Source organism: Rissa tridactyla, chromosome 19 (genome assembly GCF_028500815.1).
Source record: "Rissa tridactyla isolate bRisTri1 chromosome 19, bRisTri1.patW.cur.20221130, whole genome shotgun sequence".
Lineage (NCBI taxonomy): Eukaryota > Metazoa > Chordata > Aves > Charadriiformes > Laridae > Rissa > Rissa tridactyla.
The window spans coordinates 640,294-784,472 of NC_071484.1; the positions used below are offsets into that span (position 1 = coordinate 640,294).

At 44.2% G+C, this 144,179-nt stretch overlaps 7 protein-coding genes, 1 pseudogene and 1 gene segment (V, D, J or C); 5 read left to right on the forward strand and 4 right to left on the reverse strand.

The window, feature by feature from the left end:
- The first annotated feature begins 2,435 nt into the window (after positions 1 to 2,435).
- On the forward strand, positions 2,436 to 3,371 carry LOC128919447 (olfactory receptor 13G1-like). The gene has a single exon (XM_054224773.1). It carries the CDS (start codon positions 2,436 to 2,438, stop codon positions 3,369 to 3,371), a length of 936 nt encoding a protein of 311 aa, XP_054080748.1.
- Positions 3,372 to 4,432: 1,061 nt separating this feature from the next.
- On the forward strand, positions 4,433 to 11,110 carry LOC128919448 (cathepsin G-like; annotated as a pseudogene).
- Positions 11,111 to 21,909: 10,799 nt separating this feature from the next.
- LOC128919449 (olfactory receptor 1052-like) lies at positions 21,910 to 22,872 on the reverse strand. The gene has a single exon (XM_054224775.1). It carries the CDS (start codon positions 22,870 to 22,872, stop codon positions 21,910 to 21,912), a length of 963 nt encoding a protein of 320 aa, XP_054080750.1.
- A 4,734-nt stretch (positions 22,873 to 27,606) lies between these two features.
- LOC128919302 (von Willebrand factor A domain-containing protein 5A-like) lies at positions 27,607 to 36,255 on the forward strand. The gene is made up of 17 exons (XM_054224531.1): positions 27,607 to 27,655; positions 27,997 to 28,244; positions 28,350 to 28,572; positions 28,929 to 29,071; positions 29,226 to 29,340; positions 29,771 to 29,898; positions 30,171 to 30,259; positions 30,699 to 30,843; positions 31,168 to 31,247; positions 32,347 to 32,458; positions 32,792 to 32,956; positions 33,081 to 33,184; positions 33,539 to 33,720; positions 33,900 to 34,103; positions 34,610 to 34,833; positions 35,042 to 35,168; positions 35,373 to 36,255. The coding sequence occupies exons 1-17, from the start codon at positions 27,607 to 27,609 to the stop codon at positions 35,450 to 35,452; spliced, it is 2,418 nt and encodes an 805-aa protein (XP_054080506.1). The 3' UTR covers positions 35,453 to 36,255.
- A 16,596-nt stretch (positions 36,256 to 52,851) lies between these two features.
- On the reverse strand, positions 52,852 to 53,805 carry LOC128919450 (olfactory receptor 49-like). Its single transcript, XM_054224776.1, is given in 1 exon segment — positions 52,852 to 53,805. A coding segment is annotated over 1 exon segment (954 nt).
- Positions 53,806 to 61,368: 7,563 nt separating this feature from the next.
- LOC128919451 (olfactory receptor 6M1-like) lies at positions 61,369 to 62,354 on the forward strand. Its single transcript, XM_054224777.1, is given in 2 exon segments — positions 61,369 to 61,711; positions 61,714 to 62,354. Coding segments are annotated over 2 exon segments (984 nt in total).
- A 6,839-nt stretch (positions 62,355 to 69,193) lies between these two features.
- On the reverse strand, positions 69,194 to 71,516 carry LOC128919452 (olfactory receptor 49-like). Its single transcript, XM_054224778.1, has 2 exons — positions 71,453 to 71,516; positions 69,194 to 70,178 (listed from the first exon to the last, which is right to left on the reverse strand). Exon 2 carries the CDS (start codon positions 70,166 to 70,168, stop codon positions 69,194 to 69,196), a length of 975 nt encoding a protein of 324 aa, XP_054080753.1. The 5' UTR covers positions 70,169 to 70,178; positions 71,453 to 71,516.
- Positions 71,517 to 76,922: 5,406 nt separating this feature from the next.
- Positions 76,923 to 79,070, forward strand: DAD1 (defender against cell death 1). The gene is made up of 3 exons (XM_054224707.1): positions 76,923 to 77,224; positions 78,147 to 78,298; positions 78,854 to 79,070. The coding sequence occupies exons 1-2, from the start codon at positions 76,984 to 76,986 to the stop codon at positions 78,275 to 78,277; spliced, it is 372 nt and encodes a 123-aa protein (XP_054080682.1). The 5' UTR covers positions 76,923 to 76,983; the 3' UTR covers positions 78,278 to 78,298; positions 78,854 to 79,070.
- A 4,238-nt stretch (positions 79,071 to 83,308) lies between these two features.
- Positions 83,309 to 100,334, reverse strand: LOC128919277 (M1-specific T cell receptor alpha chain-like). The segment is given in 5 exon segments: positions 83,309 to 84,296; positions 84,781 to 84,886; positions 86,079 to 86,126; positions 86,572 to 86,835; positions 100,247 to 100,334. Coding segments are annotated over 5 exon segments (522 nt in total).
- Between the last annotated feature and the right edge of the window lie 43,845 nt (positions 100,335 to 144,179).

The window sequence follows — 144,179 nt, forward strand, 5'->3', positions numbered from 1 at the left end:
ACAGCTGGGCTGAGATACTCAGTCTACCCAGTAACTGACCTGGGACCTCCACCAACAGCTTCCCTGTTCCCATCCCATTGCGAATAAAGTTCTGTGTTTCATTCATGGTTAAAGGAATCATTCTGAAACCTCTTTTCCTCTCTTCCTGTTTAATATGAATACAGGCTTTACAGAAGCCTGCATAGTTTGCAACCTTAACAGCTCCTCAGGATAGGGGCGATGTGTATGAAAATATGAGAAAAACCATGAACTAATCCTTCTTTAGGCTATTTTTTACAGGAACCCCTCCTTTTCCCCTTGGGAATTATTAAGCTGTCATAAGGTCCCACTAAGCCTTCTGTTTTCCAGGAACAAGAAACTCAGTTCCCTGAGTCTCATCAAATACAGTGTGTTCTTCCAGCACCTTGGCCATCTTACTTATCTCCACCGGACTCACCCAAGCTTATGAACATCTTTCTGATACAGGAGGACCCCATACTGGATGTGCTATTCTAGATTCTGTCTAACCAGTGCTGGGTAAAAGGGAATAAACACTTCCCTCCATAGCCTGCTGGCTGTCCTCCTCATGATACAGCCCAGTACACTGTTAGTTTTCAAGCCCAAGAATCATAACCAGCAAGTTTGAGTAGAAATCAGCTTTACTAATACCAGGGTTGTCAAGGAGGGAAAATGAAGAGAAACTTCTCCCCTAGAGACAAATTAGGTAACAAACCTGTCTGGGTCTCACTCCACGGGGCATTTGGTTATTGCAGGTCATGACTTCAGTGCTGAACTGAGTTAGAAGTACTTGCCTTCTCCTCTTGGGGCATGCTTTTGAGCTCATTCTAGCCTCCATTCATGAGGGAGGAGAAACCTCCAGCAGAAATTACCTTGATAGATGGGGTGCATTTTAAGATACTATTTCAGAAAGGCTTGTGAAGACTATTTGTGCTTCTGATGAAAGGTGAGAATATTAATCCTTTGCTGCTGGGTCCTTTTCTATTTTCTTTGCTGTTTTCTCTTTCGTACATTCTTCACTGGGTCTAATAATGCAACAATGAATTATATTCCTTGTTCTATATTTGTCTGACTCTTTCAATGTTATAGGTAAACAGAACTAACTATTACAGTCTTAAATTAATACTTTAGTGTCAGGAACTCCATATCTCCACCTTCAATATCTCCATCTTCAATTCAATGGGAAATGGGCAGAGACTTGCTCCACACTTTCCATTCCAGTAATGCCTTAATATTGTATGAAAAATATGATCATTGGAGATTCATTCAACCCCAAGTTAGTCACCTAATTCTGAGCTAAGTTTTAATCAACACAGGGGAGAAAATGCTGGTGCCTCTGCACGGTGATTCGGGTAAACCATCTTAGACTTGTGTCTTCATCAAGAGATGAGTGTGCTATAGATGAGTCAGTCTCTCTCAGTTGACACCAGTGAAAGGGGAAATCTCCATCAGACTCTGTTTCCAGGTCGCCTGGAAGTGCAGGGAGATGAGTTGAATTCCACTGAAGAGCTAATTTTGTACCATTGCACTACAAGGCAGAAATTATAACTCTGTTTCTTGTACCTGAGTATGAGAACCTCTGCTTGGTCATTTGGAATGGAATTCCAGGCACAATTTTAGATTGTCAAAATGGGATGAACCAGATGGAACTATGTAAAATCTACTAGTAATGACCATATTTGGGAAGATCTCCAGTTGCAGCTAGCAGCACTCTAGTTTGGTGAAATGCAAGACCAGAGACAGCTTCAACCTTACACTGCTGAGTAAATCCTCATGCAGACAGTCTCTGATCTCTCCATTATCAGCCAGATTCCTGGAGGACAATCACCAAAGATGGTCAGAAACGTCAACCTTTTCCGCTTGCAATTAATAGGCATGTACCTTCAGTAGCTGAGATCCCTTCATAGCCCTGATCGGTCATAATTAAAGTATGTAGGGTGCATGATACACAGCTGCTAAACAAGTTTCTCTGTTCCTCAGGGAACACTGAAATTCTTTTTAAAAAGTAATTATTTACATTACATATTTATTTATAAATTAGTAAATCAATATTGCTGTTCTCTTCTGTCTATCTGTTACTCTGTGGTACAATGACACAATATTCCCTATTCCTCTCCTTGCTTTCACTTCTGAAAGGTCTTGCTTTTAGCCCAATGCAGACTTATTTTGCACCCAAACAGCACTGGAAGAAATTAGGTTTCAGCATCTAAGTTTGGGGATTCGTGTGTAGAAGTCTAAGTCCATACCACAGTCAGGGAAGATCCACTATGCAATGTGATTGCTTTAAAATGTCTCTGATACTATTTCAGGAGAAAAAGAAAAGAAGAGAAAGGAAAAAAAAAGGAAAAACCCCAAAAGTCCTGTTAGCGTTGAATATGTTCTGGCCATGATGCAGTAATGTCTTTATTTTTGTTCCTACGTAGGGGACCCCAAGGCAAATGCACCCACAGAATCTCACCAAGGTCTCTGAATTCATCCTTGAGAGTGTTTTTGACAACCCTCACCTCCAAGGTCTCTATATTGCAATATCTTTGTGCGTCTACCTCACTGCTATCCTCAGCAACTCATTTGTCATTATAGCTACCATTGTCCACCCACGGCTTCACAACCCTATGTACTTTTTCATCTCCAACCTGGCCATCCTTGACCTGGTAATTATCTCCTCAGTGCTGCCCAAGATGTTGGAGAACCTGATCCTGGGCAAGAACACCATCTCATTTGAGGGTTGTGTAGCACAGCTCTACATCTTCACTTTCTCAGGCTCAACAGAGCTTATACTGTTAACAGTCATGTCCTATGACCGGTACCTGGCCATCTGCCGGCCTCTTCACTATGTAAGCATGATGAGCAAGGGGACTTGCATCACTTTAATGGCTGGTGTCTGGGGAATTGGTACTGTCAATTCCCTCATAAACACCCTTCTTGTGGCACAGTTGGACTTTTGTGGGCCAAATTTAGTCCAAAATTTCTTATGTGAGATACCCCCCGTCCTTGCCCTGTCCTGCAGCTCAACCTATCTCAGTGAAATCATGGTTTACATGGCAGACATCATCTTAGGCATGGGAAACTTCCTGCTGGTCATCCTCTCCTATTGCCTTATCATTATCACCATCCTGAAGATGCAGGGCTCTGAAGGGAAGTGGAAAGCCTTCTCCACCTGCTCCTCACACCTTGCTGTTGTTGGCTTGTTCTACTCCAGCATCATCTACACCTATATCCAGCCAACTAGCGCTCTATTAGAAAAGAAAAACAAACCAGTGAGCATTATGTATGCTCTGGTGACTCCCACTGTGAACCCTATGATCTACAGCTTGCGAAACAAAGTCATCAAAGCGGCATTCTGTGAATTTGTACCATTTCTCAGGAAAAATTAATACACATAGCCACATCCCCATCCTTGTCGGCCCTGTTCTGCATGGTCCACACTCATGGGTAGTCGCAGTGTTGTGTCAACCTTTGCTGCTAATAAGGGTGATGTTGTTTTCAGTGAAGTTCATATGGCTGCAACAATGGTAGTTCTTAAGAAGAAATAATCTGAACTGAGGATACTCAGAGCAGGCTGAGGTGAAGTGTACCTTAGAAGTGTTTGTTGCTTTGAATCCAGTGATCTCTTGAGTCAATCTCTAGTTTTGGTCAGCAGAGAGGAAAAGGCGCTTTAAAGAGGTAATGCCTCTGAATTTTCCAGACCTCCTTCTGCTTCTGAGATTCTCCCTTAAAGGTCTGTTTCTCCCTATTGTAAAGTAGAATGCCCTCCTACCATTACCTCAGCCCACCTATTGATAAACTATCCAACATTTATGTTTCTAATGTTTTTTATATAGAAAAGCAGATCTTTGCTTAAGAACATAAAAATCATTAATCAAATCATCATTTAATATTATGAGAAACAAATCTCCATGATTATCTGCTCAATCTCAGGCTATTGGTCATGATTTTCCCTCATTCTTCTCCAGATTTACTTTTGTTAAGACACTGCAAAGGAAAACAATAAAAAGAAACAGCCTAAGTAGATAACAATAGAAATACATTATTTTTAAGATATGCTTCTACAACTATTTGTGTGCCCTTGGATTTTTAGATGGTGTGTAAAATCCTGTGTGTACTTGTCTTCTGAAGGATATACTGTATGCCTCAGAATACACTCCTGTCCTCATGGGGTGCAGATATTTGTCCACCAGAGATGGACTTCTAAATCCTCATCACAGTTAGTGGAACTCCATCTTGTTGAACAAAGTGAAAAAAATGTTAACAAAATTACTTTACTTAACACTTTGGGGAAGAAATTTTAGGGGATGTAGGCTCACTTTCAGTAAACCGATGATTACTTTCACTGTTTTCTTGGTTGCTTTACCTTTTATTGCCATAATAGAAGGAAAGAAGGAGGAAAGGAAAGACTGAGGAACTTAACCATGGACTTTTCTAGCTCGTGTTCACAATGAGGTAAAGACCTTTACTTGCTTCTGAATGCTTCTGCTACTGCTTCTGAATGAATGCCCAAAAAATGCCCTGGAAAACATATCAGGTTTATAGACAGAACTATATAAATTTGTAGAAGAGGATAGTTTTCCTCCTTGTATCTGTCTGTTGAGATCAGTTCTAACAATGCAGAGATTAAACAGGAACTGTCCACATGTTCCTCTTGGAAGCCATATTCACCAGGACCCTGACGCCACAGTGGTGCTCTAATTTTCCTCATCGGTATCAGCCGGGATCTCCACCATCCTCTGTCCATAGGTCGACCGGCTCCAAATAAGCTCAGGCTCCCTGCCACACACACACACTTGCCTGCGCAGTGTCACAGGAAAGCCTACGCTCAGGGACAAGCCTGTCCCCTGGCTTGTTTCAAGGCCTCCTGAAAGGAGGAAGCTGATGACAGCAATCATGCGATCACCTCATTATACGTTATAATATCCACTGAAATAGCTCTATCACTAGAAAAGCTATCCAACAAAGTTTCTACATAAATATTCATTGCAATTTGAGTATGTCCTTTCTCCTCTTCATAGAAAGTTTGTAAAAATTCAGTTCAGTATATATAATCAAAGAGCATCATATCTTGAGTAAATTTGGATTAATCTTTCTAGCCTTGCTTTTAAGACCAAAAAGAACTTACACACTCAAATGCATTTATTTTGATAGAAATAATTAAGGAATTACATATTTCTTTCTATCCACTGTGGGGAAAATTTATAGGAGCTAGTGATATGCTGGTGGCAAAGCCATTAATGTTGATGAAAGCACACTTGGTGAAGAGGTTTTCTGAAAGACATTTCTTACATTGTAAAAAGGTTTATTGCCTTTCTGGACAACAAGATAATTTCCTTGCAATTCTCTCATAAAACTAGTTCTTTTTCCACCAGAAATGGAGAATTGTGTCATATGCAGCAGAGAAGTTTAAGTCTTTCAGATGGCTTCTGGTGGTGGTATTTGGCTTCCAAAGTTAATACATTTACTACTGTATCTCTTAGTTTACAAAGGTAGCAGGTTCTCAGCTCTCGCTTGGTAGCACCATCTTTCCATGGCTTGTCTATTCCTGAATGTCCTCAGGAACAAAGTTTTCAAATAAGCATTTACTGCTTAACTCCATCAAAGTCTTACTTGTTCAGGAATATGTGTGTCTTCATGGTAATATTAAGTGTATTCTGAGAAATAATACTGACTGTAGTTCACACTCTTGACCTTCATTTAACACAGAAATGAATTTAGGCAACATTTTCCATGAAGTTTCACTTGTTCACTCTTTTTTGTTTGGTTAAGATTGTAATAAGTAATAAACAAATGAAAGCATAAATAGTGGGTGAAAGTTTCTAGTATTTCCAATGTGCTGTACTACACAGGAAAATTGTCTTTTAGAAGTAGCCCATAGGTCCTGCATCTCTGACATTTCCGTGCCACAGCTAGCAAGGAAGAGATATTTTTTCCATCGAAGCACATGCCTAGGGGGTCTGCACAGTTCTGTTCTTGGGCTGAGACTGCTAGGGACCTTGTTGACCTAGGAAATAGGTTTGACTTTCTATGGATGGCCTCACATTGACTGGAGAAGGTCTGAAAGTTAGCTGAAGTGCAAGACCAAACTACGCCTTCAGGCTGGCCACAAAGACCAATGTCAATAGAAACACTCTGCAAATGCTGATGGCACCAGCAGCCTCATCCTGTTTACCTCTGGCTGATCAGGATGAGGGTCTGTCAGTGGGGCATACATACATGTGTAAATATACATACATATACACATACAAAACAGATCTCCAAGTGATTGCCTTAGATACTCAATGTGTGCAGTGCCTGCCCTTGGATCCTCGGTTTCTGGCACATGGGCATGCGAGCCCTGAGGTCCAGCACCACTGTGACAGCTGGTACAGACCCTCTTGGTTCACCCACACCAACCCACCACCCTCATAGTTGCTGACACCTGTGCAGGCAAGCCTGAGGCCCCCAGCGCCACTCCAGCTGCTGGGACACAGACCTACTTGCACACACAAACACATGCACAGACTTGTATGTGTGATGTATGCCCCCAGTAATGAGCCTTAGACACTCAGCCTACACAGTAGCTGGCCCTTGGATCCATCTCCATGTACCTTTCGCACACAGACAGACACACGCAAAAGGCTCTCTCAGGTGATGTCCAGAGCTCATGCTCTCTGCAGTATTTGGCTTGGTGATGCTGGTCCCTCCAGTAGCCAGCTCTTAGACCCTGGAGTATGTCTGCTACCCAGCCCAAACTTGTGGCTACTCCAATACCTGGTTTACAAGTCTCTTACCCTGCTCAGACAGGCTGGATGGCCTCTCCAGTTCCTGGCACACAAGCCAGGTGGGGTCTGGTGACTCATTTTCCACACTCCGGTTGCTGGCACTCAGACAAGACTTTAACCTTTAACCAACCTTCCACCTCTGAGCAGCCAGGTTTTCCTGTAGGGTTTCAATGATTAAAGCACACCATGCTGCAGCCAGGAGAGGGTAAAAAGGCACTGGCAAAGCAAACAACTTCATGTGAAAGGCTTGATCTTAAAGACAAGGCAGGTATTTCTATTCTCACTCTAAGCCTCATGCCACATCTGGAGGAGCTGTCAGGTTTTTGAATTTTTCACTAGGAAATTAAGTTGTCAACCAACCCTTGTGTCATTCTTGGAAGGAGTCCTAGATTGTACGAAGAGTGACAGAAGTCCAAAATTAGGGGAAAGGAGTTTTTTCCACCCTCTGCAGGTTGATACAGCCCTCCCATGTCTTTCAACCTTCAACCTTTTCAACCTTTCCCTATCCTTTCAACCTTCTTTTGGTTGCAGAGATTGCATCAGTAGATTCTTCCCCTTGTGCCCTGTAGGAAGGATCATGATCCAGACACTGAATTTGTGCCTCCTTGGTTTCACACCCAGGCAGAAAACACACAAACTTTAAAATCAACATAGAAAGTGATCTCTCTGAGTACAAACACCAATGGAATGTGAAAAGCTGTGGAAATCATTGTAAATGCTGAAAGGAAAAGGCTGACATTCTTCCACAAACAGTAACTATGTCTGAGGTAAGGATGGTGCTGTATGAATGAGCCTTGCAGTCTAGTGCTGGGGGAGGGAGGGGTGGAAGCAAGTCTTGTGCAGCATGTGTGTGTGGTCTGTCAGTTCCCACAGTGCTGCAACAAAGGCATGGTTCCTGCTCTTCTCATGGGCTTGGTGCTTCAAGAAGTCATTCTTAAAATCATTATAGAGATGGAGTTTCATGAAAAGGCAAGATGAGATCAGGCAAAGCGCATGGTTAGACATGACAAGTCCACGGACAGGCCACTTGTTTATACTCGACCAGCTGCTTTTATCCCCTCATTTCCCCGTTCCCATGCACATTTCTCCTCAGACCACCTTGATCCTGCTTTTTTCCCACCTTTAATCTTTGCTTTAAACATCCCATAGTATCTTTTGTACAATCCCAAAATGCTGCTCCTGGCATCCTGTAATAAGTCCCCTCAGCTTGCAGACAATAAAGTTCCTCAGCCTGCAAGGGGCCAAAATCAAAGACAAAGTAATGTGAGATAAACTACAGGTAATAGCTGTCTTCTCAGTTTAGTTGTGTTGCTGTTGAAAGACTGTCTCTGCTTCTTGGACAAAGCCCAAAGCCAGGCACAGAGACATGGTGGAAGGACTCTTCTCTCTCCTCCATGTATCCCCAATCCTAACAGTTAATGATGCACTAGCATGATTCTGTGCTCCTAGAGCACAGAAATCTGGGAGGCCACCTGGCTGAACTCTCACATTTGAGAGAGAATGAGGGAGAGAGAGAAGGAATAGGACACGTCCTAATTTTCTGTCTCCTGTGATTTCTTTCAATGAAGGTATCACTCTGCAACTTTCAATCTTGAATTCAATGTTTCGGTGAGGGGCTTGTTGTGGGCACAGCTGGATGCACACCCTCTGCCCGAGTAGGGAAGCCAGACCACTTGCAGGCCCTGGGAAGGCAGAGGCCTGGAGAATTTAGAAGTGTGAAGAAACTGCTAGGGTTTCAATGATTAAAGGCACTGTGCTGCAGCCAGTGAAAGGTAAAAATATATGTGAAGAGCAGAAGCTTCTTGTGAAAGACCTATGCCCAGATGACAAGGTTAGGCTTTATCTTAAAGAAGAAGGAGGTATTTCTGTTCTCATTGTAAGTCTTAGGTTGTGTCTGGATGAGTTCTTAGGTTTTACATTTTTTTTCACCAGAAAAAGAAGTTGCAGAACAACCCTGTTTTCTGTCTCAGAAGCAGCAGATTTCCCATCAGCTGGGGAAAGGAGCAGGAGGACACTCATCCAAGAGCAGCAGGACCCAGACTCCCATTTGGAGCTCTGTCTTCTTAGTGTCTCACCTCCATCTTTTGACAAAACTATTGACTGCTTTGCCACTCACAGGCATTAGGAGTGAAACTTTCCCTTCTGATCACAATCAGGGAAGGTCTGTGCCCCTGCTGTGTATCAGCTGCACTCCCTCAACTCTTTCAAAGTGTCCTGTGCTCAGTCAGGACTTCTAATGACCACTTGCCTTTCAATTCACTTGCAGCAGTGGAAGGATGTGCCTGGATTCACCTTGCTGAAGCTCAGTCTTCGAAAAGCCATCTACCTCTGGGACACTCTACTCCACTCATGGCAAGGGACAGATGATGTGTCTTCATTTTCACGAAAATTAACCTCCATGTCATGCTCAGGTTCTGGTCCTCTGAGCATTCACAAACCATGGGTGCATGCTCAGCTTGTGCTTTATGGCAAATAAACCAGGTACCTCCAAGCTGAGATTTCCCTGTGAATCTCAGAGCAGTCAGTTCCAAGGATGCCTTCAGTTTCTTGGTGTTAATGGGATGGCTCAGGTTTGTGTCTCTCTGCTTTTCTCAGTCCTTTGTGATTGCCTGAGTGGGTCTTGAGGTCACAATCACCTCCCATATGCCTCCTGACACATTCCAAGAGAGGCAGCACACTTTCTCAGTGGTCAGCTTTGAAAACATTGCCCTGGTAAGCAGCAACACAAGAAAGTCCACTCTGACCCTTCCGCTATTTTGAACAGAACAATACATGGGTGCACAGAGGAATAATTCCATAATGGCACCACCAAGCAGGGCCCAGACATGCCCTAGCCCATGTGCTCAGTAGTGCGGTTGCACAGGCCTGTTCAAGAGGTCACAAGCCTTGCATAGTATCTTCTGGCTTGGGATGTTCGATTTTATCGTCAGTGATATTAAAGGCTGTGCACCTCATGCACCACCCTGGGGTTTTCCTCATACTCCCTTATCTTAAAGTTCTGTTTGTCACTGTTTGTCTCCAAACCTTTGTGTTGTTAATTTCTCACCAGAGTTCGATATTCTCCCAAACAGCTAGAGAAGGGGAACTTGGGGTTGTGATTTCAGGGCTGTGGTCAGTGTAGCTGGAACATTTTGGTGTTTCCTGGCAGGAAAGTGAATATCATTTTGACCCTAGGAGCCCACAATGTAAATAGGAAAGAGCTGAGCCAGAAGACATTCAATGTTGGACACTGGCTCATCCATCCCAACTATTCAGGAGATACCCTTGTAAATGACATCGTGCTACTGAAGGTATATTCCCATACACCCTTGCCGTCTGAGGGAACTCCCCCTGCTCACTTCCCCATCCCCATGAACTTGTTCCCATTCCCTACGTTCTCTCTGCTTGGCAGATGCAGCCCAACCCCAAGCTGAATAAGAAAGTGAATTTTATCCCCTTGCCCTATCATTATGAGGATGTGCAACCAGGAACTATATGCAAAATGGCTGGCTGGGGTAAAACATCAATAACAAGGAAAACACTAGTGTGCTGATGGAGATGGAACTGAAGGTTCAGCATGAGGAAACGTGTGAGATGCCTTTCAAACACTATAGGCCTGCACCCATGATCTGCACTGGTGATGAGAATGGCAAAAAAACAACTTTCCATGTAAGCATTGTTTTGGGCTCCAAGTTGGGATAAGGTTGTGACTAGACAGTCAGGTTCTCAGGCAGGGGACGAAGATTCATCAGGATGATGTGCAGAGGTTCCTCTCAGGAGGTCTGAAGCTGATATGCTCCCTGAACCAGGGTGCAGTTGCCCAGCTGTCAACATCATGTTCCTTTTTACAGGCCTGGGGGTATTCTATCCAGCCTAGGCACTGCCCCAGCAAGCTGCAGAGCTCATGTATATCCTTTGTCATATGCCCCTGACACAGTGGGATGGCTCAGATATTTCCACATGTCTAAAGAAGGACTAGATTCTTTTTTTCAGGGATATGAAGGCAGTTTTTGAATCTCAGATGGCCTTCAGGCCTGAATTGCTTCACAAATTGACTTAGAGGAGCAGTAAGGCATCTACAGGCCCTGTAGAGCTGGGTCTGGAGGGAGGTGGTCAAAAGAGGAGGTTCTTCACATGGAGGGAGGCTAGAGGGCCAGTTTCTTCCTTAGGGCAGGGGGAGCTGTGCTCTGAGATATCTAGCCCCTCCCACTCCTTTTACCTCACAGGGTGATTCTGGTAGCCCATTAGTCTGCAATGGGAAGGTTCACGGCATTGTTTCTTGTAGACACTGACATTGCATCTTCCTGGAAGTGTTTACCAGAGTCTCCTATTTTGAGCCCTGGACACGTGAAGAGCTGAGGAAGTTTAGAATCATAGAATAGTTTGGGTTGGAAGGGGCCTTTAAAGACATCTAGTTCAACCCACCTACAATGAGCAATGACATCTTCAACCAGATGAGATTACTCAGATCCCTGTCCAGCCTGACCTTGAATGTTTCCAGGGGTGGGACATCTACCATCTCTGGGCAACCTGTTCCAGTGTTTCCACCATCCTCATCGTAAAATAATTCTTCCTTATATCTAGTCTAAATTTACGCTCTTTTAGTTTAAAACCATTACCCCATGTCCTGTCACAACAGGCTTACTAAAAAGTTTGTCCCCATTGTTCCTCTAGGCCCACTTTAAATACTGGAAGGCTGCAATAAGGTCTCCCTGGAGCCTTCTCTTCTCCAGGCTCAATAACCCCAACTCTCTCAGCCTGTCATCATAGGAGAGGTGCTCCATGCCTCTGATCATTTTTGTGTCCCTCCTCTAATCATGCTTTAGGATGTCCATGTCTTTCCTGTGCTGAACAATCCAGAGCTGGACGCAGTAGTCTAGGTGCAGTCTCACCAGAGCAGAGTAGAGGGTCAGAATCACCTCTCTTGACCTGCTGGCTATGCTTCTTTTGATGCAGCCTATGATACAGTTGGCCTTCTGGTCTGCGAGTGCACATTGTTGTCCCATGTCCAGCTTTTTATCCACCAGTATCCGCAAGTCCTTCTCCTCAGGGCTGCTCTCAACCCTTGCAGCATGTATTGAGTTGCCCTGACCCAGGTGCAGGACCCTGCACTTGGCCTTATTTAACTTCATGAGGTTCACGCAGGCCCACTTCTTGAGCTTGTCCAGGTCCCTCTGGATGGCATCCTGTCCCTCAGGCACATCAACTACACCACTCAGCTTGATGTCATCTGCAAAGGTGCTGAGCGTCCACTCAATCCCACTATGTCATTGATGAAGATACTAAACAGTACTGGTCCTGGTATGGAACCCTGGAGGACATGACTTGTCACCAATCTCCATCTGGACATTGAACCACCCTCTGGATGCGACCATCTAACCAATTCCTCATCCACTGAACAGTCCACCCATATCTCTCCAATTTAGAGAGAAAGATGTTGTGTGGGACTGTGTCAAAGGCCTTATAGAAGTCCAGATAGATGACATCTTGTAGCTCTTCCCTTGTCCACTGATATAGCCGCTCCATCATAGGAGGCCACTAGGTTAGTCAGGCAGACTAACACTAGTTAGTCTGTGTGTTTATTGGCTTCTTGCACACCAGGTTAAAAGAACCCAGATTTGGGACAACACCCTAAGTAAAACAGAAAAATTGCAGATACTCCAATCTAGGAAGGAATTACAACAGCTCATGGGAACTTTAGGGAACTGGAGGAAACATATGCCTAGATTTTCTATCATTGCTCGTCCACTGTATACACTTTTACAAAAGGGAAAGCCATGGAAATGGGGCCTGGAACATGAAGAGGCAGTCAAAACTTTAATATAGGAATTAAAAACATATCAATCAGTGGGGCCATTTCACCCACATGATCCTATTACAGCAGAACGGGGCTTTACAGAACATGGTGCTTATTGCAATCTATTTCAAACTGTCCTTAATGGACAAAGACACCTCTATTATTCAGCTCGACTGTGTTTAAACAGACGGAACAGAGATACTCTGAATGGGAAAGGGGACTTTTTTCTTTAGTCCAAGCAGTTAAACAAGTTGAGAAAATACACCAGGGACAACCTGTTCAGACTACAGGGCCATTTAATTTGCTAGAAACAGTTCTAAAAGGAATGTCTCCTGCAGAAGGAATTGCCTACAGAGCCACTAGGAAATGGTACGCCTACCTGGTGGGAGTAGCAGATGAAATGCAAATATCTGAAGGACATACAAAAATTTCCAAATTACAAGACCCCATAAATACTGACCCAAAAGCACTAAAACAGCCATTCAAACGTTCACCAATTCCAGATGTACCCTCCCTCACTGAGAAGACACCAATTGATGGTATTTGGTTTACCAATGCCTCAGCAAAAAGAATAAATGGTAAATGTCAATATAAGGCTGCTGCATTAGAAACTAACACCAGTAAACAAATAACAGAAGGTGGCGAAGGTAGTGCAGAAATAGGAGAATTAAGGGCAATTGTTCCAGCAGCACAAAATGGAGCAAGAATGATCTCTGACAACTCCTATGCTGTATGGACAGATGCCACCCAATAGCTTTGTCAATGGGAAGCCCAAAATTGGAGTCCAAAGTTTGGAGTTTGGAGAACCGAGGATTTACAACTATTACTAAACATAGCCAGAGAAACACCAATCAAGATGGAATGGGTGAAAGCTCACGCCAAAGACAATAAACCAGCCACAAACTGGAACTAACATGTAGATGAATTAGCCAGAATTAGGTAAATAATATCAGGAGATATATTAGATTTTGAATGGTGCTGACTAGGGGAATGCTTACATCAAAAATTATGACACACAGGCCAAGACGCACTTTATTTGGCGGCCCAAAGCTAAGGTTGGTCTCTGAACAGAAAAACCTGTTAAGCCACCCTTACAGAATACCCCCAATGTAAACTGAAATTTTAAACAGACCAACCTGCTAAAGCACCACCATTACATATCAAAGAAGGGAAAACTTTGTAGTCCACATGGAAAATTGATTACATCAGGCCATTCAAACCCTTTGGGGATATCTATATATCCTCGCTGGAGTAGAAATAGTCTTGCTTATGGCGACTAAGTGCCAGAATACAATAAATGGATGCAATACAGTATGAGGGCTATTGTCCTGGTTCTCAAATCTACCTACCCCTGATGTCATCCAAAATGATAATTGCTCACATTTCTCATGTAGAACACCCTCTATAATCCTCAATCAAAGGGGATGGCAGAAAGAGCTGTCTCCTACAGGGGACAGTCCTCCATGAACTTCTCTGATGTGAGTTCTTCCCACAGGCTACAATTCTTCATGAATTGCTCCAGAGTGGGTCCTTTCCACAGGGTGTAGTTCTTCAGGAAATAATTCTCCAGCATGGGTCCACCACAGGGTCACAAGTTCTGCCAGGAGCCTGCTCCAGCATGGGTGTCCCATGGGGTCACAGCCTCCTTTGAGCACCCACCTGCTCTGTTGTGTGGTGTCCTCCATGGGCTGCAGGGTGGATATCTGCTTCACATTGGACCTCCATGGGCTGCAGGGTGACAGCCTGCCTCACTACGGTCTCCACCACAGACTGCAGGGGAATCTCTGCTCTGGCACCAGGAGCGCCTCCTCCCCCTCCTTCTTCATTGATCTTGGCATCTGCCAAGTTGTTGCTCTCACATATTCTCACTCCTCTCTTCCAGCTGCTGCTGCACAGGTTTCACCCCCCGCCATTCTTGAATGTTTTCACAGAGGTGCTACCACTGTCGCTGATTGGTTCGTCCTTGGCAAATGGCAGGTCTGTTTTGCAGCTGGCTGACATTGGCTCTATCAGATGAGGGTGAAGCTTCTAGAAGCTTCCCACAGAAGACACTCCTATAGCCCTCCTGCTACCAAAACCTTGCCATGCAAACCCAATACAAGAGTATCAATCAGTAGTACAGCAGCACTAAATAATAGCAGCAAGCAATCACATAGCAAAAAATCAATATAATAGCAATAACCAATAACAGCAACAGCCAAGTGGATATTGTACTGTTACAAGTTACTACAACTTATCATTAGTGAAGTAACTTATCAACAATATAACAACATATATAACACATTACTTATATGGATGTATATTGGTCTCAAGTGAAATACACAGATCTCAGAAGGACCCAAACTATGCCAAACAGAAGGACAAACCAACCCCAGAAGGGGACCCAACCACCCTATAGGTGGGAAGACACAAAACTCGGCCCAAAGTGAGATCAATAAAATAACAGAGCCTCACTTCAAAGATGACATACATCACAGAGTCTGGAGTAAGCCAGTGGTCCCTGGTGAGAGTCCCAAGATCCCACAGAACGTTCATGTGGAGAATTCAACCCGGTTAGGAAAGGAAAAGTATATGCAGCTTGCAGACTTCTCAGTGAGAGAGACTCCATTTTGGATAAAAGTTAAGTGCTTTTTATATCAGAGACATAAGACAGCATAGGACACCTTGACTTCAAGCAGCCAACAGATGCTGTTAATTTCTATTTTTCACCTGTAACAGTCAATAGGTGATGACGTTTTGTTCTTGCAGACCAATTTTACTTTCACAGTCTGTTTCAACTTTTTAAGACAGTAAGTGTCTGTTAGTTTTTTGGGTTTTCATAGAATCATAGAATGGTTTAGGTTGGAAGGGACATTAAAGATCATCTAGTTCCAACCCCCTGCCCTGGACAGGGTCACCTCCCACTAGAGCAGGTTACTCAAAGCCCCGTCCAACCTGGCCTTGAACACCTCCAGGGATGGGACATCCACAACTTTCCTGGGTATCCCTCTATTTCAGCTGAGTCCATTCTTCACATTTGAAATGTCTTTGTTGTAACTTCCCGTGTTCCCGTCATGGAAATGTTGAAAAATGGTGTTAACTTTGGAGAAGAAAAGCCATCCTAAGAGAATGCTCCTGTCCATAGCTCTACCTCACTAACGCTGTAATTCCTGAAGCAGTCAATCAAGTCGATACTCAGTTGTCCTGTCCATCTGCTAAATTATCTGGCAAGCCAATGGCATTCTCTTCTGCATAAGCATGCAGTTTTCCTGAATTTATTCCTGTTCATCCCATTGTTTAAACATTCCGTAGTCTAATTGCCCCTGAAAAACTGGAGGTCAGTGGGACCAGAGTAAAAGATATCACTTTCTTTAATAGAGATTTTTTTCTTTCTTTCATCAAAAAAGACCTTGAAATTGTTTTGCAGTGGTGACGAACATTCCTCCTGTTTCTGTGCATAGTTAGTACCAGGTAAAGACAGTGCTAATTAGAGCAGGCAAAGGCTTTGCAAGGAAAGCCTTTGACCCTGCTGTGGGCTGCGGTGACAAGAGAATAGACTGTAATAAGAACTATCTTATTCCCAGCACATGAATCAAAGTTTGACTATGGCCACTTGTTGCTTGGCGACAAAGATACTTTTCCTCTCTCTGCCTTATTCCCTCCAGGATATAAGCGGGGCTAATTTCCTTTCAAAACACCTTCATTTCTATTCTTCTTGTCATACATAATTAAAACAAATGACAAATGAAAATTATACTGTACTTATTCATTGAAACACATCTGAGAGGTCCCTGATCAGCTACAGGATGCTTGTAACTCTATGGGGAGTGGCAGAAAACCACACGCAGAGCTCATTATGTCTGTCAGCATTTTAATGAGCCCCGTGAGGAATGTGGTGCTGCCTCCCTGTTACTTTGTAGCTGTGGCAAAATCTGGCAAGCTGCCTTGAAGAAATGACAGGCAGAAGCAGAAGGAAAAGTTACTTGGAGTTTAATGGAGCCCAGTGTGAGATGCGAGACCAGAAACGTAATTGGACAATGTGCTCCCACCAGGACTCGTCAGAGCAGAAACTCACAGACTTTGATTACAGGCAGCACAGAAAGCCATAGACATCTCCTGTATCAAACTTCCCTTACAGAAGTCAAATGGCAATCCCCAGGTGCCGGGAAGGTGGTCCTCTCAGTCAGCAATCTCCACACACGGCACGTGGAAAGGAAATGGCCGTGGACCCACCTCTCCAAACCTGCCCTTCTGAAACACTGGCAGATGCAGGGGTTCTGCTCCCCAGGCTTCCGTTATAACGATCAACCAAGACACTGTGACTGCAACACACACTGCTGACACATTCATGAACCACAAGCCACCCTAACTCACAGCTCCCTCCTTCCTCCTCGATCTGAGCCATCTCTGGATTCAAACACCTGCAGTCTTAAATGTTGCACCGCAGCCCCCATCCTCTGTTACATTTGACCTTGAACACCTCTTTCTCTGCTCTGTGAGATCAAAACCATGGGCTTAATGGCTTTTCTTGATGTCATGTATCCCACTACCTCTTGCCAGAGCTCTGATAATGCTCCAAGTAAGGACCTACAACAGTCTACTTTATGATGTAAGAACAAATTCCAGCAATGTTCATTACCTCCTTGTTACAATGGAGATAAAAGAGACTGACCAAATGATCCTTTGGTATTGCCCTCTGCTTCCCAAGTTTTGCTCCCTGCAACTCACGGAGAACACTCATGCTGTCACCATCACTGAATGAGCACTTGTTCACTTCTTTGGAGTGAAACCTCAAGTCTACATCACAACAAAGGCAGAATATGGGCTTGCAAATAGTTTGAGATTCCCTGGAGTACCCCACCTGGCGTCCAACTGCATACTCAGAAGAGTGTGCTTTTCTTATAGTTTCTACATCATATTTAGTGGCCTGATGAGAATGTCCAGGTACCCCAGGGCACCTCAAATGTTTGGACAGCTGAACTGACCTCTGTACAGCTGTATTTGGCAACCCAAAGATGGGCATAAATTCCAGAAGCCAAAAAGAGTTCATTCCATCTTGGCTGCTGTAATAGTCACAGCTAGACCACAAGAACTGGCCCAAGAACTATGTTTTCGATCTATAGTACAACAAAGATGATATATCAAGTCTGAAGTAGTCATGTTTGCTCTAGCTGGAGTCCTGGAGAGAGAGGAACACCTCCAGAAGACAACTCTTTCCACATGTCCTGGAGACATCCCTTGCCACTATACTCATCAGGCACCTTTTTCTCCGCGACATGTCTAGATTTGCAGCATTATTATTTTTCACCTGTACTGTGACTGACAGAGTCCCTCTAGATGCACAGGGTGCAACCAGGGTGTGAATCACATAAGTTTTCACTCCATTCCTGAATTCCAAGTTCCAACCGTCCACAAGAAGGCAAACTTCATTCACTCTTGGGCTAATCCACAAATTCCCTCTGTGTTGTGGTGAGACTCTCCAGCTTGCTTGTTTCAGGGACTATAACCACAGACAATAGGAACAAAATCTCATTATTTGGCTCCCTCTACAGTTCTCCATTAGTAACGCAGGAAGTCTTGCAAACCCAGACACTGCTGGTTGCCTTTACACGTCATAACTGTTGAAACAGTTTCCTGCATGTTCCTTGTTCATCCTTTTACAACTAATGTAGCAATAGAAGTTCTTCTTGCGCCCTTGACATCTCTTACAAAGCTGGCTTTCCTAACACCGCTCCTATATGCCTTTGCAAAGTTTCTAAATGTTATTTTACAGTCTGTGTGACACCTTTTTGCATTGGAGCTCTGTCATGAGCTCCCTGCATAGACAAGACAATTTCCTGGCGGGCCTACTTGTTTTCCAGGGTATCAGGATGCACGGTTCTTGCACTGGGGAGGATGCTATTCTCAAAGACCTGACAGGTTTCCTGAGCTCCACCAGCACGATCTACCCGTTAGGTATCAGAATGTGCATATGTCTAGCTGGACTAGCTGCCTGGAAAGACACTGGAGGCTCATATTTCTCCCCAATTTAGACAGTGAGTTCAGGTGAGACATTCAGGGAACTATTCAGGTGTCAAAACTTTTAAGTGTCTAGTATAGATTTAGACAGTCTAAGGTGTCTCAAGTATGGGTATGGGGCTTTTAGTTATGATGCAAGGCCTCCAGAAGTCAGTTTCTGGACAAGTGGCTGGAGGTCAGGTAGGGAGGACCTGCACTGGTCCACCTGCACTGATGTGCCACTAAGGCACACAATACAAAGGTACTGAGCACTCAAGTCCTGTTTAGCGTGCAAATGAGATTCTTCATAAATAAACTCAGTGTGATGGATTTGAAACATTCGTGTACTTAGAGCACCTGATCACACAACAAGTACAAGTAACTTATTTATGGAATTAATGAATTTGTTATGGTAAATATGCCACACATTCCTCCAACATATGGATAACCAATGCTGATGATAAATTTGTCTTTATTTTTCATTCTGTGAGGTGATTAATAAACACTCACATCTTATGTTATGTTCTTTGATTAATGCTTCCAGGAGTTGTGTTGGAAGCAACACAGAATGACACAAACCATCTGAAAAGGTGCTAAGGAGACAATCAGTTTCTGAAACACAGATGCCTAGTATCATCAGCCTGAGGCAGTTGATTTGGATACCCCAGGGTATCTGCAAAGGCAGTAGTTGTTTATGTTCAGACAGTTAATTTGCACACTAGGTGATTTTGGTTATGCTTGTGGATTGTTCCTTCAATGTCTAAAAGAGGTCAGCTGAGCCATGTGAACCATGTTTTTCTCCTCACGAGCTCAAAGGGGAATCTCAGGGTGACTAGCTTCAGTGCAGGCTATATTGGCCATTTTCTCTTGTCCTATTGTCTGTTCCTTGGGAATAGAGACCGACCCCCCCCTCACTACAACTTCCTTTCAGGTAGTTGTAGAGAGCAATAAGGTCTCCCCTCAGCCTCCTTTTCTCCGAATAAACAATCCCAGTTCCATCAGCTGCTCCTCTTAAGATTTATTGTCTAGACCCCTCACCAGCTTTGTTGCCCTTCTCTGGACATGCTCCAGAATCTCAATGTCTTCCCTGTAGTGAGGGGCCCAAAACTGAACACAGTATTCGAGGTGTGGCCACACCAGTGCCAAGTACAAGGGGATAATCACTTCCCTAGTCCTACTGGCCACACTATTCCTGATACAGGCCAGGATGCTGTTGGCCTTCTTGGCCACCTGGGCACACTGCTGGCTCATACTCAGCCAGCTGTCAACCAACACCCCCAGGTCCTTTTCTGCCAGGCAGCTCTCCAGCCACTCTTCCTTAGGCATGCAGCACTGCATGGGGTTGTTGTTGTGCCCCAAGTGCAGCACTTGGCCTTGTTGAAGCTCATACACCTGGCCTTGGCCCATCAATCCAACCTGTCCAGATTCCTCTGCAAAGCTTTCTACCCTCAAGCATGTCAACCTAATTTACCTAATTTAGTGTTGTCTGCAAACTTGCTGAGGCTGCACTCGATCCCCTCATCCAGATTAATGATAAACATATTCAAGAGAATTGGCCCCAATGCCGAGTCCTGGGGAACACCACTCGTGACTGGCCACCAACAGGATTTAACTCCATTCACCACCACTCTCTGGGCCTGGACATACAGCCAGTTTTTGACCCAGTGAAGAGTACTCCCATCCAAGACATGAGCAGCCAGTTTCTTCAGAAGGATGCTGTGGGAAACGGTGTTGAAGGCTTTACTAAAGTCCAGGTAAACAACATACCCAGCTTTTCCCTCATCCACTAGATGCTTAGATAAGTCCTAGTCCCCAGGCAAAAAAAGCTTTAAGAAGACTGTCCTGAGCCTTATGGGGTTTAAATATGAATTCCAAGCCCGTATTGTGGCAAAGTGGAAGTTTTGACGTCTTCAGAAATGTCAGTTTTGGAGAATCAGCAAGGATCTTGTTACATAGAAAGAATGACTTCCCCACAGAACTCTGTAGAATCCTATGGTCATATTTTTCAATGCATCATGAAATATATGAGGGGAGTTACCCTAGCAATTCATCCTCCTTAAACACCTAAAGAAAATTGCTGCAGCAAATTTCTTTAAATAGTGATCTCAGAAGGATGAGTCAGTCCATCCTGCAATGATCTTCCATGAAAGGGCAAAGAAATCACCAATTTCTTTAAATTTCTCTCCAGGGACTCTTGAAGACTTCTAGGGTGACAAACTGTGGCTTAGGCATCTAAATCATGGACATAAAATGTCAGAGGAGTGTTAAAATCTCAGGCTAAGTGCTGAAAAGCATTTGTAATTACCCACATGAAAAGGTAGGGGTGTCTTTCTGAGAAAAAAAGTTTAAGACAGTTCTCTTTCTTCAACCATCTTCGCATCCCAAGCTATTAATGAAAAACTGACTCCATGGTTGTGGTTCACCGCTCAGACTTTGATATCAACAAAGTAGGCACTTTCTCCTGAGTTGTTTGTGTTAATTCAGATGGCTATTATGTTGCACAATGCCCCAAATCATGCAACAGCCTAAGATAGTCGATTATCAAGTCAACCTAGACAATTGTCTCAGAGGTTGATAATTGCATGCAGTGTCTACAGCTAGATGAGATGAATCCCAGCCAAAATTTACATTTCACCTTTCAAGGTATTTTTAATTGTTTCTGTGTCCTTGATGGCAGCAATGTCTTTTATTTGCTTCCTTACAAAATCACCTTGTAAGAGGACATTGAGTAAGGCACCTCTGTAGAACTCATGTTCATATTTGCCATCAGTGTTGAGTCTAGAAGAGAAAAATTATGAAGTCAATTCACATAAATGGCTGAAAACAGCTGAGATGACAATTACAAAAAAATGTGAATATGAAATGTCTAAAAATATATAACCAGTTAAGAGTTTCTTACAGCTATGCAATCAACTGTGTAGCATTCACATTCACTGAGACAATTATAGTCATGCTGGTATAGTTACCCTAAACCAGAGATTAAGTTACTCTCTCTGAATTAGATACATTCCTCTGACCTACCTTTAGCTGCCTAAAAATATTACTCTTTAAATCTGAATTATTCATCTAAGAATCGGCTGTCCTCAACAACTCTTTTAAAGTGAAATGGGCCACTCTTCAGAGGAATGGGATTGTAATCAGCTGATTTGGAGAATCACTAGTTAGATGTTGAAATCTGAACTAGTCACCCAAACAACTGGTAAAATTCGAAAAGAGACATGACCCGTTTCCAGAGAAAAATGTCTCATCCTCACTTGGGCAGTTAAGGTAAGTCAGATTAACTGTTTTGATAGTGAAAAGTCTAGGGTAATCAGCACAGGCTCCAAGTACTAAAAATTACATGAGGAGAATCTTCCCTCAAATATCGTAAGTTATTTTCTTTCATTGTCTTCTAGGGGAAGAAAATGGTTAAAACTTTCTAACCTTTAGGAAATATTCACATTTCTTGATGACTTTACTCAGGGCATCCTTCACCTCTCTATTTCTCAGACTGTAGATGAGTGGGTTGAGCAGCGGAGTCACAAGAGTGTAGAAAACTGAGAAGAATTTATTTAGTGCTTTCAGAGTCCTAGTTTTTGGCAGGATATAAACAATTATTAAGCTTCCATAAAAAACTGTAATAACCATGAGGTGGGAAAAGCAGGTGGAAAAAGCTTTCTGCGTCCCAGTGGTGGAAGACATTCTCAGGACAGTGGTAATGATATACATGTAGGACACCAGGGTTAGTAGGAAAGGGGGTAGTGCACATACTGATGAGAGGATGAACACCAACATTTCGGTTAGGCTGGTGTCACAACAGGCGAGTTTTATCATTGCAGTGAAATCACAAAAGAAATGATCGATAAACTTGGGACCACAAAAGGCATGTTGTGAAATCAGGAAACAGCTTATGGACATAACAAGGAAACCACCTATCCAAGACCACGCTACAAGCTGCAGACAATATGTGCTATTCATGACAACTCCGTAATGAAAGGGCTTGCATACTGCTAAATACCTATCATAGGACATCACTGATAAGAGAAAGCTTTCAGTGACTGCAAGGGAACCAAAGAAATAAAATTGTGTGATGCAGCTGCCAACAGAAATGCTCTTGTCCCCAGTTAGAAAGTTGGACAACATCCTGGGCAGGATGGTAGAGCTGTAGCAGGTCTCCAAGCAAGACAAGCTGCACAGGAAGAAGTACATGGGTTTGTGGAGGTGCCAATCAGCCACCACCAAAACAAAAATGAGGATGTTGCAAATCACAGTCACAACATAGATCACCAAGAAAAGGAGGAAGAGAAAAGATTGCATTTCTGGGATATTCCCAAATTCCAGGAGCAGAAATGTTGTGACGACTGTTTTATTTCCACATTCCTCATGTGCCATGTATCAATTCAAGAGGAAATGGCATCACAGCCTGGAATAAAGCATCAAGAACTACATTTAATTATTGATCCATCATCACCAAGTAATTACAGAAGAAAGATGCTATTGTTAACATTGTGTGGTTGTATTGTTTATTTCCTTTTAAGCAGTGCTTGAACATTCTCCAGATAATAATCTACAAGAGACATTATTGTATATTAATTTTCTCTTATGCAAAGTTTTTAACAAAATTGTTTCCTTGTATTTGGAAAGCATCATATGGAACGGCAGCAGGATTTTTTTGATGATTTAGACTATGCCAGTCCAATGCAATCAGTAGAAAACTGTAATACGCGTTTTCTAAGAACCAGACAGATTGATGAGTGTTTGTGGATACTGAACTTCATAAGAAAGTGAAATATCCAGAAAAATGTTAAGGAAAATGTTGAAAGATATGGCTTATCTCACTTGACAACTTTTTTTTTAAACCTGAAGGGTCAGAAAGCGATATTCGAGGCAACAGAAACAAGCTATGATTTAGAAATCTTCAGCCAACAGAAGAAAGAAAAAGAGAGGAATTCTTGAACGGGTGACCATTTCATCACCCAAGATGACAAGTACCATACCTAGGAAATATAACAGATACTGAAGGAAATCATGAGGAGAAATGTATTTTTTATTTTAGTGCACTGTTAGTTATTAAACCTATCAAACCTATCAATTCCTGTTCTTTCTCTCCCTCTCTTCTCTCCTCTCTCCTTTTTTTTTTTTATTTCTTTTCCTTTTTAGAGGTTGGCAGGTTTTTATTCATTTTTTGTTTCGTTGGTTTTGTGTGTGTGTGTGTGCATGTTTTTTTTTTTTCTGTTAAAGAGTTCCTTCAGCAGCTAAAAGAACACAAGGCTGAGGAAGAAGAAAGTGATCTGCCAGGGGCCTGGTGTTACTTGTTAAATTAAATATTGTTGCACACACAATTAGCCTCAGTGTACACACATATCTGAACATATTAATCCCACAGTCAGTGTCCAAAGTAATTGAGATGAGCTATACCGTAACGAGGATTTTTCTCTCTATTGACCACAGGCTACTGTCTTAGTTCTGGACTGTCACATTGAAATATCTTTATTTCATTTAGATGAAATATTCAAAAGAGTAACACTTCAAAATAGAATACAAAATATTCCTGTTTCGCAAACCGTATTTCAATAGAAAAGATCATGGGAAATTTCCCCACCTACCTTGCTGCAGGACACTTTGCAGCTGTAATTCTTACAGGCAGACTGCTAAGGCTACCAGTAGAATTTCTGCCCTTCTTAGCCCAAAATATACTGTATGAATAGAAACTAAAAAAATGCCTAAGGAAATTCGGTATTCAGTTACACTATGATGAATATCTAACAGATTGACAGCATGTTTATCTGTCTATTCATTCTTCCTGCTGTATTTTAATTCATATCCTGTGCATTAATGTCCATCCTTATATTTTCATCCTGGATCAATATTAGAGGATAGAAGAGAGTTATAAAATAATATTTTCTGATTTAATAAAAATTAATCTGACTTACCTCTTAGAAATGTGATTTCAGCCTAGTTTGATACGACTCTAGCTGAATCAGGTCTTCAGATGGCTGCAGCTCTGCTCTGCCTGCCTGTGTACTGCTAAAAGATGAGCCTCCATCTGGAACTGATATAAGACGGGTCAGTTATCCCATTGCTTCTTTTTCCTGCTGGAATAACAAGTGTCCCTAGCCATTATTGCATTTGGGAATTTGCTATTAACAACCCACAATACCTCATATGTTTTGCAGATTTTTCAGACTATGACACCAGTGGAACAGGGTGAAAACAGAATTTTCTGTCTGAAATAAGATCTTTACAAAGTACTTTTCCTAGTTGTCTTTATCGTTTGTTTTCTCTGTTACTTTATTTCCCATTATCAGTCGACATTGCAAGAAACTGCTTATTTCTGTGGGACTACTATTTACATTAAAATGATTTATTTTTCCTAAACTGTGTTCTACAGATGTTGTGTTGGGTCTGGCTGGGACGGAGTTAACTTTCCCCACAGCAGCCCTCACAATGCTGTGCTTTGTAGCTAGAACTGTGTTGATAACACACCAGTGTTCTGGCTACTGCTGAGCAGTGCTCGCACAGCATCAAGGCTGAATGTCCCACGCCCTACCCCTCCGTCCCCAAAGGCCAGTAGGCTGGGGGTGGGTTGGGAGAGGACATTAGCCAGGACAGCTGACCCAGTCTGACCAAAGAGATATTCTATGCTGTATGACATCATGCTAAGCAATCAAACCTAAGACAAAGGAGGAGGAAAGGGGCGCATTCGTTATGAAGTTGTTTGTCTTCCGAAGAAACCAGTATGTGTACTGAGCTCCTGCTTCCCAGGAAGGGGCTGGACATCGCCTGCTGATAGGAAGGAGAGAATAAATATTTTTTTCCTTTCTTTTCCTTTGCTTCTGTGTACAACCTTTCCTTTTGCTTTATTAAACTGTCTTTATCTCAACCCACGAGTTTTTCATCTTACTGCTCTCTCCCAGTGAGAGACAGCCAGGATGTGCTCTGGGAGCAACACATCTGAAGTCCAGTGCAATTTGGCCCCTTGAGTGTCTTGGTGCCCCGATGAGGTGGGTTGTCTCAACCAGGGGCTGGCTGCCAGGGAGGCATGTGCATGGGGCTGGCTCCTGCACGGAGAACGGAGATGGAGCTTCCCAATACAGCAGATGAGAGGACACACCCATGTCAAAAGTAGGTATATAAGCCTGAGCTGGTGTGCAAACTCTCCCCATTCCTCAGCTGGCCAGTATGTTGGGTTTGCTTCTTTGCAATCGACCGCCCAATTAACGGCCTAGCATTATTCAGCGTATGGCCCTGAGCCCAGTCTCCAAATCTGCAGTCGGTGCTGCAGGCCTGGCAAGGGGACAGGTTCCTGGTGGGACGAGTGCCACCTCCTCAGCCACCCAGAAGACACCGCCCTGGTTGCAGAGCCCCCTTGGCAGCTGCGGCCTATTGCACCGGGTGTGAGGGCAGAGCGGAAGGGCTGGGCAGAGCCCCTTTGGCCAGGAGCAGGCCTGCAGGGGCCTCTGCAGCCCCTTCCTCGGCTGTGCCCGGAGCATCCTGCGCTCGGGCGCGGGTGCTCCCGCAGCTGCAGCAGCTCTTGCCGCGCTCCCGCCCACTCGCCACTTTGGCTTCCGAGGCAGAGTGAGGGGTCCAGGGACCTCGGTCAGATTCCCTCCACCGGGGCTGTCCCCTCTCCATCCCACAGCCTTCCGGCGGTGTCCGCTGCCCCCACAGCCCCCAAGGGAACCAGTCGCCCCGGTGCCGGGGAGGAGGTTTGCAGCGATCTCAGTGCCGATCCCAGTGTCTCCGCCCCCCTGCCCCTGCCTCCCCGCCTTCCCGGACGTCTGTCTGTCCGCCTGCCCCTCCGCCTCTCTCTCCATCGCAGCCATCCCTCCTCCTTGCGTAGCCCTGCATCTTCCTGCCAGACCGAGCATCTCTCTCTGTCTCTGCAGCCCTCCCCCCTCTGTTCCCATATCTCGTTCGTCTGCCCCTTACCCTCTCTCCCCCTTCCTCTTCCATCTCTCCCTCCATCCGTCTGATCGTCAGTCCGTCCCTGCTGACTCTGGCCTTGATTCTGGTGAGTGTCTGCTTGTTTGTGCTTCGTTTTGTTATTCTGGCCTTATTCTCTGTTCATTGTCCCTGTGCGCCAAGGAGAGCTCGCTCCTATTCAATCCATCCCTCTCTCCATCCCTCACCCCTACTCCCCCAAGGACGTACACCCTAGTTGCTCTGTCTGACCACCCTGTCAGCACAATGGTGGGGTGGGGATTTTTCTGGTGCTCCCCACCCTGTCACCCCAGAGTGAGAAGGGGGGAAACTGAGGCAAATGTGTCTGAACCAGAGAGATCTATGTGGATGGGTCTGGAGTGGAGGGTGGTCCCTTTCACCTCCTGGCACTTGGCTGGAAGACAGCCAGATATGACTTGAACTACACCCTCCGCCTCATGCCTTTCTGGGATTTGCTCTGCAATCATGTCCTGGCCTCATTTCTCTCTCCATCATGTTCCTCTTATTACCTAGACTTTCAACCTGCCCTCACAAGCTACTCCATCAACATATCCTCATGTGTGCGGTCTCCTGTGCAGCTACATTGACACAATACTGTTAGTGATGGGTACCTGCTCATCTCTTCTGAAACGGACCCCTCTGCCTCTCCATCTATCCATTTCAACAAAAATTCTGATGTCTCTCTGCCCATCCATCTTTCCCAAAATGGACCTTGTCTGCCAGTCTGTCCATCTAGCCATGGATGGAGAGCCATGTATTGTTCATCCCAATTCAGTCCCTCCCTCCCTCCCTCCCTCCCTTCCTTCCTTCCTTCCTTCCTTCCTTCCTTCCTTCCTTCCTTCCTTCCTTCCTTCCCTCCTTCCTTCCATCCATCCACTCTTGCTTTCACACCTTCTTCCCTCTGTCTTCCCTTGCTATTCCTTAGTTCTCTTCAAGATTCTCCCATGCTGGGGGTGGAGTCCAGACCTCTTCAATGCAGAGATACTCCTGGTGACAACCCAGTGCTCATGAACAGGGATTCTGGACCCCTGGGTTTGCTTTGGCTATACATGGTGGGTTGGGGCTTCCAGCTACGTGTGTAGGACAGGAAATGACAAGGAATCTTCACCAATGAGGGGCTGACATGGTTTCTGTGGATCTCTCCTCTTACAGAAGAACCTTCTTGTCTGCAGGTCTCCAGAAATGTGGCATCAGAGCTTTGGACTTCTAGGAAAATCCTACGCCCATGACAGTGAGCTGGGGATCAGACAGCTGAGGGACATTTTGGTGATGGGAATGCTCCCAAGGGGGGACGAAAAAAGGAGGACTGTAGGCAGCTATAGGATGAAACAAGGATGAGAATGGTCAAGAACTCTACAGGAAATGGGTGGGGACCAGAGATATGGGGAAAAAGGGAAAAAGGGGAGTGGAGGGCAGACACTGTTTGCTGGTAGGCTCACAATAGACCCTCAGTAATGTTGGTCACCTAGTCTTGGTTTTCAGAGTGGGAACAGCCACATAGTTGAAGCAGCCCCAATCACCTCCTTGTGTCATTCATGTGTGCTGATGGACAGGTTGCATCTCTCCCAACAGCAACAGGATCCTTTTTCCTGGGGAAGTGGCTCCGCATACCCCTGTACCCAGTATCTCTGTGCAGTGCTGTTGTAGATGTTGCTATCCAGGATTATGTGGCTGATGTGGCTGCCGAACTTATCTACCAGAATAAGAGTCAGACCTCCACGGAAGTCCTCTTCGTCTTTCCCCTGGGCCCTCACATGGCCATCTACTCCTTCCAGGCTCGCAGTGAGGATGCCAAGGTCCACGCTGTGCTGCAAGATGAGGTACCAGCATCCAGGGATGAATGGGCGAACCACCACAGGGGCATGGGATGAGCAGCCCATGGCCTGCCTGGTGATCAGCTTTCTGTCCCTCCCTGTCCCTCCCAGGTCCAGCAGCTGCACGAGGCTACAGGGGGCTGGGAGAATCTGGAATACCTTCGGGATCAGTCTGAGTATCCAGGCGAGGCATTTGCCTGCTTCCTGGGCACCCTGTCCCCTGGCAGGGAGGTGGTCATGACCTTGCGCTACGTCCAAGAGCTGCCACGGGAGCCAGATGGAGCAGCCCGTTTTGTGCTGTCACCCACACTGCATCCCTACAGAACACACTATGGTGAGTGACCCCACAAGGAACCTGCCCTCCCAGTCACACACCCCACAGAAGGATCACAGGGTCCCCATGTACTTTATGAACAGACTTGATGCAACTTCCCTTGGCACCCACAGGGGGACCCACATTGTTTCCCCATGCAGCCCCTGAACAAATTCACATATTCTTCCTTGTGCCCCATGTGGGGATCCACACCTTCCACACACATTTCCCATAAACAGACTCTTGGACCCCTCCATACGCCTTATTGACAGCCCCCAATTCTCTCCACATGTCCTAAATAGGGGTGCAAAATCCTGCTGCGCGCACCCGCACAGGGAGAGCCTTTGTGCTACCCAGGGCCATGTTTCTCCTTGCAGTCTGGAATTGTCGCACTAGCAAGCTGCACTACAGCCTGCTGCTCACCGCTAGCCTACAGTCACCCCGTGGAGTGGTCAATGTCCAGGCCAACTTTGCCCTCACCCCTTTGATCTACACTGCCCAGGACCACAGCACTGCACAGGTATGTCCTCCTGCGTGCCAGGATCCCAGGGGGAGCTGGGGAAGGGTGTCTTCACTGAGAAAAAGGGGATGCACTGGTATCAGGGCCTGTGCTCCCGGCCAAATGCTGGCTCTGGTCCCCTCCTCCTGTGTATTACCAGGCACCCCTTCTCCAGGTCTCACTGGCTGGCAGCCCCCAATGTCATCATGATTTGGAGCTGCTGGTGTATTATGGAGACCCCACTGCAGTCAGTGCTGTGGTGGAGAAGGGAGACCCTGAGGCCCCTCCAGGTGAGTACAGCTGGGGAGGAAACATGGAGGCACCTCTGGGTTGCAGCAGGCACTGGGGCACAGGGTGACAGTAGGAGGCGAGGTATCATTGGACACTGGGATGGGAATAGTAGGCATTCAGACGGCATAGTTTGGGTCCTGGTGCTCCAGGGTGGGGTGTTGGGGACACTGTGGTGAGCTATCAGCTATAGCAGGATGCACATGTGAAGTTCTATGTTAGGTCTCACTGGGTAGCTGTATTGGAGACACTGGATTGGAATACATGGGGCACTGGGCTGCAATTGGTGGACAGTGCAGTAGGGTATTGAGGTACCAGTGTAGGGCACCACAGGCTCTGGGATGGTGGAAGCCCAAAGCACAATGAGAATCAGTACCAGAAGGAGGAGGGAGGTCCTTATCTGGCCTTCATCCCACCCCATGCCTCCTCCAGGCTCCCTCCTTGGTGACCCCATGGTGTTGGTGACGCTGGCACCCAGCATCCCTGAGGCAGTGCCTGGGCAGCGCCAGTCTGGAGAGTTCATCTTCCTCCTGAACACCACATTCCTCGAGCATGCACAGGTACCTCCTCAGAGCAGGGACCAGGATGGGGTGGAGGAGCAGGCTGAGGGGGAGCGGGCCAGGGCAGGTGTTTATGCAGGGACAGAGGCATGAGGGGGGATTGGTGGGGCCTGAAAACGGCCTGAAATAACTTGTGTGACCAGCAGAGTTCAGGGCACTGGCTTGGGTCACCCAGGAGAGACCAGAGGCTTTAAGAGGACGAGGCTATGGGCCAAGGCACCTGTACTCCTTACAAGTGCCTCCCAAGACCTGCCTACTGTGTCTTTCCACAGGACTCCCTGCTCTTCCTTCTCAAAAGCCTGCCCCTGGGCTGCTACTTCAACATCTACTGCTATGAAGAAACCTCTGTGGGCATCTACTCGTAAGCAAACATGGCACAGGCTGGGTGCTATGGTGCTGGATTGGGTGCTGTGGGTAGGGCTGGATACTGTGGGGCATGGTCAGGTGCTGGAATGGGTGCTATGAGGAAGGGTTAGATGCTGGAGGGCAGGGGTGCATGTTCTGATGCTGGATGGTATAAGGCAAGGCTGGGTGCAGGAGGGCTCGACTAGCTGCGGGAGGGCAGGGCTGGATTCTGGGGTTGTCCTCTTTGTGGCATTATGGGACAGCACCTCTTGGGCTTCTGCTGAGAAGAGACTTGTAGGAACTACGAAGCCAGGTCTCTGGAAGAACTACTACGGGGCGGGGACTTGCAGAGGACCTTAGGGCATAGCTGTGGGAAGTGCTATGGGACAGGGTCTCAGGAGCACTAGGGCCAGCACAGAGCAATGTGCTCTCCAAACATGCTCTGTCCCCTGCAGGCAAAGTGTCGAATATACTCAGGACAACCTGACCGAGGCCATGCGGCGCATCCCCTCCACCGGCTCCAGTCTGGGTGACTCCAATCTGCTGGAAACCCTCCGCTCAGTCTACAATACCCCTCGTCCCCACCGCCATCCACGACAGGTCTGGGTACAGGGGCATGGAGGGGTGGAGGGACAGGTGTCCAAGGGGAGAGAGCGGGGACACAGGAGTGTGGGTGGAAGGAACCACCCAAAGTACACGGTGGTCACAAGGGAACAAGGATGGTACTGTGGGTCGGGGAGGGGGGAATGGAGAGGTGGGTCTGTATCTTTGGGGGTTTCTGCCCCTGAGTGGATATCTCTCCCTAGGGTACTCTCTCTACAGAGGGTCTCTCTGCTGGACCCCTCTCTCCATTTCAGGGGCCTGCTCTCCCCATTTGGGGGTCACTGTGCCAGACCCCCACCACTCATGTCCCCTGTCTCTCAGCTCTTCATCTTTATGGCTGGGCTACCCCCTGATGTGGAAACCATTGCAGCTGAGGTCTGCCGTCACCGCAACAGCCACCGGTAATGGAGACTCGCTCCCCAGTCCTCCAGTCATCCTTTGCTTGCCCAGTCATTTCCATCCCTTCCACGCTTCGTGACCAGCAGAAGTAGGGAGGTGATTGTCCCCCTGTACTCAGCATTGGTGAGGCCACACGTTGAGTAATGTGTCCGGTTCTGGGCACCTCAATATGAGAGAGATATCGAGGTGCTGGAGCGAGTGCAGAGGAGGGCAACGAAGCTGGTGAAGGGTCTGGAGAATAAATCTAATGAGGAGAGATTGAAGGAGCTGGGACTGTTTAGTTTGAGGAAGAGGAGGCTGAGGGGAGACCTCATCGCTCTCTACAACTACTTGAAAGGACATTGTCGAGAGGTTAGTGCTGGTCTCTTCTCACAGGTAATTAGCGATAGAACAAGAGAGAATGGCTTCAAGCTGCAACAGGGTAGGTTTAGACTGGACATTAGGAAAAAATTCTTCACAGAGAGAGTGGTCAGACATTGGAATAGGCTGCCCAGGGAGGTGGTGGAGTCACCGTCCCTGGATGTGTTTAAGACTCGTTTAGATGTGGTGTTAAGGGATATGGTGTAAGGGAGAACTTTGTAGAGTGGAGTTGATGGTTGGACTCGATGATCCCAAGGGTCTTTTCCAACCTAAATGATTCTATGATCCCTGATGAGGGTCCCTGTTCACTAGTGCCTGTCCCAGTCCTTGGGTGCCTCCAGTGTCCCAAAGACCTTTCCCACCCAGCACAGCTCTCCAGTGCCAAGCTCCCATGTGGCAGTCTTTGCGTACTACTCCCACAACCAAGGCACCTTTCACAGAGTGAGCAGGGAGACTGAGGCACAGGGCTTGTACACCCTGATGTGTCCCTAAGCTCTCTCTCAGCCCCACTAGACTCACCCCAGCTCTGCCCCAAGTCCCAGCTCTCCTCTGCCAGCTCCCTGTCTAACCCCAGCTCCAACCCCTGTCCCTCACTCCCTGCTCTTCCTCCTGCCCCCTTGTTCTGCAACCCAACTTTGTTCTTCCAGCTTTAACTCCAGCCTGTGTCCTCCAGCTCTACTCCACATCCTTGCGCCCACCTCTGGCTCTCATTTCTGACACCTTTCCCTGCTTCCCCCATAGGTGTTTCTCCTTCTGCTTCTCTGAGGACAGCGCTGCCCTGGCTATGGCCCTGGCCAAGGAAACAGGGGGTGAAGCTGCCTACGTCTCCTCTGACAGCAGTATGAGCCTTGTGGTAGGAACCCAGGAGTCCTGGCAGGTCCCCCTCTATTCCACAGGCACACTGACTTCCAAGTACCCCAGCACCTGCACTGCCCACACACAGTAGTCGAGACCCAGCTGCCCCAGGACCCCAGGCACTCACTTTCCCTGACTCTACCCACACTGAGAACCCAGGTGCCCAGGCTTCTACCCCACTACAACCCACAGACATCACTGCACCCAGGGAACCCAGCTGGCACAGGTTACCCCACACATTCCACCGTCCCCCCGAGACCCCCAGCATCGGGGGACATGGGCTGAACCCTGGTGGAGCTGCCAACTGTGGTGTCCTGCCCTCTGTCGCCAGGTGCTGAAGTGCCTGAAGCAGGCCCTCAAGCCAGCAGCTGAGGGAGTCTCTCTGAGCTGGACCCTGCCCCGCGGCCTGGAGGTTGAGGTGCTGGGGGGCACTCCTCAGTCCATCTTCCAGGGTCAACACAACCTCCTCTATGCCCAGATCCATGGACAGGCACAGGTGAGAGCTGGGCCTACAGTTACCTTCCAGTAGCCTCCCAGTAATCTTTCAGTAACTTTCCAATATCCCCCAGTAACCATCTTGTGTCCCCAGTAACCTCCAGTAGCTTCCCATGTGTTCACAGGATACAACAGTGGCCAAAGGGATCATGACCTTGCAGTACAGCCTGGATGGCCAAGATGTCACTTACACCACTGAATTCCCCCTGTGCCCACAGGGAGATGGCCGGTGAGAGCCCGTCCTAAGGGAAGATGCATGCATCCCCCTCATTGCTAACATTGACTCCAGCTGAGAAGGGGCCCAGATAGATTACGCATTCCCACCTTCCACACACAATCCCAAACTGGCAGAGAACCCAGGTGTCCAAGCATGCCTCCCTTCCCTGATTTGACCCCACAGTGGTAGGACCCAGAAACCTGGGCATCACTTTCAGACAGACAAGGACCCAGGCGTCCAGGTTTCCCCTCTGTCCATCCTCACCCCTGAAGGGAAAGAATTCAGGTGTCCAGGCTCTCTCTCTGTCCACCTTCTCCTAACATGAAGATAAGCCAGGTGGTCAGGCTCACCCCATTCTGTCCCCAGGCTGGCTGGGCATCGTCTGGCTGCGAGGTGCTTGATGAAGAGGTTGTTGCCAGAGTCTGTGAGTGGGTCAGGGGAGGAACCAAGACATCGCGCAGTTGAGATCAGCCTCACTTCGGGGATCATCTGCCCCTTTACCAGCTATGTGGGGGTTTGCACACCACAGAGGGTCACCTGGTACCAAAGTAAGGAAAGACATTTCTGGGAAAGAGCTGGTGGGGCAGCTCCATGGGATGTTTTCATTCCACTGGATCTGGAACCCCAGCCACAGGGCACCCCCAGTCTTGCGGGGTAGGCCCCATCACCACCAGGTGCTTCTTTCCCATCTGTTTAATTCAGCCCCTTGCCCTCTTTGCTCTCAAAGGGCCCCTGGCACTGTTTCCACCCCGCCAGTCACTCATCCCCTGCCAGATCGTTGAACTTCGTGGCTCCAGGATCTCTTCCTGCCATCCTAAGAGCATCTGGGTCCCACCTGGCTGGCTGACAGCGGTGCGTGCATCATGGCTTGCCCTCCGTCAACTTACCCATGACATTGCTGCCCTGCCCCAGAGGGGAGCTTGCTCAAAAGGTATGGGGCCTTGACCCACATGGGAGATGTCGGGATAACCTAATATCTTATAGAAGGGTTATGCTGCCATGTCTTGCCCATGGCATGGAAACCAATGAATTTTGCCTTTTACCCCTTCCCTTAGTTACCCTTAAACCTGCAAGTCCTTCAGCAAATATCAGACCCAGCTCAAGGACACCCAGGGATGGGGCAGGGATGGTGCTGGATCATAAATACACGTTTGGATAAAATGTTTTGGGAGAGTATCAAGGGAGGTCCTGGGACATGGCTTGGAAGGAATGACAGGAGAATAGGCAATGACCGAGGTTGGAGATGAGTTAGGGGTGTCCAGAAAGAGCTGTGGATGGGTCTGCTCTGGGGACATACAGGAAGGAGCTTAGACTGCAGGTAGCTGCCTAAAGAAGAGCAGAGATAATGTTCTGGAGCATTATTATTGCACAGGGGAGTAGAGAGAGGTCAGATTCCTGTCATTCTCCCAACCTTGCTGTTCACATCTCCTCCCACAGCATGTAAACCACCACCACCACTTTTTTCTTCTCTCAAGTATGTGGATCGCATGGAATTTGGTTTGTGCTCTTCAATTTTGTGGCGATGGTGCCCTGAAGCCGCTGCCAAGTGTCAGGAGCTGGTGGCCCTGCAGAATGCAGATGGCTCCTGGGCCCTCAGCTCAGGACTGGCCTCTGTGCTAGAAGTTGATGAGGATGAAATCAAGGGAAAGATGCCTGATGAGGTAAGGGGAGAACCTCTTACGGTGGCAGCATGTCATCCTGGAGCAGTGGGAGCCCATTGGCTGATGGCAACACTGGCATCCAAAGGGCAGATAGAGAGGAATGAAGGGATCAGAAACCAGAAGCCACAAAGGAAGGGGTGGGAAGCAGTGAGGGGGCAGGGAGGATGCTCAGCACTGCATGCTAGTCTCAGTTGTTGTTCTACTACAGGTCATGGAGCCAAGCATCTGGGCCACAGTGCTGGCTGTGACCTGGCTACACAGACATGACGAGTATTACCAAGACCTCTGTGAGCTGCTGGAGGCCAAGGCTGTGACCTGGCTGTGCAGCCAAGCTGGTGAGTCTTGATGATCCTTCTCCTGCTGATCCCCACAGAACAGCCTCCTGCATTCTCTCTCCAGTGGGACCTGCCTCACCCCTTTGCAGGACCACAATTTCCTGGGGGCAGGTGAAGGAGTCCTGTGTCTCCATTCTCCTTTCCATTTGTGGAGTCTCCCTCCTGCCTAACTTCCCTAGTGTGCCTGTCTCTCTCTGACTGCAGGATCTCAGCTGGACAAGTGCCTGGAGACAGCCAACACCCTCCTTGGGAGCAGCGTGAAGCCAAGTGTTTTCAGGCTCTGAGCTCAACACGTGCCTGTGCTACAGATCAGCAGCACCTGCAGAGATAAAAAGGGCCAGAAAGTATAGCCTAAATTCACCTACCATGCTGGGATACCACTATTGCTACCAGCTGCGATCTTACATTACAGATGAATTCTCACTGCTTATATCTTATACCAGTTGGGCTGAACCTGTAGCATGCCGAACTCCTCAAGAGAAAGCCTCTAGTTCAGAGCCTCCAGCGTGTTTGGTTTGGATGGAGGTGGGAGTGGGAAGGAAGCATCACATTCTCCAGTGGTTGCGCTTCCTGCATTTGGCTTTGGCAAAATGGGCTACTGGCCTCCACAAAGGTGGTGCTTAGGGAGATGGTTTAGTGGTGGTTTTGGTAGTGTTAGGTTAACAATTGGACTTGATGGTCTTCAGGGTCTTTTCCAATGCAAATTATTATATGATTCTATGGTTTCTGTCCTGACGAGAGACTGCTGTGTACACCAGAAGAGTGTTTAGAGGTGTCAACGGCAGTGGCTCCCAATGAAGGACTCCTGCTGCACCCCACTCACCGAACTCTTCCCTTTACCCCATAAGATCAGGCTGTGTCAGGAACTCCCGTATCTGCATTGCCATGTAAAACAATAATTTTGGAAGTAAAACTCTCATCCGCATCAGTCCCAGCCCATCACAATGTCCAAGAGAACTCATGTGGTGCGAGATTGATTTGAAAACTAGTAGTATGTTGGAGGTGGAACAGCAGGAGGTTTTGATTAGCAAACCAATCATGCAATGTACCACCTCCTGCCCCAGCACCCTTAATTCATGGGTCTCATGCCGTGTTGGCAAAGTCTCTGATTCATTTTCCAATAAACAGTGAATCTTCTCTAAGCCAAAAGGTGCAACATAGTCTTTATTTCAGTCGGGTCTATGATCCTTCCTTCCAGGGGCCGTCTATAAGTCACCAGGAGGGGCACGAAAGGTCGCTTCCCAGAGAGCTGTGTATTGTAATACAGTGAATAAGGGACTGCCATTGCTCTTGGAAGAACATAGATCTGTTCTAGGTTAGCAAGACAAGAGTTAAGGACATGCCAGGCTTTTTCTAGACTCCTTTTGGCTTGAACTTATTTCAGCTTGATCTTAGAGGTACCGGCTGTAGCAACATTTGCCCAGCAGATTGATGACTGATATCTAACTTATCCTAGCTGTAACAGAAAAGTTGTTAGGTGATTAATGTCCAACTTGGTTTTAGCTTTAACTTTTTAACTCCATTGGAGCATGCGACTCTGAAGATAAATGCTGTTCTCCCTTTAAGCTTCATCTCTGCTATCTGGAGCAGACACAGCGCTAATGTCTGAGTGCATTGGCAACGCCCTCCTTCCCTGGGCATCAGTGGGGAGACAGAGGAGTCACCTTCCCCAGAGATGCAAATGGGATGGGGCTGAGAGGAATGTCCCTGCCACACTTCTTGGGGTGCAGAAGGAGGAAAGAAGGGCATTGGGGAACTCCCATTTTGGAGAGATGAATCATGGCTGTGAGGAAGTACTGGTAGCTCAGTTTACTTCAGCCACCAACAAATGCATTGTTGACCCAGGGACAGGTTTTGGCTTCTTCCCTCCAAGATACTTCCAAGGGTTGATCGAACTTGGTCTCCATGGCCTGGAGGGAATACCAGACTCTGCTTCTTTCTCCCCATTGACCACTGGCAGAGGCTGAAAAGGCAACCTCAGTCAGCCACGGGCCGCCTAATTCTGAAGGAGTCAATCCCACTTTAGTCTTCTGCAGAATGTGAGCTGAATCCCCTTTTCGGAGCCTCACCAGGCTCTGCTGCATCAGTTTGGAAAAGGCTATGCTTGTTGCCCCACCTCAGTTTCTCTTTTTCTCACAGCAGGCTGAAATGCTTTGGAGGTCTGGGGAGGGACAGCCATTGCCTGAGGTGTTGAAACAGTTTGCACCCACTCAGAGCTTTCATCCTCCACAGGGATACACTTATGCAGTGCTCCCTCCCTGAAATCCCATAGGAGGCACCCTCCAGGACACCGATTATTTCCATAACACCAGGATATGGCATTCAGGTGCTTCAGGTCCAGAGCTCCATCTATGGAAGGAAGAGTGAAAAAGCTAAACTTTCTGTTGGCCTTCCTGTGAGGTAAGGGCTTTCAGAGAGAATAGGTAGGTAAGCGATATGGGGCAGAACAGGTGACACCCAGACCTGAGTCCTCATTCACAGGCACCATCACACTCTTCATTCACAGTGTTCAGCGGGGGAACCTCTCCTAATTGCACTTGTCATTAACATCTCCAGACACAATTCATCCCAGCCTCAGAGAAGGGTGCATTCGAGTTTGGGTGCATCACTTTTTGAGCAGCCCACCCATCCCAGAATTTCTATGGACCCTTAGCTGCTTTCCTTCAGCACCTTCATCTCCCTCTAAAGGCTCAAAAGCCATGGGGAGCAAATAAGCGGGGACATCATTGTGCTTACCCACAATCTTGGGAAATTGGGAAAACCCTAGGATGCACTCTGGGCAGAGGGTTCTGTTCCTCAAGCATGGGCTTTCCCTGAGCATGCACGCAGGTTTGTAATGGGTATTTACCACAAGCACACGCTAGATGCTGCTCCTTCCCCACTCCCCACTCTATGCACTCAGCAGCCTCTTAATGGCAACAGAACACAGAGCCCTAAAACCACAGCTGGGAGCTCAGAGGTACTCAGCACCCGCGGTGCCAATTCTTCTCCTGACAGGAAAAAAGGCATCTGATATGATATGACATCAGTTGTGTGTTTTCCTCTGTTATTGGGGAGGAAAGCATAAAGCGGCATGAGCCAGTGAGGAAAGAAACTGTGACTATAGGAAGTACACGTGGAGAGATCTGTAATACCTTACCTAGGCTGTGGCCTGTGGTTATGATAATCACAGCAATAGCAGGCGCATTTATGTCAGTTATGTCTCTTTAAATTTGCCAGTATGTGACTACAATATAACTGTGATATGATTGACTCTAACAATTGGCAGTGGATACCTATCAAACAGTCAGCCACACAGCCATGGTCACTATTAGCAGTGCAGTGTTATAGTTATGCAGGCACTTTCAGATACCTTTGGACAAGCACTCTCAGACCCCTGAGAGCTACCAACCTGCTGAGTTCCACAAGACCTGCATGGAGAAAGGGAATGTGAACAACAGTCATCACCTAGAGAGTTTCTCCTGCTTGGATTCAGGAAAGCATGTGATTCCAGGTGCCTCTCTTCCTCTTCTCTCTCTCAGTCTATACAGAGACTGTGCTTGGGAACACCTTCATTGTTGTGCTGGTGGCAACACACCAGCATCTCCCCAGCCCAGTGGAGAATTTGTCCAGCTTGGAGATCTGCTACGCTTCCATCGATCTTCCTAGGCTGCTGGCCAGCTTCCTGACTGTTGCACCACCTCTGCTCAGGACTGCTATGGCTCAGCTCTATTTCTTTGAGTCTCTTGTAGTCTCCAAGTGTTACCTGCTGACCACCATGTCCTACGAACAGTACCTGGCCGTATGTCACCTCATGCTCTATACAAGAATGGTGAACTGGAAGGCGTTTTTCCAGTTGGCAGTTGGCTTGTGGCATGGAGGAACGACTAGTCCCACAATCATCACATACTTCTCAAGCCTATTGAAGTTTTGTGGCCCCAACCCAATTGACAATTGACGTCACAACGTCTGTGATTTGATCTCTTTGCTGGAGCTCTCCTGTAGTGACACCAGGCTGCTATAATGTCCATCCCAGATGCAGTTTTGCTATTTTTATTCCCTCTGGCATCCTATGTCTGCATTACAGATTCCATCCTGAGGATCTCATCAAGTAAGGGGAGGCAGAAGGCCTTTTATACCATGTGTGAGAACTGAAAGCCTTCTCACACATCACTGTGGTCAACATTTTCTAAGGGACACTTCTTACTGTCTCTTTGCTGCCTGGGACACCTCCACTGAGTAACCTGAACAAAACCTTCTCCTTTTTCTATACCATCTTCCCACCCCTGGTCAATCCACTGTAAGCCTGAGGAATGGAGAGGTCAAGCAATCCTTGAGAAAAGCTGTCAGGAACACGGTGGCCTGCCCTGAGAGTGCACCCTAGCTGTGCATCACTGGCTACAAAACACTCTTTATTTCTCCTCAAAACTGTAGGGATGATGTGGAGGGAATACATTACGTAGCAGGTATATCTCTGGAGGTGTCTGGCTGTCAGAACAATTTTAGAAAGGCAGGCAGGGAGAGAGAAGAATTCCTTTCAGAAACATGAGTCTTCACTAAAAGGTAGTGGAACAAAATGTTTTTGCTTTATTCCTTTGAGGTAAAAAGAACATTCTTGCATGTGGGAACTATATACACAAGAACTATAGTCTTTCTGCATGAGATACCAAGAAAGACCACCTAGAAGGCTACTGGGGGCAATCAGGCATGTGCATCGTGAAAATCAGCAGTTTCAGCTATCTTGTTGTCCCAAGAAGTGCCGTGCAAGACGCCAACGTACACAGAGACCAAAGGTATTTTATTATAGTTTATTTGCGCAGAGATGGGCGCTAGGTGGTATTCCACAAAGCTAGCGTACCTGTTCACAAAATCTTCAGTACAGTTATATGAATCAAAACACAGAAGTACATGCCTTTAGTTATGATTATTGGTTAGTACCTTATTTTAACAATTTCAATTGGTTAGTATTATTCCTTGCTTTCATTTAAAGTTACAGTGCCCTTTAATTGATATGCACGTGCTCCAGTACAGTGGGGGGTAAGCCTGTTCATCTCCAATTGAGTCGGAGATCTCCCCCTGCCACCTTTCCCTTAGTTAAAACTGACTTTTGCTGACTTTATGGTTTTTTTGCAATTATTTGGCTTTCAGCACCTCCTGGGCTACGATGTTTTGTTTTTATCAGCCTTTAGTCCTTCTTTATCAGCCTTTCAGATCTTCTTCAAGGATACAGTCATTAGTAAGGCATGCATTAATAAAGTAGCCAAGCTTACTTATTACAAAGTAGAATATCCCTTTTTCTGCTGTACATTAATCCGGCAGGCTCGTACAGACTGCTGCTCCGGGGGTGTGCTCAGAATGGCAGGTTTAGGGATTGTGCTGGCTGTTTGGGGTTAGCCATGAAAAATGAGCTAGACATGAGAACAAGGGGTTAGAAAAGGAAAAGGATACTTGGAGAAGATTTCACCCTCCCCCAAGTAGAAGTTCACAGTTCAGGTGCTAAAACTTGTTCATCTCACCTGTTCTTTTTGTTTTGGTTTGGTTTTTTTTGTTCAGTTGTTTGGTTTGGGTTTGGGTTTTTTTGTTGGTTTTTTTGTGTTGGTTTTTTTTACAGTCATTAACATTTACTGTTCTTGTTTGCTTAGCATTTGCAAAACAACCACATCTGTTTCCAAATTTGTGTCTTCCTTCTGGGTGTTTAACACCTTTCTTTCAAAACCAGCCTATTCAGCTAAGGAAAGAAAAGTTCCTGTGTGACTGCCTAGAGCCAGAACCTGCCAGGAGCTCTGGCTGCAGGGAGATATCTCCAGAGCTCTGGCTATTTAGTGTGAACAAGGGCTGACTCATTGCCAGAAGGCTTATGGACAGTGCTGAACAACATGTTTCTCAGGTGTCTGGTGAGGTAATGCCTGATACTTTCTTCTGGCCTCAGGTTATTCAGTTGCCAACAGGATGTGCTGATATTATCATTCATGCTCGTTGTGGTCCTTTTAAGATTTTCAGGCCAGAACCTTTTTAAATTATCCACCACGATGCACGCAGTCCACTGCAGCAGATTCCCAGGAGGCTGTCAATCCCAGTACCATGGGCTAATTCATGCATGGGACTTCTTGCTTCCACTTCAGATGGGCCAAACCAGATTTCAGATCATAATCCTGTTGAAAAACTGGATGCCTTAAGGGCTCGGAGAGAACAGGGTTGGACTAGATGACCTGTAAAGGTCCCTCCAACCCAACACATTCTATGATTCTATGATTCTAAATGGGACAGGAGTCACCTCCCAGGAGACCAGTATCTTCTGTGATGCACCAAAAAATCCTGATACCCAAGATAACAACAATGTCCCTCTGAGCTGGCTTACAGGAAGAGAAAGCTGGAGACAGAATTGGTGATGGGTCTCATCAAATGCCAACTCCCTGTCTAGCTGTTGTCCCTAAAAACAAGGGTTCTTCACCCAGTGTGTGAGAGCCAATCAACACACTGAGTTAAGATAGTTGTCTTCATTTCAGTTCTGCAGAATAGGGTGGTAGGCATCTCATGCAGCCAGCACACCTGTTAGGTCTTTCATACAAAAAGGTAATGAAGAAAAATCACATCAAAATAGCTGACTGGTCACTTTTAATTACACGACAACACCTCATTTGCACATGTCGGGCTCATTATACTAAGGTGGTCTTACATTTACATATAAAATCTCCTCCTAGAGGTGTGATTTTTAGTATTAAAATAATCTAACTTAACTAGAGGTTATACCTTCATCCTATCAGCTACCACTAGGTTACTGTTTAACTTTCTATTCTGTTGGGGCTCCACTTGGAACAATGTCTGACTTCAAGATTGGACTATTTATGTTTATGGGCCTTTTGGTTTAGGGACTTTCTATTCCTGTTGCTATGGTTTCAGAGTATGCCATCAAGGCCACTCAGTTTTGTGGACTTTTAGCTCTTTTCGACATCATAGCCTGCTGTACTTTTAGGAGTACCAAGTACTGGAAGGGAACATATGTCATTTGTATACAGATAACATAGTGCTGTTAAAGGTCCTTGAGGTGGGAAGGCAATGCTGCATTCTTCCCTGTTCTGCTTTCTCACACACTCTTTGTTTTATTGGCACGTTCCTACAGATGGGAAAATTGCTAACAGATCTATTTCAGTTTGAGACCTGACTGAAACCAAACCACTACTGGGAACAACAGGGAGGAACAAAAAGGCTGAGCAGTCCTTCCAGAATGCTTACGAGTTCTGTTGGCAAACCAACTATCAGGGGGTGATTTTCCTGGTACCTATAACAATACTTGTAAAAAATGTCCGTTAGGCTATGGTTGCCTTTATGCATCTTGCATATCTTAAGAAGAGAGAAAAAGCAGCATCCATAACATAAAAGTAACTGGTAGGAGTAGGGGTTCCTCATCCAGCCTTTTGTCTGGGTCTGAGGTAAATGTTGAGTCTTTGTTGGTGTTTTTGAGTCTCTCTGCTGTGGGCTGACGGCGGTCAGAACTGCGGGCTTTCTCCTGTGTAAAGGAGAAAAAGGGGCTGCTTTAAATCCCTGGCTGTTTGAGATAGGAAAAAAGGATTTCAAGCACGTGATCCAAGGGTAGTGAGACAAATCATAGAATCTTCATGGTTGGAAGGGACCTTTGAGATCATCGAGTCCAACCATACACACACAAAAAACCCCCCCTACAATCTCTGCCACTGGAGCATGCCCTGAAGTGCTAAATCAAGACGTTTCTTAAATACCTCTAGGGATGGTGACTCAACCACCACCCTGGGCAGGCTGTTCCAGTGCCTGACCACTCTTTCAGTAAAGTAATTCTTCCTGATATCTAACCTAAACCTCCCCTGCCACAACTTCAGACCATTTCCTCTGGTCCTGTCATTATTCATCTGGGACAAGAGGCCAACGCCCACCTCTGTACTACCTCCTTTCAGGTATTTGTAGAGGGCAATGAGGTCTCCCCTCAGCCTCCTCTTCCCCAAACTAAACGTGCCCAGTTCCCTCAGCCTCTCCTCATGACAAATACCTGACAAAAGCCTGACTAATGGTTTGTGAAAACCTTTGACAACAAAATTAATGAGAGCAAGGCTAGGGGTGGGAAAGAAAAACTTGCAGGAGCCAAAACTCTTTGGGGTTCTGTTCTTGCAGATGTGAACTGTGGAACTTCAGATGGAAGCTGCTGTAGCTGAGTTAGAGCAAAACCCAAATGAGAAAAACTTCTACATGAAAGCCCTTATTTCAGTTTGAACCGGGATCATTCTGTTGTAACAAAAAGCCCTACTTCTATGCTGAATCAAAACAAGCTGCTGCTTTTTGTTGTGAACATGAGAGGTTTCCTTAATAAGCACTCAAAGGCTAACTCAATCTTTATCAAATCACTAATGCTCCTCTCCATTGCATATGTGTATATGCAGATATATTCCCTTGTTTCTGTATATCTGTGCAGTTACGTACACAAAATACACTCCTGCCCCATCCCGTCTGCTCCTCAGCTGTGTTGTCTGGTCATAATCAGCCATCAGACTCCACTTGTTCCCCAGTGAAAAAATCTTCATTATTTTCTTTCTCTTAGCAGTTAAGGAATATATTTGTTTTATCTCACAGTGGAATCTTTCAACTTAGGTGTCCAACAAATTTCAGAACATTAACAGAACCTGTCACCCCTGCCCTCCCATTCAGATCAAGTGGATGTGCTCCTTCCTTTCAAAGGACTTCCTTTGTGGGAGTTAAGGTGAGACAGAGAGGTATGTGGGACAGAGAGCTTCATTTGTGATAATAGCAGCCTGAAGTTTGTTAATTCAGAAATGAAGCTGCCACTACAGTAGGGCAGAAAGAGTTCTCAGAAGAGACAGGTTTGGGTATTCTGTTCCCACAGGTCTTTTGCACTCACTCTACTATCAGCAGTCGTTACCAAAGCCATCTTACCCAGATGAAGCTGTGCAGACTTGCTCACAAATTTTAAGCATCATTACCACCCAAAATGAAAAGAAACACAGGGAAATGAAATATAGATCCTTATGTTCACTGACTCCATAGAGCTGAGATACTCTGCAATAGCTGATTCATCACGTCTGTCTGAGAATCTGGGGCTCTTTACAAGATTTTAATTTTTGTTACTAGCTAAGATACTCTGGTTTTCCATGCTGATTTATCAACTCGGCTTCTTCTTTAAAGTTCTGCAGACCCTTTATGCCTTAAGCGATCCATTTTCTCCCTAAGGATTTCATGTTGGATGAGCTGAGTTAATTGCCCATTCCCAGCTAATAGTCTTTGCACAGTAGTGGGACATTTAAATGCCTGTGAATGTGCAATGGAGCTACCTGAATATCTTCCCTCGGTCCAGAGCCACCCAGTTTGCTTCACAATACCACATAGAGAGGTTTAATGATATGCTGAGTACAGACATTGCTGACAGATATTTATTTTCCTTCCCGCCTCAGAATGTATTTGTTATTTGGCGGGGGGTGACTTCAACATTGATGGCTTGTTCATAAAAGTGTTCCCATTTTTGACTTTTCATTATTCCGAGAACCATTGGTGGCTACTGAAGGTAGTCCAGGCCCTAAGAGACTGAGACATGTTAGTATTATACTCTGGTTTAGGACGAGAAAAAGAAAATACTTCAGAATAACCTGTTGTCCAAGAAATTTAGACTGTTTGCATGTATGTGTAATTGGATTGTATGATATAAATAAGGGTGAATAGACACAGAATGTGCTGACAATAATGTATTAGTAAGGTGTTCCTATCCTAAAGCAGGGACGGCCAGAAACTTGGATAATTTTTAAAATGTACTTAGCACGGGAAGATCATGATTTCTACTCCCAAGTAAACTTCATGCTTATTTTGATAAGTATGAATGTAAGGACAGCCCCACTTTTGTATTTTTTTATTGTTAGTAAAACTAAATATATGAGCAATTAATAGATGTGACTCATATGCCCTTTCTTTCATTTAGAACCACTTCACAACAACCTGTGAGGATGAAAAAGAGCAAGGTAACAAAAAACAGGTGATATAAAGTTTAATAAAGCAGAGATTTAAAGTATTGTCTGTATAGTCTATATTTTAGCATGAAATAATTCCCTGGAGTGCAAATTCTTACAAAAAGCTACATCCAGGACAGACTTATGAAGGTTTTTACATATACAACAGGTGCAATACGTTTCATCTCTATTTAAACAATAGCATTGTCGGGTAACTATTCCCATCTAGCTATCCTGTGTTCTGCTATGGAGAAAAACCTATGGTAAGGGGTAGTTCATGCTGCCTATGTCCAGATGGGGTTAATCACTTTTTAATGGTACTCTGGGCTTCAAAGTAGGAGCCCAGATTAATTTTCGCTAGACATCCATCTTTTCGAGGACATAAATTAGGCTAATGTCTCCTGTAGAAGTGTAACTGGTAGAGGGAACATTACCAGTATATATCACTATAAATTCTTTAATCTTCCCTACAGTCTTCTAGTATAAAAGACATCACTTGCTCAACTGAAAAAGTAACTGAGAAATGAAACAGTAAAACTTTTATAAGGATCTCAAATCTCCTGGTTCATTTAAAATAAACGTTTAAATCAATCATCACAATGCCTCCTATATTACATATATATGTGTATATGCAGGTGTGTACAAATATATGCACATACACATGTATATCTCTATATTTCCTCTTTCCTATTTGGTAGCTGGCACCAAATCCACTCATGACAGTCCCCCCATTAGCTGGCACTTAGTCCATGCACATGTACACATGGATAGAGTGACACTACACAGAAAGAGTTAAGAAAGGATTTAATAAGAAGACAGGACAGACTGCGGTGATCAGGTGCAGGGCTCAGAGCACTGACCCACCCCATCTACACACCTAACTGTCCCCCCCAGTTTATTCTTCCCCAGTCCTCTTTCCACAAACATTCCTTTGTAATTTCACCCGTTGAATATCCCAAATCCTCAGTTCCTCTTGTCCCCTTTCTTATCAGTTACAAATTTTCAGGGAGGCCTCTCCAAAGCTGTGTCTGGAGTTTCTTAATGGCCTGTCAGTTGGTGACTGAAGACTTTTGGTCTTTGCCATTGTCTCCATTACCCCTTGTTAACCAGGTTTTGTGCCCCTCTGTGCTTTTGTTTATCGCTTCCCTCTTTCCCTATTAAAATATTTGCACTGAAAAGGTCCTTGATCAGATAACCATAGGAAGCAGACCCTCTCATCTTCCACATATCTTTACAGTTAGCACCCCCAGACACCCACATACTTCTTCCATACTAGCTGCCATCTTTCAGCAACACCTTCACATCTGTCGTCTCCCCAGAGATGCTGTGTAATTTTAGATTCAACTGACTGTTTATCCCACCTTTCAGGTGGTCCTCTCAACAGGCCGGGCACTCAGATGGATCCTCTCAATCAGACCTGGGATAGGGAATTCTTTCTGGTGACCTTTGCACCTGAAAGATGCAAATTTTCACTCTGCTGCTGATTTATCTGCTCACTCTCCTGGGGAATATGGTCATACTTTCCACCGTTGTGTTTCACCACAGTTCCACACTTTAAAGTACTTCTTCCTCAGCCACTTCTAAGATATTCTGTTCACCTTAGTGATTTCCCCCAAAATCTTTGTCAGCCTTATCTTGGAAATAAAGGCTTTTTTAGTGGCTACTTGTGAATCCCAACCTCCTCCTCCATCTTCCTGGTGTCCTGCTTTGAGCAACACAGGACAAATTTCTGCTCTAATGCTAAGGAAAACTCTGCCTTTGGAAGACTCTAGTGTCTGAATTTGGGAAAATATTTACCTCATAGCCAGCTAGGCTATGTGGGATTCAAGCTCTCAGTGTTTTCAAGCCTTACCAGGTGCAGGGATGAGGAGGAGCAAGGCCTGGGCATCTGACCCAGGCTGGCCAACAGGATTATTTCATACCGTGAACGTCACATTCTATGTAAATTAGAAAGTTTGCTGTGTAGTTTCTCTCTCCTTTGATGGTGGCAGTCCAGAGAAACTCCTTGCCCCAGTGCCGGATCCCTGAGGCCTTCCCTTCCTCCTGAAGCTGTTGCGCTCACAGTGTCTGACATTTACTGTCCACTGCTGGGAGTGCACAGCTTCCTACTGATATAATTGGCTGAGTATAATTCTTGTATATCTTATATTAGTATCAGGATTAATACTGGTTCTTTAGTATTATTGTTAATTATTTAGTCTTATCCTATTAAATCTACTTATATTTCAACCCTTGTGTTTCCTTGCTTTCCCTGATTCCCCTTTCCAGGTGTGGAGGGATCATCAGGTGATAGAATAATTGTCTAAATGACAATAAATTGTTATGGGTTTTCCCAAATCATAACACCTGGATATCCTTAAGTTGGTTCATCCAACCTGAATTGATGCTAGTGGTCACTTGCAACCTGTTGCACTATATTGTAACTTTGGATGGTTGATCATGCTCTATGTTCATCCTTAGCAGCTGAATGATGGCATCTCTACCAGCAATCAGCCCCACCATCATATAAACCAGGCTACCTTTCTGTGCCCAAGAAACTGGACATTTCTTTTGCAAAATTACAGGGTCCTGGACAGGCTTGAGATGTGGGCCCATATGAACCTCATGAAGTTCAACCAGGCCAAGAGCAAGATCCTGCACCTGCGTCGGGGCAATCCCAAGCCAAATACAGGCTGGGTGGAGAATTGATTGAGAGTGTGTGAAACGCTCCTTATCCACTAACAATGGCTCAGGCAGTGATCGATACGAAGCACATTTTATTTAGACATTCTTGCAAGAACAGGTGACCTAGCAGGTAGGCACACCTGAGGTCCCGAAGTAACTTCTTTTTATTTCCTATCCCCGGCCGAAATTTCCCTCCCCTGTTTCACCACTGGCTAGGTATTCCGGAGTTTACAGCCTGTCCGATTTGCCTAAAACTAATTCCATTTGCTCCGCCTCTGTTTACTTCTCCCCATCACCCCTCCTAAACCCCTTACTCCACCTGTTTGTTTCTTCCTTTTTTTGGTATTATTGCCCACAGTAGCTGGTCTCAGTTAAACATTCATCCTCCCGTTAAACCACCGGTCCGGCATAGGCTGGTTTCTCCTTTGTCTAAGGGATGAGCATTCTTGCCTCTCTCTTGATCAGCCTACGTGTTGTTAATCATTCTCTAGCTACATCATTGCAGACTGGCCAAGTTGTTCCTTTGCAAAAACAATACTTAGATTTTTCTTACAAGAGCAGCCCTGAGGAGAAGGACTTGGGGGTGTTGGTGGATGAGAAGATCAACATGAGCCAGCAATGTGCGCTTGCAGCCCAGAAAGCCAACTGCATCCTGGCCTGCATCAAAAAGAAGCGTGGCCACCAGGTCAAAGGAGGGGCTTCTACCCCTCTACTCCGTTCTTGTGAGATCCCATCTGGAGTACTGCATCCCGCTTTGGGGCCCCCAACATAAGAAGGACATGGATCTGTTGGAGCGAGTCCAGAGGAGGGCCACAAAGATAATCAGACAGCTGGAGCACCTCTCCTGTGAAGACAGGCTGAGGGTTGAGAGACTTCGGGTTGTTCAACCTGGAGAAGAGAAGGGTCCAGGGAGACCTTATAGTGGCCTTCCAGTACCTGAAGGGGGCCTACAGGAAAGGTGGTGAGGGACTCTTTATGAGGGAGTGCAGCAATAGGACGAGGGGTGACAGTTTTAAACAAAAAGGTTAGATAATAAGAAGAAATTCTTGACTGTGAGAGTGATGAGGCGCTGGCCCAGGTTGCCCAGAGAAGCTGTGGCTGCCCCATCCCTAGAGGTGTTCGAGGCCAGGTTGGACAGTGGGAGGTGTCCCTGCCCAGGGCAGGGGGGTTGGAACCAGATGATCTTTAAGGTGCCTTCCAACTCTAACCTTTCCATGATTACTTTTTGGTTTGTTTTTTTTTTTTTGCAGAGATCAGCCTGTATATTCATTGGTTGCCTTGTGTTGCAACTGTGATGTATGTGTATGAACATCAAAGAATTACATGTCATGTATATGAAGGCACTAGTCAGCACTGTCATGGGAATGTTCAGATTACTAATAAATTAGTCTAGTTTCAAACTTTAAAACAGAACTTCACTAGGTTGACATTCATTAATATTATACATCATCAGTGGTTAGTTTTTAATCATCGTCATTCATTATCACCATCTATTCAATTCTTAACAATGTTATTCTGTGCTTGTTGGTGTCTGACACAATGAAAGCTGCTCCCTGGAATTCAGCAAAGTTGCTGCTGCTTTTATGACGCTGCTAATAACCCTTCCTTGGCATCCACATCTGAGGAGAAAGTCCCGAAAGAAGGAGGACATTTTTTTACCCAAAAGATGGACTCTTGATACAATCTATGTATTTTTTAAAAAGGAAGGTAGAAAGAAGACCATGAATTATATATTTTCTTTTTCCAAGGACATTTGGTTAATTTTTTCCTGTAGATAATTCCTGCTCCTTTTCAACCATTCCCAAAGATATTTCTGGTCTTGATATTTTTCTGTGTATGTCTATTTTTAAATAAAAAGGGAAGACATTTCTTCTAATCGTCATGTTATTTTTTATTTATTTTTTTCCTTTCAGGGTTAATTTTCCTCAGGAGAGAACTAGACACAGTTATTACCTCTCCTCCTACCTCAGTATGTTTGTCAAGCTAATGAAGAACTGGTACAGAACTGAAACTCTGTTGTGTTTCAGACAGACATACCTGAATTACTCATTATGACTTCTGCAAAATCAATATTCAGAAATCCTTAAAATGATCCCAGCAATTTGTATATGTACTTTACTCCTGCAAAATAGGACTCCAGTTCCGATGGCTAGACTCAGAGTATACCAACATGACAGACTATTACTAGTTATGAATAATAACTATTATTAGTTATGAATTAATGAATATTATTAGTTCGATACTCAATAATGAATATTATTAGTTATGAATCTTCTCCCACTTCTGCGGAGCAATGTGTTCAGACAAACAATTAACAATATATTTCTAGCCTTTCTGTGATCAGGGAAACACCTGTAATGGGAAAAGCTGTGCCCACTCACACTTCTTCAGAGGCATTGCCAATGTGTGATATCCACCAAGATGCAATGAGGAGAAATAACTGGACTCCAGACGATCCAATGTGAATCAACAGAAGCCGTTTATTAAGCACAGATCATCATCTTTTATACCCTGTGTTGTAGCCGTACATGCCACTTGCTTATTTCTGATTAGCTAGTTACACTGTCCACGCGCTGTCCATGCAGTTCATTCACACATCAGATTGGTTACAAGAATTTGCATAGTAAATTGCTTAGTCATTAGCACAACATGTTTTCTACTTTCTCAGTTCTCATTTTTCCCATGTACTAATTCCATCTTCTACCACCTGTTTTGCCCTTAGTCTAATCTCTCATAGTAGGGAGGCTGGCTCACGTGATCATTTTCTCTCAGACACATTCCTACAATGCAACAGCCTGATTTACCTCCTCCTCTATCTACTATTGTAACACCACCCTGCCTGGCCACCCTACTTGCACATTCTGCAACAACCATGAAACTTGTGTGCCTCCTTCAGTAAGACTGGGTCCCTGCCAGAGCAGTAACAACGGGAAGACTGGCAAACTTTTAAAACTACATTATAATGTCTACTTTAAGCAAGTTCACTTCACTAATACTGTCAGATAAGATCCCCCAAAGATCATCGTTGATTTCACCTGGTCCTGCAGGTTCAGGAGTACACACCCTGCTGTGTTTCACAAAGCTCTGAAAATGCTCTATTCAGAGTAGGATCATTTAAATGAAGCCCCATTGCAGGTATTATATGAACTCTAGAACAGAAACACGCTTCGTAAATCTCCTAATATTTCCAGTTTCTCTCTAGGAAAAATAAACAAATAAATATTTCTGACCACATCCAAGCTTTAATGAGAAAGAGTTAAAAAGAAAAAGGAAACGTTTGGTTTTGTGGTTTTCTTAACTGTACTGATGTGGAGATGTGAACTGCTCACTATAGAGAGTAACATGCTCTTCAACTGATCTGCAGTTTATGACCTAAATGTGTGTTCATGGAGACACTAGCTGATCACTGAGCTCATGTTTTCAAGTGTTTGCTAAATCGTGGCCTGCATCTGTCGCCAAAACAGCTTCAAGTGAGTTTTTGGGCCTTTTGGTTTTCTTTTGTTCTGTCACTAGACACACTAAATGCTTCACTTCCGTGCGAGAAAAACAGTTTTGAAGAATAACTGGAGAAACTTTTCAGGCTTTACTAGTTCTAGACCATTCAATTAACAGAGTTTCCTAACTCTTCCTAAGCCTCATAGCTCTAATGGTGATGATCCCACAGTAATTAAAACTTTTGTAGTTTTCATAATTAGCATCAGGGAAGGAACAGATGGTATGTTGAAATGATCCACTTTTATTTTGCTTTTGGACTTATATGATTATGACAGGCCTAAAATAACAACTGTATTTTTACACAGCCATTTTGAAAAACAGAAAAGGGAGCTGTCTTTTGGGCAAAGGCCAAAGGATTATTTTCCTGAGTAAAAATAAATAAATAAATAAAACCATTTTTGTTATAAAATAAAATTTTATTCTTAAATAAAAGTCTTTTCAATTCAGACTCAGAAAAGAAGGTGCTATAAACAATATTGGCAATTAACAGGTCCACCACAGAGGTCAAGCGAAACAGCGAGGTTAGGAAAGAAAATTCATCTGGAAAGAGCTGGTAAAGTCAACATGACCTTCACACCCAGAGTCTTCTTAGACAAGTCCAAATTGGTACGGCCTCAGATGCAGGTGACAACAGTAAAGAACAACCAGGAACTTGAAAAGTATGAGGTTTTCGTCTTCTGAACTCTGGCTTCAGATTTTAAAAGTGGCCACCCTGAAAATCTTCCTAACAGCTTTGGAATTGCGAGGCGTTCGAAAACAAGGCTGGAGTTTTTAATTTTCTTGTAGGTTTAAAGTTCAAGGGTTTTCCCACTAGATTGAGTAGAACACATCTCCACCCAAGGCTCCCAAAAGTACAAATACCATCGCAACCCCCAGACTCTCAGTACTCTTCCAAAAGATGGATCTTAAAATGCACTGGCAGATTTCTAGAAGCTCTTCATTAATTAGTATTCAAAGTCCATACTTCCCACAGAAGGCAAAACTATAACACAACACAACCACTACAAGGCAAGGATTCAGGTAGTAAGCAAATATATATGCCTTAAAGTATCCCACCACCCATCAAGGTCCCTGACAGAGTAATATTAGTTCTGTTTCTTTAAACTGAAAGAAAAATTCCATTAGCACAGAAACAGAACAATCAGGGCTTGTAAAATAAAGTTTGCAAATCTACAGCATTGACCGCTTTCTAGATCAAAGAAAAACTTCTTTCTTCTGTAACCTCATTAAGTGTACCTTCCTGTGGCAAGTTCAGTTTGTTGCAGTCCATGTTCATACACCAATATGGTCTTTCTCCTCTTATTATTGCCCTCCTAAATCGCTCCTGTATTTCCAGTATGGTGTATATCAAATGCCTGGTTTTCTTTTCAGAACCAGCTGCTATATTGCTAAAATGTATTGGAGACTCATCTTCCACCATATTGAAGTTTTTGTCATGTAGGCAAAAAAGTGAGTGATGGACAAGAGATCAGAGACAGTAACAAAGTTTCTGACATTCACTGCACAAATGCATACTAGGAATATTTATGTCTTCAGCCTTTAAGGTGCTTCACCATAAAGTTTCTCTACTTTTCACTTGCCATCAGACTCAGAATTGTTCTGTAAGAACTGCACAAATATTTTTGCAAGGCTTCTTGAACCTGCCTGTTCCTCAGACTGAAGATGAATGGGTTGAGCAGAGGAGATACCACTGTGTTGAGAATAGCTACCCCTTTGCTGATGTCAAGCCCACCCATGTGTATAGGTTTAACATATATGAAAATGCAACTCCCATAAGACATGAAGACAACAATAAGGTGAGATGCACAAGTGGAAAAGGCTTTCTGCCTCCCTGAAGCAGATGAAATGTGCAATATAGTGGAAATTATATTGGCATAAGACAGGACTGTGATAATGAGAGTGCCCAGGAGAGAAAAAACAGCTATTGAGAAGTTAACAAGATCTAGAACAGGTGTTTCTATGCAGGAAAGTTTTACCAAAGGTGCACTGTCACAGAAGAAATGGTTAATGTTTTGGTTACAAAAGGGTAACTGGAAGACAACAACTGATGGGCCAATAAGAAGTACAAAGCTCATCCCCCATGAACCAAGTACTAATAAGCTACAAAGCCCATTGCTCATTATGGTGGAGTATGTCAAGGGATAGCAGATGGCTACATACCTGTCAATTGACATTGCTGTCAAGAGAAGAAACTCTGTCATGCCAAAGATGAAATATAAAAAAAATTGAACAAAGCAACCAGTCACAGAAATTGTCCTTTCTCCTGATGCTAGGTTAAACAAGACCTTAGGAATGATAGAGGAAGTGAAACCAATTTCCAAGAGTGAGAAGTTCTAAACAAAGTAATACATGGGCACATGGAGCCCACAGTCCACTATGCTGATGGTGACAATCACTAAGTTTCCAATTATAATTTATATGTAGATGATGAGGAGAAGCACAAAGATAAAGATCTGCAACTTCCTGCCAGCTGTGAAACCCACAAGGATGAAATTCTTGACCATCATTTGGTTTTCCATTGCAATATTTACTTGTGTGTCTTGTGCTGTGAATAACTGTGGGGGAGAGGAAAGGGAAGATTCAATGCTATATTTTAAATTTAAATGTATACGAAACATGAATCAGCAGTGAACTGAAAGTGGAATGACTCTCTAACAGAAAGGCATGTTATTAATAAACTACTCAATACTTTTGTTTTCTTTTCCATCAATACTAGCTTTTTGTTTATTCCTGATTTCAAAATATGGAAAATTATACAGCTGCTGTAGTTCATAATACCACTGCACAGTCAAATCCTATCTTCAAAAAGAAAGCTGAGAGGACTAAAATAAGATTTCAAAAGAAAAACATGTCACTGAAGTCAGTTTCTACTAACCTGTTCCAATTTCTTTCCAATCTAAGAAAACCATTACAAAGTTTAAGGGAGAAGAAGATATCCTATTGTTGTTGAGTTTTCTAAACTCTGTGATGTATTTGAAACTACATGTGTTGCAAGAAAATAAATCTACTTTCCTAGGAGTCTGTTTTCAAAAAATTTCACATGAATAGTTAGTTAGTTACCTTTGTAACAAGATGAAAGTCAGGGTTTAAGTCTAAGATGCTTCATACTCCCACTGTTCTAATGCACTATCTAAGGCTGAGCTCTGTCTCTCTTCTCCAGGCATATTCTCCAGCACCAAATGATGAAGGCTTTTATGTAACTGACCAAGAATAAGGAGGAGGAAAGATGTCTACCCTGGGACAGCATGGCATCTTGTAAATGTAAACACCACCCTGGATTAGCACGTTAAATTCTCTAATTACATTTCTTTCTAGACTGTGATCACTGTCAATGTATTCATGCATGATGATGAACATTAGGTCTCTCTAAAAGCATGGTTTAATTCTTTGCTGTATGGGAACCTATAAAAATTTGAATTATCAGACTGCTTCCCATTCTTCAGAACTCAATACATGTGGGACTTTGGTACTCAGTACTAGTTCACAGGCATTAGCTAGCTAAATTCTGACTAGTTTTACTAACACCAACCTGAACCTCTTGATATCAGCTAAAAAAATATATGTAATGTTTTATTGTCATCATTGTTGCAATATAGCTCCTCATTAATTATTCAAAAGATAGAAAAATATGTGGGTTTGAGTTAAAGACGATAAAGAATAAAAGTGCAAAAAAAATGTATTATTGGAAAAGAAGGGAGGAGAAGCCTTCTTGCAACAAACTTTACTCATAATGATGACTCACTTTATTACCTTGACTGAGTGAAAAATAACGTGGAACTTGCTTCCCAGATTGATCTTTTGTCAAAGTCAATCACTCTGTAAAACTGTTACTTTTCAGGTAACCATAGCTCTTTCAAATATCCAAGAATTATTTACTCCTCCATCCGGTCCTTTGTAAAATGTCTTTACAATCTTCACCATCTGTATTTTCATTGTTCTTCTTCTCCCTGTTAAACCAGTTCCACAGAACATCATAAAAGACAATGCCAGACAAGGTAATAACCCTAGTGTTGTTCAGTGAAACAGTTCAGTGAAAACAGTTGCCCGATTCTTCAGAAACTTTGGTTTCTTCACTGCAAATCACAGGAGCAGATTATGTCAGTGACAACATCTGTTATTATCATCTGGGGAAGCAGAAACCTCTTTGCGTGTAGCAGTTCACAAGTCATGTAGAACCTCCAAGCGGCAACTCAGCCCATTTTGGACATCTGCACTAGTTGCACCATTCTCAGGAGGTGTTGATTGATTGCACATATTGGTTGTAGAGTAGCTTACATCTAATTACAGATTCCTGCAAACAAGACAAATCACTTTCCTAGATTACACATACAGTTCTGTAGAGGCTGACTGGAATCATAGAATCATAGAACGGTTTGGGTCAGAAGGTTACTTAAAGACTATCTAGTTCCAAGACCCCTGCCATGGGCAGGGACACCTTCCACTAGACCAGGTTGCTCAAAGCCCTGTCCAACCAGGCCTTGAACACCTCCTGGCACAGGGCATCCACAGCTTCTCTGGGCAACCTGGGCCAGGGGCTCATAACCCTCAGAGTCAAAAATTTCTTCCCATTATCTAGTCTAAACCTACCCTCTTTCAATTTAAAACTGTTATCCCCCATCTTCTCACTACAATCCCTGATAAAGAGTCTCTCCCCATCTTTCCCGTAGGTCCCCTTTAAGTACTGGAAGGGGCTATAAGGCCTCCCTGGAGTCTTCTCTTCTCCAGGCTGAACAACCATAACTCTCTCAACCTTTCTTCATAGGAGAGGTCCTCCAGCCCTCTGATCATTTGTGGCCTCCTCTGAACCCGCTCCAACAGGTCCATGTCCTTCTGGGAGGTAAGGTTTGAGATGTTCCTGAGAGGGTTCTACAACTTGTCAAGAGCACAAACTACTACCCACTGTTACTCTTTCATGTGGTCATGAATGACACTGTAAGCTGGAACCTGGGCAGAATTAAGGAAGACTATAAAGCCCTGGGGGTGCAAGTGAAAAAAATTGGTGCCCAAGTTACCTTCCCTCCATTTTACCCATTAGAGGAACGGGATCATCCACAAATGGACAGATAATACATACCAGCTCCTGGCTACGTGGCTGGTACCATTGTGAGGGTTTTGGCTTTTATGACAATGGGACATTCTTTGATGAATATGGCCTGTTAGAGAGGGATGGAATCCACCTGTCTAGAATAGGCAGGGGAATCTTTGGCAGCAGGATGGCCAACTTGGTGAGGTGGGTTTTAAATTGAAGGACTCGGGGAGTGGGGTCCCAAGATAGCAATGCTCATGCCATCACATCCAACTGGGAAATAAGCCAGGCCAACCAGAGCAGCAACAAATGGTTCTTAGCTGACTCCCAAAATGAGATTCAGAAGGCCAACCACCTCAAGGGTGTGAATGGCTGTTGTGGATCCTCTTTCACCCCTCCAGGGAAACCTATGTGCTCTACTCCCTCTCTGAAATGCCCGTACACCACTGCATGCAGCATGGGAAATAAGCAGGAAGAACGAGGGACCTGTGTACAGTTGCAGGGCCATGATCTCACTGCAATTACAGAGACACAGTGGGATAGCTCACATGACTGGAATGCTGTCATGGATGGTGTCGTGGTTTAGCCTTAGCTGGCAACAAAGCACCATGCGGCTGCCCTCTCAGTGCCCCACAGCCATGGGGGAGAATCAGAAGAAAAAGGCAAAACTCGTGGCATGAGACAAAGACAGTTTAACAGAACAGCAAAAAGAACAAGAAAACAACAACAATAACACTGAGAGAGGAATGTACAGAGGAATGTACAAACACAATTACAGTACCACCACTCACCGACCAGACCCGGGACGCCCCAGCCCGCTCCCAAGTGGCAACTTCCTGCTCCCTCCCCCGGCAGCTCAAGGCTGCAGACTGGGCATGGCTCACATGGGATGTGTGAACCTGTGTTCCTGACAGATCCTTGGGGAAATGAACCCTATGCCCACCAGAACCAGGACAGATGGCTATGTACTTTTTAGGAAAGACAGGCCAGCGGGGTGGAGTTGCACTTTAGGTGAGAAAGCTCTGCCTAGGGGTGGATGAAGAACTTGTTGAGAGGCTATGGGTAAGAATTAAGGGTCAGGATAATATGGGAGACACTGTTGTGGGTGTTTACTACAGACCCACAGATCAGGAAGAAGAAGTCAATGAGGCCTACAGACAGCTGGAAATAGCCTCATGATCACAGGCCCTGGTTCTCATGGGCGACTACAACCACCCTGATATTTGCTGGAAAGGCAACACAGCCAGGCACACACAGTCCAGGAGGTTTCTACAGACCATTGATGATAACTTTTTGAGACAGGTGGCAGAGGGACCAATGAGGAGAGGTGTGCCACTGGACCTTGTGCTAACAAACAGAGAAGGGCTAGTTGGGGATATGAAGTCTGGGGGTAGCCTTGACTGCAGTGACCATGAGATGGCAGAGTTCAGGATCCCGTGTGGAAGAAGCAGAGCAAAAAGTAGAATTACAACCCCGGACTTCAGGAGAGCTGACTTTGGCTTCTTCAAAGTCCTACTTGCAGGAATCCCATGGGCTAAAGCTCTAGAATAAAGGGGGTGCAAGAGAGCTGGTTAATATTCTAGCACCACTTCCTCCAAGCTCAGGATTGGTGCATCCCTATGAGTAAGAAATCAGGCAAATGAGGTAGGAGGCCTGCATGGATGAGTAGGGAGCTTCTGGAAAATCTCAAATGGAAGAACAAAGTTTACAGAATGTGGAAAAAGGGACCAGCCACTTGGAAGGAGTATGGGAATGTTGTCAGAGTATGCAGGGATGCAACAAGGAAGCCTAAGGCCCACCTGGAATTAAATCTGGCAAGGATTGTCAAGGACTATAAGAAGGGCTTCTTCAACTTGACGCACACGAATCCATGTGCCCTGAGAGGATGGAACCATGAGTCCTGAGGGAGCTGGCAGATGCTATTGCAAAGCCACTGTCCATCATCTTAGAAAGGTCATGGAGAACAGGCGAGGTGCCTGAGGACTGGAGGAAAGCCAATGTCACGCCAGTCTTCAAAAAGGGCAAGAAGGAGGACCCGGGAAACTCCAGGCCAGTCAGCCTCGCCTCCATCCTTGGAAAGGTGATGGAAGAGCTCATCCTGGATGTCATCTCTAACCATGTAGAGGAAGAGGTTATCGAGAGTGGTCAACATAGATTCACCAAGGGGAAATCATGCTTGACCAATGTGATAGCCTTCTACGATGGCATGACTGGCTGGGTGGATGAGGGGAGAGCAGTGGACGTTGTCTACCTGGACTTCATCAAGGCTATTGACACTGTCTCCCATAACATCCTTGTAGGTAAGCTGAGGAAGTGTGGGTTAAGTGAGTGGACAGCGAGGTGGATTGAGAACTGGCTGAATAGCAGAGCTCAGGGGGTTGTGATCAGCAGTGCAGAGTCTAGTTGGAGGGTCTTTGGGAAGGGGGACTTCTAACGTCTCTAATGTCTCTTTCCTTCTAAATATAGATTTTATCGACAGGATTATTTCCACTATCTCATTAATATGGGGTGGAAGCTTGTCCCTGGAATCTAAAAATGGTCATAACTTAGTTTGGAAGGAATTTTTGGAGGTCTTGTCCCACCCTTTTCTCCGATTAGCACACACACACACACTTTTGCCTTCTCTTTTCTAGTCAAAACACGTTTAAGAGGAAGGAAAGAGGTGGTGCTGAGATATGTCTACCCTTATATTGAGCATAAACCACATAAATCTACAATGCATAGTATATATGCAAACTGAAAGGGTAAAGTCGAATGAAGCACAACACAGCTAATAGAAATCATATATAAATTTTCATTGAATTTAGATGTTGACAGCATTCCAGTCCCCTCCTTATTGCTGTATTTTATTGAACCTCAATGCCATGAAATGGCCTGTTATGTCCACTACTTCAAATTTGATGTGTTCAGCTGGGGAGCACAAGACAAATCCTATTCTTTTTGTTTTATCGTGGTCATTTGGGATGCTTTCTCTGGCATGTTCACACATGGGTCTACTGGGTATTGTTAGCTGAAAGCATTAAGTTGTTCTGTCCAAGGAATAGAAGTAAAGCCGTTACCTATTTATTCTTAATAAATGCATTAGTGATGCTTAAAGAGAGACTCCACCTCTTTTCTTCCTCCACACTATACTTTTATGCCACCTATTTATTTGCCCATCCAGTAAGTCCTTTGCTTTGATTCCTCTGTTATAGATCACAGGGAAACCATTACACATATTCATCATTCCAATGTTATCTCAAAATCACTAGATTGGATGGACAGCCATAAGAGCCGTCGTCGTCCCAAATGAAATGAAGTAGCCATCCAACTGAGCTCTGTGCTCTCTGCAAAACAGGCTAGAAGAAATTGCTCCAAAGGTATGTACAAGATTCGATTATGGAACTTTTTTTCCTTTGGGTAATTTTTTATTTCCTGTTTTCTCTTATCTCATTTACATTCTCAAAGGTAGAAGCTTGCAGGTTTTAGTCATCTGACTACATGGTGGTACCTAACATACATTCATCACTCCCAAATCTCCCTAAAATATTCAGATACAGGCAATAGAGACCAGGCTGTAATTCATCTCTGCCTGGTCAACAGAAATACATTATATAAAAGACTCCTAGCCTGTAATTTGTCAGCTTACAATTTGTGTAGTCTGCATTTACCATAAAAAGAGGCAGAGGAAACTACATTAGATGTGGAGAATGTCTTCACATGTGATGTTTCGCTGTGTCAACACATAGAGTCCTTTCTTAAAACTGCACGTTTTTCACATACACTTTATTCTGGCAGTTATTTCTCTGTCATCATACACACTTAGCATCAAAAACATCAGTCTACCTAAACAGTTACAAGAAAGACAGAGGCAGCACAATGATAATTTATTAATTCAGATGAAAACCATTAAGGTTACCATAAAGATCATAAACCTCTATCATTTGCACTCCTGGAACTCTGCTCTTTCTTGGTATTTTACTTGCCTGCTCCACTGTCCATTCAAGCAGCATTTGTCAGGCACTGCATACTCAGCAAAAGAGATGGTAAAGCATTTTGTGGGAAATTTGTGTATGCAAACTGAATTTAAGTAATTTAGGTACTAAAAAAAAAAGTGTGAGTAACAGTAGACTGGCTGACTAAGGAAAAACTGTCCAGAAAATGATGTGGGAGTCCTAGTGGACAGTAAGTTGATCTAGAGCCAGCACTGCGCCCTTGCATTGATGAAGGCTGGCAACCCACCAGGCTGCATTACCAAAAGTGCATCTAGGAGATAAATGGAAATTGTTTGCCTCTAATTAGCAGTAGTGGGGCCAGAAACAGGAAAGCAATATTTGGTTTGCCGTTATGCTGCCCAATACAAGATTAATGTGGAGGAAAGTCTCTTTTCTCTCAGAAGAGACTATCACAGAGTTTGAGTGCAGGAAGATGAGTATATGAGAAAGAGACAGTGAGAACTGAATCTGTTTTGACTAGAAAAGGGAAGACAAAAGTGTGTGTGTGTGTGTGTGGTCAGTTCTGGGTATCTAGCATCACTTTTGAACTCTTTAAGGGAGGTTATAGACAAGATGAAGTCACACTTTTCTCAGAGGTGCACCATGCAAGATGAAGAGGCAATCTGATAACATTGCAGCATGAGAAATCCTAAATAGATAGGAGAAAAAGAAATGCCTTTTGGCATTGTTAAGACTGGACCAGGAACCCACAGAGATTGTGGGATCTCCATCCTTTGGCATGGTCACAAATTTAGTAGGCAAGACCCTAAGTAATATGACATAATTTTGAATTTAGCCCTAATTGGAGCAAAGGGCAGGACAAGACCTCTAAAAGTTCCTTCCAAACTAAGTTATGACAGTTTTTAGAGTCGAGGTACAAGCTTCTACCCCATATTAATGAGATAGTGGAAATAATCCTGTCGATAAAATCTATGTTTAGAAGGAAAGAGACACTAGAGACATTACAAGTCCCCCCTCCCAGAGTTCAACTAATGATATCTACTAGGACTAAGAAAACATTTGCATTGAAATACATTTTTCTGTTTCATTATAAAGACCCTATTGCCAAGCTGAAGTCACAGATGCCTGCCAAGCTGCTGTTTAACCAGAGCTCTGTGGTGACTGAATTCATACTTCTGGGTTTTCCTGTGGTCTGGGAACTGGATGTCCTCTTCTTCATTGTGTTTCTCATAATCTATGTACTGACAGTCTCTGGGAATGTGACCATCATCTCAATCACACTGACTGACTGTCGACTCCACAGCCCCATGTATTTCTTCCTTTGCAATCTCTCTTTACTGGATATCATGATGGCAACAGCCATTGTTCCAAAAATGATGAAAGATTTTATCTCTTTGGAAAAGACTGTCTCTGTGGCTGGATGCATCTCACAATGCTACTTCTACTTCTTTTTTGGCACTACCGAGTCATTCTCTTGGCTGTCATGTCACTTGATCGCTATGTGGCCATCTGCATCCCACTCAGATACTTCACCATCATGAGCATCCAGACGTCCTTCCAACTAGGATTGGCTTCTTGGGCTGGGGGCTTCTTCTCTGTCCTCTCTCCCATGATCATTATCTCCTGGCTCGCCTTCTGTGGGCCAAATGTTATTGATCACTTTTTTTGTGACTTTGAGCCTTTGATCAACATCTCTTGTGCAGATACCCATCTCCTCGAGCTGGTGAAGTTTGTATTGTCCACTGTGGTGCTCCTATGCTCTCTGCTATTTACCATCCTCTCATATCTGTACATCATCATCACTATTCTCCATATCCCCTCATCTTCAGGCTGGAAAAAGGCTTTCTCCACCTCTGCTTCCCATATCACTGTGGCTTCCATATTCTATGGCAGTGCCATCTTCATGCATATAGTGCCAAACAAAGAGCTTTCCTTCAGCCTCAAGAAGGCAGTCACCCTGCAGACAGCTGTTTTCACTCACTTGCTTAATCCTTTCATCTACACTTTGAGGAAACAGCAGGTCAGGGATGCTCTGAGGGACACTACCTCCCACATCCTAAGGGGTTCAAATGCTTTCAGAGTGAACTGTAAATTGAGTAGACAATAAGGGCATTCTCAAGATCTCCACATTCCTGACTTTCTACATAAACTGCAGCTCATCTTAGACAGGTTCTTTAAGTTTGCAAAAGCAGCAGCATTCCTGTGTGTATGATTTTTCTCCCCATGTTCCATTCTTATACAAAATTCCTTCCAGTGAATAAAAAAATGTCTAAACTTGGAAATTGTGCATGTTGCACACAGGATACTTTGTAGATGCCAAAGACACAATAAAAAAATTTATCTGTTCAATTAAAATAGTTTAGTAGTATAAATGATGCTACTATTAAACAATATATTAATGTAAGAGTCCTAGAAGACTTCTTTTACCTAGAACCAACTAAGTGGTAAAGTTTACGGTTATTAAAATTCCCAATCCAGTCTTCAGTAACTCTTCTTTCAGTGAGAAGCTTATTATACCAGCCGCTTTCAACGTCCACGGATAAACAATGGTATGTTCTTTTAAAAGACGAAAGCACACAACAGACTATTTGCACATGGAGTGCTAGATGATGTTCAAAGTGGTGTAAAAGTATCACAGAACTGAAAATATTATTCAAGTGCAATCTGATGAGACAGACAGGCAGAAACGTGCAGACAGTGACCCAACACCACCTTGTCCCCATACTGAGACTTCTAATAGCAGCTCCTCTTTTCAAGTGCCAAAAAGAGCAGGCAACAAAGCTGACTTTCATATACTATACATCATTGCTGGGATGAAGAAACATCTTCACCAGGGGCTAGCTGGCTACACAGATCAACAGTTTAGAAATCAGGCATTTCTCAATGTCTATAAACTGTTCTCAAGGCATGTGACAGTTAATTATTCTGGGTTATAGACAGGCTGGCCATATCTGCTTAAAATTCCAGGAGAGTAGATGAGTCCTTACAAGAAACAGAGAGAAGCAGGAGAGATGAAGAACAAGAAAAAAGATAAATAACTATGCGTAAAGAAGCATTCAAACGAGACAGAAACAAGCCAAGCCATAAAGACACAAGGAATGGCTCTATTCACTCAATATATGTGAGTCACCATAATTTCCAGAATTAAGAGATTTGGTTTCAGTTAAAACTCTGAATCTTGTAGGTCCAACTTAAAAAGACATATATATATAAATAAAATGTCAGCTTTACTGACTACCTCTAAACTAATCATGTTCCTTCTCCGATACAAATTTTATGACAATGAATACACAAAATAAGAAATACAGGGGTTAATATTTTATTTTTGCCTAATGATCGCAGAGGAGGGCATCTCAAATATTGCTGCAATAAGGAGAGGACTGGAAAGAAATCAAGACAAATAACTGATTGAACTGCTCACCAAGAGCTAAAATGTATCATACTTGGAGAGGTGAGTGGAAAGCAGACCCGTACTGCTTGAGGGAATTTAACAGGAACCAGGGCTGGCTATCCAAAATAATATGTATTTCTTGAGAACAACACATATGGCCACTGTAGGCCACGACACAATGTAAGCACAACAAACGTGGAAGTGTGTGTTCTGCTTATCTTGTCATGGCCAGGGCCCTTCCTCCTTATTTTTGGCCCAGGGACTGTACTTTTCCAGATGTTCTTCTGCAGCCCAGATGCCACTAACTTTTTCTAGCCATTAACCAATGGTGGTAACTCGCTATTACTCAGACTTCCCTGCAGGAACACAGAGCTCCTGAACTACCTGAGTTTCTTGACAGCTGTGTTGGTTTTTCCTCCTGGATACACTCACCACCTCTTTTGTATCTTACATTAACATCATCATATGTGTAACATATTCAGCTTCAGGAAAGGCAAAATGCCTTCTGCACCTGCACCTCTCAGCTCACTGTGATCCCTGTCTCCTGTGATAGCTGCCTCTTCACGTGACCTAAACCCACGCACAGCAGAAGAGCACCTCAGCAAAGCAGTCTCTGTTTACATCACTGGGTTTTGTATCCTGTTCAACCATTTCATCTACAGCACTATGGACAGGCTCAGAATACCCAGGTGTTGCTAGATGAAACAGAGGGAAAATGGCTGCTTAAAGAAGCATTTGACCCAGAGTTGAACCTTATACAGGAAAGTGAAAAATTCAGACATTAAAATCTTTCTTATATGTTCAGTCTTAAATTACCATGTTAAAGCCTTTTCCTCCTCCTTTCTCCCAAGTCTCCCCCTTTTCATGAATTGCTCTGATAAGAAGATTGTCTGTTTCCTTATCAAGTGCTCCAACACCAACCCCCTTCAACGACTGGAGAGATGATAGAAGTGAGAGAACACCAGCAGGAGGTACCTCCATCACTTGTGCAATCTGTGCCCCCACTGACATCACATGCACAGACACCAGCCATGTGCTCCCTCCTGCCCTATCAGCTACTCAGGCTCCGGTGACCTCACAAGAACTGACCCAAGCCATGTCTTTTAGTTTTTGGATTATTTTCTTTGTTTTTTCTGTAGTATCATCTGCAAACTGTAGTTTTCAAAGAAAATATTTACTAGCAGCTTGGCTCCTGTTCATCACCTTTTGTTATGACAAGATTGTAATAATAAAGTTTGTTGAAAATAAATTTACTGGTGATCCAAATACACAAAGTCCAGAAGTGGTGGTGATCCAAAAACAAAGTTGTTATTGTAACTGAAAACTACACACAAGTGCTGACACTTGTCATCTGCAATAAGAAGTTATATTCAAAGAAAAATAAGAGATACCAGAGACACTAAGCATGACCAAGTCCATTGATTAGGAAATGCAAAGACAATAAACAGGCTCTGTAGCAGAAAGTTGTATGTTACCAGCTCAAAGGGACTGGTCTCTTGTTGGGGCAAACATAAATCTGCCTTCTAACGCAACTGTATTTAAAGAATCAGATAGATAGAAAATCACAAAAAAAACCCATTAAAAAATCATACAAACGACACACTATGCCAACTTGTGCATATGTTACAGCACAGTGATTACACACTGCTGTGATCATCCCTGAAACTCCTTAGAGGTGTGTTAGCAGCAGACATTGGACCTCAAACTTGCATGGCCCAAGTGCTGTTCCTTGTTTTCTGTGTTACCATGTAACAAAGTTCTTGTTCACAATTCAGTTTCTTTTTTTAATCTATTAACCAACCCTCCCTGGGGAAAAAACATACCAGACATAAAGGAACATTAGGCAATTTGCATGAAACATACAGGGCTGGTTGGCTGCACTTGGCGGTACTTGGACAAATCTGTAAAGAAGAATCCAATAAACCAAGCTGGCCACGTATAGTTAGTTTCTTCATTAGACCCTAGACAAGGAACAAGTAATGAAGTTAGACATTAACAAAATAGAGAAGGCAGGGCACTTCCTTTGCAGGGTCTCTTGCCAGGGAGTGAAACTGAGCAAGCTTAACATAACAGTTTTGATAATAATGTTAATTTGATCTTTTAATGTTGGAGAGTATGCTCTTTTTCTAAAATATGAGGATCTCAACACCTCAAAGAACTCTGGGAACAGACAGACATTCAAAAATGCAAAAATGCCAGGTCCTGCACTTGGGGCACAACAACCCCATGCAGAGCTACAAGCTTGGGGAAGAGTGACTGGAGAGCTGCCCGGTGGAAAAGGACCTGGGGGTGTTGGTCAACAGCCGGCTGAATATGAGCCAGCAGTGTGCCCAGGTGGACAAGAAGGCCAACAGCATCCTGGCCTGTATCAGAAACAGTGTCATCAGCAGGACTAGAGAAGCGATTGTCCTGCTGTACTCAGCACTGGCGAGGCCTCACCTTGAACACTGTGTCCAGTTTTGGGCCCCTCACTAGAAGAAAGACCTTGAGATGCTGGAGCGAGTCCAGAGGAGGGCAATGAAGCTGGTGAGGGGTCTGGAAAACAAGTCTTATGAGGAGCAGCTGAGGGAGCTGGCGGTGTTCAGCCTGGAGAAAAGGAGGCTGAGGGGAGACCCTATCCCTCTACAACTACCTGAAAGGAGGGTGTAGCGAGGTGCAGGTCAGTCACCTTTCCCAAGTAACAAGTTTCCAAGGGCAAGAGGAAATGGTCTCAAGTTGCACCAGGGGAGATTTAAATTGGATATTAGGAAAAATTTCTTCACCAAAAGGGTTGTCAAGCATTTGATCCAGCGTTGAGTCACCATCTTTAGAGGCATTTAAAAGACGTGTAGACATGCTGCTGAGGGACATGGTTTAGTGGTGGACTTGGTAATGTTAACAGTTGGACTTGATGATCTTAATGGTGTTTTCCAACCTAAAAGATTCTGTGGTTCTATGCCTCTGCTTTATCTTCATCCCTGTTAGTCAGGTGACCATCTTCAACAAGTATCAGCCCAATGTTTTCTTTAGACTTCCTTTTGCTATTGATGTACTTAAAAAAGCCCTTCTCATTACCAGATACAACACTGGCCCGTTTAAATTCTAATTGAGCTTTGGCCTTTCATGTCTTCTCCCTGAATATACAAATCATAGCTCTGTAATCTTCCTGCGAAGCCTGACCTTGCTTCCAGAGGTCGTACAACTTCTTTTTCCTCTTGAGCTCCACAAGGAGTTCCTAGTTCAGCCATTACCTGTGATGGTAATTGGGAAGTGATCTCCCTGTCTTTATCTTAATCCATGAGCTTTTTCTTCTTATTTTCTCCCCCATCCTGTTATGAAGGGGCCTGTGAGAGCTGCTTGGTGGGCGTCTGGCAGCCAGACAAGGTTAACCTACCACAGGTGTACATGTCAAGATTCTGGTAACAAGGGGCCTGCAAGTGTGGTCTCTGTGAGACGAGACAAAGGCCTGCTCTGTACCTGACACAGCCACTTCCAGCTGGCTCCAAAATGGACCCACCACCGGCCAAAGCTGAACTCATGAGTGAAGCTGGTGGCACCTCTGGGAAAACGTCTTTAAGAAAGGGCAGAAACTGACAGCTAGAGTGAGGAGGAGGGAACAAAAAGAGTAAGAAACAACAGAAGGAACAGCAAGATCAGAGGAGGAGGAGGAAATACCCCATGGTGGAGCAGATATCCAACTGCAGCCTGTGGAGAACCCCCGTTAGAGCAGAGGAAAAGTGCCAGAGGAAAGGAGTAGCAGAAGGCAAACACTATGTATTGACCATAACCCTCCCACGCACCCTGTGCTGCTTGGGGCAGCAGTGGAGGAGCCTGGAATAAATGAATAAAATTGAGCATTGGAAAGGGGGAAGTGAAGGTGTTGATTTATTATCTGACTTTGTTTGTCACAAACTAAAACCACTTTAATTGGCAATCAATTATTTAATTTTCCCCAAAGAGGTGACTGGTGACAGCCAACATGGCTTCATTAAGGGCAAAACATGCCTGACAAATTTGGTGGCCTTCTACAATGGTGTTACAGTGTTTGTAGATAAAGGAAGAGCAGCCAGCATCATCTGCCTGGAATTGTGCAAAGCATTTGACACTGTCCTGCACAACATCCTTGTCTCTAAATTGGAGGGACGTGGATTTGACATATGGACCATTCAGTGGATACGGAGTTGGCTGGACAATCACACTGAAAGAACTGTGGTCAACAGCCCGATGTCCAAGTGGCGACAAGTGACGCATGGCATTCCTGAGGGGTCGGTACTAGGACTGGTGCTGTTTAACATCTTTTTCGGAGACATGGACAGTGGGATTGAGTGCATCCTCAGCAACTTTGCCAATGACACCAACCTGTGTGGAGCAGTCGATACGCTGGAGGGAAGGGATGCCATCCAGAGGGACCTGGACAGGCTTGAGAAGTGGGCCTTTATGAACCTCATGAAGTTCAATCAGGCCAAGTGCAAGGTCCTGCACTTGGGTCAGGGCAATCCCAAGCACAAATACAGGCTGAGCAGAGAATGGATTGAGAGCAGCCCTGAGGAGAAGAACTTGGGGGTGCTGGTGGACGAGAAGCTCAACATGAGCCAGCAATGTGTGCTCACATCCCAGAAAGCCAACTGCACCCTGGCCTGCATCAAAAGAAGCATGGCCACCAGGTCAAGGGAGAGGAGTCTGCCCCTCTACTCCATTCTTATGAGACCCCACCTGGAGTACTGCGTCCAGCTCTGGGACCCCCAACAAAAGAAGGACATGGACCTGTTGGAGCGAGATCAGAGGAGGCCACAAAGACTATCAGACAGCTGGAGCACCTCTCCTATGAAGAAAGGCTGAGAGATTTGGGATTTTTGGTCTGGAGAAGAAAAGGCTTCCAGGACACCTTATTGCTGCCTTCCGTACCTAAAGGGGACCTACAGGAAAGCTGGGGAGGGACTCTTTTATGAGGGAGTGCAGAGATAGGATGAGGGGTAATGATTTTAAACTAGAAGAGGGTAGATTTAGACTAGATATTAGTAAGATGAAACCCTGGAACAGGCTGCCCAGAGAAGCTGTGGATGCCCCATCCCTAGAGGTGCTCAAGGCCAGCTTGGATGGGGCTTTGAGCAACCTGGTCTAGTGGGAAGTGTCCATGTCCATAGCAAGGGGGTTGGAACTAGATGATCTTTAAGGTCTCCTCCAATTCTAACCATTCCATGATTCTATGAAACACAATCTGGTTTGCTCCCCACAGCAATTGGTAAACCATCTCTTTGTCTTTATCTCAACCTGTAAGATTTCTTGTTTCTGTTTTTCCTGTTTTCTGCCTCTGCTCTGTCCCACTATGGGGTGGAAGGAGTGAGTGAACAGCTGGATGGGAATTCGGTTAGCCAACACTAACCCACCACAGCAAGGAGAAAAAATACACAGGCAAAGCTGAGTCTAGGTCTTGATTAGAAGATCCTTTCTGTGTTGGCATATTTTGCTTGCTAACAGAAGAAGGAACTACATAATACGTAGAAAGCATAGACCATTTGAAATCAGCATCTTTAATTCACAGTTCCACAATGCTGACGTTGCATCTGGGAAACCATTCAGTGACTTCGATGGGCTACTCCAGCATTCAAATTTTCTAGCATTGGGGAGCTAGAAAAAGCCTTCAGCATGCTCTCCTTTAAGGCTTGTTTGACTTGATTGTTCCTGAGTGAGTAGATGTAAGGGTTAAGCATCTGAGTCACCACAGAGAAGAAGAAAGAAAGAACTTTGTCAGAGTGCTGCCCACCTCGCTGTGCTGGGCGGATATACCTGTAAATAGATGTGCTGTAAAATATCATCACCACCATGAGGTGTGCTGAGCAAGTGGAAAATGCCTTCTTCCTACCTGTGGAAGATGGTATATGCAAGATGGTGATACCAATGCAGCCATAAGAAACAGCAGTTACTATTAAGGTACCAGGTATGATGATAATTAGTATGATAAGCATCAGTCCTTCAATGAACCCTGTGTCTGTGCAGGACAGTTGCAACAACATGGAAGTATCACAGTAAAAGTGGTTCATGACATTGGGACCACAGAACGGCAACTGGACAATCATAATGGTGGGAGGAAACATCAAGAGAAAACTCACTGCCCAGCAAGCCAGGACCAGATGGAGACAGAATCTGTTGTTCATAATTGTTGTGTAATGCAAAGGGTGGCAAATGGCAACATACCGATCAAAGGACATTGTTGCCACATGGAAAAATGTGCAGGTACCCAAGTAAAAGAAAAGCAGCATCTGAAGGAAACAACCAGGCAGGGAAATCATCTTCCTCTCTGTCAGAAGGCTGTAGAGGGTGCTGGGAATGAATGTGGAGGTGAAAGTGATTTCCAAAAAGGCAAAATTTCTGAGGAAATAGTACATCGGGGTCTGAAGGAAATGATTCACAAGAGTGATGCTGATGACAGTAACGTTTCCAAGCAGGATCAAGAAGTAGGCAATCACAAGAAACAGAAAGACGAGGATCTCCAAATGGCGGTTGTTGGTCAGACCCAAGAGGACAAATTCCACTGCTGTCGTGTGGTTCATTGAGGCTTCACTGTTAACAGAAAAAGAAAAAAGGCCCATTTTGAGACGGAGCACAAGTCAGTTTGACTTTGCTAACATTAAAGGGCAATGACTAACTGCCCAAAGATCTTCTAGTTTAAATGAATTCAAAGGCACTACTGCAGAAGAATGCAATCAAACTGTAAACTGACAGTAAAGCAGATTAAACTAGTTGATGGATGCCTTAGTATTGCAAACAAGAAACTTACTGCCATTAAAATGAGATAAAAAGAAAAAGACAGAGAGGGAGGGACTTTACAGAGAAAAGGCCAGACAGAAAGATAGCAATGCTACAAAGAGAAGGATGGCTAGTCACCACTGCAAGAAGGCAAAATACACAAAGAAATGGATGGAAGATACACTAAGCAAGAGTATAAGAGGGAGAAAGAGGAAAAGTATGGGAAAATATTCTGTTTACTTTTCATTTATCCTCAGCTCTACAGCTCCGATGGATCAACTCTGATGCTGACGGTCATTTGTTCTTCAGAGCACCTATCTCCAAGTAACCCTTCACCTTACAACATCCTACCCCAAACTCAGACGTGTACATTGTCCACTGCACTGTGTCTACTGTGCTACTGTACTATACTACTACAATAGTCACCACTGTGGTATCTTTGCCAATCACATTCTTCTCTTGCAGGCTTGCAAGGTCTCATCTATGGGGTTTCAACTGCATTCTCCCTCTTTTTTATTCCCAGACACCAGACCTCCTTGCCGTAGAAAGAGACAGACGTCTCGTTTTGCACTCAGATCTCCCAGGTTTTAGCTATTGTGTCTGGATCTTTGAATATGGTTTTAGACTCATTTCAGACTCATTTCAGATATTTCTGAATGATTGAAATAAACACCAAGAAAGTGAGTTTCCAGGGAAAGCAAGCACTAGATATGGGCTAGGATGCCACAACTCTTCTTATCACACTATTCCCATGAAATCTTTCCCCTTTAGTGCCCTTTTTCAGCAAAACATGGGGTTTTATTAGCATCATCTCATGTTTTTTTTTTATCAAAACCCACCAAAACAAAACAACCGCCCTCTCACAAAACATATAAAATACAAAACATATTTTTAATATCACAGATAGACAGATACTATCTGGAAACTGAGAGTGGTCCCTTAAAACAAGAAACTCCCTCAGTAACCACTAAAAGCTTTTACTTCAGTTTGAAGGCTGAAAGTTCAGTTTTCTAAACCATTCTCCCTTTAATCTTTTCCTGTCTCCAAAAACTCACACCCATACTCTAAGAAATGGTCCAAATAGTTACCAGTATATCCACAACAATCTAGGATGCTTCAAAAAGGATTCCAAGTCTGATGTTTCTCTTTCATTTAGTTTCACATTTGATTTTTTGCAAATGTATTTCCTCTCTTTTCAGGTCCTTTTTATAATAGTGGTAGCATTTGCATTCTTGCACTTCCTTACTGAGTCAAACCTCAGGGACCAATTAGGTATTGAAATCTGACAAACACCTTCTGGGAAAACATTTGTGAAAATGTGAACAGTAAGAATATAATCAAACCACACAGAAAAAGAGATTGGAAAAGACCTCTGGAGGTCCAGTCCCTTGCTAAAAGCAAGGCTAACTTCAAAGCTGGACAAGGTTGTTCGTGACGTTTTCCAGGCAAGTGTGGATATCTCCAAGGATGGGGATCTCACCACTTCCCTGCACACCTCCTTGTGCTTCACCATTTTCATTGTGAAGAGTTATTTCCACGTGTCCAGTGGAGATTACTTAAGTCATGATCCACACCTCTTGCCCCTTTGCTGTGCACTTCTGAGAGGTCGGTCTCTGACTTCTCTATAAACCCCCTTCAGACAGTGGACAGTACAGCTCCTCTCAACTTTTTCTTCGCCCTCTGCTTCTTTTTATGTGTCACGTGCCCCAGTTCTCTGATCAACTTGCTTGTCCTCTATTGACTCACATAATTTTGATAACATCTTTGGGTTTTTTTAATGGCGGGGGGGATCTATACTGTACGCAGTTCTCCAGATGCAGTCCCACAAATGCCAAACAACGAGAAATTAGCACCTGTCCTGAAAGGCTGGCTACACTCCTGTGAACCTAGCTTGGTATGCAGTGGGCCTTCACTGTCATAGAGGCACACTGCTGATGTGTTCAGCATGTCATCCACCAGAACCCCACAGGTCTGTCTGCAGAGCTGCTCCACAGCCAGTCAGCTTTCAGTCTACACCTGTGGATGCGATTACCCCATCCCACATGCAGGACAACTACACTCCCACTCCATGTCACTTAGTATATGAACTAAGTAGTAGCTAGCTCCCTGGATACTGTGGTTACCACCAGGAACTAAGTTCAAAGCACCAACATCAGACAGGAACTAGATTATTAAGCCACCCTTTGTCACCATCTGTCTTTCTTTTCTAGCAGTTTTAGAATCATAGAATGGTTTCGGTTGGAAGGGAATTTAAAGATCATCTAGTTCCACCCCCACTGCCATGGGCAGGGACACCTTCCACTAGACCAGGTTGTTCAAAGCCCTGTGCAACCAGGCCCTGAACACCTCCCGGGACGGGGCATCCACAGCTTCTCTGGGCAATCTGGGCCAGTGCCTCATCACTCTGAGAGTCAAAAATTTCTTCCTATTATCTTGTGTAAACCTACCCTCTTTCAGTTTAAAACCATTATCCCCTGTCCTCTCACTACGATCCCTGATAAAGAGCCTCTCTCCATCTTTCCTGTAGGCCCCCTTTAGGTACTTGAAGGGGCTACAAGGTCTCCCCAGAATCTTCTCCAGGCTGAACAACCCCAACTCTCTCAGCCTTTCTTCATAGGAGAGGTGCTCCAGCCCTCTGATCATCTTCGTGGCCCTCCGTTGGACTCACTCCAACAGGTCCATGTCCTTCTTATGTTGGGGGCCCCAGAGCTGGATGCAGTACTCCAGGTGGGGTCTCACCAGAGCAGAGCAGAGGGACAGAATCACCTCCCTTGCCCTGCTGGCCACGCTTCTTATGATGCACCCCAGGATACAGTTGGCTTTCTGGGTTGTGAGCACACATTACCGGGTCATGTTGAGCTTATCATCAACTAACACTGCGTCCAGCTGTGTTGTTGTTGTTGTTGTTGTTACTACTACTAATAATAATCTCTATTATTATCATTATGGACCTTTGGAACTTGGAGGTCCACCACTTGATAATTCACCTCTCCATTCCATAGCTCACCAGTATTTTATGTGCACCCTAGCTCTGATGTAGCAAGTGTTGTCTCCTCCCTAAAACATAGTTCTTCAGGTCCATGAAGAGAACACCAAATGCAGGCATTCTCTGATGAAAGAGGTGATTTCCAGTCTTTCCTCGCACATCAGCATGGCAAGCTCCCATGGGTCCTAGCAATCCCGAGCACCACCAAAAATGATGGAGTGCCCCAGGACTGCAGCCACTGCCCACACCTAAGACATGTTGTCATAGAGCTGTGTGGGTTTCGTAAGGTGAAGAGGAAACCCTGCAGTTTCTGATGGTTCTCTGTAGATGTGAATATGCAGAGGACCTTTGGAAAAGCAGCAGTTGCTAGCATTTGTGTTGGAGAAATACTAGAAGTAAAGGGTACCATTAACCACTGCAAATAGTTAGTAAGTTGTGGCCCTGGGGAAAGAACAGGAAGATACCATAAATTACCCAAAATAAGGGAATACCAAAGTAAGCTCAAGGGGAACAGAACTGTTAATCGCTATTTCCATCTGCAACAAAGGCCAAGGAAGAATGCACTTGGACTATGAGTGAACTATCCTAATTAACACATTAAAAACCCCACCCTCTGGTAGGGAGACCCCCCCTACTAACAAAAGCCTCCTCCTTACGGAGCATGTGTAGTAAAAAGAGAGGATGGTCTGACTTTAAGTAGAGACAAAACACAGCAAGAACCAACACGAATGAGGATGATTAAGCATAACTGTAGGAGATTTAGGAGATTAAGATTGTAATAAATAGAATCGTGTTTGTTAATCAAATCAGGCTTTCTTAAAGGCTGGTGAAAACTTACACTGTTTCGACTCTTCACATACTTGAATCGCAGGCATCCAGCGTGTTATCTGGTGCACTTTGATACCTCAAGGCCTAAATCACAGGCATCCGGTGTGCTGTCTGGGGCACTTTGATACCTCAAGGCCTAAATCACAGGCATCTGGTGTGTTTTAACACTTCAAAGGGAAGAGCTAAGTTGTGAGATAAGCTGAAAAGAGTCTCCCCAAGGACACTGATAAAGATGAGGAGCCTTCAGCCTCACGACCATCAGGAGGCGGGACAAGACCGACCCCCTAGCAACACGTCGCTCAGACACAGAATATACCAGGATTGACACATATACGGGAACCAGAAGAGTATATAATCAACTACTTTCGGGAAGTGGGTGTGCGCCGTTGGTGGAGCAAAGACTCCCCGGCCGCCCAGCGCTGTTTTGCTTGTTGCCGCTTGCTTAATAAACTAATTTGATTAATTGGACTGGTTCCTGTCAATTATTGGGCCTCAATCTATAACAAAGATTAATCCTAAATCCTAAATTAGATTAAGCATAACTGTAGGAAAGTAATGATAACTGTTGCTTAACTGTTGCTCACAATGTGTAAATGCTTTACCGTGTGCTAACTGGGTTGTGCTAGCTTTGTGGATGAACCACCTAGCACCCATCTCTGTGCAGAAATGAAATAAACAAGCATCTCGCCTCTGTGTGTATAGCAGCTTCTTGCACACTGGGTTAAAGGAATCCAGCTTTGGGACAATATTTTGGGGAAGAAACAAGGGACATGGCTGTAGATCCCATTCCCACACGTGCCTGTGCTCCTGTGCTGGACAGGAGAGGGGACACAGGCAAATGATTATTCACAGAGATGCCACAAAAATGGGCAATGACCAAGGGAAAAAGGTCCCAGTCCCCTTACGGGCACTGCAGTGAAACCCTGGGGCAATATGCATGCTCCGGTCCCAATTCCCTCCATGACCAGTGAGACTAACACATCAGAATACCAGAAGACAGGTAACCTCGCAGACTGTGTCCTAGCGAAATCATGCTGTTAATCCCATCTCCCAGACACAGAAACTGAGCTCAGAAACGTAAAAGGTGTCTTCTACAGGACGAGGCTCCTTCAGGAGGCACTGGAGGCAGGATCAGAGGCACCTGTAAGCATCAGCCCTACCACTTACAGACACGGACTTCAAAGGGGAAACACCCAGCACAAGCAGAAACCCAAGAAGGGAATGTGAACACACTACTGCTGCTGCCCAACCCCCGGATGGGTGCATTCCCTGCCCCAAAACCACGTCTTGTTTCTTGGGGGTAGTTCTATCCCTACCCCAAGCGCAGGTAAGGAGAAGACATTCATGGGGAGCAAGCTCATGAGTTAGAAGGGACAAGGTCTCCAAAAATTCAGGCTGCAGGACTGATGCCATGATGTGGTTTAAGGGACACAAAAATATCACTTCTGTCCGAGGGAAGGGACAGGAAAACGCCTTCATTTCAGAGCCTGTTCGGGAGTATCAGCTGTCTGTTATAGATTGAGGCCCAATAATTGACAGGAACCAGTCCAATTAATCAAATTAGTTTATTAAGCAAGCGGCAACAAGCAAAACAGCGCTGGGCGGCCGGGGAGTCTTTGCTTCACCAGCCTTTAAGAAAGCCTGATTTGATTAACAAACATGATTCTATTTATTACACTGTCCACAGCCAGAGCGCCCCTCGGCTGGGCCAGGCGGGAAGGCTGGAATGGTTTAAACCGAAGGAAGACTTGGGCAGAAAAGTTCTCCTTTTGGTCTCTCTCCACACGCACACACCCAAAACCTAACAGAAGCGCAGCCATTTTGCTCTCACTTCAGACTCACCGTCGTAAGAGTTTTTAACCAAAAGCAAAGAAAACAACGGTTTGCCTTTCCCCAGCTCCGAGAAGGGGCCCACAAAAGGCAGAACACAGTCAGTCTGTAAACACCCACCTACCCTGAGCCTCCCCCCTCCCTCTCAGCGGAGGCCACCTCAGGCCAGAGCATCTCCCAGCAGGATCCTCCAGTCCCAGGAGTGCTGGTTTTCCCGAAACAAGCCCTTTTCGGGCAGGCCTGCGCAGGGCCACACGCACCCGGGGGCTAGGAGCTACTGAGAGGCGGCTGCTAACCCGCCTAGAACGGCCGTCGCTTGGCTCTCACTGGCTCCTGAAAGCAGCCCCTCTCTAATCAGCCTAGCAACAAGCCGTCGCTTGGCTCTCATTGGCTTTTGAAAGCAGCCCCTCTCTAATCCGCCTAGCAACAAGCCGTCGCTTGGCTCTCATTGGCTCTTGAAAGCAGCCCCTCTCTAATCCGCCTAGCAACAAGCCGTCGCTTGGCTCTCACTGGCTCTTGAAAGCAGCCCCTCTCTAATCTGCCTAGCAACAAGCCGTCGCTTGGCTCTCATTGGCTCTTGAAAGCAGCCCCTCTCTAATCCGCCTAGCAACAGCCGTCGCTTGGCTCTCACTGGCTCTTGAAAGCAGCCCCTCGCTAACCTGCCTAGCAACAGCCGTCGCTTGGCTCTCATTGTCTCTTGGAAATCTTGGGGGGTCTCAGACTCGACAAAGCCTTCAGCGCATGCGCCAGCAGAGAACGCGGTCCCGCCTCTCCCCCTCCGCGAGACGCCGCAAGCGCATGCGTACAGGGGCCGGCGGCGCCTCCCAGTTCCGCCTTGTCGCGCGCAGGAGGCGCGCGCCGGCGCAGCTCCCACTGACCCCGCGGCGAGCTGGGCGCGCGCCTGCGCGGGCCCGCCGTGCCCCGGAAGCCGTTGCCCGGGCTGGTTCCGGCCACCTCAGCCTGGCCGGCGGGACCATGTCGGGCGCGGCGGGCTCCGGCACGGGGGCGGCGGGCTCGGTGGGCTCGGTGGTGCGGCGCTTCCTGGCGGAGTACGGCAGCGGCACGCCGAGCCGCCTCAAGGTGCTGGACGCCTACCTGCTCTACGTGCTGCTCACCGGGGCTCTCCAGTTCGGCTACTGCCTCGGCGTCGGCACCTTCCCCTTCAACTCCTTCCTCAGCGGCTTCATCTCCGCCGTCGGCAGCTTCATCCTGGGCGGTCAGTGCCCCGCCGTGCCCACCCCGGCCCCCCGCGGGTCTCCCTGGCCTCCCCTTCGCAACCGCCCACTCTCCGTAGGCAAAGCCTGAGCCCCGCTCCCCCACCCCCATCCCCCTCCAGCGACCGTGGGACCGCAGCAGCGCCCGGAGGCCCCACGGGAAAGTTGCCCTAGAAATAGCCAGATCTCCTGTAGTAATCGCAGGATTCCCTTTGCAGCCACAGGCGTTCTCCAGCATCCCGAGGGAGTCACCCACAGCAGCTCTCAAACCTACCCCGGCAGCCAGGGCGTCCCCGCAGCAACCTTCAACACCCCCCGCCTTCTCCCGTAACACCCGCTTCTGCTCCCAGAAACTCCCAGGCTCCTGCCCCACAGCAGGGTGCTCCACAGCAGCTGTGGGCCTGCAGGGGTCCTGTCCCTGTGCAGGACAGAGCTCCTCATCAGCCCCAGGGTGCCCTTGTTTCTCCCTGACAGCAAGGAGCCCTGCTTTTTACCATCTTGTATTGGTGTCTTTCTTTAGCAACCATCCCAAACTCTAGCAACTACTGCTTCAGGGTGTTGCTCTCCTATAATACCCCCCAAACACACCTTGTTCCTGTGCAGCCCTCCCCAACACACCCAGTAGAGGACATAGAAATATTCCCATTTCTCTGCGAGTCCCATCCTGTTATAAGCCTGTTCCCGCCAGGCCTCGCTTGGCCATCCCTGATAGTGTAGTGCAATGGGGGAGCTGATTGTATAAAAGCCCTGTGCAAGTCCCTTGACAGCGTCCTGCTTGTCTTACAACAAAGACAGTTACCTTTTCTTGTGGTACCCTGCTGGAACCGTGACCCAGACTGGGGTGGGCGGCCCCGGGTAGACTGTGCTTCCCACCATGACTTTCTTTTGTGATCCCTGATCTCTCATTCTTTCTGTGCCATGCAGTTTGCCTCCGGATCCAGATCAACCCCCAAAACAAAGGCGAGTTCCAAGGCATTTCACCAGAGCGGGCATTTGCCGATTTCCTCTTTGCCAACACCATCCTCCATCTTGTGGTCATCAATTTTGTTGGCTGAGCTTCTAGAAGAGACTGTGAGGTACTGATCCCTGGAGTCACTAAGGGGAGACCACAGCTCACACGGCTTCAGTACTTTTTAGAGTTGGGAGGGAACTTGAAAGATAGTGAATCCAGGAGTCCTAACTCCCATCTTCGTCTTGGACAAGTACAGTTAAGCTGTTGTCTTCTAGGTTGATACAAGGTTAAGATTTACAGCTGTCTGGTTTTGTGCCTGTGCTTTTGGTTTATATTGTTTAAAAGGCAGTTTAATGAGGAGCGTTACAGAAACCTACCCGCATTTCTCTCTTATGAGAGAAATACCCCATTCTTTGCAAGAGGGGTTTTGGGAGCTGGAACTCCTGGGCTCTGTTTGTGAGGGTTGTCCTATCTGGAGGCTATGGTGTGGCTGGTGTCCAAGCGTTGAGTTTCTCAGCAGGTGAGAGGAGGGAGTTTGGGACAGGGAGAGTTTGGTGCTGGAAAGTGGAGGACATGCCCTGTTATTATTGTCGCAAGGGGCCACAAGATCAATGGAGCTTGTGAGGTATTTCCTCTTCCTTTGCAGAAACGTCATTCACGTTGCCTTTTCTCCTTCCAGGTCTTGAACCACTCTTGAGCTCTGATGCCACAGCCTGGCACTGGGAAGTGCTGTTCCCCAGCAGACCCTTACCCACTTCCTTGATGGAGGAAGCAGCGCTCAAGATTCTTCCCCACAGACTGTCCTATGGAGGGGTCTGCTGTCCCACAGAGGCATCTGCTGCCTCATTACAGTTACTGTAATCCTTTCTGACAATAAAACCCTTTCTAATACTGCAGTCTTTTCCCTGTTGGTGGCAAATACAGAGGTTCTTCTGACACCCAAGCTCCCTCTCAGGCACTCTGTCCCTGTTTTTACCCTCCTCCCTCCCTTTCTGCCCAGCAGGCGTTTTTTCTCTGCCCCAGTTTCACAGGGAAGCAGGAAACAAGTGATCATGGAAACGCAATTGTCATCCACCCTTTTCATGTCCTTGTTTCCTGCCCCTTTATCTTATGGAAAGTATATTGTCGACGTGCCCCCAGGCTTCAAAGCTGTGGAAAAATTTGGGTTAGGCTGTGGTTAGTGGTCATGAACGGAAGAAAGCAGAGGGGCTCCTCCAGCACATCCCCAGGTGTACTGATCCCCCCCCACAGGCCCTCCCGTATCCCTCAAAGGCACGTGGGGCACAGCTGGATGTCCCAGCTGGACTTACAGGCCCACTAAGGCCTGGTAGCGACACAGCCACCTTAGCACAGTGTTGGCTTTTCTTCAGCCTGACGTGCGGATAAACCCAAGGGTGTTGGAAGGGGCTGCCAAGCTGTGTCAGTGCCTCAGACAGAACTGCGCTTGAGCTTGAGTCCATGGAGAAGGTCACCCCTCAGACTTAACCTCATCGAAAATCTTTCCCCCTCTAAAGTGTTGTGAAATGCTTAAACTCAATGGCTTTGTCCCGTGGCTGTTGCCTCCTCAATCCCAAGGTATCTCCTGCATTGAGGCGAAATGTTTCTTTGTCCTGATGGAAAATTAGAGCCCTGTGGTGATCAGATTGTGGAGACAGGATGAGATGTGAACCCCAGCTAGCCCCTCCACACCTTTGGCTGCAGAATGTACCTGCGTTACCTTCATGCGTGAGGCTCAGCCCATGTACTGGTCCTGCTTCAGGCTCTGCTTTGCTCTGCAGCTGAAACACTGGGTGGGTAAAACGTGAGTTGAGGCGATGTGACAGAAACACTTGTCTACCGGCACGAAGGAGATAAAACATGGGGTCTGATGGCTTCTGTCTCTCAGCATTGGATTATGGCTCCTGTTTACCATCTTTTTCCTTAACAGCATTTCCAGCTGTGCTGCAGCCATTGAGCCCATAAAAGTGTGAAACCTGGGGCTCCAAAGTCCCTTGCCTCTCTGAAGACTGAGGTATGTGGGAGCGGGGTCTTCACTGCCTCTGGGTTTGTTCACGATGGCACCAACTTTGTACAGCTGAGGAGCCGGCGGGGGACTCCACAGCGGCCGGATCGTGAATGAGGCACCGAGCTCTTCCTCCCCGTAAGAAGGGCCCTCTCAGAGCCATGCCCGTGGCAGACAGGGCCGCCATGTTCACGGGGGCAGGAAGAGCTCAGGGTCTCCCCCTTGCCGCTGCAGCTGCTGCCGTTTGCAAGCTGCGGGTGCCCCCTGGTGGGTCCGTGTCGCTCGGTCTCCCCCCCCGGTTCGGCTTCGGAGAGCGCTCCGGGCTGGGACCCTCCTGTGGCCACTTCCAGGAACTGCACGGGAGCCGGTGGGAAAAAGAAAAGCTGTGGGGTTTCTGCCTTTTGTTGTCTTTTAGTTGTTTGGGGTTTGTTGTGGTTTTTTTTGTTTCTTGATTTTTACCAGCTTGAAATGGCTCTAGTTGCCATAAACTCAGCGTTAGGCTTCAGGTCCTGTTAGAGCTACTCCCGCACCTGAATAAGCTTCAACAAGTCTGTAGGCGTCTCCAAGCTCTGCTCCTTACAAAGACCATGCCTGGGTTCACGATGTGGAAGAGGGCAGGAGGAGAGGCTGTTTCGTGTACAGGGCCATGTTTAATGAGAGAGGACAAATGTCGAGCAGGGTATTTTCCCCAACAAAATCCCTAGAAAAGATGCAAGTTCATCTCCTACCCATAGGTAGGTATTAGGGGGCAGGAGCTGGCATAAAGGAGAGGGTGCTAGAGATGGACCATGGCAACATCTCCTTCCCTGCCAACGTGAGCACTCTCTGGCCTGCTCCATCTTCCTTCTCTTTTGGGTCAGAAGTGAAAGGATTTTTTTGTGCGGATTCATTGCCTGTATAACAGGGTGCAGAGGCCTATCAGCAAATTCAGAAATTTTACACACTTCTAAGATCTCTCCCTGCCACCCACCACACTTTATAATGTATTTTCTCCCCTGCCCTGCTTTCCCCTGCCTACGCTATACATAGCTCAGTCTTTCCTGCAGTACCCAAAACAACTCCCCCCAGACCCAAGAGCAGGCAGTAGTGGTGAGGGGGCAGGAAGGGAGGGTGCCTTAACCTGATTCAACTTTGGCCTGTGGTCTAACGTCTGCTGTTCTTTTCCACACGCTTCTCACCCTCCCTGCCACGTGCCACACCAGCCCGACTCCCCTCACCCCCTGTTTTGTGCTCCACTTTCCAGAGGAAGCGGTTTCTGCGGTAGGGTGTAGAAGAGCATCAAAAGGTGACCTAGATCTTGATTATGACATCATGGAACTGGTGGTGCGTCCTCTTCCTGCCCCACCTGTGTCATGAGACCCCCTTCCACGTCCTGTCCTACCATGTTATTTCCTGCCTTTGCTTTGCACTGCGGTTTTTCTTTCTCAAAATAAACAAGAAAGCGCAAAGTGGTGATGAGGGGGGCACATTGTGGTGGTGGGAAATTGAAAGCCTAATATGTGAAAATATCATTGAACCAGACCCACAAATTCAGTATTTTGCAGATCACATGCTAAGAGTCATCTTAGTAAAAATATTTAACTTACTTACTTACACTCATCCCCTCACTCAGCAAATCTTATCACTGGGGTCGTTTAACCTGGAAGAGAAAAGACTGGGATGGAGAAACAATGGCAGCATGCTGTTCCTTCTCCTTGACCATACAGCCAGGAGTGGGTTTGAAACGCAACACAAAAAATTTAAGATGGATATTAATTTCAAAAACTCATGCCAAAGGTAAATAGGTGTGGAAACTTTTCTTCCAAGTCCCTGAAGATCTCTGGAATGAGGTTAATCAGTTGGAAATCTGCAAAATGCAGTGACTTGCTTTGTATTTCAAATATGGTTTAGGCAACTTCATCAAGCTGTTTCCCTGCGAGGTGGCAAACCTCATCATGAGTGAAATGTAAAACCTCAAGAGCTGTCTGGAATCTGGCATTTAAAGAGCCGTGGCCTTTCTACAGCTGGAGAGAAATGAGGGTGACTGTTGTGTCAGGGGAGAGACAAGAGAGTGAGTCCCTGAACATCAGTACTATAAAATAATCAGGCCAGTAGACCCAGAAAGTTTGAAGTTTTCCTTGGCAGAAGAGGTCAGTCACCCTGTCACCCTGTCACCCTGTGACAGGCCACTTGGTAAATGGCAGCACCACGGCAGAAGACCAGGGTAACTTTGTCATGTTGCAGCTCAGCACTGTGGAGTCGGGTCCTGTGGCAGGGATACTGACATAGTCTTCACATGGGGACCCTCTCCCACATGAAGCAATAGGGGGTTTTGTCTAAATGCATTTGAAGCATGAGTCTTTCCAAAATTGGAGTTCCTGCCAATGGCTGTGAATCCAGCAGGGTAAGAAATAACCCATGAGGGGGAATCACCCCCACCAGTCCGGCAAGGCTTTCCCTGCCACTCCATTTGGGCACCAGCGTGAGGTACGAGCAAGGTTCAAGCTTTTCAGGGAGGGTGTGCTTCTTTCACTGCACCCTTCTCTTTTCTGCCTTCAGAGGAATCTCTGGTGCTTCAGCAGAAGATGGAGAAATTGATGTTACAAAAGGAGAAAATTTCCTTTCCAGTCTTACCAGTGACAGACTGAACCTGGAGACACAGGCCGGTCAGTTGGTGTCATTAATGCAAAGCAGGTACCTTGTTCTCCAGTGACACTTAGGAGTGAGGGACATTTAGAGGCAGGACATTCAGGTTCCTGTATTCCCCATCACAGTAGACACAGACCTTCAAGAACCTGGGAACTTACTTGTCCTGTCTCTGTAGGCAAGCCATATTTTACCGTTGTGTCTTCACGTAGCCCAGAGTCTACTCTTAGAGGAGAAGTGCTCTCACCCGTTCCCCTCCCTCTGAGCCAGCCACACTGCTCTCACCACAACACAGCGAGGGTTTCCTGGAAAGGGACTTGGCAGCTGGTCCCTGCAGTGGGGGATCCAGCCAGTTATTGCCTGGTGGCCACGTCAGGCTGAAGAGGAGAGTCTGGACACCCCTTCCCTCCTTCACCCCAAAGGCCAGGCTCATTCCTAAAGCTCACCTGAAGGGTAAAACAAGTTCCGCAGACAATGGGTACAAAAGACAAACAAGTTTTTTTGTTTTTTTTTATAAGAGTTCTTTAATAGCGGCCAAAGACCTAAAGAAATGCCCATATATCAGTGTGCTTGCCAGCACAATTCAAGAATTAGCAGCGGGTGAATTTCATGTGGATGCACTGTTTCCAAGGAGTGCACACGTGGACAGGTAAATATTTCAGTGTAGTTTTATGCAATGATTATAAAAAGAAATTGGGAAATCTAAGGTTGCTAGAACTAAACGGAAAGAACAAAAGTAGTTTGTATTTTTACTAAACACAGAGCCAAATCGTAAACTGGTTTAATTCAGAAAATGTTAAGGCAAGATAGACTTTGAAAAATACTAAAACCCATCCTTTCCTTCTGTAAAAATGAAGTGAGAATTTCACTGAATTCAGGACTTCTTGGAGACTTAGCAGCATATCTTTAAGGGGAAAAAAAAAAGATACCTTGCTCTCATCTAGCAAAAGATAACAGGACATGGTGCAAAGCACCCTGAGTAAGTCTCCCTTTGCTATTCGGGGTGTTTTGTTTGCAACTGAAATGGTGTCTGTGGGGGTGCACTCTAAAACGTGCATACCTGAAAGCCAACAAAATACGAAAAATTCACATTCAAGCGATATCTAGCTTGTGGTTTTCAACAAACAACACTGCCCAAAGCGGAAATTGCGTGTCGTTTTAACACAAGTAATGGTGAATAATGATTAGTGAATAGTTTGGCAATTTATAGTTATAGCAAACTATGCTTCACGCAGAGAGAGGTATTGTCATGCTAAATGAATCAGGCATCTGGCAGAGCAGAATGCTGAAAATTTTAAGCTCATTTTTGAGTAGCTTTATAACAATGCAAATAAAGCATTTAGATTATAATGGCGGACGTGATATACAGAAACAGCAAGTGATATCCCTTGCAGCAGGAATGTCTGTGTTCCCTCTTGCACACAATGCCCTGGTAAAGATTCCTCGGCAGATTTTTTTGGTACTTCAGGACTGCAGCATCTGGCTACTTTCATTCCTGTAACAAAAATAAAGGTATGTTAAATCATTATTTGGGATACAGCCACAGCTACACAATTGCAGACCTGAAGCGTCTAGGCAATAGAAAGAGGAGAAAGAGACACTGGACAAAAACTAATATATTAAGTCTGAGGTTTTAAAGTCAATAAGCATCAACTTTCCCAGCTGGAGACCTGTCAGGGGACGGATCTGCTGGATGAATGCTGACAAGGGAATGGATGGATGTAGAAATACAAGGGAGAGATGTCTAGAAAGAAGAAAAAAAATTAATTTGCATGTGGATAAGGAAAAGTAAATAGACTTGAGGCGTGGGTGAAAACAATGATATGGCCAAAGGAGTGGAGGGATTTTTCTGTTGGTAGACAGAAGGCGTATGGATAGACTGCATAAACAGTTATTACAGAGAGAAGGAACATTCATAGCTAATGAACTTGTGCAGATGTTTTCTGTCAGAGGCCTTACCACCCCCATTGCGTACTCACTTTTTTTTCCACATAAGCATTGTCATCAGCACATTAAAAATTATTCCTTTCATTAAAATTATTTTCAGACCCAGCTGTGATAAAGACAGCATGTTCAGCTTTTCATCTGTAAAAGTAACAGAGAATGAAAGTCACAAGAGCTCTGAGACATCCTCGCTTTCAGACAGACTTAAAAGCACTTCTTAATGAAGCTGTTCCTCTTTGTGTGAGTGAGTCAGCTAGCAGGAGAGTTAATGAGACAATGAGCTGTCTCATTGAGATTTTCGTTGCTTCCAGTTGCTGTTTCAAGGGCTGGGTTTTCTTTCAATAACCACTTAATTATCCAATATGCAAGTCTGCTAACCATCTATTTTATTTTCAAATACAATGTATTTAAAAGGCTGGAGGCTGGAGGTGTCCCTCCTTCCTCTTCCTAAAATTTTTTAAGGTGAGCAGGGGGAAACCAAGTTAAATTTTATTCAAAGAACACAAAGTCTGTTTGGATTTTCCATTAATCTTAAATTGAAAACCATTTTCATTTGAAAAAAACATTGATCTATATTGGGGAAGCAGGGAGCTGTCATCAAAAAGTCATTTTATGTTTATCTTTGAAAACCTCTCTCTGAAATGACTGATCACATCAACCAAGTTTACTGATGAGTATTTTTCTGAAGTGGTGTTTTGGAATCATTTGGCTGACTGGTTTCTTTTCAGCAAGGCTGCATGTTTACGAAAGTACAGCTCTTCCGCAAACAGGGCCAGTGCAGAGGCAGGCTCAGCTCCTCTGAACTAGCAGGAACAGCAACTGCTTGGGCTCCAGCACTGGCTACTGTACTCCCACTGCCATGAGCTGAAGCAAAGCTTGCTCAGATGCAGCAGGTCTTGAGTGCAGCCCTGCTTGTTGAGCACTCCCTGCAGAAACCACCTGCTTATCTTTTGGTTCATCAGGTGTTTGTGCACCCAAAAATAAAAACAACTCTTTTGAAGTGTGAAATGCAGCCAGACATCCAGTAAGGCTGACTCATATCAGTACTGTAAATCATTATGTGATGGGGAGCAGTTGTTTGGCTAGTCCTAGCAAGAGCATGTAGGCACTGGCTACACGGGTCACGTTAAATTACCATCTCAGCTCTGGAAGATTACATTAACGCGATGACTTCCAGCCTTGATGTTTAAAACCTGTGGGACCCTTTTGGAAATTTCCAGTTTGAGCTTTTTGCTCCAACAGGAATTCTGCAAACAGGGAACATTAGCAAAAACTTGGGAAGACATTTCCTCTAATCAGGCTGAGCTTTACTCTTAAAATGCTGTGTACGTACCTGTCCTGAAGTGCAGAGACACCCCTGTAACACAGACAGCGCTGTCACCTGCAAATAGTAAAAATAAATTTTATTAATAACAGAAATGTACTTCTTCAGGAGTTCATAAAGATATCTCTACTTAGAAGGGCTGGATTAGAGTTTCTGGCCACTAAACCCTCCCATAAACACTCATTTCTGCTGTTTTCAGGGCAAGCATAAAACAAGACCTAATTAAACTTTAGCACCCCATCGGACAAAGGAATTTCAACTTTATAGCCCCCACAGTGTGATGTTAGGATCTCTCTGCTGTGACTATACCAGCCTACTGACCCTTCCACCAAGGAGGAAGGCAAAAGAAAGCAGCGGCAACAAGGCAATATTCCTCTGGAGCGTGGGAGCATAATTTAGCATTTCTTGTGGGGTTGGGAGATGTGAACAAGTCCTGCTCATACTAATAGTACAGGGACCAGAGTAGCTCTAGACTTGCACACACATCCAACAATGCCATTACCACTTTCAGGATCCTCTCCTTCCAGGTCTCCAAGGTCCTTATCACTTGCACCACATTGCATTGCATGTTTCTTGTCCCAGTAGGTTGACAGGTAGCTCGCTTCTTGTTTGTTCTCGGATGTTGCCACCTCCACAATAGCATTTGTCTGCTTATCAGCTGACTTAAGAGTAAGCTTTTCAGGGGAGTAATCCGTGATAAGGCACATTTCCAAATCCTCATCATCTTTAGACGTCAGCCTGTAGACTGAAGGAGATGGAGTAATATCTGAAAATGGAGAAGAGCCATTAGATGAGAGGACAAAGTCATAGTTCCTTCAATCTTAACATACAGACACTTAGGTATGGAGGTTTTTACATTATTCTAGTGGGAAGTTGCCTGATCATAGGGATCCTGTGCTAGGACACCTTTAGAGAACCAAGGCATCCAGAGCAGATGATGCAGGAACTACATGAGACTTACGTTGACTTAAGTTGTGTGGGAGACACAATGGCCAGACAGGATCACTAGAGCATCTCAGATGACACTCATGTGGGTATCCACAGCCTGGATGTCCATATCTAACCTAGTCATTCCTCTCTGTAACAGCTCATTTAACTCAACTCTGCAGCCTGGGCTTCCTTTTGGATCTTGGCCCGGATGTGCTCAGGAACGTGTATAAGAGGCAGAGAGAGCACTCTCTTCTTACCTCACTGCTATGACGTTTGTCTGAAGAGAATCCTGCCTTTCCTGCAAATGTGTACTCAAATCCACTACTGACATTCAAAATCCCACTTCCTCCACCTGTCCTGAGGGACAGTGGGTAAACTATCAGGTCTTAAGTGTGTCCACCAGTCCAGCTAATTTTGTTCCTATAGGAGAAAGCTAGGAAAGCCACTGCAAAGTAGAAACACATGGCTCCATTTAGGGGAAGAAAGATGAAACAAATGTTTCATTATGTTCCACCACCTGACAGTGCAGTGCAAGATCTTTTTACTTAATTTTACCCTGCAGAAGAGGAGTTTGGGGGACTAAAGGCTGCAGATATAAGACACCTGGGGTTTATTTCTGTGTTTTGCTTCAAATTCTGCTAGCAAGTCAGTTAGACTAGGATTTTCCACACATGTCAAAACACTACCTGTGGTTAAACTCTTTTTTTGCACATTTAGCTTTGTAAACTTGTACTCTGAGCATACATTTCATCTTGTCCAGCTCTTGAAGTCTGATTCTTTGAGAAGGTGCTTTCCTAAATCCTTGTTCATGCGTAATACTAAATTTTGTTATGGGCATTGCAGTACTGTAATGATAAGCAGATGAAATGTCATTAAAGACATACTGTAGCCAAGATGCAGATGTGGGGCTCTCAGCAACCCTCTGGCTTCATTTTCCATTGGACTTCACAATCACGGGGTTGAACTGGAGCTTCAGTTCAGATTTATAAACTGACAAATTGTTGTTGTATAGGGTTGAGAGTTTAGATTAATATTTGCTTCATCCCTGTTCACACACTGTACTGGTAAATACTGTAGAAATATTAAAGACAGCTAAGCTCCCTGATGAAGAAGTTTTACTTTCTTCCCATGGGGGAATTTTGGACTAAATCTTGGGTTTTAGAAACTGTCTCAAAATCTTATGCAAGTGGAGACCCTAGTTCTGTCACTGAGACAGGTGCTTTTCATCTGTTCAATTACCAGATGTCAGCACCTTAGAGAAATAGCCATACTTCTTTACTAGTATGATCTCAGAAAAAAACCTAACCCACAAAGTCTAATGATTCATTCTCTAGCCCTGGTTTTGAAAAACCTGATGAGACCGTCTTTCCCAACTACACAGAATATAGTCTAATGTATATTCTGACTCTCCCAACGCCACTTCCCACCTCTCAAGCTCCCAGTTATTGTTTTAGAAATAGCTTTCAGTGATTATTTGTTAGGGAGAGGGAGACAGGAGCACATAAAAAGCTTGATGGTAGACCCCTGTATAAAATACAGATGAACCAGGGTCCATCATTGTCATGGAGTACGTGGATACAAATGAGCAGAGGAGGAACTGATCAAGCTCTTCTGCTTCTCTCTCATAATGAGTACTATGCTTTCTGAACATCTACATTTACTTCTCCCCAAATTAGGATGTTTTTCTCCCTTTCAATCTGTGCAATGCTTTTATCTTGAGCAGATAAAAAAATAAGGTCTGTCTTTTGCAGGCAGCTTCAGCAGCACTTGTTTTGCAAAATACTCATTTCTTGTTCTTGCTCAGACTGCTGGCTTTGTTCCAGTACTCGAGCCTTTTTCCGTTAAGTTCCTTTGCATATTTGCAAACTGTTACGAAAGTTTGCAGATAGCTGTCTTGGTAAATATCAGCTATTATAACCACAGCACTGTGACCTATGTTTCCTGTTTTTCTGTCTTTGTGAGTTGGTGTATGTGTTGGAGATGCTGTATTGATATTTATGACCTGTATTTGCAGGAAAGATTGAGAAGTAAATCATGATACTCTGAGCTGTCCACCCTGCCTAATTTAATCTTTACTGAAGGATATCTTCCAAGTGGAAGGAAAGGAGCTGTTGGAATGCTATTTCTGACCAGTCTACAGAGAAAGCAAACTCCAGAGGCATATTTTGGGAAAGCACAGCCTGTTCCAACATCAGACTGAGATCTACGCCTTTTTTTCCAAACAAGCTCCAGTAGAAACCCTCAACTGGTTTAACACACAGCTTGTGTTATACAGACATTTATCTCATTCTCCATTCCCTACAAAGCAAACTTTCTGAATCTCTGGTCAGATTGGAGTTGGTGTGACAGAGGTCTGTGATCCTCTTACTATTCCTCAGCCTGTGACGTGATATTCCACAGCTGGAGTTAACCTGGAGCTATCACCCAACCCACATGAAATATATACTTCCTCACACTCTCATACAGGCTAATCTTGACCCCAGAGGGGCAACTCCAGTGACTTAACAAGCACTTTAGTGATGTTTGTTGACTGTCCTCCAAAGGAAGTTCCAAAAGATCTACCAGAGGTCCTTTGTGAAATCTGCCAGCACTACACGGATGCTAGGATGTCTACAGTAAGACTAGATGTCCACATCTAGTACCTGAACCCTTCTCTAGACTTCCAGTGCTCGTGTCTGGAGGCACTCAGATAAAAGAGGCCAGGTCCTAGTCCAGCCTCAGCCAAGTCATCCAAGGTACGAAGACTCTGTGCAGAGATTCAGTATTTGCAAATGTGAAACTCCTTCACTTACAGGGTTCAGGCATAATTCTTGTCTCCATCCCAAAAAATTGTTTGTCATTGCCTCTGTAATTACACTTGGGGAAGTCAAACTATCAAAACCAGCCAAGATCTTTCTCACAAACCTTTAAAGGGGAAGATTAACCTTTAAAGGGGAAGATTTCTAGCTGAACCAAAACTAAAACTGAATTAATAGAGGAAGATACCCGGTATGTGAGGAGAAATCAAGTGTCCGATGGACTAAATAGTCCTCTAGTATCAGGATGTGTTCACATTAAGGAAAAGTTGAGATGAAGTTTTCTTAAATTTCATATTGGGAAGCAACATACTATTTGTGTTCATGTGTAGATTCATGCATCACCTAAACTGTGGGAGAGATTTACTATGATCTCTGCTGCTCCTTTCAACAATGTTAAGGGAACATTTGGGGGGGGTCAGAAGGAGCAATTCTGCTTACCTAATCTGCTCTTTAAAGCCCAGGTGAATGAGATGGCTTAACCCATCTGTAACAATTGTCTGGAAACAAAAAGACTTGAAGTGGCTGTTCATGAACCTCCTGAGAACCTCTGTCATTTTCACAAAATGATTTGCATACTTTTTTCTTCCAAAATCACAGTAAGTTTTAATTGCCAGAACAAGTTTTCAATTTTATATGCCAGAGATTTAGACCTTTAAAAGTCATCTAGTCCAACCCTCAATTCAGATAATTTCAACTCAAAAAAAGAGAAACTTTCTCCATTAGAGATTAACTATTTATGTAGCACCAGCCAAAAAAAATCACATTTGTTCAATGAGTAAGAAAAAAAACTATGCAAAAGAATCAACTTAAAATCCCTCTTTAAAAACAGGTGGAAGATCATTTTTGTGTTGATATCAAAAAGTCAAAAGAACTTTTGATTGTACACTTGGGGAATTGCCTCAGATGTAGATGTCCCTTTCACACCAAAATTATATCCTTTCCTGATCAGTCTATTTAATGGGTATATGTAATTAGATAACTTATTTGGCCAGAAATTACTCTCCTAGCTCCAGTATCCCACGCACCCCAGTTTGAATCATTGCAAATACTATAGTCTAAGTCATCTGGGAAATTCCTTCACAATGCACTGTGAAACTAAGACTTAAACATGAACCCAGATGTATCTCTGATTTTTTTTCCACTCAATCTAAGGCAAAACATTATCATTGTCCGACAGGACTCAGAAGTTAATGTTAATGATATGCCAACATCATTAACCTAAAACACTGATGATGCCATCTCATTTCCACTATTCCCAGTCTCCCTGCTCCATCTTCAGAAGCACCCTCTTGAGAAATAATCCTGGGTTCATTTTCTTTCAGTCTTCACTCCTCCCTCCCCTCTTCATCTAGGGTTTATGTTCATTCTTCATAAAGGTAGACCTATTCAGAAACCCTAACCAGTGGATATTGCTCCCACCTTCATACCTTCATAGCCTGTCCTTCTCCAAATCTTACTCACCTGGGTTGACTTTAAATCTAGTCCCTCTTCCAAACACAAATTTACTGTGTCTTTCAGTTTTCCGCTCAACGAGAAGCCTTTGCAACAAATTCCTGGCTACCAGCTGCATATTCCAATGTCTCCTCATTCAAAATATGTAGGAAAGCTGTCTACCAGAGGATGACAGACAAGATATTTGAAATTTCATTCCATCTTTTCAGGTTCCTAAAGCATTTTAAAATATAACCAAGGAAAGGAAAGGGAGTTACCACGCCTCACAACAAGTTTGGTTCTGCTTCCAAATACAATTTTTGTAGTTCCTGACTGCTCACATTGTAACAGCAGCTTTTACAAATATAGAAGGGGACTTTACTTTCAGATTTTAAAACCAAAAAATCATGACATATTCTCTTAGGCTGAGAGTTAGAATATCCAATCTCTAGGCCATTAGTCAGAGTAACCCACAGCTATTATTTTAAAGATGCAAAAATCAAGTCTGAAAACTTTAATAGCCAGAAACTCTATAAAAGTGCTAAACTTTTTATGTAGCGTTCAGCCTTGTGTGAACTGCTTGCAGCACTCTATGTAACTCTATGCACCATGTTGTGACTATTAAACCTGTGTGAACATTACCAGCTTCTCTAGCTGTTCTTTCCTGCAGTGGGTCACTGCCACACCATAGCCAAGCACTCCTTGGATTCCAAGACAGCATCTCTATTCCAACTGGTTTTTGTCAAGGGAAGCTGAAAAGCAATTGGAACATGCTTCCATGAAATTCCCTATTCCATCTACCCAAAGAACAAATGATTTGCCAGTCCTGGTGTTAATATGGAACAGAAAGCTCGAACTTACTTGGGGCAACAAGAAGTTGGGTCCCAGTTCCAAATGTGAGTTTCACATATCCCTGATTGGCACACTGGTGTCAACCTCTACAAAAATGTAGACTGGTTGTCCCAATGCATACTGTCAACCAGGTCAACAGACATTCCAGAGCAGGCAATATCTTAAGGAAGCAATGATGATACACATTGATATATCTCACAATCAAAGGGCCAAAGAAATCTCCTAGAAAATTATCAGGGTCAGAAAGAGGGAGATCAAATAAAAAAATGTTCATTCACTCACTCAGTACAGTTGTGTATTACACCTTTTGGGGCAATACTAGGAACAATCTCTGTTTTTCCATCTGTAACATCACCTAAAATTCCATTTCATTGTGTCATGTAATTAGGGCTGTTGCCTTTCAGTCCAAGTTTTCTCCTGAATTTTTGACTGTTTACTGCCTACCTGGCTTGATCACCAGCAAGATTCCTTTTCCTAATGTCAGCTTGTATCCTTCTCCACCTCCCATAGTTCACACGACCCAGGAAACCATTGCAAGAACCCCTTTAACCTTGGTTATCTCCTTACAGGTTTCAGTGTCACATTGTGACCCTGTCTAGATCTTAGAGCTTCACAGGCAGTTGCAAAGGCAATCTCAGCCTTCTAACTCTGTTACTTTAGGATTCATATACTCTCATTTATTTAGATATGTGGTAGCAGAAGTAAGTGTTAAGTATGACCTTGGTGGGATTCTGTTACAAGCAAAGACCAGCTAAAATGATGATAATCACCATAAGTGGGTATTTTCTAAATCATAGAATCATAGCATGGTTTGGGTTGGAACGGACCTTTAAATGTCATCTAGACCAACCACCCCTGTAAAGACCAGAAACGTCTTCAACTAGATCAGGTTGCTCAGAGCCACATCTAACCTGACCTTGAATGTGTCCAGGGATGGGGCATCTAACACCTCTCTGTGAAACCTGTTCCAGTGTTTCACCACCCTCATAGTAAAAACTTTTTTCCCTTATTTCTAGTCTGAATCTACCCTCTTTTAGAATCATAAGAGAATTTTAGAATCTCCTCATAAGACTTGTACTCTAGACCCCTCACCAGCTTTGTTGCCCTTCTCTGGACACGCTCCAGCACCTTAATGTCTATCTTGTAGTGAGGGGCCCAAAACTGAACACAGTATTCGAGGTGAGGCCTCACCAGTGCCGAGTACAGCAGCACAATCAATTCCCTAGTCCTACTGGGCACACTATCCCCATTTTAGTTTAAAACAATTACCCCTTTTCCTATTGCTACAGGCCCTACTAAAAAGTTTCTCCAACTTTCGTATTACTCCCCATTAAGTATTGAAAGGCTGCAATAAGGTCTCCCCAGAGCCTTCTCCAGGCTGAACAATGCCAACACTCTTTGCCTTTCCTCACAGGAGATGTGTTCCATGCTTCTGATGATTTTTGTATCCCTCCTTTGGACCTGCTCTAACAGGTCCATGTCTTTCTCATACTAAGGACTCAAGAGCTGGATGCACTACAGGAGGTGGCGTCTCTCCAGAGCAGAGTAGAGGGACATGATCACCACCCTCGACCTGCTGGCCATGTTTCTTTTGATGCAGCCCAGGATATACTTGGCTTTCTGGGCTGTGAGTGCATGTTGCTGGCTCGTGTCCAGCAATATAAATAGGATAACAATTCTTGTGTTTCAATGCACTTTCATCAGATTTATATCATCCATGACTTTGCTTGAGGCCAATGGAAGTGGCATGGATTAACCCTCAGAAGAAAACAAATTCACGACTTAGCTTAACAAGAGCAAAAACAGTCTTTGTTGTAGCTTATCACAGGAACGCAACTGATGGAAGAGCACTGAAAGCACATGCCTGCCTGCAGCTGCCTCAAGGCAGACTGCTTGGACAGCTGCTGTGGAATAAATTTGGCTGGTTAAAGTGAGACCTCAGGCTATTATGCCTTTGACAGCTGCCACTTCCCAGATCTTGGTGTTTATCCACAACAAACTTGCAAATCAGCCAAAACATCAGGATAAACGTACCTGGCAAAACCAGAAGTCTTGTCCCAGATCCAAATGTGAGTTTGTAACTACTTCCATAGTCACACAATAGCACAGGTCCCTACAATATCCAGACTGATATTGAATGGAATCTTCAATGGTGAAACACTCCACCAAAAGAAATTGTATTTATCTCTGCAATTAGACAGTTCCATCTATCTAGGACTATTATTTTCTGATTTTCTTTCCATGTGTTGTTTTGCATCTTTCAAACTCCCAGACACTTGTTCCTTAATATTCCCCTCCATCATATTTATTCCATTCTGTCCAGAAGGCTACCTGCATCACAAGTTCTATTCTTCATCTCATTCCACATTTATTTAGTCTGTCAGTCAGATTCCTCTCTCAAAAATTAGTTTATTTACTGTTACTTCACAGCTTATCTAGTGTTTGATGATGAAGTACAAACTCCATCATACCATTCTCTTGGATTCACCATCTGAATTAGTTAAGAGTGATTCCAGAGCAAATTGGCCATTTAGCTTGTAAGTAGAAAGCACACTTCTTGGTATGAAATTTTTTTGTGGCAGGGACACCATTGCTTATTCTGTCATTAGCCACTGAGGTTTCAATATGCATTCAGGAAGCTCTTAGGTTCTACACTGTGACCAGAGTGAGATCTGAAGCAGTTGCATATAGATATGACTATAATGGTAAATTAGGGCACGTGTAAATGAACTCAGGCAGAGCCTTGATTTATAGCTCATTTAGCTTGTTGATAGCTCCATATAAACTTGAGTTTCTTAATTTTCTCAGATGTTTTTGAACAGCGTCAGGAGGGTCATTTGAAATATGAGGAATTTCCCCAGAGGTTTTCAGAATTAATAGTTTCTTTATATTGCTGTGTTTTTTAACTTTCAGAATAAATTATTTTGAAAGTGTCCTTCCGTTTTAAGAAATTGAAACATTATTTTGCTAGAGTAAATCCAAAGCATTTAGATATTAAATGCTCCTAAAAGTATTATTTTCTTAAGAAATTTGGAAAAAAATTATATATTTACAGAAAAATATTGGTGTCTCAGGATCTGCCTTACTTTCTTTCCCTTTTCAAAAGAGTTTCAGACAAGAGAAGAAGTGTGGGGGATTGGGGGAATTTTTTTCAGACACTTGTGGCAGCAACTGCCAAAGCACAATATTTTTCCTGCTTTTTTCTTCAGAGAAAAATATTTTGTGGTCAGGGTCACCTTTCCATCTTTCCACAAAAGTCATTCAGTAATGAACTTTGCTTCTTGACCACTTTCCCCTCTGTCTGGATATCTATTGCACCCTAGCTTTTAAGACTTCTCACACTGTTCTCCAGCAGTTTCAGAACTTCACTTCTAATGTTCTCCAAGCTTCATGTGGATGTTGAAGGTCAAGGTAATTTCACAGTACTCAACTAGTTGGCTGTGAATACAAATTTGGTATCATTCTCAGGAACAAGCTTGCTTCCTAAGCTTCCTGTATTTATATAATGCTTCACAATATTACAGAACCTATCCAGAACAGAATCCACCTATCATTACAGCTTTATTGAGGATCTCCAAAGCAAAGACCCAATATGTGCTTATATTTTGCATCTGCGTAACAAAACTAGTTTTGTTATCTTAAAGTATGAGCATCCACATGCTAGAACAGTCCTTTTTACCTGCTACAGCTTTATGAGACTAGTCTCACCACTCTACATTTTGATGGCCCATGCTGGCTTTATTTCCCTTTTCTTCTCCTCTACATGAGGATCTTTGATTTAGGATCCCACTTCCTGTTGACTTTCCAAGAAAAATCCTCTTGCACATATGAAACTTCCGCTATGGATAGTTCATCATCAGGAATAGGGAGGGGAAAATATATATGTAGCCATGGAAATCACTTGCTCTTATACCAGCTGAAAATTTATAGTCCTATTCCTAATATATTGTGGAATGATGAAATAGGCAAAATAACTTAAAAAATGAAATTACTTCCAAGATAAACGATGTGAGAATTCAGACGTACCTAGAGAAACTGCCAGTTTGGTTCCAGCTCCGAATGTAAGTTTGCCATAGCTCACAGTGACACTGTGACACTGTGCTTTGCAAAATGGTGCACTGCTCTGCATATACGCTGGATTAAGACTTGAAAACATGGCAATGCAAAATGCTTATTGGAATAATCTAACCAAGGTTATTGGCCTCAGCATGTATGTTGAAATAAACACTTCCTTCAGCCACATTCCTCTGCCTACTTAATCATTCCTGACACTCACTAGTCTAGCTATTGTCCACCACCTAATTAGTCACCTGTTCATTCTTTCCTCTGTCTCCACACAATAGCAGCATCTGTCAATCAGTGTGTGCTTATACAACTTTCCAGACAGTGTTTAGAAGCTTTCTGACTGCTGCCACCAGTCTCACCAGTCTGTGTTACCTTTCTGCTCTGTTCTCTTGCAATGATCACCTTCCTTTGCAGGCTGCACTTCGTATTGTATTAATTAATACTTGCTGGGTTTCAGTGGGGGGGGGGGTTGACGACCAAACGTGGGCTTGATTCATGCCCTGAAGACTGCACAGTACTTCAGCACACAACAGAAATCTCCCCTCGATCTTCTCCAGAACTAGGTCTTCCATGGCAGTTTGGGTTCAGCAGTGATGATCCTACAGCTACACACGCACAAGCAAGCACTCTATAAGCGCAATAGTCAATTTTCCATTACCCAGGGCCACAGAGAAGCTGAGTTGCCCTAGATAGCAGAAGGAACTGAATGGCATACTTATTTTGAGAAGGGCTGAAAAGAATAATACAGAAAAATCAAATATCAAAACCCGAATTCAGGCCATGCATTCACAGAAGCTTGGAGCTGGGATAGCAAATAGAAAAACAAGAACAACAACAAAAACTTCACCAAAAAACCACTACAACCAAATCCCAAAAAGAAATCAGTTGGAGCCAAACTGGGGTAATTTAGACAAGAGTGTCCAAATGCACGCTCCCAATTTGCACAACTACCTAGTTTTGCATGATAAAAGCTGATGGAAGCTCTGTAAACCAAGTCATACCTAACTGGAAAAATGCATTCACACACAAAATGAGATCGGGGCACAGCGCATCAAAACCTCACTCACTCATTACTGTCAAGCCCAGCGTCCTTCCTTAAAGTCCACCCGTAAAAGAACCCTGTCCCTGAAGAGCTTGTAAAATCTAGGGAGTATAAGATCATAGCTAATTCATTGCTTAATGAGTAAACAAAATCCAAGCACCAGTGACACCTCTCTCCCATTCTTCCTGCAAAACCTAGAGCACAATTCAGTCTGCTCTCTATGCCGAAGAGAAAACGGGATTTAATTTCTGAGAAAGCTGAGAGAACACCTAAGCCACGGGTGAAGCATTTACAATTCCTTTCACTCTCTTCCAATGGGGAAAAAATATTGGTTTGGCAGTCTTCTATGAGAGCTTGACTTTTCTTACCTATTTTTCCTTCTGTGAAAGTCAAAAATATCCTGAAGAATCTACAACTCTGGCTGAACTTGAGATTAATTACTGAACTAGTGAAAAATTTTACTTGAGGTTTCTGATTCCAATGCTCGGGAAAGCTTCTTAGGTGTGAGTATAAACTCACAGTTTTCAAAGGAGGAAAGAACTATTTTTTTTCTTTCCTTCAGGATTGTTGCATTGTATATCTCCAAACCCAAGCAGCTAGCAGGAATTCCCCCCTTGTTTATAGTTAGCGACCAATTTTCTTACCCATAGTTTTATTCCAGAGGAAGGGAAGAAATAAACTACAGAGTTTTCTGTGAATAGTTTTCAAACCTGAGCGTACCTGAGCTACAGTTAGTCATTTACCTAACTTGCAATGTTCCCGTGCCTGGAGAAAGAAGGTGGTTAGTTCCTACTCCAAACCTGAGGTCATTACACTACTGGAAGGAAAGGTTTTTCCATCTTATGTCACAGGAGAGCTCCACAGCTTGTGCAATTTACTTCATTCCTCTGAGGACCATCTTTCCTCTTTTGCAATATCCAGCAGATACTACGGTAACCAAGAGGTCACTGTTATGACTTTTTGGCAACAGCCAGCTTCTGAACCGCATTTTGCGCCTCTCTTAGCAAACATTAACCTTGCGCTTGGGTGGGTTGAATTTTTCCACTGAACAACTCAGTGTCCCAAATCTCAGAAATCTTACTTGCTTTTACCACGAGCCTGGTTCCATGTCCAAACGTAAATTGGTAGGTATTCATAGACACTGTGTTGTCTGCCAGAGCAAAAACCTCTGCACACTCCTATCCACCGCAGACCCCCTGGACGACTTTCCTCAAGGAAATCCTTCCATTTCTCCACACAAACGCTTGCAATGCATTACGTCTTACCTACGTGTCCACTGCTTGTTCTTCTTCCTCCCCACAATACAGTCCCATTAATACCACAAGGAAGACTCACGGGGCTCTTCCCTCCCTTTCCACCTCCATCCTTGACAAATCCAAACTCTCACCACTCACTAAAGACTGTTAGATTCTTTTCCACTTCTCTCTTCTTGTATTTCACTTCCTTCTTTTCACTTTTCACTTGCTCCCTTTCCCCAGGATGGACGCTTTCCTAGTGCACATTCGTTAAATAGGAAGTCTGCCACTTCTTTCCAGGGAATACTAAAACCATCCCAAATTGCTCCACAGAGCCACTACCCTCTTGTTTTTGAAGACAGAGCACAGTGTCATCAGTGTTGCATCTGCCTTGACTCAAAGAAGAGACAGCTCACCTGGGGCAACGAGAAGTCGGGTCCCACTTCCCCATGTGAGTTTTCCCCATCCTCCAGCATTAGCACAGTGTCACAAGTCTTTACAAAATGGGCCTCTTCATTCAGCCGCCTCAGTGCCTCTTGGAGGGCTTGGATACATCCAATCATGGATCTGCCTCTGAGAGAAACTATAAATACCCACACAGTCCTGCACGACCTCCTCCAGCCTCTCTTTGCCAAAGACCTTCTTCACTGTTCACATGCATGGGAATAACTAGATTTGATTACAGTCACCTCAGGTATGAGAGATGGGAAGAACCTACTCCTGAGTTGGCAGGGAACACTTCCTGATCACTGTTCCAAAGACAGTGATCAGGAATGGCAAAAGGGATGAGAATAACATGAACCCAGTCTAGGGTCAGAGGAATTGATGAAGTCCACCTTCCTATCCAGATTTCCATCTACAGGTGGCTTTTTTACAATGCAAGAACCATTTCAGTATTTAAATCAGTACTATGCATTTCAACGAGACAATCCCTTTTCTTGCCCAGTCACAGCACAGCCTTTGGACATCATTGTCAGAGATGAGATTGCAACACACAGGCATTAACCCACTCACTTGGCCAGACGGTGACTTTAGTCCCTGAGCCAAAGGTGAATTTGAGGCTGCTGTCACAACAGCAGAGCACTTCACAGAAACCCTGAAGTGCTGGCTCCCAACTGGCAACACCTCCACCAGTCCAGCCGTACTGGCAGCCTCTTCCCTTACATCCTGGGAGAGCGGGATGCTCACTCTGAAGTGAAAACCTGCTGCATTGCTGCAGAGTAGATCAGTGGTGGGCAATTTCACTTGCTTGGCTTTCTTGACGGTCCTTCCACTTCTGCCTGTCACCGCAGCCACCTCACGTTCCTCCTTTCACTGTCCACACCCTAATTAGGCTGAAAGCAAGTGTCATAATGATCTGGTTATGCTCAGAAAGACAATCTACCTACCTAGAGCTATTTCACATGACTCTCAGGAAACCTTTGCACCAAGCAACATCAGAGCCTTGCCCAAGTACCCTGAAAGTCCTAAGGGAAGGAACAGAACTCAACCCCCTTTACGATCCCGCACGGCCTTACAAAGCCATACACAGGTACTGAGCACGAGTTGGTCAAGCTGTCCATCTGTCCTAAACCACCACACTTCTGTTCCTGTTGGCTGGCGGACTATCACCATCCTGGATCACCATGTCCGTAGCATCTTTCTCTAAATAGCAAAAGTTCAACATCTGGAAATGTTTCTGGGCACAGGACGAAATTGAAATAGCACCTATGTTCTACTTCCATTCTATAATGTGATGCAGACACAACAAGTATATCTACAGGGAGGTCCAGTGGACATTCAAGGACTTTCGATAGAAGACACGCAGGAAAGCTGCACACTCACTGGGTTGGATGGACAGTCTGGTCCCTGAGCCAAAGGTCAGCTTGCCATAGCCAGTGCCATAATCACACAGCATTTCCTCCCATAACAAAAAGCCCAACAAACCATTTCAGATGGAACACCCCTCCCTAAGCCTTTGGCCAGCCATGCCAAGGCGAGGAGAGGCAGCAGAAGGGTGACAGTTCTTCCCACTTGTAACAGAAACCCCACCAGGATGCAGTGGCATAGGACAGCCTCCTCAAGGGACATTTTGGGAGCAGGTGTGTGGTCACTTTGTCCATCCCAGCCAAACTGAGATTAAGAAGGGTTGTTGTGGACCAAGCTGGCACATTCCCTTAAAGTGAAGTCCATCAACATGATATGTTCACACTTAAATGATAAAACAACCAGCCATGTTAGTCTCTGGTTCTCTCAACCACATCAAGAAAGGCCTTGCAGAAAACAGAAAGCATAGGAGCAGTCTTGGACTTACATGGCCTAACAGTGAGTCTTGTTCCAGAGCCGAAGACTGTTTTATATGCACCAGCTCCTGCGGTCACACAGCATTTCCTCTCTCAACAAAAACCTTCCCAAATACTTGGCAACGCTGAGCATCCACAGACCGACTAGGCAGTGCTGAATGTCACTGAAAGTCACCTACAACCTGAAGTGAAGACACCTCCATCTCTCTATGGGATTAAGAGCACCATTGGAACTACAAGTACAAACCATATGCACTGCTGCTTCTGGCAAGTGCCACATGAGTAGGAATCGAATCACAGAATCACAGAATCATAGGGCTGGCAGGGACCTCTGGAGATCATCCTGTCCAACCCCCCTGCCAGAGCAGGCTCACCCAGAGCAGGTGGCACAGGAGCGCATCCAGGTGGGTTTTGAATGTCTCCAGAGACGGAGACTCCACCACCTCTCTGGGCAGCCTATGCCAGGGCTCTGCTACCCTCAAAGGAAAGAAGTTCCTTCTCATGTTTAGGTCGAATTTCCTATGCTCAGGTTTGTGCCCATTACCTCTGGTCCTGTTGCCAGGCACGACTGAAAAGAGCCTGGCCCCATCCTCCTGACACCCACCCTTTAAGTATTTATAAGCGTTGATAAGATTCCCCCTCAGTCACCTTTTTCCCGGACTAAAAAGACCCAAGTCCCTCAGCCTTTCTTCATAAGAGAGGTGTTCCAGTCCCCTAATCATCTCGGTAGCCCTTTGCTGTACCCTCTCCAGCAGTTCCCTGTCCTTCTTGAGCCGGGGAGCCCAGAACTGGACACAGTACTCCAGGTGTGGCATCACCAGGGCAGAGTAGAGGGGGAGGATGACCTCCCTCGACCTGCTGGCCACACTCTTCTTGATGCACCCCAGGATGCCATTGGCTTTCTTGGCCACAAGGGCACATTGCTGGCTCATGGTCATCCTGTTGTCCACCAGGACTCCCAGGTCTCTTTCCATCGAGCTGCTCTCCAGCATGTCAGCCCCCAACCTGTCCTGGTGCATGGGGTTATTCCTTCCCAGGTGCAGCGCCCTACACTTGCCCTTATTGAATTTCATAAGTTTTCTCTCCATCCAACTCTCTGGCCTGTCTAGGTCTCTCTGTATGGCAGCGCAGCCTTCTGCTGTGTCAGCCACCCCTCCCAGCTTTGTGTCATCAGCAAACTTGCTGAGGGTGCTCTCTATCCCTTCAACCAGGTTATTGATGAATATATTGAACAGGACTGGACCCAGTACTGACACCTTTCATGCAAGTTTACCATCTCAGGGACTCCTCTTCATCTTCATTTCTTAAATGAAAGAGCACCTATGTTCTCCTTCCCCTATGAAAGGTGACCTGGGTACAACAAACACATCTACAAGGCACTGCAGTGGACACTCAAGAAATTTTGACAAAGGACACACAGGAAAGCTGTACACTTACTGGGTGTGATGGACAGTCTGGTACCTGAGCCAAAGGTCAGCTTGCCATAGGTGGACTCATAATCACACAGCATTTCCTTCCATAACAAAAAGTCTAAAAAGCCATTTCAGAAGTGACATCTCTCTCCAGGCTTTTGTCCAGCCATGTCTAGACTAGGAGGAGCAGCAGAAGGGTGACACGAGGCAGAAGGATCCTAGGGCATGAACGGAGGTTGACAGTCTGCCTGTGAGGGATGAATCCAGGGCTGGGGACAGAAGTAAGGGGCACTCCCCAAACCTCCTCTTCCGCCTGTTCCCAGAGTGCCTCCATGCTGTCCCCTATGTTGCTGTTAGAGTGGGAATACTCTGCCAAAGTGAGAGAAAACCAGTCTGATTGTGGATGTTCCCTGGACCTCAGAGAACTTGAAGAGCACCAGGCACTTCTTCCTTGGTCAGCAAGCACTTACTGGGCATCTCAGAGCCTTGTTTCGCTCCCTTAGGTACCTTTGTGCTAAGCACCATTGCTTGCACACTGCTTCTCACTGCAACACAAACCCCGCTGGGACGCAGTGACGTAGGAGAGCCAAAGGACTGTTGGAACAACTTCAGTGGGGATGGGACCAGGACTCCAGAGTTTCCTGAACTGTCAGTTATCTATCACACACATCCATCTACACGCAGAGTGACAAGAGCAATGAGAACAGGCATGTAAAGAAGTTTTGGTGCCATAATAAACCACACAGGAGCTTAAGGCAACGGCACATGCGGGAGAATCAAGTCCAAGGGACACCTGCAGAATTGCAGATGTCCCAAAATTGCAGTTCCCAAAAATGATTCCCCTCAAAACTAGTAAGAGCAAGGCAAAAATGAAGCAATTCCAGTTTCCAGTACAAGTTGCTGCTTACCTGGCATCACTGAAAGCACTGTTCCCTTTCCGAGTGTGACTTTGGCTGAAAAATTCACACTCTGACATATCTCATTACAAAAATGTCTCCATCATCCCTGCACATGATCTCAAACACAAAGCACCTGCCTTCAGGCCACAGCCAAGCTCCCTAACACAACAGGCTCGAGACCAGCAGCGTTACCTTGAACAAGGGAAAATCTATTCTGCAGCTCACTTACACTTTTCAGAGAAGTCTTTCCCTTTGCCTTTCCTAATTTTTAAGACCCACGAGTGACAACTCCCACCTATGGTAATTCTTGCCCAGAATCAGGGAGACTATGCATCTGTAAAGCCTCCTTATCAGCAAGGAACCCCTGGAAATTCATCAGGTTTGAGTGTCTGTGGATTTCAAAGGCTTCTGTGAGATGATCCATCAGTGACCATCAAACGGTGGATGCTTCTTCCACACCAAGACTAGATCCACTTGTTAAGGAAAAGGAGAGTAGGCTGGGAAAGAAGGGACCAAGTCAGGAGAGCCCCCTCACATCCAGGGGAAGCCAGCTCGGATCAGATAAAGGTAAGTGCTCAAGGAGGTGGAAAGGGAGGATTTGGGTACAGAGCACAAGAAACATGGGCAGCAGTTGTACTCACTGGGCTTCACAACAAGGCGCGTCCCCGTCCCCAGCACCACTTTGTAGGTCCCTGTGTTCACACAGTCCTTCACACCCTTGCAAAAACCATAACTCTCATGTCAGTTACTCTACAACTAATGTCCAGGAGATCAGCTCCTTCCAATCAACGCCAGGCGTTTGAAGCCAGAAATAACTGTAGCCTTGATAAGAAATCTCTTGGGAATCTTGTTGACAGGAGGGATGACAAATGGAACTCTGGTGCCAACAAAAGCATCATTAATTTGGCCTTTCCTCAGCAGAGCAAAGGACAGACACCCAGGGCTGTGCTAGACGGAGCCATCAGCAACCCACCCCAACTGTCACAGGTATGGATGGCTATGGCACAAAATATCTGTCCCTGAGCAAGAGGGTTCGGGACACCACCCTGCTTATGTGAAAGGCAGAGAGCAGGAGCTGGCAAGAGTAAGCAGAAGGAGTAAATTCACAGCCTTGTTGAATCAAGATCTCTGCTGCTACCAGAGAAAGCAGAGCAAAAAGCCCCACATATTGAACCAGTCTCCCTCCAAAAGAGCTATGCTTGTTTGTGACCACAGATTTCTGATCATGACTCTCCTTCCAGCCCTTGATAAGCCTTAAAAGCAAAACACTTCTCCTGGGTTTTCCTGCACACAATGCATGCTTTTAAAATGTCTTTCTCAGTTCTGTCTGCTGTATCTCCCCCCTACAGACATACACACAAGCTCCATCCCTGTGCAAACCAGTTTCCAACACGGCCCAGCAGGATTTATCATAGTAAGTGATGTGACTTTCCTGTCCTTGCTCCTTCAGACCAGCTTTATACCTGCTAGGATGCACGACCAGTTGTGTCCCAATTCCAAAGTCAACTTTCCAGGTGGATGCCAAATTCACACAGTGACAACAGTTATAAATACCACAGAACTCTACCATGCACGCCTCTGTTCCTGCTCACTGGCGGACCATCGTCAACCAGGAGCATAGGATTCACTAAATAGAAGTCCTCTAGCTAGAAAGTTTTCTAAGCACCACATCATCTTTCAGCAGTGATCACTCATTTGTGTGGAGATTTCATGCAAGTTCACTATCTCAGAGACTCCTCTGGTGGCTTACACTGTTTGCATTAAATGAAACTATGCAAATGGACCCTTAGTATTGAAGCTGCTTAAGATCCTCATTAGAAGAAAAAGGAATCTATTGATTTTACAGTTAGACCTAGCATCACAGGTCCTGCAAAGGTGTTTGCAGACCTGATCCCAAAGCCTTGTTGTGCTGGAATGGCAAAAAGGGATGGGAACAACAGTATGAACATGGTCTAGGGTTAGAGTAGCTAATGAAGTCCAACTTCCAGTTGGTCCAGATTTCCATCTACAGGTGTTTTTTTTCCCATCTTCCAGAATACACCAGATGGGTAGACAATCCAAGAACTATTTCAGTAATTTAAATCAATGCTATACATTTCAGCTAGGCCATTCCTTTTATTACCAAGTCATGGTGCTAAAAAGCCTCTCTGGTCTATATCCACAATAAATGAGGTAAATACATATAAACATGTTTCTTACTTGGTTTCACAAGAAGCTTTGTCCCTTTTCCAAAGAAGACTTTATACGCAGTGTTCACACAGTGAGAAACAAGCCAACAAAAACCATCCTTGAAGTCATCACTTGCACATCCAAAAACACAGGCTGTCTGATCCTATCACTGAAAATTTAACAAAAAATTTTATCACTTTCTTCATGGAAAGATGGGGCTATGGGAATTTAAATGCCTAATCCAACTACTAGTCCTCCATGAGATGCTCTGCAGCCTGGGATTTTCAAAAGAAGATAAAAGCACGGCAGTGTTTCAAGCCTATCTAGAAGTCATTGCACCACAGCGCTGGTCTCATGTAATAATGACCTAAAGTCATTGAAGGATTTAAAAAAAAAAAAAAGTAAAAAAAGAGGGTAAATTAGCTAGCTTTTAAAGCAAGGAAACTGTATTCAGTTTCCCCTAGGTTTGCCCAATCATTTGCATACATTTAAAGCATAAAGTTTCCTGAAAGTTTTCCAACACACACATACACTACTCTTGAGATTTCATCCCTTTTTAAATGTGTTAGCTAACATTATTTTTTAATTGAATCTCCAAGTCTAAACTTCTGGTCCTTGATTCTGTCAATTTACTACTGCATATCATGTAAAAAATTATTTTATGCCATTTTTTTTCAATAGAGTTAAGACATTTTATCAAATTTTCTCTTGGTTTTATGAAGATATACAGACTTCCCTCCTTATTACTCTCTCTTATCCTTCCCCACCGCATGTTTGAATAATTTATCTGTTCTGCATCTGTAGATTTATGCTGAACACCCACAAAATTCAGCAATAATTTGGCAACTTTCTTTGGACTTGCTTTTAATCAGACATTTTGATTTTTCCCATTTGAATGGGTTACACAGCAATGTTGGTGTGATTCAGAATAAAATAAATCTGAAGCTATTTAAGTCATTGCCAAAGTATAGCCTTTCCTGGTCATTCCAGACTTATATAGGGTCAAATTAAAGGTTTGTTTCTACTTACTAGATAACTTGCAGTTTAGCTCCACTTCCAAAGAACACCTTGTCACCAGAACCTCATACATGATGCAGTAACTGGCCACGTTACCAAACTGCCCCACTTGAATAATCTGGGAGATGTCACTTACAGAAAATATGGGCAAAATAAAATATTTAAGGACAAGGTGATTGCTGGCTTTTACAAGTATAAACTAGATTAGGATGATGAAAAGCCATACTAATCTTTTAAATCTGGGGTTTTTTTTTCTACCTTCCCCTACACAAAAGAAAACAGACCCTTGAACTTTCTCCATGTTTATCAGTAGCAGACCTCTTGAAAACAGAAACTAAAAGTACATTGATAAGAAAGCAAGAAAAAGATGTTGATCTAATTTTTACAGAACCATTGGGTTTACCAGAACATGTTTGGATATATGAAGAGTATAGGCTAAAGATGGAACTCAGTGTCATAATTTTACATATCATGACAAAGAGCCTTCTATATACCAAGCAAAAACTATCTGCATCCCTACCCTTGAATTCGGTAGCACATTTTGTCCTTCAGTCTCATTTATGACCCTCTTTCCCAAAAGACAGCATTGTGGACTTACGGGGTAGCACTGACAACCTCGTTCCAGTCCCAAAGAGAGCCTTTCCTCCAGCACCATACACACAGTGCAACAAACCCTGTCAAAATCTCACTGAGCCCAGATGCAGTCATCCCCTCCACAACTCCTGAAATTCATCCACAGAGAGGGAGGAAAGACTCTCCTCAATCCCTGACCATTGGTTAAATGTATTTTGCCCCTGAGATGCTCCTACTTGCACCCTGAGACCTAAGCATGCTGTATCATCTGCCTTCAGCTCTCAACTACACCAATACCAAGACTGTACCTCAGAAAAAGTGTACTCACGCAGCCAAACAGCCAATTCATGTGGAGACTCGGGATATCTACAGACTGAAGGGCTTGGCTACCAGCTTTGTTTAAGTGCCTTATAGGCTCCTGGAGTGTTGTGGTCAAGTTGGAGCCCGTGGACATTTCCAAACCCTTTGGCATTCTCAGACATATTGGTCCATAGAGCTGAATGCCCAGCTCAGTACTACAGATGTTGACTACCAATCACACTTATCCTAAATATACCATGCCACTCAACAGGTCTCACAGTTAAAATGGTCCCCCTGCCAAACATAACCTTCCCCACACCAGCATTCATACAGGGATCTAGGACACAGCAAAGCTAGCAGCCCTTCCTGCTTTCCCAGTAACTCACTGGGCTCTGGGACAGTAGTCACCATGTTTGTCAACATGATATCCAGTCTAAACTTCCCCTGGTGCAATTTGAGGCTGTTTCCTCTTGTCAGTCTCTGTTTATCCAGAGAGACGGGCAGCAGTGGCTGCAGCAACCTGCAGAATCAAGGATACAAAGGAAATGGGAAATTTCCTTAGCTTCATGGAAAATGGGAAATTTCACAAACTTCCTTGGGAAATGAAGTTTAAAATATTTAGGCATCTAAAACACCAGATGTATTAAGAGAAGGAAAAAAAACTGTAGATCACAACCATTCAATCTAAATGCAGGAAGCTTATTTACTACTTTACAGAAGGCAGATATTGAAGCATGTTTGAGATGTTGCAGAAGTAGGCACCTAGCTCTCCCAGATCTGTTTGAGAATGCCACCCTATAGCATCACTGCAGCTTCCAGAGCTGTTTAAGCAGAGACACAAGCAGGCTTGTAAATCGATCTGGAGTGTCATCACCTGCAGCACACCCCTCCATCTAATCACAGAGGAGGAAGAATCCATCATTTACATTAACCCGGACACTGTAAAATACCTGAAAGGAAGCCAAAGCAATGGAACACACCTAGGACAAGACCTTGGGGCTTCTGGAGAATTTCATTGTTCAGTTCCCAAGATTTTCATCACTAAACAGTGAGGAAGAAGAGAAAAATGAGGCAATTCCAGTTTCTAGTGCAATCGGCTGCCTATGGCCTACAACTGAAAGTGCAGTTCCCTTTCCAAAAGTTAATTTCTCTGCACTATAAAAACTCTGACACATTTAATTACAAAAATGTATGTCTGCACTGTGAATGGCCATGTGCAAAAAGCTGTTGCAAAGCTCTCGGATGCGACAGGCTCAAAGGCAGTGCTCAAAGGTCCTGCCCAGGACATGGGAAAATCTGTTCCTGAAACCGTGTTTCAGGTGCAGTCACTCATCCAAGGCGGGGGTGTGTGTGTGTGTGTGTGTGCATGTCCACCATCTCAGAAACTCCCCTGGTGGTTTACATCATCTGCTTTAAATGAAGGAGCTCCTACGTCCTTCCCATATGACAAAGATACAACAATTAAATCTACAGGGCACTACACTGGACACTCAAGGACTTTTAACAAAAGCACACACAGGAAAGCTGCACACTCACTGGGTTGGATGGACAGTCTGGTCCCTGAGCTAAAGGTCAGCTTGCCGTAGTTGGAGCCATAATCACACAGCATTTCCTTCCATAACAAAAACCCCAGCAACCCACTTCAGAAGCCGTACCTCTCCCCAAGCCTTTGCCCAGCCATGCAAGGCGAGGGAAACAAATCCTCTCTGTCTTTCTCCTGTACCCCTGACCTCTCTTTATGATTTTAAGCTGCCTAAAAGTGGGAATGCAGCAAGAGGAGACAGCATAAAGTGGAGAAGCAGGAAAAGAAAACATACTTAGAATCACAGAATCATAGAATTGCCTAGGTTGGAAGGGACCTTTCAGATCATCTGGTCCAACCATCAACGTAACTCTGACAAAAACCATCACTAATCTAAACTATATCTCTAAGCACTATGTCTACCTGCCTTTTAAATACCTCCAGGGATGGTGCCTCAACCGCTTCCCTGGGCAGCCTGTTCCAAATGCTTAATAACCCTTTCAGTGAAGAAATTTTTCCTAATATCCAGTCTAAACCTCCCCTGGTGCAACTTGAGGCTGTTTCCTCTTGTCCTATCATCTGTTACTTGGGAGAAGAGACCGATCCCCACCTCCCTACAACCTCCTGAAAACTCAGGGATGACATTCTCAGGCTGCTTGGGGAATACTAGTCATTAACTGGCACTTAGACTTTACAGGAGAGAATGACAAAACGGTTGGCCTTGCTTTGTTGTGCAAAAGAAGAAAAGCACAAAAAACTTCACATATCAGAACCCGAATTCAGGCCATGCATTCACAGAAGCTTGGAGCTGGGATAGCAAATAGAAAAACAAGAACAACAACAAAAACTTCACCAAAAAACCACTACAACCAAATCCCAAAAAGAAATCAGTTGGAGCCAAACTGGGGTAATTTAGACAAGAGTGTCCAAATGCACGCTCCCAATTTGCACAACTACCTAGTTTTGCATGATAAAAGCTGATGGAAGCTCTGTAAACCAAGTCATACCTAACTGGAAAAATGCATTCACACACAAAATGAGATCGGGGCACAGCGCATCAAAACCTCACTCACTCATTACTGTCAAGCCCAGCGTCCTTCCTTAAAGTCCACCCGTAAAAGAACCCTGTCCCTGAAGAGCTTGTAAAATCTAGGGAGTATAAGATCATAGCTAATTCATTGCTTAATGAGTAAACAAAATCCAAGCACCAGTGACACCTCTCTCCCATTCTTCCTGCAAAACCTAGAGCACAATTCAGTCTGCTCTCTATGCCGAAGAGAAAACGGGATTTAATTTCTGAGAAAGCTGAGAGAACACCTAAGCCACGGGTGAAGCATTTACAATTCCTTTCACTCTCTTCCAATGGGGAAAAAATATTGGTTTGGCAGTCTTCTATGAGAGCTTGACTTTTCTTACCTATTTTTCCTTCTGTGAAAGTCAAAAATATCCTGAAGAATCTACAACTCTGGCTGAACTTGAGATTAATTACTGAACTAGTGAAAAATTTTACTTGAGGTTTCTGATTCCAATGCTCGGGAAAGCTTCTTAGGTGTGAGTATAAACTCACAGTTTTCAAAGGAGGAAAGAACTATTTTTTTTCTTTCCTTCAGGATTGTTGCATTGTATATCTCCAAACCCAAGCAGCTAGCAGGAATTCCCCCCTTGTTTATAGTTAGCGACCAATTTTCTTACCCATAGTTTTATTCCAGAGGAAGGGAAGAAATAAACTACAGAGTTTTCTGTGAATAGTTTTCAAACCTGAGCGTACCTGAGCTACAGTTAGTCATTTACCTAACTTGCAATGTTCCCGTGCCTGGAGAAAGAAGGTGGTTAGTTCCTACTCCAAACCTGAGGTCATTACACTACTGGAAGGAAAGGTTTTTCCATCTTATGTCACAGGAGAGCTCCACAGCTTGTGCAATTTACTTCATTCCTCTGAGGACCATCTTTCCTCTTTTGCAATATCCAGCAGATACTACGGTAACCAAGAGGTCACTGTTATGACTTTTTGGCAACAGCCAGCTTCTGAACCGCATTTTGCGCCTCTCTTAGCAAACATTAACCTTGCGCTTGGGTGGGTTGAATTTTTCCACTGAACAACTCAGTGTCCCAAATCTCAGAAATCTTACTTGCTTTTACCACGAGCCTGGTTCCATGTCCAAACGTAAATTGGTAGGTATTCATAGACACTGTGTTGTCTGCCAGAGCAAAAACCTCTGCACACTCCTATCCACCGCAGACCCCCTGGACGACTTTCCTCAAGGAAATCCTTCCATTTCTCCACACAAACGCTTGCAATGCATTACGTCTTACCTACGTGTCCACTGCTTGTTCTTCTTCCTCCCCACAATACAGTCCCATTAATACCACAAGGAAGACTCACGGGGCTCTTCCCTCCCTTTCCACCTCCATCCTTGACAAATCCAAACTCTCACCACTCACTAAAGACTGTTAGATTCTTTTCCACTTCTCTCTTCTTGTATTTCACTTCCTTCTTTTCACTTTTCACTTGCTCCCTTTCCCCAGGATGGACGCTTTCCTGGTGCACATTCGTTAAATAGGAAGTCTGCCACTTCTTTCCAGGGAATACTAAAACCATCCCAAATTGCTCCACAGAGCCACTACCCTCTTGTTTTTGAAGACAGAGCACAGTGTCATCAGTGTTGCATCTGCCTTGACTCAAAGAAGAGACAGCTCACCTGGGGCAACGAGAAGTCGGGTCCCACTTCCCCATGTGAGTTTTCCCCATCCTCCAGCATTAGCACAGTGTCACAAGTCTTTACAAAATGGGCCTCTTCATTCAGCCGCCTCAGTGCCTCTTGGAGGGCTTGGATACATCCAATCATGGATCTGCCTCTGAGAGAAACTATAAATACCCACACAGTCCTGCACGACCTCCTCCAGCCTCTCTTTGCCAAAGACCTTCTTCACTGTTCACATGCATGGGAATAACTAGATTTGATTACAGTCACCTCAGGTATGAGAGATGGGAAGAACCTACTCCTGAGTTGGCAGGGAACACTTCCTGATCACTGTTCCAAAGACAGTGATCAGGAATGGCAAAAGGGATGAGAATAACATGAACCCAGTCTAGGGTCAGAGGAATTGATGAAGTCCACCTTCCTATCCAGATTTCCATCTACAGGTGGCTTTTTTACAATGCAAGAACCATTTCAGTATTTAAATCAGTACTATGCATTTCAACGAGACAATCCCTTTTCTTGCCCAGTCACAGCACAGCCTTTGGACATCATTGTCAGAGATGAGATTGCAACACACAGGCATTAACCCACTCACTTGGCCAGACGGTGACTTTAGTCCCTGAGCCAAAGGTGAATTTGAGGCTGCTGTCACAACAGCAGAGCACTTCACAGAAACCCTGAAGTGCTGGCTCCCAACTGGCAACACCTCCACCAGTCCAGCCGTACTGGCAGCCTCTTCCCTTACATCCTGGGAGAGCGGGATGCTCACTCTGAAGTGAAAACCTGCTGCATTGCTGCAGAGTAGATCAGTGGTGGGCAATTTCACTTGCTTGGCTTTCTTGACGGTCCTTCCACTTCTGCCTGTCACCGCAGCCACCTCACGTTCCTCCTTTCACTGTCCACACCCTAATTAGGCTGAAAGCAAGTGTCATAATGATCTGGTTATGCTCAGAAAGACAATCTACCTACCTAGAGCTATTTCACATGACTCTCAGGAAACCTTTGCACCAAGCAACATCAGAGCCTTGCCCAAGTACCCTGAAAGTCCTAAGGGAAGGAACAGAACTCAACCCCCTTTACGATCCCGCACGGCCTTACAAAGCCATACACAGGTACTGAGCACGAGTTGGTCAAGCTGTCCATCTGTCCTAAACCACCACACTTCTGTTCCTGTTGGCTGGCGGACTATCACCATCCTGGATCACCATATCCATAGCATGTTTCTCTAAATAGCAGAACCTTCCACCTGGAAACGTTTCTAAGCAGAAGAGCACCTTGAAATAGTTCCTATTTTCTCCTATGAAAGGTGACGCGGATATAACAATTATATCTACAGGGTGCTCCAGTGGACGCTTAAGGACTTGTGACAAAGGGCACACAGGAAAGCTGCACACTCACTGGGTGTGACGGACAGTCTGGTCCTTGAGCCAAAGGTCAGCTTGTCGTAGCCAGTACTATAATCACACAGCATTTCCTTCCATAACAAAAAGCCCAGCAACCTTCTCCAGAAGCAACACCTCTCCCCAGTCTTTTGCCCGGCCATGTCTAAACTTGGACGAGTAGTGGAAGTGTGACATAAGGCAGTAGGATTCCAGGGCAAGAGTGGAATTTGACAACCTGGCTGTGTGGGATGAAGCCATGGATGGGGCCAGAACTAACACACATGACTTCTTCCTCTCCCTTCTGTCCCCACAGTGTCTCCAGGCTCAAGGCCTTGCAGAAAACAGAAAGCATAGGAGCAATCTTGGACTTACATGTCCTAACAGTGAGTCTTGTTCCAGAGCCGAAGACTGTTTTATATGCACCAGCTCCTGTGGTCACACAGCACTTCCTCTCTCAACAAAAACCTTCCCAAATACTTGGCAAAGCTGAGCATCCACAGACTGACTAGACAGTGCTGAATGTCACTGAGAGTCAGCTGCATCCTGAAGTGAAGACCCACCACCATCTGTCTGTGTGATCAAGAGCACCCCTGGACCTATGGATACAAACCCTGTCTGGGAGGACTGTTCCTTCTGCCCTGAGCCAAAGCTGTTCCTGGAGGAAGGCAGGTGGCATGTAACCCCACAGCTGAAGAGCTAGAAGGTCAGGAAGAGAGATGCTGGAAAGCTTGCTGGGCAGTGGGTATCTTTGCCCCACATGGAAGGAGACTACTAGAAAGTGGCAGCACTTACTAGGCAAAATGTGGAGTTGTGTCCCTTTGCCAAGTGTGAGCTTGTTGTAGTTCACACAGTGTTTTTCCCCTCAACAAGAACAGAAGCTCATTCACCTCCTTAGTGAGAAAGGCAATCCCTGCTCTTGCGGAGCCTGAGGCGCTGGCTTTGTTCCCCGTAAAGAGAAAACTTTCAGCAGACATCCAGAAACGCTGTACACTGCAGTAAACCACTATCCACTGGTGCACACTTCTGCCACAATAGGTCTGGTTCTCTCATTAAGTAAAAGACGGGCCCTGATCCTCCTGCTAAGGGAAAGAAGGGCCCAGTAAAGCACTGCTCAGGAAAGGCTCAGGACTTCCTGGACTCTGTCAGAGCCAGGAATGAGCCTGCTCAGATCAGAAAAAGGTAAGTGCTCAGGGAGTTGGAAAGGGTGGACTGGGATAACAAAGCACAAGAAATACTCCATCTGGGCAGCATTTGTACTTAATCGGTTTCCCTGTCCCCAGCATCATTTTGTAGTTCCCTGCATTCACACAGTTCTTTACACCCCAGCAAACACCATCAGCTGTCATGCCAGTTACTGTAGAAAGTAGTGCCGATGTTCTTCTTCCCCTCCCATATGTGTCCCAGATACAACCAGCATGTCTACAAGCTGCTCCGGTGGACACTCAAGGACCTTTTAAAGGGGAGACACGGGAAAGCTGCACACACACTGGGCTGGATGGAAAGACTAGTCCCTAAGCCAAAGGTCAGTTTGTTGTAGCCAGTGCCATAATCAGACAGCATTTCCATCTGAAACAAAAAGCCCAGCAACCCACTTCAGAGGCGGCACCTCTCCCCAAGCCTTTGCCCAAGTCTATGCTTGGGGGATCAGTAGAAGGGTGACATGAGGCAGGAGGATCCCAGGGCAGGAGCAGAGATAGGCAGTCTCTCTTGTGCCAGAATTAAGGGCACAGTTTCAGATAAAGTTGCACTTCAAATTGGGACTTTTTATGCATGTCCACTCTCTCAGAAACTCCCGTGATGGCTTACATACTCTGCATTAAATGAAAAATTGCCTATAATTTCCTTCCCATCTGTAAAGTGACACAGATACAACAGCTAAGTCTACAAAGCACTATGGTAGACACTCAAGGGCTTTTAACAAAAGGACACACAAGAAAGCTGCACACTCACTGGGCTGGACGGACAGTCTGGTCCCTGAGCCAAAAGTCAGTTTGCCATAGTTGAAACCAAAATCACACAGCATTTCCTTCCATAACAAAAAGCCCAGCAACCCTCTCCAGAAGCCGTACCTCTCCCCAGGCTGTTGCCCAGCCATGCCTAGGCTAGGAGGGGCAGCAGAAGCGTGACAGTGCTTTCCACTGCAACAGAAACTCCATTGGAATCCAGTGGAGTAGGACAGCCTCACCATGGGGCAGCTGGGACATTCTGGAATAGGCATGTGGTCACTTTGTTCATCCCAGTCAAACTGAGAGCAAGAAGTGTTGTTTTGGACCAAGCTGGCATGTTCCCTTAAAACAAAGTTCATCACTAGATATCATCACACATAAATGGTCAAACCCCCAGCAACACTGCTGCTGTCAACCGCACAAAGAAAAGCCTCAGACAAAACAGAAAGTGGAGGAACACTGTTGGACTTACATGGCCTAACAGTGAGTCTTGTTCCAGAGCCAAAGACAGGTTTATACAGACCACCTCCTGTGGTCACACAGCATTTCCTCTCTCAACAAAAACCTTCCCTACCCCTTGTCAAAGCTGGGCCCCCTCACCTCGACTAGACAGTGCTGTCATTCACAGTCAGCTGCATGCTGAAGTGATCAAGATCTCTCTGTGGGATCAAGAGCACTGTTGGATCTAAGGGTGCGAACCTCATTTTCAGGGACTGCTCTCTCTGCCCTGAGCGATATGAGTGGGGATTTCATGCAATTCACCATCTATGAGACTCCTCTTCACCACCTGCCTTAAATGAAACAGTGCCTAAATTCTCCTTCCGCTATGAAGGGTGACACAGACACAAGAATACCTACAGGGTGCTCTGGTGGACACTGAAAGAGTTTTGTCAAAGACATACAGCAAAGCTGCACACTCACTGGGCTGGACAGAAAGTCTGGTCCCTGAGCCAAAGGTCAGCTTGCTGGAGTCATAATCACACAGCATTTCATTCCATAACAAAAAGCTCAGCAAGCCATTTCAGAAGCAGCATCTCTCCACAAAGTGTTGCCAGCCCTGCCAAACCTGGGAGTGGCAGCAGAAGGGTGACATGAGGCAGGGGGATTGCAGGGCAGGAGCAGAGATAGGCAGTCTGCCTGTGCCAGAACTAATGGGCATCCCCAAGCCTCCTGTCACCAGTGTGTCTCCAGGCTGTCCCCTGGGTAAGTGCTCATGGAGGTGGAAAGGGAGGATTTGAGTACAGAGCACAAGAAACATGGGCAGCAGTTGTACTCACTGGGCTTCACAATAAGGTGCGTCCCTGTCCCCAGCACCACTTTGTAGGTCCCTGTGTTCACACAGTCCTTCACACCCTTGCAAAAACCATAACTCTCATGTCAGTTACTCTACAACTAATGTCCAGGAGATCAGCTCCTTCCAATCAACGCCAGGCGTTTGAAGCCAGAAATAACTGTAGCCTTGATAAGAAATCTCTTGGGAATCTTGTTGACAGGAGGGATGACAAATGGAACTCTGGTGCCAACAAAAGCATCATTAATTTGGCCTTTCCTCAGCAGAGCAAAGGACAGACACCCAGGGCTGTGCTAGACGGAGCCATCAGCAACCCACCCCAACTGTCACAGGTATGGATGGCTATGGCACAAAATATCTGTCCCTGAGCAAGAGGGTTGGGACACCAGCCTGCTTATGTGAAAGGCAGAGAGCAGGAGCTGGCAAGAGTAAGCAGAAGGAGTAAATTCACAGCCTTGTTGAATCAAGGTCTCTGCTGCTACCAGAGAAAGCAGAGCAAAAAGCCCCACAGATTGAACCAGTCTCCCTCCAGTTACACCACCTCACGACCACAAAACAGTTCCACCAAGTGGACCAGGAAAAGGCTTTAAAACTTACTGGGTTTTATCCTTAGCTGAGTTCCACCTCCAAAGACAATTTGGTTGCCATAATTAGTCCCACAGTGTTTGCCTTCACAACAAAAACCCTCTAAGTCACATCTTCCCCGCACTAGCTTATTCCTTCCAAAGCTGTGAGTCACTGGCAGGGCACTTCTTGTAAAACAGCCGCAGCTAGTCATCCCTTTCAGCTCTGACAGAGATAATATCCTTGTCCCGAGTAAAGAAAATGTGCAGGATTATGATCACAATTCCTCACTCAGCCCTAGAAAGTCAGCCCTAAAAGCAAAGATCTTCCCCTGGACTCTCCTCCGCACACTGCACACTTTCAAAAAGTCTTTCTTTGTTCTGGCTGCTGTATCCGTCACACCGACACACACACAAGTTGCATCCCTCTGCAGACCAGTTTCTAAAACAGCTCAGCTGGGGTTATTTTCCAAGTAAGGGATGCGACTTCCCTATCCTTAGTCCTTCAGGCTGGGTTTCTACCTACCAGGCTTCACCATCAATTGTGTTCCACTCTCAAAAACAACTTTCCAGGTGGATGCTGAAGTCACACAATGACACTTCCACTAACAAAAACCACATGTGACTTTTACTCCAGAAAACAGTACAAGATTTCCCATAGAGATGAAAGGGGAAAACAGATGTCACCCTTGTCACACGCCTCTGACTCCAAATAGGGATGTCTTTCTAATCACATTCCTCTGACCTATCCAGGTAGAAAAGATCGTGGAATGAATGAAGTGGGAAGTCCAACCACGTGCCCAGGTGGACAGATGAGGAAAGAGTCACCCTCATGGATGGGGATTTTCAGAGCACTTTGTGCCTGTCCTAAAGGTGAGGTTTGCGTTACTTTGCCCATAGTTCACCCAGCAGCCTATAGCTTGAGGGCTTTACAACAACCAGAACCAGCAGTGGGGAGCCATGAAGAGACAGCATGACCTCAGGAATGGTGGCACTGGTGGCTTCCCAGTGACTGCCTGGGAACACACAAAATGCTCCTTTGGGGCATTCACTTGTCTTTCTTCAACATCCCCAGTCCCACGTGAGCACTGAAGTTAACGGATGTTCCTCTTGCAGCTTGATATTCCCTGTCAGGTAACTCTGAGTGGCAGTGAAGACCCAGCTGCCAGCAAGCCTTTGTATGGGGAGGCAATGACCTCTCAGCAGAGAGAGTTAAAGGACCCTTGCCCCATGCACTGCCTATTCTCTCTACCCACATGGTGCTGCAACCAGGTCCTCCTTCCTCCCCGAGATATCAGCCAACAAGCCAGTCAACACAGAGCTACTTACTGGGTTTCACAGAAAGTCGGCTTCCATGCCCAAAGGTGAGCTTGCTAAGACCTGCCCCTGCAAATTCCCCCAGCCACAGCCAGCTTTACAACAACCCTGCAGCTAGCAGAAAGGAAACACCATCACCTGCAGAAGAGGCTGACATTTGTCATTCCTGGCAGCATAAGAAAAAAATGGTGAAAGACAAGGGGAATCACTAATTTCTGAACTACGACAGCATCCTTCCCCATACACCAAGCTAATGCACAGCTGCTTGTCCTCCAGCAGTGCCCTTGCCCACAGGGGTCACAGCCCTGACTTTGAGCCCCTTCACGAGCGGCTAGCGCTGCTGAAGACATGCCTGTTGAGACATATACATCTCTCTCAGTCTCATGGCACCTACATGCCTTTGTAAAGAGCTTTCTCCCCTTCCAAAGACAAACCATCTGCCCTGCCCGCCTCCTCCCACAGCAACTCGCCCGCTTTTGCATGCCCAGAGGGAGGGCACAGGGTTGTGCGTGCTCACAGGAAAGCTTCCCAAAATTTGCACCCTGACATTATTGCCTTGGACATTTCTACATTGCCCCGCAGGACTAAAAAGCAGCTTTGACAGTACTGACAAGGCTTCACACTTAGCTTTGTCCCAGCTCCAAAGGTGTACCTGTTCCCATTGACACTCACAGCAGCAAAAGCCATTACACAAACACCCTTATCTCCCCAGAGCAAGGAAGCCATTACTCTGGCTGACAAGGACATTCCCAGAAAGGCACAGGGGACACTTTTTCAAAAATCAGGCAGACCTCAAGTTGAGATTTACCCTGTCCAACCACAACCTCTTTAAAGGCTGTGATGAAGGTGTTCTTGGAGTCTATGATGGCAGAGAAGGCATTTCAGGTGTGTGAAGGTGAAACAAAAGGATAAATCTAAAAACACCCCTATAGCAAGAGAGGCATCTGAAAAACCAATGGATAGCTGCACACTCACTGGGTGCGACGGACAGTCTGGTCCCTGAACCAAAGGTCAGCTTGTTGTAGCTGGAGCCATAATCACACAGCATTTCCTTCCATAACAAAATGCCCAGAAACTCACTTCAGAAGCAGCACCTCTCCCCAAGGTTTGCCCAGCTGTGCCAAGGTTAGGGAGAAAACAAATCAAATCCTCCATGTCTTCCAGCTGCGCCTCTCACTTGCTTTTTGATCTTAAGTTGGGCTAAAAGTGGGAATGCAGCAAGAGGAGACAGCATAAAGTGGAGAAGCAGGGGAAGAAAACATACTTGGCAGAACATGTAGCTTTGTCCCTGGCCCGAACTGGAGTTTTCCTGCATCATTGTTGACACAGTGCTACACACCCTAACAAGATCCCCAGTCTCAGCCTGCTCTCTTACCCACTCTGGTCTCCTTGTGTAGGAGAGGGACGAGCCCCTTGAACAAGAGATAGCATTTGCCTTGGGAACAGCAACACAGAGAGGAGGGAAAGATGAACACTCAGGGATGGCTTTCTCAGGCTGCTTGGAGAACACCAGGCACTTTTCAGGAGAGAATGCCAAAATGGTTGGCCTTGCTTTGTTGTGCAAAAGAAGAAAAGCACAAAAAACTTCACATATCAGAACCTGAATTCAGGCCATGCATTCACAGAAGCTTGGAGCTGGGATAGCAAATAGAAAAACAAGAACAACAACAAAAACTTCACCAAAAAACCACTACAACCAAATCCCAAAAAGAAATCAGTTGGAGCCAAACTGGGGTAATTTAGACAAGAGTGTCCAAATGCACGCTCCCAATTTGCACAACTACCTAGTTTTGCATGATAAAAGCTGATGGAAGCTCTGTAAACCAAGTCATACCTAACTGGAAAAATGCATTCACACACAAAATGAGATCGGGGCACAGTGCATCAAAACATCACTCACTCATTACTGTCAAGCCCAGCGTCCTTGCTTAAAGTCCACCCATAAAAGAACCCTGTCCCTGAAGAGCTTGTAAATTCTATGGAGTAGAACTAGGGACTCGATGATCCCTGCCCCAAATTCTTTTTATTCTAGAATGACAAAAGGGATGTGAATAACATGAACCCAGTCTAGGGTCAGAGGAATTGAAGTCCACCTTCCTATCCAGATTTCCATCTACAGGTGGCTTTTTTACAATGCAAGAACCATTTCAGTATTTAAATCAGTACTATGCATTTCAACGAGACAATCCCTTTTCTTGCCCAGTCACAGCACAGCCTTTGGACATCATTGTCAGAGATGAGATTGCAACACACAGGCATTAACCCACTCACTTGGCCAGACGGTGACTTTAGTCCCTGAGCCAAAGGTGAATTTGAGGCTGCTGTCACAACAGCAGAGCACTTCACAGAAACCCTGAAGTGCTGGCTCCCAACTGGCAACACCTCCACCAGTCCAGCCGTACTGGCAGCCTCTTCCCTTACATCCTGGGAGAGCGGGATGCTCACTCTGAAGTGAAAACCTGCTGCATTGCTGCAGAGTAGATCAGTGGTGGGCAATTTCACTTGCTTGGCTTTCTTGACGGTCCTTCCACTTCTGCCTGTCACCGCAGCCACCTCACGTTCCTCCTTTCACTGTCCACACCCTAATTAGGCTGAAAGCAAGTGTCATAATGATCTGGTTATGCTCAGAAAGACAATCTACCTACCTAGAGCTATTTCACATGACTCTCAGGAAACCTTTGCACCAAGCAACATCAGAGCCTTGCCCAAGTACCCTGAAAGTCCTAAGGGAAGGAACAGAACTCAACCCCCTTTACGATCCCGCACGGCCTTACAAAGCCATACACAGGTACTGAGCACGAGTTGGTCAAGCTGTCCATCTGTCCTAAACCACCACACTTCTGTTCCTGTTGGCTGGCAGACTATCACCATCCTGGATCACCATATCCATAGCATGTTTCTCTAAATAGCAGAACCTTCCACCTGGAAACGTTTCTAAGCAGAAGAGCACCTTGAAATAGTTCCTATTTTCTCCTATGAAAGGTGACGCGGATATAACAATTATATCTACAGGGTGCTCCAGTGGACGCTTAAGGACTTGTGACAAAGGACACACAGGAAAGCTGCACACTCACTGGGTGTGACGGACAGTCTGGTCCCTGAGCCAAAGGTCAGCTTGTCGTAGCCAGTACTATAATCACACAGCATTTCCTTCCATAACAAAAAGCCCAGCAACCTTCTCCAGAAGCAGTACCTCTCCCTAAGCCTTTGCCCAGCAATGCCAAAGCTAGGAAAAACAAATCCTCCATATCTTCCAGCTGTACCTCTGACTTTTTTGGTCTTAAATTGGGCTAAAAGTGGGAATGCAGCAAGAGGAGACAGCATAAAGTGGAGAAGCAAGATAAGAATTGTTACCTGGCAAAACACGTAGCTTTGTCCCTGGCCCAAACTGGAGGTCTTTTGCATTGTTGTTAACACAGTGCTACACACCCTAACAAGATCCCCAGTCTCAGCCTGCTCTCTTACCCACTCTGGTCTCCTTGTGTAGGAGAGGGTCGAGCCCCTTGAACAAGAGATAGCATTTGCCTTGGGAACAGCAACACAGAGAGGAGGGAAAGATGAACACTCAGGGATGGCTTTCTCGAGAATACCAGTCATTCACTGGTATCGGGACTTTTCAGGACAGATTGCCAAAACTCTGATAAATGCATGGTCTTGCTTTGTTGTGCAGAATTAAAAACTCACACACTGATCTTCAGTTTTCTAGTTTAGCAACAACATAAGATTTCCCTGAGACCTCAGTACACCTTTCATCTCCTCTGTACTTGTCCTGTGTGATTGCTGTAGCACAGCTTTAAGACAAAATTTTTGGTTGAAATTGCAACACGCAGGCGTTAACCCACCTACTTGACCAGATGGTGACTTTAGTCCCTGAGCCAAATGTGAATTTGAGATTCTTGTAACAACAGTAGACCACTTTACAGAAACCCAGAGGATTAGCTCCCAGCTGGTGACACCTCCACTAGTTGAGCTGTACTGGCAGCCCTGGGCAAGCGGGATGCTGACTCTGAAGTGAAATCCTTCTGCATTGCTGCAGAGTAGATCAGTGGAGGGAAATTTCACTTCCTTTGCTTCTTTGAGGTCCTTCCACCTCTGGTTCTCTCCTCAGACACATTTGTTTCCTTTTTCTGTCTACCCCTTATCCAGGCTGAAAGCTGCCTGGAGCACCATGTCCAGAACACATTTCCCTCAATAGCATAAATTCTCCCCCTGGAAAAGCTTCTAGGCATGAAAGTATCTTGAAATACCATCCATGTCCTCCTCCCCATCTATAACATGACCCAAAAATAAGAAGTATGTCTACAGGGAGCTCCAGTGGACACTCAAGTACTTTTAACAAAAAGACACACAGGAAAACCATGCACTCACTAGGTTGGATGTAAAGTCTGGTCCCTGAGCCAAAAGTCAGTTTGTCATAGTTGGACCCAAAATCACACAGCATTTCCTTCCATAACAAAAAGCCCAGCAACCCTCTCCAGAAGCCGTACCTCTCCCCAGGCTGTTGCCCAGCCATGCCTAGGCTAGGAGGGGCAGCAGAAGCGTGACAGTGCTTTCCACTGCAACAGAAACTCCATTGGAATCCAGTGGAGTAGGACGGCCTCACCATGGGGCAGCTGGGACATTCTGGAATAGGCATGTGGTCACTTTGTTCATCCCAGTCAAACTGAGAGTAAGAAGGGTTGTTGTGGACCAAGCTGGCACATTCTCTTAAAGCAAAGTCCATCGCTAGATATCACCACACATAAATGACCAAATAGCCACGATGCTGCTCTCAACCACCCAAGAAACGCCTCACAGACAACACAAAGTGTAGCAACACTGCTGAACTTACATGGTCTAACAGTGAGTTTTGCTCCAGAGCCGAAGACAGGTTTATATGCACCAGCTCCTGTGGTCACACAGCATTTCCTCTCTCAACAAAAACCTTCCCAAATACTTGGCAAAGCTGAGCATCCACAGACTGACTAGACAGTGCTGAATGTCACTGAGAGTCAGCTACATCCTGAAGTGAAGACCCCCCGCCATCTGTCTGTGCGATCAAGAGCACCCCTGGACCTATGGATACAAACCCCATTTGGGATGACTGTTCCTTCTGCCCTGAGCTAAAGCCTGTCCTGGAAGAAGGCAGGCAACCCCACAGCTGAAGACCCCAGGAAGGGAGGTTCTGAAAAGTTTACTGGGCAGTGGGTAGCTTTGCCCCACACAGAAGACGACTACAAGAAGGTAGCAGCACTTACTGGGCAAAACCTGAAGTTGTGTCCCTTTGCCAAGTGTGAGCCTGTCGTAGTTCACACAGTGGTTTTCACCTCAACAAGAACAGAAGCTTGTATCCTTAGAGAGAAATGCAACCAGTGCCTGCATGGCCTTGGTACAAAATGCGTGTCCCTGAGCAAATGGGTTCAGGACTCCACACTGCTTATGTCAAGTAGATTACTGACAGAATTGAAAAATTGATTGAAAAATTGAAAAACTAAATACCTTAGTACACATTTCTTCAACTCATTAATATCTTTCTTTTTTGTTTCAATATTGAACAGAAAATGTTTTAGAACTTACTTGATTTCACCTTTAGTTGCACTCTGCTTCCAAAGGTGAATTTGTTTCCATAGCTATTCACACCATATTTGTCTTTAAAGCCAAAACCCTGTTTTCTCCTCCAGTCTTTTATTACTTCCTTCTCGGCATTTCTTTTAATTTAGTCTACCCAAGTAAATTCCTTGGCAACTTTAACTTAGATTTCTTTTAAAGATTATCCTAGTTGATGGTCTTTTTCAGTTTTGACAGAGATGACCACTGACTGCAAGATTTGTCTTTCCTTCATGCAAGGAAATGCTACAAGGATTAACAGAAACATTCCTCTTTCAGCATTATATCAACATTAAAAGCAGAGATCTCCCCCTGGACCTTCCTGCACGTAGTGCAAACCTTCAAAATATCTTTCTTGATTCCCCAAACAAACAACACTTGTTCAGATCCCTTTCCAAGACAGCCTAGCTTTTTTTGTCAAGGAGTGAAAACCTGGATGGAAACCTGTCTGTAGCCAAAAGCAAAAGCAGCAGAGCAAAAAGTAAGACAGTTTTCGGAGCCGAGACAAGAATTGCAGCTTCTGAGAATTAATGAGGACAAAGTGCCGGGCAATGGCATTAAAAGGACAGTGAGCATCCCTGCAGGTCTGTGAGATTTCTGGAACAAGAAGAAAAGGAGTATTTGGGGTAGGACTCCTCTCTCCAGGTGTAGAAAGCTATAACTGAGTGATTTGCTTATTCTTTTTGGAGAAAAAGAAACATCCAGCATACAGTCCATTGGGATGGTTGCTCTCTATCTGTCCTCTCATGTGGACAATTAATATCAATAGAGGCTGCCCAGAAAATTATTATTATAGCCGTTGCTCCAGAACCTGCATTAAAGCCATTTATAACACAAATGAAATAAAGCACATAGTGACACATACAGGAGAGTCCATTCCTCCAAACAGGTATTTAGCTTTATAATGACTTTTTTTTCCCTAATGCACGGTCAACCTTGACCTTCGATTTCCCACAGAAGGAAAGAACAATGGAATTTTAACAGCTGTTTCACAGAAAGGGGAATTAGGCTTTCCTATCCTTACTCCTTCAGGGTTTCTACCTACCTGATTTCACAATCAATTGTGTCCCACTTCCAAAGGTGACTTTCCAAGTTGGATGCTGAATTCACACAGTGATACATCCACTAACAAAAACCACACACTACCTTTGGACCAGACAAGTAAATGCATTTTTCAAAAGAGATGAAGGGAGAAAACAGATGTTACCCTCGTCACATGCCTTTGACTCCAAATTAGGATGTCTTTCTAGTTGCATGCCTCTGATCTTTCTAGAGAAATGAAGATAGAAATAATTCTGAAATGCCTGACGTAGAAAATCATGCTCATTATCCTGTTAGCATAACACAGTTGAAATTCCTTCGACAATTTTTAAGTAGAACAATTTTTGCCACAGTTAGGAGGACAGGAGAGTCTCAGCCTTGCATTTATAATGTGAAACAACTATTTGTTTTAGGATGTACCTGATTTCAGTATTAGTTTTGTGCCTCTGCCAAAGGCAAGTTTCCAGGAAGACTCAATTGTCCCACAGTAATAAGCCTCTATTCAAAAATTGTAAGGGAGAGAAGCTTCAACCTTTAAAAGCCATAACGTGCTCTTAGACACATCAAAGTGAGATGAAATTTAGACCATTTTTTTCAACAAGTAACATTATTATTTTTAAAATTTCTCATCGTCTAAAGAAGGAGTTTAGACAGATCAACCAGCTAGTCAACCTCAGAAGCTAAGCAAGGGACCAGACCCATAAGAGAAAGAATCCAAGAAAAAATAAACAGAAGAAACGCCAGAGAAAACAAATTTAAGGTCCTAATTTTTCTTGTTTACTCAGTTGGCAATTAATCCAGTAAGGGATCCAAACCTAAATCCCAGGAGCCATTTTCACCTAATCTTATGAGCAAGTAAAGGTTATTCATGAACACTAATCTCAAATATATTCCCCTGCAGGGTTCATCCTGATTAACATGGTGCTTGCACAACACAAAGGTCATTCACTGATTTTATCAGAACAACAGCAATTCCTGATCTGTTCCACTCACATCAACATGACAGAGACGTTACAAGCAAATTGTTCAGTATGTGCTCTTCCCCCCCATACCCTCTTTTGTTCCTGTTTTAAAGAAGCTTTTCCTTCTGCATTTTAAAGAAGATCTGACAATAGACCTAAAGTACTCAGTCTTTCCTAACCATATTGGTGTAGAAATACCTACTGGGCTTTATGAGTAGCCTGGTTCCTCTTCTGAAGATGAGTCTGGCTGCATTTCCTAAAAACACACTGTCGAAAGCTCCCTTACAAAAAACCCCATGCTCCTCTCATATTTCAGGTTCCATGGCAGGGGACTCTAGTCATCAAAATAAAACTATATGTGCAAAATTCCTGTTAGATATCTCCACAAAATGAAGGCTGGGTTGTCTCTTCTCTATCTCCAAGCAGGTTTCATGTCAATACTTGACATGAAATACAAGAAAGATGAAGCGCCCTGAACATGGGATGCTTTGGCATAGCCAAGAATAAACTAAGATCCTCTCTACAGAAATCATACAGTTAACATTTATTTCCAAAATTGTGCCTTGGTTACCAGAAGCAATTCACTCCCTGGTGCTGAACATTTTTTTAGGGGAAGATGTAACTGAGCAGTCAGAATGTCTGGCTAGGACACCTGGTCCTGCATTTAACAGGATGAGAAATTCTGCAAGGTCTTCTACCTCTGTTAATGCATATTAAATCACTTTATATACAGGGCAGAACCTTCTATCTAAAGAGCCATCTTTTCTCTCTGTTTCTTGCTCACGTAATTCCACACATGGGTAGCCCATGGGGTACTGTTTAAAAGGGATAAATGTGAAAAGCACAAGGAAAATCCATTTTTTTTACTGTCTGCAATGATTCTTTCTACAAATACCATGAAGCTCAAGCAGCTTGACAAATGAGACAGCTCTGTAGTTTGGGGAAAGGTTTATGACAGCTCTCTGGCACTCCATGCTGATTTACACTGTTTTAATTTTGCTGGCAATCTAGTCCTTGCTTCCTTTGTGTGTAAGAAGAACTCCTCTCATAACAGCTACTCTCCATAGGCAGTTACTGTCAGACTTTACCAAAAACCCCAGACATTTTCTTGCTGCTATCTTTACACTAAATGCTCCAGCCACGCTATCATTTCATCCCTAGAAGCAGTAGATATGGAAGGAGATTCCCTTCCCAGGATCATTGTGTACTACAATTTCAAACATCAGGTTCTCCAATACTTCTTAAGATACTTTTGTTTAGATCATGCACTTACTTGGTTTAACACTGAGCCTTGTTCCTTCGCCAAATTGCAACTTGTTATAACCAGTTCCTGAATTCACACATCATTTAATTCCTTTGCAAAAACCTTTCTGCTCTGCAATTGTACACAAAACAGGGAAATACCTGATCTATGATGATTTCTGGACAGGAATGAACCAAGATGATCCCATCCCAGACTTACTCAACCTGTCAAAAAGAAATCTAGGCATATAATTGAAGTCTCATTAAAACATTTGCATTCTGTAAACTACCTGGGCAGAAAAATGCTTGCACCCTAACTATAAGCCTTTGTTCTTTGTTCCTTACTAAGAATTCAGATCTTATATGTAGACTAAAATATAAGGGAGAGAGAGAAAGAGAACACGTCCTTGTAGTCAAATAGTTAACCCTACTCCTAATGAATTTCTGTGATGGATATGCACATTTCAGCTATTCATTGCCTATACTGTGTGGTCCCAGGTATATTTAAGTGGATGACTTGTTTATGTAAGATTTTTAGAAATGCAATAAAGATGTCATGAATGCAAGCCCACATAGTCCTCCTTTTTGTACCTCATCAGGGCATAAATTACTCACTGCGTTTTGAATAGGAACTGGATCCAGTCAAGTCTGTAGATGAATTAACCTACACATTGTGGTGCTCACTTACTAAGAAAACCTTGGGTTTCCTCCTATCATTTTGTACATATCACTTTTCATTACCAGCATCCTCCTGCACGAGTATTTTCTGCCCTTTGGAAAAGCAAAATGCTTGTCACAGAATTCATCAGAACCACAATTTCTCACCTATGAATCTAAGGCAAAATCTGACAGGAATACCATTCTGATGACAAATCAAGAATCAGAACTTATTAAGATTATTTAGTCTGATCCCTACAAAACACAGTCAGGAAAACTGAATGTAACATTCCTTCAATATTTGAGATTGTCACAACAGAAGAAGAGTGACACTCTACAGATTGGTATTATTGACCAATAACTGGAGCTGGGTACATTTCCGAAACAGCTTTGGAAAACTTCAAATATTTTTTTTGTTTTAATTCAGAACAAGTTTAACTGGCCCTTCAAACTGTATTTTCATTTCCTTCAGTAAATTTGATCACCTTACCCTATGGACTCTAGGCCTCACAGCCTTTGACCAGCTTCCAGAAGAATACCTTAGGAATTTTTATTTCTTATGTGAAGACATACACCCATTAGAATTAGCTGCTTAATACCACTGAGTATTTGTCTTATGATTTACATTCAGCTTTCAGTTTCTCTTCCCACATTTCCTTTGTCTTCAAAAACAGATAGATCTCCACATCCTGAGGAGCATAAAGAAAACAGGTAAAAAAAGCTGAGTGTCATTAACTAGACTACACTGTTGTCACAACTAACTATGTCCCCTGTCCAAATATCTGCTTTCTTCCTCCTACAGTTGCACTGCCTGAGAGTCTTCTACAAAAATCAACTCTGAAATTTGAACTTAAGAATTTCTTGGCTAAAAGCATTCTGGTGAGTCCCAGGACCTGACTGTAAAGAAAATTTGTGCCTTTCATAGTACAAAATGGAAAAAAAAACCCAATCATATACAGACAAATATTTTGGGGAAATGCTGTCTGGACTGTTTTTCTTCCTTATGTCCTCAGATATTTTCTTTAAACTAAAACTGCAAACCGGAAATTTCTTTCCTATTAATCAAATATTCTTCTGATTTCTTTCTAAGTGAAAAGAAAGTTCATTTTACTTTACTGCTTTCTGTTTCTCAGGTATATCTGCCTCTCAGCAGCAGCACAAATGCCCATTTTATCACAGGTATTCAATAGACAATGAAGTCAAGTAACCTAGTAGAACAAGATAACATTTTAAGTAGCTCGAATATCTAAGCCTAAAAAGGAGGGCCATTAAACTTCCAATTACTTGTGAATTGCTTAGCTTGCACGGACAATCCAGCAGTTTTGACCTAGCATTCCTAAAGTCTCAAAATAGGTAGGAAATTAATAGCTACGTGTCTCACAGCCCCTGAAAAAGTCTAGGCACTTTATCAGAAATTAGCTTGGAAATGAAAACCTGGCGCTGAAGGGCTTGAATACAAACTCCTTTATAGAAGTACATCATTGAAATTGCAAGGGCAGAACAGAATTTAAGAGAAACTTGAAGTTAGCCTGTCCGATTTGTACTGCTGCATGCTTCTAGGACGAATCTGGATTCATCACTCAATCTGAATCTCTGGGAGAAGATATCTATAACCAAAACACAGGAAAGTTTCTGCATCCAGCTCTGCTGAGGACACAGGAGTGGACTCTCATTAGATCTGGAATGTGCTGAAAGACTATTATCTGAGATCACTATTTTTGCTGGAAACTTACTTGGAAGCACAAACAGATGAGTTCCTCCACCAAAAGTGAACTTTCCATAACCATCAATCACACTGTGACAAGGCACTTTACATAAACGATTATGGGAAGAACTGAACATATTCCTTATCACCACTGAATGACAGAGTTAAATATTGTTTTTCCAAATTCTTTAGAAGCCAGTATGAAGTAAAATGTCTTGCTGTACTGATGACTGTATCCACAGAAATTTACTTTTGTTCGTTAAAATTTTGATAAACCAAATCTTATCACAAATGGCATCAATTAATACTTTACTGACCACATCAGTATATATTTTGTGTCTGTAAAAGCAAACATGTTTTACATTTCACTGTTTTTTCTAGCTAAAATATTTCAGATGAAGCATGGATACAAAAAGAGCACAGTTTTGTCATTACAACATTCTCTGCAACCATTATTGTGCCAACATATTAACTTTAAAAGAATAAAAAAATTTTCTGAATCATTCCACACCACTACCCTTGTACACAGTACATTCAGGAAGGCTATGGGGTTGGCATAAGAAAAATCACTGTTGAAATATTTTTCAGTCTTGTGGATACTCACCAGAACAGATGCAAGATTTCCCAAACCATCAAACAAATTAAATGCTTATAAAAAAAGGACATGGAAGTGTAATTAGTAAAATTGGATTGATATAAGAAGCTGAATCTTGGAAAAGCAAGTTAGGTTGTTAGTGTTCATACACGAAATTCTTCACTTCTCACTTACTTGGTATTACAACAATTCTTGTTCCTTGTCCAAATGTTAATTTCCCAAAGTTTCCTGTACTCACACAGACAGGAAGTGCTTTACAAAAACGATTCAGGGAAAAATATTTGCCTTATTAACTCTTCCTTTCCTGGAAGAAAAGTGAACTAAATGCAATTGGGACTATTAAATGATGATATCTATAGTTTATTACTGAATTAAATTCATGGCTTAAGTAAAGACATTACCCTCAACCTGTTATGTATAATTGTATGTGTCTCTTTTCTTTCCACTTTAAACTGGGAACTGATTTCTTTCACCAAGGAGTAATTATCACTCTATAAATCTCTATAAATCTACTTTCAACCATAAAAACATTTACAAGGCAATTCTTCACTAGGAAAAAAATACCTGATTTTACCACCAGTTTATTTCCATTCCTGAAGGTGAATTACCACTTGGGGAAGAACAATAGTATATGCAGTAACAAAAGCTTTAATGCTCTACTGGTACCTCATTTGCTGGCTAACATATGTCAGCTCTGGCTTAAAGTCCAGAGGTAGTTGCTCCCTGTGAACATTACCAAAACATGCTGCAGCATATTGCCTCTATGTCTGTTTAAGGATCATGTCATATCCAATCACACAGGCAGGAATAGACTTATCTAGAGTACTGAGCTACTGTCGGTGACACGAAACCTGCTTTGTGTCTGACTTTTGGAAATCATCTGGAAATAAATGAAAGTAGGTAATTCTAGAAAACACTTAGGTCTTATCTGCCCCTATCAAAGATCTGATTGTCTGCCTTGGGACAAAAATCCATGCATACTGATAGTTTCTGAACATTAAAGATGCTGGTTGCCAAAACACTAAAAGAAATCATTGTTGGAAACTAAAGACACTCAAAAAAATATTTTTCATCAATAGATTTCAGTGACCAGGGGTCCCAGGCAAGGACATTGATAAATTCTTAACAACCTTTGATATTCCAGTACTTTTAAAACCTAAGTTATATGTAAATTAAAGGGCAAATTTCTTGGACTATCGAAATGTAAATACTCACATGTCATTGCCCATTCCCATTCTGGAAAGCTAGAATAAACCAGTGACCCAAATCTTCAGTTAAACTCTGTAGGGAACTAGTATTGGACATCTGTGCCCCACCTCTGTAGGCATGCAATCCTCAGAAACACAGACAATTTCCTTCTAAGGAAAGCCTTTAGGCTTACATGGTTTTCCACATTTAAGCTCTTGATTGCCACCTCCAAAGTTACACTAAAGCAGAGCTTTACAAAATCCTAGCCATAGAAAGTTTTGATCCATGACAAACTTTCTCCCTGCTTATTAAATGGTCTTTCTAACTGCAAAACTAGTAAAACGCTTCAATTGAAAAGTCTTTTTTCTTTTTTTAGCCTTCACGTGGTGCAAAGAAACTGACACTCTGGACTCTGGTTCAAGGAAATTAGATGTCTTGAGACAGACCAGAAACATATCCTACACATGTGAGTTATCTAAACATAGTACAGATATCCTAGTGTCCCTCTATAATCAGTAGAAAAACACAGGCATTTTTCAAGCACAGTTCTCATCTTGAAGACATTAATTCTAAAAATACACCTCAAAAGCCAGTGACGAAGATAGAAGGAAAATCACCTTGGGCTAGCAGATTTGACCTTGAACGCTTTGTATTAAAGGGAGTAAAACTGGACTTACAAGTCTGACAATTCTGAGATGAATATTTGCTTATTCTTTATCTGAAATGTGACACATCCACTAACTGTGGAAACAGAGATAGTTGGAAAGTTTCTGATTAAGGGAAGAAACTATCTTTAAAACCCTAAATGACAAAGCTCATCACAGCATCATCAAGTTCAATTTTTGAGATGTTTATTTCTGGCACTTACTTGGATGAACGGACAGCCTGGTCCCCTTTCCAAAACTCAGCTTTACATAGGCACCTATGGAGTTTCACTGTGACAAAGAGCTTTATCAAAAATGCTGTCAGTAGCTTTTGACTCAAAGGAGTTTTTTAACTTTGATGTGTATACATAGACCTCCCAGGGTGTTTCTTCTCAAGCTTCCTAGATCAAAACCCCAGTAAAAATTCTCATGACAATTCTCTTCTGTGAATCTCACTGCTGTGGGATACTAAAATTATAGACTGACGCACTAAAGAGCAATTCAGTCTCACTTTCTGCCTCTATTTTCATACCAATAGATGCACAGAGATTCCTAGAAACTGGCACTGCAGCCCCAAAATTCAGTATTATCTCTTTCTTATCTACACATGACTAGCTATGCATCAATAAACCTGAAAACTTACATGCAAACATAATAGTGGAATACACTCAGATAATTCTTTATTCCAATGAGTGCTTTCTTCTTCTTCCATTATACTCACTTGGATTTACCTTCAGAAGAGTCCTTGTGCCAAAGCTAAGTGCACTGCTAATTCCAGCATTCCCATTGCTGTGGAAATTATTACCAGGCCACTTCAAAATGCCATTCAGAACTCAGATTTAAAAGCCTGTGGAGGCCACCCAATTCCAGGCAACCTTGTACAGCTCAGTAGTTACTCTGGAATGATCAGGTTCTTCAGTGTTCTTCAGACTTACTTGAATTTATTGTTAAGCTGTTGACCAAAGATGTCTTTCTCAAAACTGATATATCGCAACTGTAAGAAATATTACAAAAACCTAAGAAGATTTACAAAAATCTGAACTTTAAGCTTTCTGAGTTCTCACAATTTAAGCAAGGAGAATTACTTGTTTCAACCCAGTGCAAACCATGCCCTGTTCTTTAAGGCAAATTCAGAATAATTCAGCCTGGAGAAGAGAAGGCTCCAGGGAGACCTTATAGCAGCCTTCCAGTACCTGAAGGGGGCCTACAGGAAAGCTGGAGATGGGCTGTTTCCAAGACCGTGTAATGATAGGACAAGGGGCAATGGTTTTAAAGTAAAGCAGGGTAGGTTTAGATTAGACATTAGGAAGAAGTTCTTTACAATGAGCGTGGTGAGAGAGGTGGTGGAGGCCCCATCCCTGGAGACATTCAAGGCCAGGCTTGATGAGGCTCTGAGCAGCCTGATCTAGTTAAAGATGTCCCTGCTGACTGCAGGGGGGTTGGACTAGGTGACCTTTAAATGTCCCTTCCAACCCAACACATTCTATGGTTCTATGATTCTGTGATTCTATTAGTTCCAAGATGTCAATCTAGAAAAGTTGTTTGAGACAACTACATGCTTCTGCCTCCACCACTTTCTTTCTCAGAATACTCTATTAGACTTCCACTGTAAAACTACAAAAGTACAGAATTTTCTACTATGATGGGCACCCTACAGAGCTGTATGGTCTGCTGTAGTGATGTTAAGAGTTAAAATACTGGAAGTATGTTAAAAGCAGTCTTAGGTGTTCACTTTGAATTAAGAGGATACTGTATCACAGCTGCTGAATTACTGAGAACAAGTACTGATTTGATCCCGTTTGTCTAGTTTAGCTGTAAACCAACAGATTTCATGGGGATGTTTTCCCCCATTTGGACTTACTGGAAAGCACATGCAAATATATCTGCTTCCAGATATGTGTCTTTATATTAACTATTCAATGTTATGCCACCATGAAAATATTTACAAAACAGCCACCTTGCACGCGATACACTATTTTGACTATTCAGTACTAAGGAAGGTTCCAGGAAATGGTCTAAAATTCTCCTTTGTCAGTTGTGGGACACTATAAATCTATTCTCAAACCTCATCAATTTTTCTAAAGGATCTTCAGATCCATCAGAGGTTCATTGCAATCCTGCAGTAAGTGTTTCAGCTTAATATCTTGAAAGCATTACACTTTGACCAAAGTTCGGTGTACACTTTTTTTTTTCTTTCCTATGCAGCTGTGTCTTAATAATAATAGGATTAGGTTCCAAACTGGTTGACCTCCATGCCAGATTCTGCACATGACCTGACCACCCTAGCAAAGCTTTCAAGCAGCTAGTGTAGTAAATAGCAGGTGAAGGCCATTTCCTAGTACTCAATGATCTTTCTTATTCATTGTGGGTTTTTACTGAAAAATATAGGGAATAACCTCTTTGTGTTGCTAAATAAAAGCTAACATAAACACTCTAGAGATTTCCCCTGCGAGCTCTTTTTATTTGCTCACAAAACTCAGTCACTTCTCTTACAACACCAGTGTAGCATTTACTTTATTTGGGCTCAAGTACTTACAGTCTCATTTCTTTCTAAATAAGGTTTGCATGATTAACTTCCCAGATATTTTACAAACAGTGCTGTCAAAGTCAGTGGCCTAAAATTTATGACTCAGCAACAAATAAAAATCATGTTTTTAAGTAATAGCTTTCAGGGATTTTGCAGGAACTAATTTTATAAGATAACCAAGAAGTAAATAAAAATGTGAGATATAATAAATAAGGATAAAAAAGCCTGAACTACATAAGAACTCTCTTAGTGTTTCTGGACTACAATATATGGGTATCTGTATAGTTATCTTCAAGTTGCTGTTTGAGTATGCCAGAAAAGATGGATTTGTATTGAGCCTATAGAGTTATGTGTATTTTTCATATTTAAGAAGAAATAACCTATCTTTCAGGCAAAAAAATAAAAACAGGAAAAAAAAGCTCAGAAATTCTTACACTGAGTGGGATTTAGTGTCAAAAATTGACAAAAATTAAGTAGGTATTTACTACTACTGTTTTCACTACTATAGAAAGCTCTACAAAAAGTCATTTGAGTTAAAAAAAATCCAACAACAACAAAATAAAGAAACAAAACCCAGAGCAGACTGAAACATCTAATTATTTTTTTCATTTCATGCACTAATTCCAGTGTTTTCAAGTTGTTGACATACAGAAAAGAAGTGTTATAGGTTTTTATTCACAATTTTTCCTTTCTCAAATACCACTTCAAATCCTTCCCTGGTGGACAAACCATCCTACACTGTGTTTCTGCCTATAAACAGGCAGTAGCTTTCAGACCCTTTCTAACATAAGACTGGACTGGCAATCACAAACAGTTTTTCCAGTCAGAAATTGGAAAATTATTTAGTAGCAAAGATCTCAGTTGATACTGGCATTGAAAAATTATACACAGAGAGGGCTAATTTAATTTCATTTTAATTTAAGTTCATTTAAATGCACAGGGAATAATATGATCTGGTTTGCTCATATTCATTTATTTGCAGTGTTTTTTTCCAATCTTTTTTACCTGGCTGCACTTTCTGTTCTGAATGTCACCTCTGGGAAGCTGCTTCATCGCCTTATTAAACAGTAGCTTTGAAAGAACCTACTGTTACCTTCCTTTTACTTCACAAAACTGGCTGCTAAAGTTGGCAGGGAAGTGCTTTGTGCTCCTGTCAATGTTTTCATCTCTGGGAATTTTAAATGGGAGCAAGGTCCTTGGAAATACCACCCTCATATTTCTCTAGATGAAAATGAGCAACATACCTGAATGGACTGTTAGATGTATTCCACACACGAACGTGAACTTCTCCGTGGTTACGCCCACAGCAGCTCAGCCCTTTACAAAAACTTGATTTCCATACTCTCCTGAAATTTAACATGTTTTCGTTGCATTTTATGAATTTGAACAATTCCTTATCACATAGATGTATTGATAATTTTTATTTTAAAGTGACTTGACAGTTATACACAGGGATTAAATATGCAAAGCAATGAAAAATCTATTAAAATGAACAGCATCTAAAAAACCAGCCACACCTCTTTGGTGAGAAAAGGTAACTGACATAATTGTGATGAAATAAATAATTCTGCAGTAACTCTTCTAAAGTGACTGAATATGTGCAAATTTTCTTTAGTGCAAAAAAGGACATTTATTCTAAAACTTTTACTTTTCTCATGAATGCAATCTTTCCTTCTGTGTCACACATCATAGAGAAGAAAATAATTTTGAATGGATATTCAGGATCAGCTGAAGAAAAATTCTGAGCATCTTTTCCAGAATAGCTTAGCCAATCAGTTCCACTCCAGTCAAGCAGTCTCAAGCATATTTACATGCAGCAAATGAAAGAATAAAAAAAAATAGAATCAATAGCTGATCAGATTTTTTCTTGGGTAGGAAACACAGCAGGGATTATGTTTTTACTCAGAGTTATAGTGGCTGAATTGAAGAGTATATGTGGTTCCTGTGCAGCAGTAAATTCCCTTCCAACTCCTGGCATCACAGTGTAACACCACTTCACGAAAAAAAAAATCCCTTTTTACCACGTCCAGATCAATTTTTATCTGTAAGTCAGCCATAGCACAATTTTTGTTTGTGATTTTTCTTTGAGTGCCATTCCCAGGTTCCAAAAGTACTGCACAAGATGGTGAGGAAGGAGGAAAAGAAGGAGGGAAGGAAGTAAAGGAGGGAGGGAGGAAGGAAGGGAAAGAGGAAGGCATTACTATTGTTCAAATTATAAATTTGGTAGTGGGAAACCTTTGTGTCTGCCCATGCAAAAAAGATTTATATACAAAATTGTTAGCTTTCCAAGATGGTCTGTATGTGTAATCCCTACTAAAGTCAAAGATTTTCAACTAAAAGCTGGCTGAGATGTGGGGAGGAAAAACTTCCCAGTTCATTATAGGATGGAAAGCAGCAGATCAAATCACTCAACAGGTTTAAACATCTCACCCAGAGTTCCAAATACACAAACTTGTTCAACAAATTGAAACTCTCCCACTGAGGCTACTATAAAATATATAAATTAAACAGAATTAAAAGCAAGAACAGACCAGTTCTGTCTTTCTGTTTAAGTCATTCCTTCCTCCTTCAAGTCCCTGTAGCATTTGGGTGTGTAAGAAATTTTAGGGAATTTAATTTCTCTCTCCTATTTCATACACAGTGGACACTAAAGGATAAGTCATTTTACCAGAGTCCTGAAGCAAGTGACCATCTCTAAGGCCAGTCCTTTAACATCTGCCCTCCCCTTGATTGACTGTACCACTAGATCCAATTAGTCTATTCAGGATCACACCCCTCTGTATAGTCTTTATTGCGACTGCAGTATACCTGATGAAGAGAAGGATTCCCATGAATGGCACCCTGAATTCCCAGCGCGATGAAATTAAACAAGTATTACATACACATGTTTGCTGCATGCAAAATTCCTGGCCAACAGCAGACTTACCTGTTTACAGAAACAGCCAGGTCCATAGGCAGAAACTGATGGAACTGACGTGGCTTGGTCCTTCCACAGCGAGAAACCCCTCTGCAGAAAACCTCACAGTTCAGAAGAGCAGAGAGCCTCACCAGAAGAACACAGCTCCTGACTGCATCTCATCCAGTAGCCCTCTTACATGCAACAGCCTGCCCTACAATTCCTTTATCACAGGGCCTCAGGCACTTTGGCAGTTGTATTCATACATCTTGTTATCAGCCCCTTCATTGCCCAAAGCCAGAAAGTTTGTACTGCATTCCTTGCTGTTTCAGACTTCCTCCTTGTTTAGCAAGACATTCACACCTTTGGAAGAACCTAGCTTGCTTTAGGCATAACAGGCACCAACACACCCCTTAATCCCAGCAAGACATCTTTCCTCCAGCCTAGGACATTCTGATCAACGAGTTTCTTGAATAACTTACAATGTAAAGCTCTCTTAGAAATACTAATGAATTTCAAAACCTACATTTCCTGTAGTCTATTCCATTTCTTCTGTTACAAATCACTTACAACTGTATAACTGTTTTAGCTTGTATCTTTGAATAAAGCTTCTCTAAATCTGAGTTCAGCTATTCGTCTCTTTTCACCTGTGTGTTTCTGGCACTGGACTTTCTAAAGCCTCTATATTACATAGCAAGGGTTTTCATCTGCACCTGCCGGCAAGGCAAGAATGCAAAGGAAGAGCAAAGAGGTTTAATTTGTGGTATGTGCAGAGATAACACTTATTATGGGGTTTGGGTGCTTGGTTTTTTTGGTTGGGTTTTTTTTCATTTGACCTATTTACTGGATTTCATCAAATCGAAATGTTGTGAGAACAATAAACACCTTGACCAGCAGGTAGCAGGAGAGATCAAGGAAAGAAATTCAGTTTACATCATTATATCTAATTTTATCAGCAACTTTTCAGTATTTTGGAGAAACAGATCAGACAGGACAGATTATGCCCAGCACAGTGCAGGAATACCCTTATTATATTGTACTTTTAATGTTTTATAAGACAGCAAAAGGATTCAGCTGTACAAGAGGCTATTTAATATTCACCATTCTCATGCAATTTGGTATTGTTTGAAGTAATAACAAGAAAATGATCAGTTTATCCATAAAAAAAAAATCTATAAAAGGTTATATGACCAGAAAGTGAAATAAAGCCTCGTTTACCATCTCAACTATGAAGTTTAAATTGAAAAGAATATACTGATGGGATTTGATAAAAAAAAGGGGAGGGGTATTTTTTCACCTCGTTTCATGTATTTTCATTACTTTTACCAATTTTGGGGTTGCTTTGAGTAGCTTTTTTAGTATGTCTGTGCTCTTCATTCCAAATGCAACCCTTGCACAAGAGGACACGTGCACGTGCAGTAATAATCACAGACACAGCTCTTACACCGAGCTGGGTTCTACAGTAGTAAGAAATACACATCATTAGTCACTTTACATCCAGACCCATTTTAAGAGCAGCATACAGCAAACTTCCTTACTGTCCTTTGGCAAGAAAGTACTAAATAAACCCCAAGTCAGGCTGATGTGCTGTGCACATAAGCAGATTAAAGACTTGAGGGTGAGAAGTATTCTAGCCATAGAAGACAGCGGGGCGTTGCCTGAGAAGTTAGAAACAAGGCTTTCTGCAAGTGTAAGACTGAGTCTTTGGTATGTGCATGTTCATGGGGCTGATTTGGAAAGGGGTTCCGATAGCTGTACTGGGATTTTTTTATTTATGGTTGGAGTAAATATTCATTTGTGTTCTAACACATCCTGGAGGATACTAAGTCCTGTGTATCATTTGAGGCTGCTCTAAGCACTTTTCTCCGTCAGCCTACACACAGAGATGTTGGTACTGTTCCTGAACTTCTCCCTTCCTGCAACATTCTTATTGGCTCTGAGAAATTCTTATTGCCTGGTGGGAGGCTGGGCACTGAAATCTTAGACTTATTTAATCTTGCTTGGAGCATTCCCGTACATTTCTGCAGAAGCAGGAAATGCATAGGCTGAAAGCATGAAGGGTCCTCTCCCCATATATAAATAAATATATGAGAGGAAATGCAAAACATTCTCCCTGCTTTTCAGTTTTCCTTACACTGTTCCATTTAACATTTTGGAAAGATGTTTATTCACTTAGGGTGCTTTAATGTTCTCTGCCACAAGAGAGAGCTATCACCATTTTGACGATCACTATTTTGTGGCACAGGTGTTAGATAGCATGCTCTGAAAGGCCCACCATGGCCTCACACTAAAAGGAGAAAGGGTGTGAATCAGAAACTTAAACAAGCAAACAAACAAAAAATCCCACAACACAACAGCAATTGCAAAGAAGAGGTGAGGAGATGCTCACAATGAACAACTTCAAGGCATTCAGACCCCTGGTCTGACACATGCATGACCTTCACCTACAAAGGCGAATATTTCTTAGCTCCCTGAGGCAGGTACTTTTGTTGTGTGGCTTAGCCTGACCTAGACCTGCTTGATAGCTCCTTAGGCCCAGAGGTGAGAATGGAGAGGAATCCATCATTGCTAAGAGCCACGAACATGGACAGAAGACAGAAGTCCACAGACTCTGCAGCTTGGATATATGCACTTTCATATGGAGGGAGATGTTCACATGAGCTGTTTACAGGCTCTGACACTGGGTGGGGAGAGAATACTGTTTGGAGGGACTTGAAAGCAAGCTTCTGCTTTGGGTGAATGGATCTCTGGAGGTTGTTCTTATTCTGAAAACCCCAACAGTGTTGGGAGCGGTTTCTTAACCCTAGGCCAGACAAGTTTGAAGAATACTCCCTTAGACAAAAACGGTGTAGTCAGATGGACAGGAGGGAAAGGTCAAACCACAGTCATTACTAGTGATTTTAGAATCATAAAAATGCTCATTTATACCTTTAAAAAACTACTGGCCCTAAACTGGACAGATCTTATTTTCCCATATACACATCCATGAGACAATGAAGAGGTTGCTATCGCTGCTATCAAACATCTAACACTTAGCTGCCCACCCAAGCCATCACAGCATTTGTTTGCTGTAGCTTCTCAGTGATTGCTAAAGTACCTTTTCTGCACAGTTCTGCCCTCAGGCTCCTTCCTCCCTCTCCCTCTTTACAGAGATACTGAACACTGTCCTTTTCTGACAAGGCTCCCTGTATGATCTCATCCTGTCGTTCACTTACCTGACCTCAGCTTGGCCTCCTGACAAAAGCAAAAGTAGCTACAAGAGCAATGAAGTTCAGTAGCTCGATAAAGTATTTGTTAAAAAAACACATATTTCAGATCAGAAAATTATTCCCTCTCTTCTTTTTTTTTACTTTTTTATTTTTAAATAAACACTCTGGTGAACTCTGTTTAACTTGAATAGCAGGCCTACCAAACCACTTAAAATCTTCTGCAAGAAGGACAAAAGCAGCAGATACCAAGCTCAGAAAAGGTCCAAGAAAGCAGTATTCAAAAAGAAAGTCTTCTTCAGGCTTAAGGAAGAAAAACCAGACCATGCAAAAACCCAAGCACTCATACTAAGAGCGACTGATGTTGCTGCAGTCTGAAAGCAAATGAGCAGGCAGCTGGGCCATTCCCTGTAGGTGTCACAACAGGGCAAAAGAATTTGCAGTGGAAGGTTTGGGGAGCAGCTGTCACTGAAAGAGACAAATATATTTTAAATGCTTTGTCATTTGTCACAGGATGGATAACAGGTGATATGGTGTAATACAGTGCCCTTGATGTAGTAGTAGCAGTGTTGGTTTTTTGTAATCATGTCAAGATACATTGAAGGCTGAATATTTTTATATGCTTCAAAGGTAGCCCAGCTATTTGTCTATCTAATCATATACTGGTCACCTGACATTGCCTTCAAGAGATTTCAGCTTGTGTTCAGGCTCTGGAAGCTTGAATTGCCATATTAGCTGGATTTCTGCTGTCTGGCTGTAACATTTCCGCTGGGCCTGCTCAGAATGGACTTCATTCAAGAGCTGTGGGATTCCGCTCCCTACAGCCTGCCTCTCACCTGCAACACTGAAACTATTGGAGCTTCAGTTCTCCTCCATTTCTCATTGTGAGGGATGGCAAAGAAAAGTATTCAAGCCTTTGTGCTGTTACTGCCATCACTGTCTTCCCATGTCCCATACTGTATTTTTGTCTTTTGTTAAGTATCTCATGACTCATCTTGTGCTTCATTTGACTATGTTAGTGCTCCTGACCACTCTATCTGCAACTAAAGGGCAAGACAAGCTAATTTTTTTTTCCCTTACTGAATTGCACTGTTAATATGCAATTTATTTCACCTATCCAAATAATTATAATCCTAACCTGGGCTTTCTTCTTTGAAAGGTCTAGGCAAATGTTCTGTGTATGACAAAGATATCACAGAAATACAGAATGATTGAGGTTGGAAGGGACCTCTGGAGGTCATCTGGCCTCCCCTGCTCAAGCAGGACTATCTAGATCTGGTTGTCGAGAACCAGGTCCAGCTGGCTTTTGAATACGTCCAGGGATAGTGACTCCACACCTGGAGATATTCAAAGGCCAACTGAACACAATCAAATATGGACACAATTAAATCTGTAGGAGAACATTGATAATACTATTAAAATCTTTTGTACTAAAGAGTTCTGCTTATCATCATTGTCAATTATTCTGATATCATCAGATCTCTTACAGGACATTGTGGGTTTTTCCTCTTTAGGGATAATTCTAAATCCCAAGGTGCTGATTTTAACAGAGTATCCTTCCAGTACCTAAAGGGGGCCTTCAGAAAAGTTGGGGAAGGACTCTTTATCAGGGAGTGTAGTGATAGGACGAGGGGTAACAGTTTTAAACTGAAAGAAGGAAGATTTAGATTAAATAATAGGAAGAAATTTTTCACTATGAGGGTGGTGAGACACTGGGCCCCATCCTTGGAAGCTTTCAAGACCAGGCTGAATGGGGCTTTGAGCAACCTGGTCTGGTGGGAGGTGTCCCTGCCCGGGGCAGGGGGGCTGGAGCTAGACAATCTTTAAGGTCCCTTCCATTCTATAATTCTATGATACTTTACTGTGGAGCACAATTTCTTTACAAAAACTTTTCCTTAGCTCATATCAGCTGGGAGAGCTGCAGACTCTTCCCTCTTCCGTGAAATTAGCCACACCAACATAATCTTACTATTGGGATGTACAAAAGCTCCCTGATATGGATTTTCTTCTGCAAACAATGATATTCTCCTGTTTTCTTAAGCTATATGTTCTGCATTGGCTCAAAATTATAGATTTGCAACTGTAAAGTGAAAAGCCACTGCTAGTGGGAGGAAATCAGGAAGTCCCAATGACAGAAAATATAACAGAGGGTCTACAGGCTCTTTCCTAACTGAAACTAAAATAATTAGACCTAGACAGCTCCTGTCAGGGGAAATGGTTCAGATTAAAAATCCAGCATAATCTGTGTAGAAGTTTAAGAGCTGGAAAGTGGTTGTGTGTCTGCACATGTATCTGCTTCTTCCAGCTGGATCTTGTGGTCTAATATGGTATTGCCTTTCCAATTAATCTCCCTTCTCTTGACAGCGGCTGCCTAGATGCCAAAATTCCTTACTGGGTACAGATACCTCTCTTCTCCCCAAGGGTGTATTTATGCACTTTGTTCCCTCTTCCTCTCTTATCCCCAGTCTAAGCCAGCATAGGTCGCTTCTTGCCTTTCCCTCAAGAAGGCGGCCAGACACAGCCAACCAAATAGTTTTCTCCAAATAAAGTGAGAAAAACAGACTGCACCCTCTTTGGCTACAGTATGAGGATGCCTGGGCTGCCTTCAGTATCCATCCTTGGCATCATGTCTCAGAAATATTATTTTGGCCATCTGTGACAGCCCTCTTATTTCACATAGTCTGACCTGAAATAAAGTCTTAAGGGAGCCACAGGCCTGGCCATCAGGCTAGCCCACTCCAATGGGGATTAATTCTGCTCACTGAGGGTGAGTGAAGACTCAGGTAAGAGAGTGATGGATGGGTATTCCCTCCTCATGATCCTCAGAGCTGAAGACATTGAACCATTTTCTCAAAGACACCAGTTTCTCTTTTTTTTGACTGAGACCTAGATAACAGAGTCTTGGGTGACTGGCATTTTAAGGCGTTAGTGAGGGCATAGGTGTTCCCACACTGACTGCTCTCAGTGGTGCACAGGGAGGTCTGAAAACTCTGACCATGGAGGTATCACTCAGGTCATGAATCTCTTTGTGATGGAAATGAGGGCTCTGGTGTCTTAGGCCAATGTCAATAGGTGTTTAAATAGAGACTGATGTCTTCATCTGGCTGATAAATTTCTGAGTATGAGTCAATGCTATCCCTCACTAGTCACACATTTGTAGATATTTCTTTTTGCTTGTGCAGTGTTGCAGGATTTTAATTCTGCCAAAGCTCTCAGGCATGACCAAGGACTACTCAGGAAAATGTCATTCCTTGATTTGCACAGAGACACAGAAATGGTACTCCCCATCTGAGTCTTGTCCGAGAGACTTGGAAAAACTGTAGAATGCAAGATGAAAAGGTTCAGGCTGTCATCAGGATAAAAATACTAGTGGACGGCTCCCCCTGGTTTACATTATGGTGGTAGAATGCAATAAATAAGCATTTTACTGTTTTCGCATTTGCCATGCAAATTTCACTTATCTTCTGCATAGGGTGAGGGTCTTCCTCTAGGTTTCTGCAGGGTCTGAAGGACTAAGCTGATGAAGCTTAATTAAACAAACTTTACTATGCACTCTGTAGAGGTTGTCTTGAAGCCAGCAGTAACTCAGTCAGTATGTGAAAAACCTTATTTCCTCTTCAGGATGTGGTTAACTTGTTTTTCAAAACACTGGGGAGGTAATCTTGCATGGTGTAACTTAGTCATAAATGTTGACCACAGCATCCTGCCTGTTGCTTGAGAGAGAAAGATGAGTTGGGGAATATATTTGTTGGGGTCTTTTTGACTATTAACCAAGCTGCTATGGAAACTATCACTCCATCAAAGCAGCATACTTTATTTCCTGTTGGCCTCTTCCTGGTATCAATGAGTGGAAAAAACAGCATGTTTTCTTCTCTCCTGATATGTGTATTTTCCTTCCTCATGCTCATATCAAACTGCCTCTAACTGATTTCTCCTTAGACGTGTGTCTTTTATTGCTATGATGCAAATCATCTTTCTGGGGTCTCTTAAAAGTGACCTGAAAGACCAGACCTTATTTGAATCCCCTAAGCCTAAAATTCATGGCTCTACTGAAGCTTTTTAATGTACCGAATAACATCTCCACTTCCCTGCACAGTCTAGAAAAGACAAATTCAGCCAACAGGAAATCTAGG

What these genes read in the sequence shown, in the direction of transcription:
- LOC128919452 (XM_054224778.1), bottom strand. Translation starts at nt 70,168, where the DNA reads ATGAACCACACGACAGCAGTGGAATTTGTCCTCTTGGGTCTGACCAAC.
- LOC128919302 (XM_054224531.1), top strand. Translation starts at nt 27,607, where the DNA reads ATGTGGCATCAGAGCTTTGGACTTCTAGGAAAATCCTACGCCCATGAC. An exon ending in AGATCCATGGACAGGCACAG is followed by an intron (nt 32,957 to 33,080) that starts GTGAGAGCTGGG and finishes ATGTGTTCACAG; the next exon opens with GATACAACAGTGGCCAAAGG. An exon ending in TGCCCACAGGGAGATGGCCG is followed by an intron (nt 33,185 to 33,538) that starts GTGAGAGCCCGT and finishes TTCTGTCCCCAG; the next exon opens with GCTGGCTGGGCATCGTCTGG.
- DAD1 (XM_054224707.1), top strand. Translation starts at nt 76,984, where the DNA reads ATGTCGGGCGCGGCGGGCTCCGGCACGGGGGCGGCGGGCTCGGTGGGC. An exon ending in CGGCAGCTTCATCCTGGGCG is followed by an intron (nt 77,225 to 78,146) that starts GTCAGTGCCCCG and finishes TGTGCCATGCAG; the next exon opens with TTTGCCTCCGGATCCAGATC.
- LOC128919447 (XM_054224773.1), top strand. Translation starts at nt 2,436, where the DNA reads ATGCACCCACAGAATCTCACCAAGGTCTCTGAATTCATCCTTGAGAGT.
- LOC128919449 (XM_054224775.1), bottom strand. Translation starts at nt 22,872, where the DNA reads ATGGCACATGAGGAATGTGGAAATAAAACAGTCGTCACAACATTTCTG.